The sequence below is a fragment of the Hordeum vulgare genome, chromosome 2H, assembly GCF_904849725.1.
Source record: "Hordeum vulgare subsp. vulgare chromosome 2H, MorexV3_pseudomolecules_assembly, whole genome shotgun sequence".
Classification (NCBI taxonomy): Eukaryota; Viridiplantae; Streptophyta; class Magnoliopsida; order Poales; family Poaceae; genus Hordeum; species Hordeum vulgare.
Window position 1 is genome coordinate 244,971,846 of NC_058519.1, and position 144,179 is coordinate 245,116,024.

Sequence of the window (144,179 nt, forward strand, 5' to 3'; positions counted from 1 at the left end):
GAATAATTTGAGATAAGGAAATGGAGAAATTCTTCAGTCAAAGTATTTGAACAGTAACGATCAATTTCACTATGAAGTACTTGAGGAAATAGAACCAGGAGCTTGATGAAGACCGTGATTTGATGACCCAGTTCCAACTGATGTGATAGTCGTACATCCGCTTTGGAGTGGCTTGGTACTTAAACCAAAGGAAATATAGTCATTGGACACACGGTCCTTACCGTATTCTCCTTGAGCTAAGGTCATACAGACCTTGCCTAACACTCGTGGTTAGTCTTCAGAACATACTTCCAAACCCTCACAAACTCGGTCACCCGGCAATCCACTGTTTACTGCTGGATGCTCTAGACCATTGATGCCTAACCGTTTGGAAGATACACAATATTCAAGGGTAACAAGCATCGATTCCACACAGGAACAATCTCCTTAGTGATGCTCAGTCACTTTGGGTTTTGGTTTGGGTTTGGGTGTGTAGGTTTTTCCTCGCTGATGATTTTCCGTCGAAGTCCTAAGAGGATTGGATGCTCTCAAATGACAAGTGTCAAGTTCTCTCCCGGAGCAGCCAACCATCTAGTGGTTGTAGGGAGTGGCTATTTATAGCCAGGAACTGACATGATATGAAAAATGCCCCCTAATGATATGACCGTTATGTGGATAAGGTTTTGAGGACAGCTCGCGCAAAGCACAACAACGGTCGGAATTTTCAAACTATGAAAATCCTCACATCTACCATGTTCCTCACTTGTAGGCAATTCACACTGGCAAAATCCTAACTCCTCAGCTAGAACAATTTCCTCGGGGACCAGAAGAACTTTGTCTCTATTACTTAAGAAATTGACTGAACATCAAGATATTTCCAAAGGCTTCACTCGAAGGATTGGTTATGTGTAGTCTTTGAGATGAGCATCACATGGAATATTTTACTTAGTATTACCTCGACCCCCTTTAGCAGCACGAAACTACGAAAACAAGTCTTACGCTTCAAAGTCCTCGCCTCAATATCTTCAATGACTCAAAAGAAAAGGCAATGAAACTACGAAAACAAGTCTTACTCTTCAAAGTCCTCGCCTCAATATCTTCAATGACACACCAATTTCCTCACTTTCAAAATATTCGGGAAAATATCAAAGTCTTCAGTTGAAGACATTCATTTTTAGGGGTCGAATTTCTTCGAATATATCAAACTCCTTAGCGACTTATAAAGCCTGTGTACACTAACAAACACATTAGTCCCTTAACCTATAAGTCTTCAATACACCAAAATCAGTAAGGGGCACTAGATGCACTTACAATCTACCCCTTTTGGTGATTGATGACTAATAGGTTAAGTTCTCAACGGGGATAAACAAATGACATATATGTACTGACTTTGAAGAATTTGATTGCAAGATATAGAGAAACCCCCCTTGAAGATGTGCATATTTGAGGAATTTGCTTTGGAATGCAAATGCACATTGTAGGTTAATACCATGGAGATATCCCCTATATCTTGTAATCCATACATGCATTTAAGATATATCATGAGGAAATTTAAATGTATAATGGAAAGTGATGTGTGACGAAATTCAGCAAGCGTGCATTAATCTGCATGAGGAATAAGTATGCGAGAAAAGCAGTTCAAAAGTGTCAGACCAGCACCAGAGTTAAGTTTACAACTCATAGAACCAAACACTTTAGAAGAACGAGAGTTACAACTTAACAAAAAAACAACCCATATAGGTAGACCCACTTGAAGACTAACTCAAATCCCCCCCTTTGTCATTAAGTGACGAAAAGGGACGAAACTGAGGACTAACGCCACTAAAGAATATCATCTTAATGGTGGTGGAGGAGCTCCAGCGTTGTCGGGGTCGTTTATCATGAAGGTCCTTCAACAGTGTCGTCAAGATCCTCAGCTTCATCCATTGAGCGCGGTGAAGAAAATGAGTTGGTGACGAGTAGAGGAACTTGAAATTTCTTGAATTTCTTGTTTGGCGGATAAGACCAGTCAAAGTCCCGCTGAAATTCCATCTTTGCAAGTTCTTTAGGAGTCTTGAGGTGAAAAAGGATGGCCCATGCGCGATAGATGATTTCATGCAGATAATAGTGATTCTTCCTCACAGAGTTATACGTGACAGTCAGGTCACAAAGAATTGCACCAAACTGATATTTCACCCACTTGTGGTTGCGATCGACCTTCTGATGAAGACTTAGAAGAAGCTCTCGATTGGTCATCACTTGTGGGGTAGTTTCTCAAGGAACTTGACCTGAGGCTTTTGCCACAGAATCTTGCGGTAGCGTGTCATCATTAGTGGAGTAAGAAGCAGCTTGACGAAATTGTCCATCAAGAGGACGAGATCCTTAATCAATGACATATTTGCGCTTCCCTTGCATTGAGGAGAAGGTCTTCTTTATGACTTCGAGTGGGGGCAGAAACTGAAGTGATTTTGAAAATTAGCTTCATATGGAATTGAAGATCTTGCTCTGATGAAATTTATGATCCACGAAGCATATAGCTTCAGTTCAAATGGTGACAAAGCAATCTTGGCCAAAGTCCTCATGAAGAACTCGTGAAAGTTGATGGGAATCCCATGAATAATGTTGAACAACAAATTGTTCATGATTCCCACCACATCTTCTTCTTTCGAATTATGACCCTTGATTAGCTTGAGGGTTTTGGTCAAGATGTGATAGGCCGTTCTTGGCACATAGGGTTTTGGGAGGTTTGCCTGGTGCCAAAGGCTTCATAAACACCTGCATCAGATGATTTGGCAGTTCAGGTTCATCATAGATGCATCTTGCCCCTTCTGAGGGAACACCAACTGTGACCACACGAAGCAATTCAGTTGCTGGAGCAATGTAGTATCTGTCTTCTGTCATCCAGTCGAATATCCAGGTGTTGATATCCTATGCTTCACGAAAATGTGCAGAGTTTCATAGAATTGAAGAATTAGTTCTTCATTCGAGTGATAGATATCCACACAGAAATATAAGAGTCCAACTTCATCAAAAAACTAAGTACTCGTGTGAAGTATGGAATGAACTCCATATCTGCATGAGGAATTTAACGGTGTTGGAATATTTTGTTCTTCGCAAAGACCACAACACCATAAAAGTTGATTTGTGTTGATGTCCAGTACCTCTTGTGCCTTATCCTTGGTGAGTCATAGGGGTTTACACCCTTGAAGAAATGATGTTCGTCATAAAAATTCAACTTGAGGAATTTGGGTCGCTTTACCCCTTTGTATGGCTGAAGTAGCTTGGGTTGAAGATTTGGCATGTATCTCCTGAAAAGTCCTCTTGGCATGTTATCTGTTTGAGGATCTTGTGCCACAACAATCGCTGACTAAGGATTTTGAACAATGGCCTCATCAGCAGCAGTATGAGTATTTATGATGTCAACCTCAGGTTCCTCAACTATTCAGACAGGAATTTGAGGTACACTTTCTTCAGCCACTGGTTCTTCAGACTGAGGAATTTGCGGCGCATATTCATCAGCTACATTGTTGTTTGCACGGGTCTGAGGAACATTTGCTACAATATCTTCAACCATGTTTCTGCTGGCTGAGCAGTTTGGTCAACACATTCTTCAAGTGATGTAGCTGGTATTTCCTGTAGAATAGACTGCATCAGAATAGGACGTCCTTCAGACCCTGTATTAATTTCTTCAGTTACAACATGGGACTGAGGAATTTGATGGAGTGGGGTAGCCACTGGCGAATTTGGGTGAACAGTTTCCCAATATTCATCACTTATCACCGGGGTGGTGCAGCCAATGTCCACCTCTTCTGCAATTTCTTCAACACCAACCTCTGCAACACACAACTGAGGCTGGGGTGATGATGCGTGAGGGATTGAAGTGTTCTGACCCACTTAAGTTTCTTCATCGATTGGCTCTATGGAAGCAACAGATCAATTTTCTTAATCCATTTTAGGAATGACATATTCTTCACCAAACAGTAACATTTCATAAGAGGGTACCGTAGTGATGGGAGTTGCATCAATTAGATCGTTGGAGGAACTTGGCAAAATCCTCAAGCATTTGACTTCTGAAAATCTTTCATGGTTGATGCCTTCCTATTCCGAGCGGCTTATTTTTCGGCGGCTTTTGTTTTCTTCACTTCTGATGCAGAATGAAGTGTCGATCTCTTTGCCCTTGAAGATTTTTGCTGTTGGAGCAGAGGGTGAAATTGATGTGGATTCTTCAGGCACGACTGATGGAGTCGTCTTGAAAGGAGCATTTTCGTCAGGCGCAACAATTTCTTCAGGGGACGTGTCAGTTTCTTCAGGTGCAACAGTGGAGGTTGCCCTGGCAGTTTCTTCAGGAAATATAGTTTCTTCAGCAGTCCTGGCTATTTTTTCACCTGCTGGAACTTCTTCAGCAGGCTGAGTAGTTTCTTCAGGCTGAGCAGAGGAGCTAGCATGATAAATAGATTGTTGCAATGGAGCTGCAACCCTAGTGTTGTGATCAGTGATGGTCTTGGTTGCTAGGTTGACGAACCTGACCTTGGCGCCTTTCCAGTCAGCATGGTATCGACTGAATTCTTCACTAATGTTTTTGATCTTAGTTTGTGCGGAGATTAGTTGCTTAGGAATCAAGGAGAGCATGTTATTCTTCATAAATCGCTCTTTCCTGGTCTGCTCATATCTGACCATTTTGGCCTTCCCAAACTTCCATTTTCTTCGATGATGAACGCCTTCAGGACATGCCTTGGCCTAGGTGGAAGTTTCAGATCGTCAACTCGTGTTTGAGGATTTTGATACCAAAATCAATGAAGTCTATCACAACTCCGGGGTTCAACATAAGAGGAATGTTGGGGCCTTGGCCCAAGCTACTCTTTCATGTTTTCTTTTGATGATTTCTACGAGTTCTTCATCATCAACTTCATCATCCTTAGATCCTGAGGGTATATTGAAGACCACTTTGTGAGGACTTGGTCTTTTGGCTCATCCAGCAGTCATCTTTTTCTTCATGGTAGTAGCACTTGAAGAGGTGAGTATAGAGCCAAATGCAGATGTACCTCGGGGAATTGTGAATCCCGCTGTTCGCTCACACTGCGAATTTCTTCTTGTATTTAGGAGTAACATATCTGTACTCCCTCCATTCCTTCACCCATCTGCTCTTAATTTTCTGGATGCGTGTTTTTGAAAAGGATCGATATGGACCTAGAGGGGGGGGGGGTGAATAGGTACAAATCCAAATTTTAATAATTACTTAGCAATTTTAGGCTAAAGTGCGGAATATGAGTGTAAGCCTAATAATTGCTATGACAAAGAGTAAGCTATTTGGAGTGAAGTAAGACAAGCGGTAAACAATAATCAAATACAAGTATGTAATAAGGATTAACACAAGTAGAGAGTTAGGGTTAGGAATAACCGAAACTCCGAGAGAGACAAGGATGTATCCCGATGTTCACTTCCTTGGAGGGAAGCTACGTCACCGTTAGAGGGGCGGATGTTACCACGAAGGCACACCAACGCCACGAAGGCTCACCCTATTCTCCCTTTGAGATAACTCCACGAAGGCGTTTCTAAACCACTAGTGGTAAGCCTTGAGGTGGCTTCCAAACCTTCACAAACTTTCCGGGGGATATCACAATGGTTTGATTCCTCTCCGAAGACTCCTACCGCCTAGGAGTCTCCAACCTCCAAGAGTAACAAGATCACGGGGATTGCTCAAAACTTGCTCAAATCACAAATCACTTTGGTGGGAAGGAGGAGAGGGAGACGATCTATCTTTTGATTGGAACAACACTCAAAAGGACTCACAAATGCTCTTGGGATCTACGATTTGGTGTAGACAAGAGTGAGTGAGAGGAAAGGCGTTCTTGGGTGTATTCTAGCTGTGTTGAACACCCTTTCACGAGGTGGGAGAAGAGTATATATAGTGTGGAGTGAAATCCAACCGTTGGAGGTGCATTAAGTCACACAGGGTCTGGACGTCCGACACTTGCCAGAAGTCCGGGCGTCCGCGAGGGGCCGGACGTCCGCCAGGGGTCGGTCGTCCGAGGCCTATAGGCACGACTGGAACTCTTTTGAATTTATCAGCGACCGGACGTCCGACAGGGGTCGGTCGTCCGAGGCTTGTAGATACGACTGAACCTATTTGAATTTATCAGCATCCGGACGTCCGGAGTGGACTGGAAATCCGTGTTATTCAGCTCAATTTCTACTGGTGGTGGCTTCCGGATTTCCGATGGGGGTCGGACGTCCGGCGCTCGGACGTCCGGAGGGAGCCGGATTTCCGAGCTATAGAACACAAATTCTACTGGTGTAGACTTCCGGATTTCCGGGCCGGACGTCCGGCCCTCGGATGTCCGGAGGGAGCCGGATTTCCGAGTTATATGCCTCACAAACTTCTGGTGACGGGCTGCGGATTTCCGAAGCCAGCCGGACGCCCGGCCCTCGGACGTCCGGAGGGAGCCGGATGTCCGAGGCAATGGACATGTTTTGAGTTGAGGACAGAGTGGAGAGTATGTGGTGTTGGGTATGATAGTAAAGATGTGGTATGAGCAAGTTCATCGCAAAACCTGTGATCCCCTCTTAATAGTGCGAGATCCCTATACTCAATATCAGTAAACTCAAAAGACTACTCTACATCATCTCTTCTTAATCCCGAGCCTTCTCGAAATATAAATCACCAATCTTTTCAGACAACCTTTGGCACATAAATCTCAATCTACTAAAGTACTTGCCGTCCTGAGATACACTCAACAAATAGGATTAGTTTCCTATGTATGTGTTGTCATTAACACCAAAAGACGATTAGGGGCATAGCATGCACTTTCAGTTTTGTTCTTCTCCTTGGTCTCATTTCCATAGATATTCCAATCTCAAGTGCAGTATTCATCATAGATATCCTCAAAGATATCAAAAGTAGTGTTGGTTTCTGCTTTCAACCCTCCTTTGTGAGGTATTTTCCCTTCAGCCATTTTCTTCACTTGAGGAATTTATACTTTTGTTGATTGCGAGGAATTGTGGAAATTAGTATCAAGGAACACTGTAAAAGAGTTAAGTTGATGAGAACCTAGAGATTCATCACCAGGCATTTTGTACTAGTGAACATAGTATAGGTGCGAAGAATTTGAAGAGGTCATATGCGTTCTCCGAATTTTTTCAAAAGAATATTAAGTTGAGGAACTTGACCATAGGTCTCTTGAAGAATTTCGCTAAGTGTTCTTCTTGTAGGTTCCAGAGTTGTGTAGATTTGAAAATTTACACAATTGAGTAATCTTTGAAGAAATTGTTACCTTAGGGAAATACTTCAAGGGAAATGAAGTTAATTGAGGTGTTTACTTTATTGATTGTGAAGAAATAAACACATTCTCAAGAAATTACGAAACCATAAAGATCAAATAGGGTAGTAGAATTATCTTTTATTTACCCTTGTCGAAGAACATGACGAACACAAAGTGAAAGAGAAGAATTCCGCTAGTTCAGATCCCGTGCGCCCTAACTCAACAGCAAAAGATAGCTATGGCAGCGACAAAGTGAAGATTTGCGCGGGCGGCGTGATTTCGACGACGAGAAGATTGAGGGAGCTAAGCTCGTCCTCTCCGGTGACGATGAAGAGTAGTGGCAGCGTTGGGTCGAGCTGAGTAGGAGGAGAGGCGGGAACGAATAGAGTAACTGAGACCGTGAAGGAGTGAAGGGGGTATTTATAGCGGAGGTAAAAACCATTCGGCCTGAAGGTTTTGGACCAGTTTTCCTCTAACCCTTCCTATCCATGCGACATGTGTCACCCATGTACAGAGTGGTGGCGATCGTGGGGGATTGTGGGTTGTCTAGTCGCGGGAAGTGGGATTAGTTTTGAGGGGCAACGGCCAAAAAATTTGATAAGACATTTTAAGGTTTCTTTCACAAATTCTTCTGTTGACAAAGACCTAGTGAAGACTTTGAACGGGTTTCAAGTAGAACGCATTTGAAGAAATTGTGAATATACTGGGTTGATCTTAGCATAGAGGGGGAACCGGTCCGATCACATTCACTTAGAAGAAAATTTATTTGAAGAATTAGCAATAAGCGAATGTTGTTGGGGACTTTGAATACACACACACATATATTTATATAATCAATGAAGAACATATGTTGAAAAGTTTGAAGAATCTGAACATACTAAGGAATTTGCAAACTTGAGGAATTCGGAAAAACCTCAATTTTGGAGAATGACAACTTTGGTTGGTGGTGTGACCCACTGTATAAGAATGATGATTTCACACACCACGTACAATTTTCATAGGGTTCTGAGAATCAAATTCTTCATTAATTGTTTCACAATTAGAGAGTTAGCCTTCATTTATTGAAGAAAAAATGTTACTTTGTGTGTTGCACATCTAAAGAAATGGCATGTGCCTAATGTTGATTTGCGATCCACGCGATCACCAGCATAGTCAGAGTCGGAATATCCAACGAGATGAAGATTTGAGCCATTGGGGTACCATAATCCAAGCATTGGTGTGTGTGAGCTAGATATCAAAGAATATGCTTCACAAACTTAAGGTGTCATTCCTTCTGTGTTTCTTGGAAACGGGTACACATGCAAACACTAACCATAATATCTGGCCTAGATGCACACATGTACAATAAGGAGCCAATCATGGAGCGATATACCTTCTGATCAAAATCTTTACCATTTTGTCAGTGTAGAGGTGGCCGTTTGTGGGCATTGGAATCTAGACGGCTTTGCAATCTTGCATGCCGAATTTATTTAAGACATCCTTGAGGTATTTCTCTTGTGAGATGACGATGACATTGGATTGTTGATGAATTTGAAGACCTAGAAAGAATTTCAACTCCGCCATTATGGACATTTGATATTCCTCACTCATCATAAAGCCAAATTCGTCACTGTAACGTTTGTCAGTACAATCAAAGATTATATCATCTATGTATATTTGAAAAACAAATAATTCATTGTCATAAGATTTTGTGAAAAGAGTTGGGTTGAGTGAACCAGGTTTGAAGCCTTTCTTCATGAGGAATTCCTTCAAAGTGTCATACCACGCCCGAGGGGCCTGCTTGAGGCCATATAGAGCCTAGTTGAGTCTCAAGACTTTTTCTGGATGCTTTGGGTCTTCAAAACCTGGGGGTTGAGCAACATATACTTGTTCCTCAAGCTTACTATTGAGGAATGCACTTTTCACATCCGTTTGATATCAGGTGATATTGTGATGGTCAGCATAAGCAAGCAATATAAGAATAACTTCAAGTCTAGCATCAGGTGCAAAAGTTTCATGAAAGTCAATTCCCTCAACCTGTGTGTAGCCATGTGCTACCAGACGAGCGTTATTACTCACCACTTGACCATTTTCAACTTGCTTGTTGCGGTAGATCCAAAGTTGTCAGCATCGCGATTCTGAATCAGATCGGAGCCGTGTTGCTAGGATCGAGAATCGTGGAATCATAATACGAGGATCGTAGAAACTTAGATTCTATGAGCAAAATCATTGAATCAGATGGGCTAGTTTGGATCATAAGATCGTAAGATTCTAAGACCCAAGTAATGATTCTGACAACTTTGGGTAGATCCACTTGGTACTGGTGATATTGTGCTTGCGAGGATCTGGCCGCTTGACAAGTTCCCACGTGTTGTTGAGCTTAAATTCATGTAATTCCTCTTGCATGCTTGAATCCACTCATGCTCCATAAAGGCTTCATCAACGTTTGAGGGTTCTGTGATAGACACAAAAGAAAAATGCCCACAAAAGTTAGTTAAACTTGAAGCTTTTAGTCGCATGAGTGGAACTGGTGCATTGATGTCATCGACGATTTTGTCAATATGCACTTCATTTGCCACCCTTGGATGAGCAGGTTGACGACTTTGTTGAGGTTGAGGATTTTCATCACCACCATTTTCTTTAGGTGCACCAGTTTGGATTTCTTGAGTATTCGGGATGACTTCCACAACAGGCAGAGGTTCTTCAGTCAGTATGATATCTTCAGTAGCCTTGAACCTAATGGATTCCTGAGGAGGCATTTCATCTAGCACATGAGGTATGTGCTCTCTTTGCGAGCCGTTAGATTCACCAGACCACACATCTGCAGTTTCAACAACCTTGTTGTGATAGTTGTTGAAGACTTTGTAGGCGTGTGAGTCCTTTCCGTAACCAAGCATAAAACCATCATATGCTTTTAGTGTAAATTTATAACTGTGGTGAGGATCTCTAATCAAACATCTTGCATCAGAGACTTTGAAATAACTTACCTTGGATGTCTTGTCAGTGAGGAGTTAAGATGAAGTCTTCTTGAGGCAATTGTGAAGATATACCATGTTGATGGCATGGCACGCAATATTGATTGCCTCAGAACAGAAACGATGAGGGGTCTGATATTCTTCAAGCATAGTGCAAGCCCTCTCAAGAAGAGTCCTATTCTTGTGCTCCACAATGCCATTCTACTGAGGAGTGTATGGAGCAAATAACTCATGAGTAATACTAAGTTCATCAAGATAATCATCAAAACCAGTCTTCTTGAACTCGGTCCCATTATAACTCTTCATGTGCTTGATCTTTACACCCAAATTGGTCGATGCCCTTGAGGAAAATCGTTTGAAGACTTCCTGCACTTCAATTTTGTAACAGATAATACGCACCCAAGTGTAATGTGAATAGTTATTAACAATGACAAAGCCATATAGAGATGTGGCATTGGTTAGTGTGGCATAATGAGTAGGATCAAAGAGGTCCATGTGAAGAAATTCAAAAGGACGAGTAGTAGTCATGATAGTCGTTGAGGGATGCTGGGATCTGGTCATTTTCACAAGCCCCACATAAATGGTCCTTGAGGAATGTGATTCCCTCGATGCCAATGACATGCTTATTCTTCACGAGAGTGTGCAGGTTCCTCATGCCAGCATGACCAAGTCATCGATGTCATAACCATCCCTTTGAAGGTTTTGCTAGTAGACACGTGGCCGGTTGTGGACCTGTAAACAAGTCGACAATATATAGATCTCCTCTCCTAAATCCTTCGAAGACGTTGGATTTGTCAGATTTCATGATGACTACACAATGATTTTTCCATAGATGACAATCATATCAAGATCACAAAACATTGAGACTGGGATGATATTGAATCCAAGGGATTCTACAAGCACGACTTTGTCCATGTGTCGGTCCTTGCAGATTGCAACCTTACCCTGACCTAATACCTTGCTTTTTTTCTTTGTCTATGTAGGTGATATCTTTCAGATGACATGGAGTTAATGGAATGTCCATCAATAGATTCTTGTCACCAGTCATGTGATTAGTATATCCACTGTCGAGAACCCACTCAATTGCATTAGGGGTTTCATCCTGCAGATGAATTAGTACATCTTACCATCTCATATGCTTCAAATTGAAGACTATGATATCAAATTCACCAGACTTGAATTTCATCAAATAGTGTAGAGCTAAGATAACACAAGGACGTGTGAAATTATTGTCTCATTTCATCATGATTAGCTTGCGTCCTTTTAAGCATTTGCTCAGGTCTCCAGAAATTATTCACACGTTTAAGTTCGGCTGGAGACCTGACCTGCATTAATGGTTAGTTCATTTTATTCACCACCCACATCTGAAGGGGTGGCAAAGAGTTAATCATTCTGCGAGTACCATATGAAAGTTTATGCATTGAAGCTAATGCACTTCCTTTCACAACAGGGAGGTTAGTGTACTCGAACGCATATGCAGAGAAAATTTTCGAGGATTTATGAACATAATGATATGAAGAATAATGGACGTATTCATGACCCTTGTTGTTTCCCTAGATCACACAAGAATTAACACGAGTATGAGCAGAACTTTAACCATATGAGGAATTTGATCCATGTTAGGACTTTGGTTCATTTGAGGAATTTGATCTAGGGTTCCTATTCTTCATGGGTGATATCATGAGGACATTCACTTGAAGATGTCACACCCCGTGTTTTGAATCTCGTGACTAAGTTAACATAGCTAAAAAATTAGGACCAAATAAAACTTTGTGTGTGCTTGTGATGCTTGACTTGATTGTGATTGCTTGCTTGTATGATTGTGCTTTAAATCACAAAAATTCTCCTTTTCTCAAGACTCATCTCCTTGCTCCAAGTCTTTGCCCAATGACCATACCATGTGTATAGCATCTAAAGCTATTTTTACCAAATATTATTTTGTCCAAAAAGCATTTATTTAATTTAGCTTTTCAAAAAACCCTGAATTAAAGTTTCACTACAAATCCTCAAATTAGGGAAGATGTTTTGCCCCAAATATTTTGTTGGGATCCTATTATCAAAAAGTCTTCCCAATACCACAAAACATTTCTTTTAAAAGCTATTTTCCTATTTTATTTGAATACCTTTTTCTGAGTCTAGTAATGATCTTTTATAGGGGAAATGCATTTTTATGTTTCTAAAATATTTGATAAAATATTGGGAAACTTAGTGGACATATAGTTTTCGTATATAAGAGATTCAACACATGGTCATGTTCAAAATATTGGACTAAACCCTTCAAAACCTTTTTGTGTATTTCAAGTATTTGAAATATATCTATAGGAATTTTTCTCAAATAATTCCACAAAAATTCTAGCAAGTCACGCATGATATATGTGATGATATGCCAAGTTTCATCTCAATCCAAATTGATTTGGTTCACCAAAATATTTCAAAACCCTCTATGTCCAGATCCAAACTTGAGCAACTACATTGCCAAGTTTCTCCTTTTGTTCTCAATTTTTGTGGACATGTTCCAATCCCCTAATGATGCCTCCACACCAAGTGGTGCACAAAGGAGAATAGATCCACATGTCCGAAGCCCCTCAAAACAACTTTTGCTGATTTCTAGAATTGGGAATATTTGTATTGTAAAGTTTCTCCAATTGATCCCAAACTTTTTGACTATGCTCTAATCCTCAAATAATGCCACCAGACCAGGTGGTGCATTAGGGGGAATTAATTTTCATGGATAGATATAGAGAAAGCCATTTCTGCCCATTTTAGCGTTTATCAACTTTACATTGTCAACTTTCATCATATAATCTCAAAATTGGTGAACAGGGCCAAATGGTCTTACCATTTACCCTTCTTAAATATCAGGGGCATTGGATACACCTAGATGCCCCTGGATAGCATCAAACACCTTCATCCACAAGCTTGTGGACAAGCAAAGTTGACCCAAAAAGATTCCCCTTGCCTCCAACTTTTTGCCACATTATGTTATGACCCTATTTTATCTCCACAAACTTTGTTATGGCCTCTGTTCAATTATTGGGGTGTGAATCCCTCACTTTCCCTTCTCCTTCCATTCTAGTCGTGCAACCGCCCTAAACTTTACAACAACACCTATTGCATTCTATGTTATCAAACCAAACCCAAAATGACATGCTCATATGAAAAATATGAGCAGTTCATCAAAGACTAGATTTTGGCAACAAGTGTGTCCTTGAACTACACCTACTATATTCAATTACCTCCCTAAGTTAAGAGTTGGTGGGCAAGTAGTCCTTCCATACCCATGACCACTAGCCAAGTTATTCTCCCGAATCCCCTCTAGTAAAAAAAATACTTATTTCATCCCAATTTTGCCGGTGGAAACTTGCTTCGAGTAGAAACCAATTCTACCCAGCCCCATATGGATCCAAAATCCACCATCACCCTTTACCATGCATGCCTCACACACTACACAACCTTTGGACAACCAAATTATGCTGTTGACATAAGTGGGAATGGTGACCACACCTTTGACTAGCAAAAGCGGAGCTTTGCACCTTGCCCATACCCTATAGCTCGCTACTGACTTTGGTAGAGTGCCCACTCTTGCCAGGAGACCCCTCTCACCATCCCACACCCCTCCCTGATGCCAGCATGGGCCTAAAGTCCCTCTAAAATGCGTGCTCACCGCGCCCGAGGACCTCTGGCGGCCACCCGAGCCCCACTCTGGTCGCCCCTATCTAAATGTCTTCCACCGAGCGGCCTGAACCCCCTAGTCTACTCCTCTCACTCCCAGAAACAACCTAGACCAGCCCATGACTCCTCCCATGGCCGAAATTCTTCCACCGTCCACGACTCAAAATCAACGCTCCTCGGTCGTTCCCTCCCCCTCTAGACCTTACTAGGGTCCTCCAGCATTGCAAACACCCTCACCCTCACCCCCATGCCTCCGTCCCTAACCATTATGTCCTGACCGAGCTCACCGTCACAACCATTTGCCTCCCCATCGAGGTCTTCGCTCCAGTGGTACCTGCGATCGAAGTGGCCACCTCTTCAACTGCCCAGGCCGCTGGCTCGGTGCCTGGCACGACGGAGCAGCAGGAACCACGACTACTAGCACCCTCCTCTGCACCTACAGAGAGGAAGAAGAATGAGGCCGGATAGGGAGAGAGAGCGCCTGGTGGCGCCCGCTTGTGAAAGATCGAAGGGTCGGGCCCGATTGTTTTAAGTGGAAGCGCCCCTGCCACGCCGCCTCCCTAAAGTGAAGGCATACTCTACGCCTTCGGCGTTGCCTAGCCTCCACGCCGGGCCACTGGGTCGGCCAAGTTGTTATCTGGGACTCGGTGCACTAATTTGGCCTTGTGTTAATGTCTTTTCCTTTTCTTTTTAAGAGAGAGGCAAACATATTCATAATTAATTCAAAGAAACTCCCAGTTTGATAATTCAAAATCCTAGGTGTTCCTAAAATCATGACCTATCCAAATATGTGCATTGCACATTTTTCTAGTGAATTTTTGTGTAGTGATCAAATTCAAATTCAAATTCAAATTATTCAATCTCCACATTGCAAAATGTGTAGATATTTCAAATCAAATCCAAATGGAGTGATTCAAATTTCGAGAGACTCCAAAAATCTTCCCTTGTTTTCTAGCGAGGTGAACATTTTTCCAATGCTATAATTTGGTTGGACCAGATAGATAGCCCCATCTCCATTTTATTCCATCTTGGAAAATATTTTGGAAATTCATACCAACGCCAAATCCAGTGGGACCGCTTCCAAAAGTCTTCTAAAATCGTGACCTATTAGATGAGTGCATCCACTCATTTTTAAGAAAATATTTTCTGTTGACTTCCTGTAGGTCCACTATCCCTCCATTTCCACCTTTCGGGAATCCTCAAGATAGAGATACACTGAAATCCCTCTGGTTACTTTTCCTATAGCTGGAGGTGTCCTATGAAAACAAAACTCCCATTTATAAAGCATTTTTATTTTCTTCTTGATGTGTGCTTATTGTAGTTGTTTCCGACGATAGTCGACGAAGTAGATGAAGTGCTCGGAGTTGGACGAGAAGCTCGTGAAGACCTTGAAGACTTTGTTGAACCAGACAAGTAGCCCCTTGACCATGACTTGAAACATTTTTATGCATGTCATATGGAACTTTACTTCGTTGCATTTGAATCATGTTGGATCAGGACCACCCTCGTGAATTGTCCTCGATAACTCTGTGTTGATACTTGCAGTTTGTAACATCCCGATGTTTGGATTTTTTTTAAGAAAAAGTTTTTCAAAAAATCAAGGCGAGAAAATTTTGTTTTGTTTGGTAAACAAAGCTTAAGTTGTGTTTTTCGTTACAAATTAGTGTTTAAATTATTTATGTGAACTTAAATGTAAAATTTAGTTTCATTCTTTCTTTAAGTTGGGTTTTATGCTTCCTGTATTTGACTTATTAAATTATGCACGTGTATATATTTCTTTGGAGTTTTTGAAGCATTTTTTTGTTGAGGCTCTGTTCATTTTCTACCTTTGATCATTAAAAGAGACTTATTTCTTTTCTCCTTCACGTTATAAGGCTCTCCCTCCTTTGGGTGCAACCCAAATATTTTTTGTTCCTTCCAAACCGGATGGGCCAATCTCATCTTTTGTCTTCCGTGGGCCTTTGCTATTTCCATCAGGAGCATCACGTGAGGAGCATCCAGGGTGCTTCTTCCTCGTCATGAACCAACACACAGAAGAGTAACAACCACCACTTTACCAACGCACAGTAAACGCTTCCTCTTCTCCTCTTCAAGCACACACAGTAGAAAGAATAGAAACGCCACAACCATGAACTCCTGCCCTTCTCTAATCTCATTGACCCCATCGTTTCCAACTCCTCCAGCACCTATATGTGCATCCTGAGCTCCTCTTCCAATTCCTGCACCAATACCGCCATCTGCCATCCTCGTTCTGCCATCATATCTCCTCGAACTACTTCTGCTCCATGGACGCCGGTGCCAGATTCCGACTACTCAGGCCATCTCCATCCATGCCCTTGCGCCAAAACGTTCTGCTCCATGCCGCAGCTCCATTCAGAGAACGATAAGTTCGTCCAATTGATCATACACGGACAAAATTTGGATGTTCTTGTACACTGTTCGTCGAGTTCGTCGCTCCGTTCCATCAACCACGGTGAGCTTGTATCCAATTCCTCTTGCACGCCTTCTCAGCGTCACTCATAGTATCTCTTAGACATCATAATTCGGCCTATATTTCTAGTTGTCCGTGCGCATTCAAATTGGTGGTCATCCCATGACATCATTAGCTTTCTTTAGTTTCTACTAGCAAAAGGGCCCGTGCGTTGCAACAGGAGAAAAAAATACCACACGCTTTTAATCTTTTTATAATCATTTTGATTTATTAAAATAATAATCTAACTAATTAATGTAGTCAGTCCTATCCTATTTTGTTGAGAAATCAACCCGTCCATTGTTAATTCCAACATGATGAGAAATTGAGCGGGACAAGCAAAGCAAAACAAAGAGGCTACATGAATTGATCAATGGACTGTTATCTTATTTCACTCATGGGGTAGAGAATGTGGGATCTGATGACAAACTGAAGGTGGTGTTCCATTCTCTCTCTACAACAATGCAATCTTACATTCAATACATTCATTCATCAGCAAACAAATTCCCACAAAACAAAATTTCTTGCCGGTGCTTGGCACACGGTTGGAGGCATGGGGAGGGGATCTCAACAGATGATGAGTTCCTGCCGGAGGACGGGATACGATGAGGGGAGCAAGGGATAGACGCCTCTATTTGGCCATAAGGAGTCGTCGTTGCCGCTCCATAACCTTGGAGTTCCCCGTGTGAGGCATGGAGGCCCGCCTACACCTGCAAGTACTTCACTCCGCCGCGCCTTATCCATGCGCCGCCGCCGTTCTGCATCGAGCAGACGCATCATCCCAAGTCGTTGTAGCTGTCGCGTTGATTTGATCGAGAAGCTGTGCTCGAGCGCCGAAACGGGGGCATCAAGCGGGCAGAGGTACGATCGCGGAGGCGGGTGGGTTGAGATTGACATCAGTGGTGGTTGAGGTCGGCCGTGGCGGCGAATGGTGTGGCAGCGGCCTGGGCACAGGCCAGGGTGGACCAGGGTCGACGCGATGCGCCCGAGCGCCGCAACAGGGGCAGTGAGCGGGGAGAGGTACAACCGCGGAGGCGGGTGGGTTGAGATCGGCAGCGGTGGCGGTTGAGGTCGGTCATGGCGGCGAATGGTGTGGCGGTGGGCTGGGCACAGGCCAGGGTGGCCCAGGATCGACAGGAGGAGGCGATGCGTACGGGTATAATTTTTGCAGCGAATCATTTTTTCCTTTTGTGTTGCAGATAAACGATGGAGCACGAGTTGAATAACAAAAGTTATATGGGCTTCTTTATAAAAATGTCGTGGTGGGTTTTCCGACGGAAGCAATAGCCGCTTTATTATTAGGTATAGACTCATTATATGACTTCGTGTCCAACATAAGGAATTCTTCCCATGACAATAGAAGCTCAGTGGTAGATTTAGATTATTTGTTTTATCTTGTGAACGGTAGGATTGATATGATCATAGTCGTTTTTTTAATTCAAGAGTCTTTCTAGTTTGGTTAATTTTTATGTTAGTATGTTATTTCATGTGTTCGTGTTATGCCTAGGAGTGCATGATATTGACCTTAGAATTTTAGAAATATCATGTAGTTTAATAGATTGATTTGAGTGTATATTTAAATTATTAAGAATAGTCTTTCAATTTTTCATCTAGATAATTACGTGCATCGTGTAGTAGTACTATATGTCCGTGTACTAATTCTTATGAATTATTTTCATGTGTAGAAGTTGATTGAGTTTAACGGATTATCTATGTTCATACATGCTTGACTGATTTTATTATTTTAGTTAATTTGGATCATCATTAGAATAATCTTATTATTACTATTTTGGTAATGCTCGATACTTATTGTATGTGTGCATGCAAATTTTGGTGAATGTTTGCCATGCTTATAATTTCTCAGAATTTTCTTCTAGGTATTGCTTGATTTATTTGTGCAATATTTCATGTTTTGATTATATTTTAAGCATGAAGATACTTAGATGTGTTATATATATATCATTGTCAAGAATATCTATCACATGCATGTGGAATAGTTTTGATGTGATGCTATGTTCTAGGTTGATGTGTATTTTAATTGTGCGACATCTAATTTTGTTGTATGCAAGGTGTAGATTTTATTGTTTTTTGATCGGTGATATTTTTCTTATTTGATTGTTAAATAGATTATTTATCGCATGCTCATGACTTGTCTAGGAGTCGCTCCTAATTATTTCTTGTTAGGAGTAACATATGATTTAGTAGATTTATTCGTACTCTTATTTTAGATTTATCTAAATAGTTGTATGTATTGGTTTGACACGATAATTTGTGGTACTCCGCATATTTATTTTGCGTGTTTCTTTTGAAGTATTACCATGTGTAGGATCTACATGTTTAATCTAATTTTAGTTTAAATTGTTTAAGTGTATAATATGTGTTGCTTGAGTTATTGATTTGTGTCTAGATTTTCTTTATATTCGCATTGTCTATATGAATGTTTACAACTTGCAATTGTAAGATATCTGTTTGTATCAATTTTGGGGATTTTTAGATTTATGGTGAACTTCTTTAAGCCTTAGTTGTTTTATTTAATTGGAATATTTTATGTTTTGACCATTTTCAGTAGCATGGCGATATCTTACATATGTTTATATATACGTTGTCATCCATGCATGTTACATGGGTATTGTATATATTTTAAGTCGTGCCATGCTCGAGGTGTTGTTTACTTCAATTAACTTTATTACCTAGTTTTATTAGTAGTGGTTATGAATTGGTATGTTCGGGCATAGCAATTATTGTCATGAATTGCTTGTTCTAGGCATGTCATTATTATTTAGATTATTTGTCATATCATAGTTATGGTCACATTCTTACTTCCCTAAGTTGTGTGACATAACATGTTTGGTGTGATATTTTAATAAAATATTTTTGTGTAGTTGTTATTCATATTATAGATCTTTATTATCCAAGATTACGTGGTTGGATGCTTTCGTGTCATGGTTATATTTGTTTCCTCTACAGAGTTTATTCTTTTGGCATATAAGTTACTTTATTACATCTTGATAATTGTTCGATATGTTTTGCTTACCTAGGACAAATAACATTCCATGCTAGCACTTTCTCAAACGTTGAATGCATGTTTTATTGTATGATTTCCATGTGTTATAACATTGATAATATGTATGATACGATGGTATATATTGTTAGCCTTGCTTGGTAGATATACATGAAAGTAGTTTGTTGATCTCGTACATTCTTTTATTGGATAATTCTTACTTGATAAATACTATGGTGTGATGTTGTGATTATCCAACTAGATGATAGTGCATGTATCAATTCACGTTATAGAACATTCATGCGTATGTAGCTTATGTCTTTACAAGTGTAAGTTGTACTTGATAGAAATGCATGTTGTCTCCGTTATAAATGTTATGATGTTTCACTGTTTCATGTCATTGATGTCATGTCATAGGTGTTTATTTTCTTACATGTGTATCTATTGTTGCATGTCTAACCATCATCCATGCAATATATGTTTCTTGTTTTATGATGGTCTATGTGTTATAGTTGCCTAGCAGTTGTTGCTTTCATATGTTCAATTTCGTATCATGCTAGTATGATGAGTGTACTTGTTGCTATGACTCATCGTACGCTTAGGACGAGTCATATGTCATGTTAGTAGGGTTGTTCTTTGATCATATGTGTTGTTTAACTTGTTTATATTAGGTTTGGTTTGTTATATTGGAGATATATGGTTTAGTATTGTTTTAGGGCTAGATCTAGATTCAACTCAAATCATGTGTGTTGTGTGATCTTCATTGCTAACGAGTATGGTTTGTAATGTTGGTTTGGTTATCGTGTGGAACACTTGCCTTTGATTTATTATATAGTTGATGTGCATGTTTGGATGCTATTGATCATTATAAATATTTGGATTACATCTAAATATTTATTTGTGATTATCTTTTACATTTATCAAGTCATGTTTGATTGTGTACTTAAATGCATAGGATGATTCCTTTCCATGTGTGTTAATGTCATTATGAATGTTATGTAGTAGCTTCCTATAGAGTTGGTCGAGAGGTGTAGTGGACAATAATAGTGGTCGATATCATACACTTGTATCTAAACGTCATTCCTTCTCGCTAAGCCATCCTTAGTCGTGTCAACCTAACCCTATCCCTTTGTTGAATTATCTCCTTTACCTTCCAGTCATGCAATCTCCTTTTGGAACCTCCATCTGATCGATATCTTGCTATCCATCCACCCTTAATTTGTTTTGGATGTTATTTGGAGTTAACTTTTTCATCGGTATTTAATCTTTTTACATTTTCTATCGTTAAGACGAGTAGGGAGTGACGATGTTGGACATGGACAGAAACAGGTTACTGAAGGAGGACTCAACAACGAAGGCATGCCTCCTTCTTTGATCATGCTTATCCTATGTTTTATAAATTGCATTGAGTTTTATGGTTGCAACATGCATGTTTTTAATCTCGTAGCTAGCGTGTTGATTGACACATTACCTTGATCTGCTTGTTGCTTATCCATTTGACACCTGAGTAGAAGTATATAGTATTCCGATAGAATAGAAATGCTTAGCCATGCTTATTACCTTATATGTGCTTGTTGAATGATCTTTGAGTCATTGACACTTGAAACTTATAGTTAAGCTGGCCAGTAGGCCTTGGTGACCTTCTCTATCCTCTTCTACTCTGGGTGAAAGTTACCATCTGAATACTGGTGCGGGCGACACCTAAATCAAGGATTAAAGCAACGATTGGCTGCCAAAGGTGAAGGGAGCAATCAGTCGTCTGTGTCGCATGAGGCCTAATATGTCTTGGATTTGAAGATTGTGTAAATAGTACAACCACATGCTATATGGGCTCCGGCTTAGTCAAGTAAGCTAGTCAGCCTTAGGTGTCGATGTTGCCATACCGCAGATGGGATAGCTGCCTTCCGAGGAGTATCCTCGACACAAATTGGGGGGGGGGGGTTGAGGACGTACTCTCAGTTCCGTGCGCCAGACCCGGTGGGCATGTCACATCTTTGGGGGATCTAGTCTAAAGACCTCGTCAAAATCTCCCTGCCGATATACCAAATGGTGTATTAGACCAGCGGCCACTGGTGGCATTAATATGAGATTGTGTCGTGTGGGTAAAGTGTATAACCTCTACAGAGTGTAAAACTATTCGAATAGCCGTGTCCACAGTCATGGACGACACATGAATCTTCCTTGACATACGAGACCTGTCTTGCTTATTCCCTCTTTGCCCTAATTGTTGGAACCTATGATGAGTGTGAGTTGATCGAGGATCCTCACTTTGATGAAAGTTACTATGGATATACACATGTTTTCATCACAAACTGCTTTTATCCAAATGCTATTATTTTCAAATAAAATTAGCTTTTATGCAAATGAGCCATATAGCCTTCCTTTGAAGCCACATGTAGCTATTGGGACCTCCTCTGAGGGAGGCATGTTGAGTACGTATTGTACTCATGGCAATACTTTTGTTGACAATAGAATTACATGAAGATGGAGGTTATGACTACGACTACTGTGGCAATCCATAGGAGTGAGGACACATGGACTACATCGACTGCCTGTGGCTGAGATGGAGTCTCTACGCATTGTACTTTCCACTGTTTTCATATTGTAATAAATGTCATGAGACATTTGTTAATGTATGCCTTGGGGCAATATGTAATAAAATAATTTACATTTTATGCAATGATACCATTTTGCTGTGTTGTCAACAATGATTCTGGTTGACAGATGTACAGAGGAGGGTCTCGAAGTAAATTCCGGTTTCTCATAGAAGTGGTATCAGAGCCGATGTCGACCTAGTCGCGTGGCCTTTGATAGAAATGGAAAGCCTTAGAAACTACTTTCAAAGGGAAACTATTTTTTAATAGAAACATTCTCGTACCCTCCTCATTCACTATTGCTTGTCCTATCTTATCTTATTCAAATGAAGTCTAAGCTCTACTTCTCTACCATCTTCTTTATAGTTGTGAAACCCTTTTCCCGGCCCATGGTGTTGAGGAGTCAGAAGCTCTAGAAGACGTGCCAAGAATTTTAACACAACTTCAACCCCTAAAGCTTTGAGTAGCAACATATTGCCAAGAGAAGACACATCGAGAACTTAAGAAGTCAACAACGGTCCAAGATGCTTCAATCGTCAACGTTGATGATCTGCACCAAGTTATGATGTGACCTGCCATATAGGATTAGGTTGGTTAACACACTTGTAGTGATAAACTCGTAGCTGTAGAGGCAAAACCTTTTTGTGTGAGTATTGTGTGCATATTTTCTTTTGATGTTTTCGTACGCAGAATTACTAAAACCCTATTTGCAAAAATCATTTGCTTTTGAGTTTTATTTGGATAGCTTCATGGTTACCTCGGTGTTGTCTTTTGGTTAACTTTTGGGCATCTCTACATTGTAGGATTCTCTTACTCATCTTTATGCTCCTTCCCTCTTCTCTATAAACCCTCGAGGATGCTTTGAGAGTAAATAAGTTGCAACACCATGCTTCGAGGTCTATTATCAATGTGAACCCGATGGAAAACATCTTTTAAGGGGGTAGTGGATGATAATTCATGGCAAGATTGAAGATTTCAAGTCCTTCATTCACAAAGGAGACAATATTTGAACACCTTCAGTACACCTACGATCAAGTTCAACCTGAAGGAAGGATCAATGAGTCTATCCACACCAAATCTTGACTTACAGTAAAAAATAACATGATCGAAGAGTGATCAACCAATCAAAAAAGCTATGTGACCATCGTCGCCAAGATGGAAGGACTATTTGCAAACCTTGATGAGGCTAGAATGGATCTCGACGAGAGAAGTATCCCCAATCAAGATCCCGAAGTTGCTCTCAACCAGATCAAAATGAACCGTGATTCCACAATCTAGTGAGAAGAACTGAGTCGAAGACGAAGCTTATCCAAATCCATTCTCTTTAGTCTAGGCGAATCTCGAGGAGGGGATTTCTCTTAAGGGGGGTAGATTTGTAACATCCCGATGTTTAAAAAAAAGTTTTTCAAAAAATCAAGGCGAGAAATTTTTGTTTTATTTGTTTAAACAAAGCTTAAGTTGTGTTTTTCTTTACAAATTTGTGTTTAAATTAATTAATGTGAACTTAAATGTAAAATTTAGTTTTATTCTTTCTTTAAGTTGGGTTTTATGCTTCTTGTATTTGACTTATTAAATTATGCACGTGTATATATTTCTTTGGAGTTTTTGAAGCATTTTTTTGGTTGAGGCTGTGTTCATTTTCTACCTTTTGATCATTAAAAGAAACTTATTTCTTTTCTCCTTCACGTTATAAGGCTCCCCCTGTTTTGGGTGCAACCCAAATATTTTTTGTTCCTTCCAAACCGGATGGGCCAATCTCATCTTTTGTCTCCCGTGGGCCTTTCCTATTTCCATCAGGAGCATCACGTGAGGAGCACCCTGGGTGCTTCTTCCTCGTCATGAAGCAACGCACAGAAGAGTAAGAGCCACCACTTCACCTTCTAATCTTACACATAAGAAACTGTTGTCTTTCTTTTAATTCCCTGTCTCCACTTTGGTGATCTGTCAGCTCCACCCCGAATGCTTCCTCTTCTCCTCCTCAAGCACACACAGTAGAAAGAATAGAAACGCCACAACCATGAACTCCTGCCCTTCTCTAATCTCATTGACCCCCACCGTTTCCAACTCCTCTAGCACCTATATGTGCATCCCGAGCTCCTCTTCCAATTCCCGTACCAAGCCCGCCCTCTGCCTTCCTTGTTCTGCCATCATATCTCCTCGAACTACTACTGTTCCATGGACGCCGGTGCTAGATTTCGACGACTCAGGCCATCTCCATCCATGCCCTTGTGCCAAAACGTTCTGCTCCATGCCACAGCTCCATTCAGAGAATGAGAAGTTTGATCCATTGATCATACACGGACAAATTTTGGATGTTCGTGTACACTGTTCGTCGCTCTGTTCCATCAACCACGGTGAGCTTGTATCCAGTTCCTCTTGCACGCCTTCTCAGCGTCACTCATAGTATCTCCTAGACATCATAATTTGGCCTATATTTCTAGTTGTCCGTGCGCATCCAAATTGGTGGCCATCCCATGACATCGTTAGCTTTCTTTAGTTTCTACTATCGTGTCCAACATAAGGAATTCTTCCCATGACCACAAAAGCTCAGTGCTGGAGTTAGATTATTGGTATTATCTTCTGAACAGTAGGATAGATATGATCATAGTCGTATTTTTTTAATTCAGGAGTCTGTACATGCTAGGCTCGTCAAGTTTAACCCGAGTGTTCCACGTGTGCAACTGTTTTGCACACATTGTATGTGAAGGTTGAGTTTTTCACACCCGATCATCACGTGGTGTCTCGAAACGACGAACTGTCGCAACGGCGCATAGTCGGGGAGAACACAATTTTATCTTGATATTTAGTAAGGGATCACCTTATAATGCTACCTTGTTCTAAGCAAGATAAGGTGCATAAAAGGATTAGCATCACATGCAATTCATAAGTGACATGATATGGCCATGATCTTGTGCTTCTTGATCACTATCACCAAAGCACCGGCATGATCTTCATCGTCACCGGCGCCATACCATGATCTCCATCATCGTGGCGCCATCGAGGTTGTGGTGCTATCTATGCTATTACTACTAAAGCTACAACCTAGCAATATAGTAAACACGTTTGCAAACACAAACGTTAGTTTAAAGACAACCCTATGGCTCCTGCCGGTTGCCGTAGCAACGACGTGCAAGTCGATATTTAACTATTACAACATTATCATCTCATACATCCAATATATCACATCATATCTTGGCCATATCACATCACATGCATACCCTGCAAAAACAAGTTAGACATCCTCTAATTTGTTGTTGCATGTTTTACGTGTCTGCTATGGGTATCTAGTATGATCACATCTTACTTACGCAAAACCACAACGGTGATGTGCAAATTGTTATTTAACCTCTCCCCGAGGACCGCCTCGGTCAAAACCAATTCAACTAAAGTTTAAAAAACAGACACCCGCCAGTCATCTTTATGCAACAAGTTGCATGTTAGTCGATGAAACCGGTCTCTCGTAAGCGTACGAGTAAGGTTGGTCCGGACCGCTTCAATCCAACAATACCGCCAAATCGAGAAAATACTAAGGAGGGCAGCAAATCAAACATCAACGCCCACAAAAACTTTTGTGTTCCACTCGAGATTACATCTACGCATGAACCTAGCTCATGATGCCACTGTTGGGGAACGTTGCATGGTAAACAAAAAATTTCCTACGCACACGAAGACCTATCATGGTGATGTTCATCTATGAGAGGGAGATCGGATCCACATACCCTTGTAGATCGCTAAATGGGAAGCATTAAGAAATGTGGTTGATGTAGTGGAACAACTTCGTGATTCAAATCACCGTCGTCCCATGATCCGTCCCGATCTAGCACTCAACGGACGGCACCTCTGCGTTCAGCACACGTACAACTCGATGATGATCTCCGCCTTCTTGATCCAGCAAGAGAGAAGGGTAACTATATGAGTTCTCTGGCAGCATGACGGCGTGCCGGTGATGGTGATGATCTGTTCTTGCAGGATTACGCCCGAGCTCCGCAGAAAACCGATCTAGAGGAAGAACTACGAAGTAGAGGTTTAGGGTTGCACGTGGCAAAGTTGTGTCTCAAAAACCCTAAAACCTCTAGTATATATAGGAGGAGGGGAGGGGCTGGCCTTTGGGCTTAAGAAAGCCCCTAGGGCGTCAGCCGAGTGGAGGAGGAGGGACTCCCACTCCAATTCGGTTTGGGAAGGAGGAGTCCCTTCCTTCCTTCCCACCTCCTTTTTTTTCTTTTCTCCTTTGATTTTTCCCTTAGCCGAAATAGCCCTATTGGGCTGGCCTCACCAGCCCACCAAGGGCTGGTGCGCCACCCATGGGCTATTAGGTTCTCTCCCGGGTGGGTGGCCCCCTCCCAGTAAAAACCCGGAACCCATTCGTCACTCCCGGTACACTGCCGGCAATGCCCGAAATCTTCGCGGAGGCCAAATGAAACAATCCTATATATCAATCTTCGTTTCTGGACCATTCCGGAAACCCTCGTGACGCCCGTGATCTCATCCGGGACTCCAAACAAACCTTTGGTCACCAACACCTATAACTCAACTATACCGAAACATCACCGAACCTTAAGTGTGCAGACCCTGCGGGTTCGAGAACTATGCTGACATGACCTGAGACACTACCCGGTCAATATCCAACAGTGGGACCTGGATGTCCATATTGGATCCTACATATTCTACGAAGATCTGATCGGTTGAACCTCTGTGCCAAGGATTCATATAATCCCGTATACCATTCCCTTTGTCATTCTGTATGTTACTTGCCCGAGATTCGATCGTCGGTATCCGTATACCTATTTCAATATCGTTACCGGCAAATCTCTTTACTCATTCTGTAATACAAGATCCCGTGACTAACACTTTAGTCACATTGCTTGCAAGGCTTGTACGTGATGTTGTATTACCGAGTGGGCCCCGAGATACCTCTCCGTCACACGGAGTGACAAATCCCTATCTTGATCCATGCTAACTCAACGGACACCTTCGGAGATACCTTTATATTCACCCAGTAATGTTGCGACGTTTGATACACACAAGGCATTCCTCTGGTGTCAGTCAGTTACATGATCTCATGGTCATAGGAATGAATACCTGACACGCAGAAAACAATAGCAACAAAATGACACGATCACATGCTACGTTTATAGTTTGGGTCTTGTCCAGCACATCATTCTCCCAATGATGTGATCTAGTCATAAAGTGACAACACTTGCATATGGTCACAAAACCTTAACCATCCTTGATCAACTGTTTAGTCAATTAGAGGCTTACTAGGGACATAGTTTTGTCTATATATCCACACATGCAATTATGTTTCCATTCAATACAATTATAGCGTGGATAATAAATGATTATCTTGAAATAGGAAACATAATAATAACTATTCTATCATTGCCTCTAGGGCATATTTCCAACAATGGATTCAGGGCATCGTTGTGGGTTGGGAGGTGGTGGAGTAGGTCGAAGAGGGTGTCTGGCTCGCCTGCGACGAGGTCCCATGGAGAAGGTGCTTTGGGAGGTGATCGTCAGGGCCGTCTGGAGCTGTGAATCGACCGAGGAGGAGGGGGAATCACATCAATGGTGAAAGGTGAATCCATGGAGAGGAAAAGGAAGGTCGGAGGCAGGCCATACCAAGAGATCGATGGTGGTCCCGATGCGATGGTGCTCCAGTCGATCTCGAGCCCGGGGCTTCAAGGGGGGCGAAGAGTGGCGCGGGGGCTCTTTTGGTGAGTGAGAGAGAGATCGGAGGGGAGAATAGGGCATGGGGTTAGCTTATATATCCGGCACGCGGTCCACTATTGACGTGGTCGCCAGACTTGGCTGCAGAGTCAAGGAAGGACATGGGAGGGGGCAATGGTGTGTCTGTGATGCTCCTAGTGGTGGTCTAGGACTTGGGGGAGAAAGCAAAGGGAGGGGGTGCGCACGTAAAAGGTCAGGGGTTGGCCGAGGCGGGCAGCTGCGGGCGCGCACTGTAGGAGTCGTCGTGGAGATAGGAAGCAGGGGCGGCTGCTTGGCAGGTTGCGGACATCGAGGGGGAACTAGGGTACAAGGTTCCCCATCCCAAGGTTGTTGGGGGCCTCGGGATGCTCCGACTGCAACTGCGAGATTGCACTGTAGCACGCTCCAGAGAATGCTTTTGGCATGCCATGGCAGGCATTGCATGCTCTAGATGCGTCCCTATTTGTCCCTTACCACCTAGGGTTGTGGAGATGCTCTAGGGGTTAGGGAGGCTAATGAGAGTGTAGGATCGAAAGTATGTCTAGAGCGGAGGTGATTAGACTACTTGAAAAGATAAAAACTTAGCCTTTTCCAATTTTAGTCGTGGGCCAGTTTTAGCAATTATGACTAGTCCAGTTCACCCTGCACATGCACATCTAAGAGTATAGCAGCGAAAGTAACGACATGCAAATGTAAAGTAGAGCGTAAGGTAGGGAGATCAAACGCAAAGGTTGACACGAATATTTTTGGCATGGTGCCAATAGGTCGCACTATCGTACGTCCATGTTAGTGGAGACTACAACCCACAGAGGGTAACGGCTGCAAGAGTCCACGGAGGGCTCCACCCACAAGGGGTCCACAAAGAAGCGGCCCTGTCTATTCCACCACGGCTTCCATCCACACAGGAGTAGCCTCAAACACGATAGATCTTCATGAAGTAGGCGATCTCCTTTCCCTTACAAACTTCTTGGTTCAACTCCACAATACGAGGTAGGAGGCTCCCAAGCGACACCTAACCAATCTAGGAGGTACCACCCTCCAAAAGGTAATAGATGCGGTAGAATGATGAACTCCGTGCTCTTGTGCTTCAAAAGATAGTCTCGTCAACACTCAATCACTCTCTCACAGATTTGTCATGGGTAGAAGAGATTGATCTTGTGGAAAGCAACTTGGGGAGGCTACAAATGAAGGTTCAAATGGTTGGATTGGAATGGGTCTGGCAAGTGTAAGTGTGTTCTGAGTGCTTCCTGTGCGAATGAGAGGTAGGTGGAGGGGTATATACATGCACCCCCCAAAATCCAACTGTTACAACATTATTGCCCAACTAGGTGACACCGAAATGTATATTGGTGGTACCGAGCTGCATTAAATGTGGCAACTTTTGAATTCTCGGTGAGACCGATATATGAATCTCGCTGGTACCGATATGATGACCTAGACCAGTTTCCAAATCTCGGTGAGACCAAATTCAAACTCGGAAATTCCGATTCTTGAAATCTTCTGAATAGAAAGTTGGACACTGAATCTCGATGTCACCGATGTGAAAGTTGGTGGTACCGAGATGGTAGGGTTTGGTACAGGATCTTTCAAGTGTATAATCGATAGGGCCGAGTGGAAATAGTTGGTGGCACCGATTTTGCTGATGTGGCTCTGGACAATGACATTTTGTGGGAGAATGGTTGGGGTATTTTGGTGGCTACTTCTAAGCATGTGAGCAACCAATCCATCATAATACCTCACCCCCTTTTAATAGTATTGGCTTTCCTATGGACTCAAAGTGATTTATCACAAATGTAAAATGTAGAATCTTCTTTCTTGAAGCATGAGCCAATGCTATTCCTTTCCTTGCATCAAGGGGATTCTCCTCACAATCCTATAGCCAAGGCATCTTTGAAATTTTCTGAATTATACTTGGATAAGATCATTAGTCCAATGATGCATATGTTGTGATCAATTATCAAAACCACCTCAGGGAGCAATTGTGCTTTCAATCACCCCCTTTTTGGTAATTGATGACAACGTGTAGATCAAAGCTTCGATAAAAGATATAATCAATGATTAGCATCGACGCTTTGAGAAGTATGTGAAAAGCAAGAGCTTCCCCTAAATTTGTGCATTATTTAAATTTATGTTTGAATGCAAATGCATAATCAATTAGGATCATGGGTTATTCTTCCATGTCACATAAAACTTGGTGGTGCGCATGGATGATATGAATGAATAGTAATACACATAACACCAAACAAGCAAGTGTTGATCATCATGTATATAGATCAAAGGTAATAACGTGGTAGCATCAAAGAATCAATGCGTATGATCATACACTTCTCCTAAAAGGATGAAGTCATCAAAAAAACCAAAAGATTTGTAAAAAACCAAATGAGGGAAAATAAAATGCAAAGCTCTCTCAATAAAAGCCCTATTTGATCTATACACTTCTCCCCTTTGGAAAAAAGTTACCAAGAAGTTGAAAGGTCTAGAACTGATCGTGTCTCTAGGCATGATCTCCTCCGGTAGCTAACAAGGGAGTAGATAGAAGAGCATCAACGAAGGCTTCTGCAGATGTCCATAGAGCTGGAGGTGTAGACACTGGAGGTGTAGGACCAGGAGCTGAAGCTTGAGCTGGTGAAGATGGTATTGCTTACGAAACTAGCGCAACTGCTATCCTAGTGTGGGTCCTGAACTAAGTAGTAGTAGGAAGAGGCGACTCTTCATCATCACTGTTGGAGCGTGGAATCTTCAGTGAACCAACTTCATGCTCGAGCTGCTCAATAGTGGTAGTTAACTCCGTTACCTTAGCATCCAGGTCATGGAATTTTTCTCCACGATCCTCTCAAGGCTCTTCTGGTTTAGCAAGATCTCAAAAAGTTTCTTATCCATCCCTTGGATGGTGCTGACCAAGAACGACATCTACTCATCTCTGGTTCTGAGCTGTGGGGTTGGAGCTGGAGCATTCCTAGCAGCCTCTACCTCTGCTGCCTCTCGAGAAGTAGTTGAGCTGGGATGGCTTGAGTCCATCACAACTTCATTGTCTTCAAATTCAGGCTGAAGTGGCAGGTGGGGACGATCAAGTCATATGCATGCTTGCCAATCTTGGGATTGGCATTGATAAGCATCTGAATATATGGAGCATATCCACAGGATCTCTTCTGATCTGGAATAGTCCTCCTGATAGTCTCAACTATCAAATCCATCACTCTGAACTGGATGTGGGTGTCTAGATGATGCAACATGTTGATGGAATAACCTATAATCATCTTATCATCCCTTGATTTGGGCATGATGGTGTATCTCATAATGGTGTTCGTAGTAGTTTTTCCTGCTTGCAAGAAATAGAAGAGCCAAACTTGTGCGTTTGCACATACTTATGTGGCACTGCCTTGTACATGTTGGCCATGGAGTTCTAATTCATCTGGGATTATTAATACATATCCAGATCTCCTTCTAGTGCCTTTGGAGCACGAATGATAGTGTCCCATTCATCAATTGTAGACTCATACTGGCAACCTTCAGTCCTCCATACAATTCTTCCATCATAATAGAAATGAGTGGTGGAATAGAATTGCATGATCATCTCATCATTCCAAGCAGTCATCTCTCTGCCAACAAAATCTTCAATATCAACCATCCTGAAGTTTTCTCTCACATGAGGAAAATAATGTTCATTGGCCTTGATATATTCCCAACCGACATTCTTATGTCACTGACTGCTGGACTCTTATCAAGAAACCCAATCTCATAGAAATCTTGTTGCCCCTTTGTGTGAAAGCAGGGATGAGTAGCAGTCCTGCTTCTCACATCATATGGATCAACAGATCTCCACTTCCTCAGTCCTTGATCTTTTCTCTTCTTCATGTCCTCATCAACTCGGTGAGCTTCATTGTGGGTTGGAAGCTGAGCTCTTAGTTTCATAAGCACATGGGCATCCTCTTATTCCTCTGCACCAAATTCTCTGGATGTAGAGCCTTTGTTCTTATCAGCTTCAGGAATATCCTTTGTAGTCCTCTTGGGAGCTACACACTTATTAGCCTTAGGTCCTGAAGGCTTTGGGGTAGACTTCTTAGGCATAGCATCAGCCATCAGCTTTTTCTTCTTGGGAGGAGGAACCTCAGCTAGAATGTCTTCCTCCTCATCATCAGCATCTTCTACTGGATCTTCATACATTGAGGTTGGCCTAACAATAGCATGGACAATCGTCTTTCTGGCTCTCTTCTGACCTGGCTTCTTTGCAAGCCTAGCTTCTGGAGCTCTAATGTCAGCAGGGCTGGCATACTCCTTCCTCATAGTCTTCCTGACTGTGGTCTTCTCATTCTGCTTCTGGGGAACAGATTCCTCGGGGACAAAGTCAACATCTTCTTCGTCAGAATTTATGTTCCTTCTGGACCTGGTAGTTGTCTTGGGAAAGCCATGGGAGCTAGGAGTATCTGGTTCCAAAGGTGTCCTCTCAGGACTAGTGCTTGAATCCGTCTCATCACTGGGCTCACTAAAGTTGTTCTGACTATCCTCTCATCCTTACATTCTAGCAAAACCAAGCAGACAAGCAGACTAGCATACTAGAAAACTAGCATACCGTGTGAAGAGATATAGAAGAGTTGGAGTGGATGAGCAGCACAAAAATCAGAAGTTTTGAAAATTTTGAACTCTGAAAAATTAGGTTTAATTTTTACAAAAGGGGATTTCGGTTCCACCGAGTCAAAAATTTTGGAGCTACCGAGACATATGTTCTGATCAACAGAAACTTGGCACCCTTTTGGGTTTCACCGAAAAGGAGAACTGGGTTCAACCGAGAACATTCTCAGTAACCCTAAAACCAAATCGGTAAGACTGAATTTTATGAATCGGTGGCACCAAAATTCAATTTTGTAGACTACTAGCCCTAAAAATTCAATTGTTCTCTACTCTACGAGATCTTTCTTCTCGATAGAATTAGTGCATATGTGGACTGAAATCGTCAAGACCTATTTGCGCAAGAATTGGATTTGGGAGCACAAAGAGGGTCGGATTCATACCCTAACTTTGTGGTGAACCCGCTACGGTGAAAAGGGCGGTGGAGATTCCCGTTGGCGGCGAAGACTCCGGTGGAGAGGGTGCACGGGAGAATCAATGCGAAGTCCAGGGGACAAGGGCACATCAGCGAGCAGGTGCGGGAGGCGAAGAATGAAAGTTGTTCCTACCGTCGGGTCCGTGGGAGATATATATACCTCTTGGCTATCAGTGACACCGAGATTGAATTTTCGGTGCCACTGAGTTTCTTAACTGTCAACTCATAGAGAAACTCGGTGAAGCCAAAAATAACAACCCGGTGGTACCAAGATAGGACCTGATCAACCCTCAGCTTCGGTGGAACTGAGATTTTGAGGTTGGTCACACCAAGATGCACTTTGGGAGGTTTTGGAATTCATCCCTTGTCGAGAAGGATCTCCGAGTGCTCCTCACATAGAGTGTCCCTACAGTGCTTGCTCAAATTTTGTGATGAAGCATGAATAGAATTTGAGACAAGAAAGCATAGATAGCTAGAGGGAGGTACTTAGGCATTCTTGTATATCCGTTGGGCCAAAAGAAATAGGAAGCCAAATAACAACAATTGAATATTCTCTAATAAGCAAGAATATGCATACCAACATGCTCACACAATAATATGTCAAATAAAACAAGGTGAACATGCACTAACATTCTAGCATCTATCAAGCACTTTGGTGATGATGAAGTCATCTATATATGAGTATATTGACATAGGAGTCAAGTAAGAATACTTGATCATATGTCACACTCACCGATTAAGCACAAGTGGGGTTACCACTTTTACATAAAGCATTAATGTGTTCACATCGTTTAGGAGACGCTTATACTCGAGTCTTAGAGTAAAGGTCCCTCCTAGATGTGACATCCCTCCTAAGAGGGATAAACTAACCTTGGGTTTTGTCGTAGAAGACTTCAAGTAGGTGTGGTAGTGGTGGATGCTCATTGTTGATGAAGATCATCTTGACTTGGGATCAATCCTTGTTGTTTCTTACTCACCTCACCTACATGGGTTAGTCACAAAAAAAATGAACATATGCAAGAATATGCATGGACATAGAATGAAATACATGGGAGATGATGTCCAAAGATGCATTAATTACCTTGTCCCTTGCTTACCTTTGAGGGAATGTGTGACTCCTTGAACTAATGCATATGGTTGGAGTTGATTGCATATAGTTCTTGCCGAAATGAATAAGAGTGAATTTCATTGGCAGAGTCACCCCTCAAGAACTTTCTAGTTCTTCCTCTTGGGGACCCATATCGACTTGATGGGGATCCTTGGAGTTGTGGTAGCACTAGATGAGGTAGTGCTAGAAGTGTCCTTGGGAACCCACTAGACCTTGGCTTGGGGTTCTTCCTCAAATGAGTCAATCTCCTCTTGAAGATTTCCCTTTCCCTTGTGGTCTTGTGGTGGAAGGTCATCTTGTAAGCTTGTTCCCTTGGGAGGAGTAGGATCATACCTCTCCTCTTGAGGAACAAACTTGGGAATGGGATATGGACCTTCTTCCCAAACATCTCCGTTGGCATTGAAGTACCCAACACCTTGCTTCTTTCAATGTCCTCCTTGCTTGCGCACAATTTCCTCGAATTGCTCGCATCCAGCAAGGCTCTTGAAGACACCTCTCTCTATAATCCCTTTCAATAAATCATTTTCTTTCTCAAGTATAACTTGGCAAAGAGAAGCATTAGTGGAATCAATAGAGCTACTAGCAACAACATCATTTGATCTAGCTTTAGCATTGTTGTTACTAGGAAGAAACTTTCTTGCCTTTGATACTAGTGTTCTCAAGTTTAACTTGTGGAATGAAAGTAGACAAAAGTAGTCATTTGGCTAGATAATAAGAACACCTTGATCTAAATTTAGCTTCTCGAAGATTAGCTTCTCATGAGTTCTTGCAAGCTCTCTATGATCTTCTAGAGTAGTTTCTTAAGAGTGTTTAATTCTTTAGTGAATCGTTCAATCTCTTTCTTATCATCATCATTCGATTTCTCTTGACTAGCATGATTATTTTCAAGGTTATCACTATTCTTATCAAAGAGCAAGTCATCTTCTCCTAACAAATCATCCTCATCACTATCAAAGACAAAGTACTCGGGGTGTGATACCTTGGGGCCTTTTGCCATGAAGCAGTTTCCAATCCCTTCGTTTGGTGAATCAAATAAGTCATAGGAGTTGGAGGAAACAAGTGCAAGACCGGCAACACCTTCATCTTGACTATAGTCGGAGTTGGAGTGATAGATTCTCTCAGATTGGTTGTCACACTCGGAGCGAGAAACCCATTCACCAACATGAGATTAATGTCTTCTTCTTGAACTGCTCTTGGTGTACTTGTCCTTTTTCTCCGATTCCGTGCCTCTTTGGGAGTGCCTTCGTTCGTAATGATCTTCTCAACTCCTTCTCTCTGTGCAAGGTGACACATCTCTTGAGCATCGTATTCTAGGTGACCCTTCTCTTCGTTTGTGGGGAGACGAGCACTCATTGGAATAGTGTCTGGCCTTTCCGTAGTTGTAGCTGTTTTGGTCATGACTAGACGAATGCTTCTCATCATATCTTGAGCTTGATCTTCTCTCTTTGCCTCTACTCTTGTAGAACTGGTTGAATTTTCTGACCATGAGGCTAATCTCTTCATTGGTAACAAGGTTGTTATTTGAAGTGGCAGGAGTATCACTTGAAGCTTTGTAAGCACCACTTGAATTTGTTGTGCAACTCATCTTTGTCCTTGAGTGACATTTCATGAGCAACAATCCTTCCAATGGCTTAAGTTCGCATGTGATTCTTGTAGTTTCACATCATTTGGATTAATGTGCACATGGTGTCGTATCTTCCATCCAAGGCTCTAAGTATCTTCTTGATGATGAATTTCTCGGTCATGTCTTCACTTCCTAAATCGGCAATCTCATTTGTGATGAGAGCTAGCCTAGAAACATCTTAGTGACTCCTTCACCATCCTTCATCTTGAACTTGTCAAGCTGACTTTGAAGCACATCCAACTTAGATTCCCTGACAGAATCAGTACCTTCGTGGATATCAATCAAAGTATCCCCAATTTCCTATCTGTTCTCAAGGCGATTGATTTCTTTTGAATTCTTCGGGGCACAAGCAGTTGAACGGGATATCACAGGCTTGAGAATTATACTACAACATCTTCAAATCATCCGCTCTCGCATCACGATCCGGTTCTCTTCCTTATTCGAAGAAATCACCTTGCACACCAACATGAACAACAACCCAAACGGTAGGATTATGGCAAAGAATAAGCATTCTCATCTTATGCTTCCAACTAGCAAAGTTTGTACCATCAAAATATGGACCTCTACGATGATAATTTACCTCACTAGATGCCATACTCTCCTAGCTTGTGAAACCAATGCAATGGAAACCAAAGCTCTAATACCACTTGTAGGATCGAAAGTATGTCTAGACGGAGTGATTAGACTACTTGACAAGATAAAAACTTAGCCTTTTCCCAGTTTTAGTTGTGGGCTAGTTTTAGCAACTATGACTAGTCAATTTCACCCTACACATACACATCTTAGAGTATAGAAGTAGAAAGTAAGGACATGCAAATGTAAAGTAGAGGGTAAGGTAGGGATATCAAATGCAAAGGTTGACATGGGGATTTTTGGCATGGTTCCAATAGGTGGTGCTACCGTACGTCCATGTTAGTGGAGGCTTCAACCAACCAAGGGTAACAACTGCAGGATTCCACGGAGGGCTCCACCCAGAAGGGGTCCACGAAGAAGCGGCCTTTTCTATTCCACCATGGATTCTGTACACACAGGACTAACCTCATTCACTATATATCTTCACGAAGTAGGCAATCTCCTTGCCCTTACAAACTTTTTGGTTAACTCCACAACATGAGGTAGGAGGCTCCTAAGAGACACCTAACCAATCTAGGAGGCAAGACCCTCCAAAAGGTAATAGATGCGGTAGAACAATGAACTCCTTGCTCTTGTGCTTCAAAAGATAGTCTTCTCAACACTCGGTCCCTCTCTCACAGATTTGGCATGGGTAGGAGAGACTTATCTTGTGGAAAGCAAGTTGGGGAGGCTAGAAATCAAGGTTCAAATGGTTGGATTGGAATCTATTGATCTCAACACATGAGTAGGTAGCTCTCTCAAAAAAATGGATCTGGCAAGTGTAAGTGTGTTCTGAGTGCTTCCTCTACGAATGAGGGGCAGGTGGAGGGGTATATATAGGCATCCCCCAAAATCCAACCGTTACAACATTGTTGCCCAACTCGGTGTCACCAAAGTGAATCTCGGTGGTATTGAGTTGCACTAAATGTGGCAGCTTTTGAATTGTCGGATACCGATATATGAATCTCAGTGGAACTGATACGATGACCTAGACCAGTTTCCAAATCTCGCTGAGATCGATTTCAAATTTGGAAGTTCTGATTCTTGAAATCTTCTCAACAGAAAGTTGGTCACTAAATCTCGGTGGCACCGATGTGAAAGTTGGTGTTACCGAGATGGTAGGGCGTGGCATACAATGTGTCAAGTGTAAAATCGGTAGGGCCGACTGGAAATAGTTGGTGGTGTCGTGGGAGTAAGACTGGCAGTAGATGAGTAGGGTACGAAAGTGGAGGGCAGAGTGCTAGCTACGGCAAGGTTGTATGAGTTCAGGCCCCTCCGGGGTGGAGGTAATAGCCCTACGTCTCAGTGCTCTGGAGCTTCTGTTTCGAGTGGAATACAAGTGTTAGAGAATGCGAACCCTTGCGTCAGAGGGGAGGGGTGCCTTATATAGAGTGTGTGGCCCCTCATAAGTGTCCAGCCTTCAAGGGTGCAATAAGTGAGATTAAATGCATACGTTACAGGTAATGTATGCCATAAATGACAATAATTACAGTAGTCTAACATATGACCGTTAGCCTCCCTCAGGTGGCTTCTGGTCTTCTATGTCGACTGGCTTCTGGTCTTCACCATGTGGAATCCAGTCGTCGAGTATAAGATAATCTTCCGAGTGGTTTTCTACCGAGTGGGAAATAGGTTGTCTTAATACAGTCGGTAGGTATCTTGTGACCTTCAAGCTAATAATGAGGTGCCCTTGGGTAGGACTTATAGGTCAGGCCTATGACCCTACCCTAGGGCTATAACCCCATCATTAGCCCCCGAATGGATCGAGGTTTGGGTGGTGAAGGTGTAGCTATAAATCTTGATATAGCAGACTGAATTTGAATGCTCTCCAAAGTTTTTCTGAATTGGATGTCGATTGAAATCTTCATCATTCTCCTTGATCGATTCTGCTTGGTCCAAAATATCTGATTGACTTTGAGGATCCGAGTGACCTAGCGAATCGGCGCATCTGACAGGATCTTTTGATGTGACCAGCCACCCTGTCAGCCCCATATTTTCTGGGATTTGAAAACTTCGGTTGCCGCGCACTACGCTGCGATGACGTCATCAACATCAAGTGGATCGCGTCGCTTCGATTATCACGCCTCTATCTCCGCCACGTATCTCGCGATGGTCAGCGAAGGGATAAGCTGAGGGTCCACTTGCCAGCCCAGTCGGTTGGTTATAAAAGACGCCGACGCTAGGGTTTGGAACGACACCAACTCTTTCTTATCCTCTGATCTTCCTTCTCCTTAGCCACCAGCGCAACTCTCAGCAACCAATCTCGCCGCCGTAGCCATGACGAAGGGGCAAACCGACAAGATGGAGAAGGCGAAGAAGAAGGGCGGCTCCAAGCCCAGGAAGCAGGCTCTATCGCGGGGCTGGATCTAGGGGATTTCCTCTGATACACTGTGCGGAAGGAGGACCTCCTCGAACTCGTCGAGCATGGCATGCTTGCGGACAAATCTTGGAGGCTTCCTGGCAATGAAGTCGAGCCTGAGCCGCGCGATGGAGAGCGAGTCCTCCTCCTGACCCACGTCGAAAGAGGTTTCTCTCTGCCGCCTCATCCTTTTATTCGGGGGTTCTTGAACTTCTTCGAGGCGCAGTTGCATCATTTCCCTCCAAATGCCATTGCCAACCTTTCCGCCTTTCTAACTTTATGCGAGTGTTTCTTGGGGTGTCCTCCTCACTGAGACTCTTTAAATCTATCTTCACTGTGCGTTCTCAGTCGGTAAACAAGGCCAATCCAACTGATGACAAGACCCATGTCATCCAGTTGTGTGGGGTCTTAGGACTTCAAAAGAGAGCCAAAAGTAGTTATCCTGTCATGACCTTTCCCGAGTCGGTTCTCAACTGGCAAGCCACTTGGTTTTACTATAATGATGTCGCTTTCCCGAATATGTCGAGTGGACTCCCTCCCTTTACTTTAGAGCGATTGAGTGCTCCGAGGACGTTAGTGTCGAGGAAGGAGGAGAAAGCCCAAGTGGAGCCTTTAGTCAAAGCGCTTATTGGTCTGGTCCGCAACGGAGTGACATGAATGGATCTTATAGAGACCTTCCTTGGCAGACGCATCCAGCCTCTCCAAGCTCGGGACCACGCTATGTGGCATTACACTCGCCCTGAAGAATCCACTCGATCTCATCCTGAGGAAGTAGATGAAGACACAGTGGCGAAGTGGATCTGTGAAATAGCTGGTCCTTGTGATTATTCGATGGGGGCAAAGAGGGTCCTGCCCTTCTCTGGTCAAAACCCACCGACAAACAAGGATAGTTCTGCTCTGTTGAATATTTTTGCGTTACGACCGAGTGCTTGCAATTTCCTTGTCGACAGAGCTTGTGGATTGCATCTTGCAGGCATGGACGAACTTACATTCTCCGGTCCTGAATGGCAACGCACTCGATCTCGAGGAGGGGAGCATGGAGGATAACATGGAGAGCAAGGAATATGTCGAAGACAACAAAGAGACCGAGGAGGAGGAGTCGGAGGAAAGCGAGGAGGACTCGTCTCCTTCTCGCGACGAGCCCCGGTCCAAGCTGCGTCATGATCTCGTGGGCACTCCGAGCAAGCTTTTGGTGTCGAGTGGCAGGAGTGCCAAACGCGTCAGGGGATCGTCTGGTGAACCAGTGGAGCAGCTTGCAAAGGTGTCTAAGCCCAGCAGACCCAAACCTCGGAAGGCTTTGCCTAGAATGAGGATCGCCGTGCCAGTCGCCTCTGCGTAAGTACTTAACCTTCTCCTCTTATCTGAGTGAACTTTTCTTGTTGATGATGACTGGATGGAATTGCACTCACAGAGCTTATACCTCTGTGACATCGCCGCGGCGAGGGGGCGAAGACCCCATGGAGGTTGATACCGCGAACACAACCACTTCACATCTAGGTATTACTGATTTTTCACTGTGTGTTACTCTTCCATGTGTATGATTTTCCGGCTGTAACTTCTGGTGTTTCTGTTTGCCAGTCACGCCTCCAGCAGAGGTCATCCAACTGAACGAAGATGATAAAAAACAACCTGCTGCTGAGGTGGAACCCATTGTGTCTGAGGTGCATGTGGCGTAGATGCATGTAGCGAGTGCTCCGCCTGTCAGTTCGGTTGCTGTCACCACAATGCCGACTGGGTTACAGTCGGGCTCTCCAGTTGTTTCTGCTGCAACCTCAGGATTGATGTCGCCCGCAACCGTGTACACGACGCGTCGTATCCCCGAAGATCAGGCAGGTGCTGCCAAGGAAGCTATGATCCAGGCGGAGCTGATGACACAACAAGGGAAAGGAGCCTATGATGCCATTGTCTCGGTGTATAACAACTGCGTGTGCCCCAAGAAAACATCCGAGTAAGTGCGGCAGTAAGTTTGAATTCCAACTCATACCCAGTGGGTGTTTTTGTAGAAATATCTTTGTTTTATTTGTGTTCCAGTGGGGTCACTCCGAGTGAACCCACTGGGTGTAGTCCCCGAGACCGCTATCGAGTGCTTGCACTGGCAGGGGTCTTAATCAGTAGAGACTTTTCTTTTTTGTTGATCACAGTCAGCTAGAGCTTATCTGGTTGAGTTTTGAATCCAGTGGGGGCACGCTAAGTGCACCCACTGGGTGTAGTCCCGAGACTATTATTAGTCGGTAGTGAATGATAATAGTCTGAAGCACTTGAGTGTATAATCTTTTTGGCTCGTGAGGTCAGACCTGATCGAGTGATAAGCCAGCGGGGTCATGCCTAGTGAACTCACTCGGTGTAGTCCCCGAGACCGCTGTCGAGTGCTTGCATCGGTAGGGGTCTGATCGGAAACATATCTTTTCCTTCAATCGAATGAAGTTTTTATCACTCGGAAGTGAATTTACTTTGACCATATATCAATCGGAAGTGAGATATACGTGGACTGATGTTTGTCTTCTGATTCTTTTAGAAAGCTTGTGAAGTAGACTCTATGTATGCTACCTTGGCTGCAGAGAAGACTCAACTGGCCGCGAACCTGGAGGCGGCTACAAATGAAGTAGCTGCTTTGAAGAAAACACTTGAGGAGAAGGACAAAGCATTGGTGGAGGCCCAGGCAACCAGTAAGAGCTTGCAGGTGGAGGTGGAGAAAATGCAGAAATAGCGGTACAAGTGGATGAACCAGTTGAAGGATACGAACAAGAGGGCAAATGCTCAAGAAAAATACGTGGGCGACTTTTCCACCAAGATGTTGGAGTTACTCACTGGTAAGTGTCTTGTCGAGTGAATCTTGTAATTGATTGTGTGTTATTTTGATGATGACCTTGAAACTTCTCCCCCACAAAATTCTTCAAGACTTGGGGAAGTAAACTGAGGAGGTCGAGCCCTCGCTTGACCCAATCAATACTCCATTTGGTGACGGCCCAACTCTGAATCTTTTCCATGTGAACTCCCGACTTAGGAAGGTGGAGAAGTACGTCACGCGACTGAGGGCGGCTGTGAGCAAGATCGACAAGGAGCTATGGTCAGAGGATGATCTTCAGCATGACTTAGAGGCGATGATGACTCGAATGGAGCAGATTGCTCAGCGGGTTCAAGCGTGGAAGAAGCCTGCTGCTCGGTGTGGGGCTGACAAGGCTTTGTCACTCGTCAGGGTCCATTGTAAGCAGACTCGGGAGGAGAAGCTGAAGGCGCCGCAGGTTGCAAACACAAACAAGCTTCGGTTTGAAGACTTCATGGAGACCTTCATTGATACTGCAACTCGCATCGCCGATGTCATCGACCTCGACACCTTCGTGGAACCGGCCAGTCCAGGTGAGCCCTGAGGAAGTCGAACACTCGTGAGAAAAACATTTATTTGCCTCGATATGCCGAGTGGTTGTGTAAACACTTTAAACTTCGTTCGGGTAATAACCCGAGTACTTTTGTCCTAAGCGGATAACCTTGATCTGCGCTAGGTATCATTGATGTGCTCATTTTGACCGAATTTGAGTTTATCTTTGTCGACTGAATTTTTCTTTTTGGGGATGCTCTAGGCATACACAAAGTCTTCCTTCCTAAGCGAAGCTTGATTCACAGTTGGGTTGGGGATCAGCAAAGCCTGATTCGCAGTTGGGTGGGGTTTCGTCACTTAGGCGAATCTGGTTTGCGGCTAAGTCTCCGAGTGTGAGGGTAGCTCTTCACTCGGAGAAGTTTTCTAACTTAGGCGAATCTGGTACGCGGCTAAGCCCCCGAGTGAGAGGGTAGCTCTTCACTCGGAGAAGTTTTTTTTAACTTAGGCGAATCTGATTCACGGCTAAGTTCCCGAGTGAGAGGGTAGCCCTTCACTCGCAGATGTTTTTTAACTTAGGCGAATCTGGTTCGCGACTAAGTTCCTGAGTGAGAGGGTAGCTCTTCACTCAGAGAAGTTTTTTAACGTAGGCGAATCTGGTTCGCGGCTAAGCCCCCGAGTGAGAGGGTAGCTCTTCACTCAGAGAAGTTTTCTAACTTAGGCGAATCTGGTTCACTGCGAAGCCCCCGAGTGAAAGGGTAGCTCTTCACTCGGAGAATTTTTCTAACTTAGGCGAATCCGGTTCGCGGCTAAGCCCCCGAGTGAGAGGGTAGCTCTTCACTCAGAGAAGTTTTCTAACTTAGGTGAATCTGGTTCACGGCTAAGCCCCCGAGTGGGAGGGTATCTCTTCACTCAGAGAAGTTTTTTAACTTAGGCGAATCTGGTTTGCGGCTAAGCCCCTGAGTGAGAGGGTAGCTCTTCACTCGGAGAAGTTTTCGAACTTAGGAGAATCTGGTTCGCGGCTAAGCCCCCGAGTGTGAGGGTAGCTCTTCACTCGGAGAAGTTTTCGTACTTAGGCGAATCTGGTTCATGGCTAAGCCTCCGAGTGAGAGGGTAGCTCTTCAGTCGGAGAAGTTTTTTAACTTAGGTGAATCTGGTCTGTGGCTACGTGCCCGAGTGAGAGGGTATCTCTTCACCCGGAGAAGTTTTTTAACTTAGGCGAAACTGGTTCGCGGCTAAGCCCCCGAGTGAGAGGGTAGCTCTTCACTCGGAGAAGTTTTCTAACTTAGGCGAATTTGGTTCGCGGCTAAGCCCCCGAGTGTGAGGGTAGCTCTTCACTCGAAGAAGATTTCTAACTTAGGCGAATCTAATTCGTGGCTAAGCCCCTGAGTGAGAGGGTAGCTCTTCACTTGGAGAAGTTTTTTAACTTAGGCGAATCTGGTTTGTGCCAAGCCCCCGAGTGAGCGGGTAGCTCTTCACTCGGAAAAGTTTTCTAACTTAGGCGAATCTGGTTCGCGGCTAAGCCCCCGAGTGAGAGGGTAGCTCTTCATTCGGAGATGTTTTCTAGACCGGAGTCAACAGATATATTGCAGTAATCAAAACTTCTGGCAAGTAAATTGCTTTAGGGAATCTTGATCGTTACATCAAAATAGTCGCTAATCAGGAATAAAAACGCTTAAGTAGATCTCCGTTCCATGCCCGTGGCTCGTCGATCCTCTTCTCGAGATTGTAGAGTTGGTAGGCTCCGTTGTTCAACACCTTGGAGACGAGGAAGGGTCCTTCCCAGGCGGGAGCCAACTTGTGTGGTCTCTGTTGATGCACTCGGAGCACCAAAGCACATGCTTGGAACGTCCGACTCCTAACGTGTCTTGAATGGAACCGCCGTAAGTCTTGTTGGTAGATCGTTGATCGAATCAGGGCCATCTCGCGCTCCTCCTCCAAAAGATTGACTCCGTCCTATCGGGCTTATTCAGCTTCGGCTTGTGAGAAGAGTTCGACTCGGGGAGAATTGTGAAGCAAATCATTCGGAAGGACATCTTCTGCTCCGTATACGAGAAAGAACGGAGACCGCGCAATCGACCTATTCGGGGTCGTTCTGAGTCCCTAGAGCACAGAAGGCAACTCGGTGACCCAAGCGCCTACAGCGTGTCCAATTTCTCGCATGAGACGAGGCTTTAATCCTTGAAGTATGAGTCCATTCTCCCGTTCAGCCTGGCCATTGGTTTGGGGGTGAGCAACGGATGCGTAATCCACTCGGTTCCTTGTTTGGAGCAAAAATTCTTGAAGTCATTCGAGTCAAAGTTGATCCATTGTCTGTGATGATATTGTGCAGAACTCCAAATCTGAAAGTGATTTCCCTCAGGGTATGACCAACGCTCCACCGTGGAGTGATGCCCCAGCTATACACGTAGGCTCAGATGGTCCATCATGCTGCTTGCAGGCCAAAGCGGTCTCTTGCAGAAGAACCGGCCTCCTCGCCGAGAATGGTAGAAAAAGTGAGGGAAAAAGCAAGCATGTGTGGTGTGCTGCTCTTGCTAGTACTGATATAGGAAACAAACTGTGAAAAGCTAAGAAGAAAGATGAGAAAGAAGATCACTAATGATGACAGTTTGGAACCACAAGTTGGACAACTGCTAGATGAAATCACCGTCTATGTTCGTTCATGCTCTCGTGGAGGCATGGGGCAGCACCTAGGTGCTGCCTCCATTGTACATGCCGTCATGAACTTTATTCCAGTACGTGCATCTAGCTTTTTGATTGGCTTGGCCTCTATCCACTTGGTGAATTTGTCGACTGCAACTTGTAAATGAGGGAATCCACCCTGTCCTGTGCGGAACGGTCCAACCATGTCCAAGCCCCACAGAACAAATGGCCATATGAGGGGGATTGTCTTCACATCAGACGACGGCTTGTGCGATTTGTTGGAGTAAAACCGGCAGCCTTCACAGCGGTCCACAATCTCTTTGGCCATTTCACTCGCACGTGGCCAGAAGAATCTAGCTCGGAATGCTTTGGCAACGATGGCCCTGGAGGATGCATGATGACCGCAGGTTCCCGAGTGGATTTCCTCCAAAATTAGTCGGCCTTCCTCAGGGGAAATGCACCACTGAGCTACGCCAGTCACACTTTCCTTATAGAGCTGATCTCCTAGGACCGTGAAGGCCTTTGACCTGCGGACAATCTGTCTAGATTCGTCTTCATCTTCCGGTAGCTCTGGCCTCAGGATGTATGCGATATACGACACTGTCCACTCGGGCGTGACCACCTGAATCTCCATGATCAGATAGACAACTGCTGGTATTTCAAATTCAGTTAGGTCAGATGTACTTGCAGGCTGAGGAGGTTCTTTAGTGAATGGATCTTCCTGGACCGAAGGAGCGTGTATGTGCTCTAAACAAACATCACTCGGCACGATTTTCTGAGTGGATCCAATTTTTATCAACTCATTAGCAGCTTGATTCTTCAATCGAGGAACATGATGAAGCTCTAAACCGTCAAACCTTTTCTCAAGCTTTCTTACTATGTTGCAGTACACAGTCATGGCAGGGTTTCTCACATCCCACTCTTTCATCACTTGATTAACCACTAGATCCGAGTCACCGTATGCCATCAAGCATCGTACGCCGACTGAGATGGCCATACACAACCCGTAGAGGAGAGCTTCATACCCTGCCTCATTGTTAGAATAATCAAAGCAATCTGCAATACGTAACTGAGCTTGTCGCCCTTCGGGGATATAAGAACTACACCTGCACCAGAACCACTCAACATATTTGATTGTCAAAGAACATAGTCCAGTGTGTCAAGTGAGCCAGAGCTGGTTGTTGTTGTTCTACCCATCTGGCCATGAAATCCGCCAGAGCTTGATATTTGATTGCTTTCTTGGCTTCGAACTTTATGTCGCAATATAGTAGCACCATTTCCCATTTCTCCACTCGGCCCGAAGCATCCCTATTGTGAAGGATTTCTTACAATGGGGTATCGCCGACAACATACACCGAGTGATCTTTAAAATAGTGGCGATATCTCTGCATGGAAAGAGTCAATACTTCAGAAACATAATACACTCGGCGCTGGATCTTATAAGCCTTGCCTTCCTCCTCTCGCTCAACTGTTAGGACTATGCTGACGACTTGATTTGTAGCCGCGATGTATAGGAGGAGTGGCTCTTTGCAATACGGAGCAGCAAGAACTGGGTGGGTGGATAGCAGAGTCTTTAACTCGACGAATGCAACTTCTTCTTCGGGAGTCCCCTAGAAGGTATCTGACGTCTTCATGAGTCGGTATAATGGTAGGGCTTTCTGTCAGAGTCAAGATATGAATCTGCTTAATGCTGCCAAATACCCTGTAAGCTTCTGAACGTCGTGTACTCGCACATGGCTCTTCATTCGGACGATTGCCCCGATCTTTTCGGGGTTAACATCGATTCTTCTTTCGGAAACGAGAAAACCGAGTAACTTGCTGCTGGGGACTCCGAATGTGCACTTGGCTGGGTTGAGCTTGATGTCGTACCTTCGAATGTTGGCAAATGTTTCTGCCAAGTCAGTCAGCAGGTCAGAACCTTTGCGCAACTTGACTATGATATCGTCCATGTATGCCTCCACGTCCCGACTGATCTGATCGAGGAGGCATTCCTGAATAATGCTCATAAAAGTAGCCCCTGCATTTTAAGACCGAATGGCATAGTGATGTAGCAGAAGCACCCAAACGGGGTGATGAAGGCCGTTTTTAGTTCATCTGGTGGTACCCAGAGTAAGCATCTAAAAAAGACAATCGCTCACATCCTGGAGTCGAGTCAACAATCTGATCTATGCGGGGGAGCTGGAAATGGTCTGTCGGGCAGACCCGATTGATATGCTTGAAGTCGATGCACATTCGGAGTGACTTGTCCTTCTTAGGCACCATGACGACATTCGTGAGCCACTCGGAGTGGTAAACCTCGCGAATGAACTTGGCCTCGAGGAGCTTAGCCAGTTCCTCGCCGATTGCTTTCCTCTTTTGCATGGTGAACAGACGTAGATGTTCCTAGACATGTCGAGCTTTGGGGTCGACCCTTAGTTGGTGCTCAGCCAGTTCCCTGGGCACACCAAGCATGTCAGCGGGCTTCCATGCGAAGATGTCCGAGTTCTCACGGAGGAACTGGCTGAGCTCGGCTTCCTATTTAGGATCAAGAGTTGTTGAGATGTTGGTCGGGGCGGCGGTGCGATCCGTCGGGTGGATGTGACTTTCTTGATTTTGCCTGCCGACTGGAATCCAGACTCGGAAGCTGGCTTCTTTGAGCGCATCAGTTCGGCGTGGTCTGCTGTCTGTTCTTACTCATCAAGCTCCGCCATTGCCAGCTACTGGTCGGCGATCCTGGAGCCCTGCTGCAAACACTCTTCTGCTCTCTGCTGATTGCCAGTGATGGTGATGACTCCCTTTGGCCCTGGCATCTTCATCTTCAGATAGATGTATAATGCACAGGCCATGAAACATACATAAGCTGGACGACCAAGTATGGAGTGGTAGGCACTCTGGAAGTCCACCACCTCGAACGTGAGTTTCTCTTTGCGGAAGTTTTTGTCAGAGCCGAAAACAACGTCTAACTCGATCTGGCCGAGTGACTTGGCCTTCTTCCCTGGGATCACTCCGTGAAACTGCATATTGCTCTCGCTGAGTTTGGACATCAGAATGCCCATCCCCTTGAGAGTGTTGGCGTGCATGATGTTCAAGCCACTCCCTCTGTCCATCAACACCTTGCGGAGTCGAACTCCTTCAACCACTCGATCGACAACAAGAGCCTGACGTCCCGGGGTGGGTACATGGGTCGGATGATCCCACTGGTCAAAGGTGATGGAAGTCTGCAACCACTTGAGATATGTTGGGGCGGAAGGAGCTGCCATGTTGATGTCTCGGTTGACCACTTTCAGTCGACTCTTGCTTTCGACGCCAGCAAAGATCATCAGAGTGGCATGGACTTTGGGAAGAGGGTCTTCTTGCTCGTCGCCTCCTTCTCTTGGTCTTTCTCACTCGACTGATCCTCTTCGAATTTGTGGATCAACAGACGACACTGTCGAGTGGTATGCTTAGGCACTATAGTGTTGCCTTCTTCATCTATTTTCGTGTGGATTGCACACGGTTGATCAAGGATATCTGGTGACGACTACTTCTTGAATTTCTTGGGTGGAATTGTCTCTTGGCCTTTCCCTTGCACATTCCCGCTCCCAGAGCGCGTGCTTCTGCCGGCAGTGTGCGCTCCACCTTCTGCTTTTGCTTTCAGTTGGAATTGGCATCTCCGTCGACTGCTTTGCCTTTGCCGCTACGGAGGCGATCTTCTCCTTCCCCATAGGCATAGCGGGGTGCTATCTCCATCGTTTTTCTCATGGACATGTCTCCTGTCCGACCGAACTTCAAGTACAACTCTCGGTACCTGACGCCTGCTTTGAAAGCACAGACTGCGTGATGCTCGATGACATTCTCCACTGTGTGGTAGAGAGTGGTCCAGTGCTGGATGAAATAATGCAAAGACTCACTCGGCTTATGGATTCAATGATGTAGCTTGGAGAGACCAGCAGGGCACTTGCAGGTACCTTCGAAGGTCTTGATGAACACTCGGGCCAAGTCTACCCAGCAGTATATGCTTAAAGGAGCTAGCTGATTCAGCCAAGCTCGGGCCCAACCGTCCAGCATCAGTGGCAAGTGCTTCATTGCGACATTGTCGTTGCCGCCGCCTATCTGACTCGCCACTCAGTAATTGTTGGGGATATTACCTGCGGTGTAACCCTCCCTAACTGGGCTGGGTCACTAAAGGGGCGACTCATCCTTTGGTAATGCAAGCCTTGGCTCAGGGGCCCAGGAGCCGGATGGCGGTTGAGGAGCGATGCAGAGGATAGGCCGCCAAGGAGGTTTCCAGTCTTGGAAAGCACGACGACTTAGAGATATGGAAAACCACGATCTGTAGCATGGCTAGCACTCTTGTAAACCCTTGGGCCTCGACCTGTATATAAAGGCGAGTCCCTAGGGAAGATATGGCAGGTTAGAAATTATCGAGAGCTAGGTCAGGCGAGTTACGCCCTCCTTTTAATCGAAACCATCATCAATCTACACACAGCAGGACGTAGGCTTTTACCTCCACACGAGGGGCCAAACCTGGGTAAATCTGAGTCTCGCTTTCGCTCACCCCCTTTGAGTCGCCACCAAGGTGTGATGGCTCCTTCACTAAGTCCTTTCATGAGGACATCTGCCGTGACAACACCACGACAGTTGGCGCCCACCATGGGGCCAGCGCACGGTGGAGTTGAGTTCTCAAAGGGATCCCTACCGGGGTCAGAAAGCTATGCGGTCGGCATCATGATGAAGAGCCACCGTGGAAAGTACTACACCGATGACTCGCTGTGGGGGCCTGAAGCCAATTCAATCGAATCTGGTTACAGGGTCCCCTTCGGCAAGGTCAACATCTTTGTTGGCATGATTAGAACACCCGTGCCTGAGCCGGACACCTCTACCGATGTCGTCGAGCCGGCCATGTACGCCCTCCCCATCACACGTCAGGACAGGAGACGCCATATTTTCGTCGGTTTTACGCAGGGAGCCAGCCAGGAGATCACCCCCGTCAACTCTGATGACGAATCATCCATGGGCGACACAGATTCAATTCGCCCTTTCTGCGAAGGACAACTCCGAGGGTTGCCACTAGCGATGGACCCTGAGGTCTTCGAAGGATCCCGTCGACAAATCACCATCTACATGGCAGGGGTGACACAATGTCAGCCAAACCCGACCGACAACAATGATACAGGCGAGTCCTCGAAAACTCCGACTCAAGCCATGGGAGACTTGACGGCGGAGAACACCAAACTCATGAAAACCGTTGTGACGGCAGAGAATCAGGAAGCAACCAACGCCGAACTGGCGAAGCTGCGGGAGGAGATAACCAAAACCCAGCGGGACGTGGAAGCAGAAGCCACCAGGATGGCGGCACAGCAGGCCCGGATCACCGTGGAGACGGAAGTGCTGAACACCGAAGGCTGGCGGCTCGAGAGACAACAGCACGCATCCGATGCTATTCATCAGAGGAGGCATCACGGGCGCCTCCCGGCCGATCTACATCCAACTCGCCTCTTCGACCCCCACACACTCCTGGGATGGGACCCGAGCGGCCTTTGCAGGCGGCTCCAGGGGAAGGTCCGATTCAACCGCCTAACCCACCACCACCTCAACCAACGGATGCCCACGCGCCTCGCTTCCAGACACCACGAGGCCACTTCTCAAATACTGTGGATAACATGCTGGCGGCAACCCACCACTTGGAGTCCCTCCCGATCTACGGAAACTCCCCGGCCGAGGTGGAGGCGAGAAACGCCATCGAGATGCTGAAAACAGCAGTGGTCCAACACGCACAATACTCATACAGCCTTGAGCGGTTACACTCCACACCCCAGGTGAGTCACACCAGGAGTCGCCATGAGGACCAACACGCGGTGACCAGTGGGCAACGGCGTTTGCCTCAGACCAACCCGCCCGGGGTGCATGATACTCGATCCCAAGACATTGTGGATGCAGCGCGAGCCACGCACCTGATGGAGACGGCAGCCGCGGCGGGTCAGGGCTATCCGGCTTATACCCAGACACCTCCCGCACCGCTCGATGCCGGCGGCAGGCACGTTGGGGTGCCCTGTCTCATGCACACTTTGTGCAATGAGCGGATGCCGAAGGATTTCAAAGGACCGAGGAAGGTACCCAATTACACACCAGATCTCGAGCCAGGGTCATGGATCGAGAGTTACAAACTTGGGATGGACATGCTCGACGTGAACAAGGCGGTTTGCACCAAGTATTTTACTATGATGCTTGAAGGAACGGTGCGTACGTGGTTAAAAAACCTGCCGCCTAACTCCATCAATACTTGGGCAGAGTTAAAGGAGCGCTTCATAAAAAATCGCCGAGGGACTTGTAAACACCTGATGACCATCGTCGACTTACAACACTGCGTTCAGCGGCCAGATGAGTCGGCCCATCATTGGACACAGGGAGTTGCAGAGGTCATTCATTTGTCGAACGGCATCTCGGCGGCTCAGGCGGTGCTGATTCAGGAGAAAAATTGCTATTACGATCCTTTGGTACTGAAGCTAGGCGACTTAAGTGTAAGGTGCAGGACATGGGCGAGTTGATGAACACCCTCACCAGATATGTCGAGTCAGACGACACCAAGGATCCTGGGGAGGACGATAACAAGGTTAGCACCGCCAGGAGGGGCGAGTCGTCAAAAGGTCACTCCCAGTTTCAAGGGCGGGGTAACCACAACCACGGCGGGCAAGGTAAGAGGAGACAACAGGAAGACCCCACAGACTTTGTCGCCAATACAAATGCCGGCAACGGGAACCAACTCTAGAAGAAGCGGGGTTCCAGTGGGAAGAAGCCGCGCAACTATCATGAGATGCTCAAGGGCCCCTGCCCACAGCATGCTACGGCTGAGGGACCGGCTACCCACTCCTGGGAGGATTGCTATGTGATGCAGGAGTTCCGAGCTGAGGCGCTCAAGAAAGGCGAAGGAGGTGATCAGGGCCAGCGACAAGAACAGTTTGGCGCGCCCGGGTCACGCCAAAGCCCGTTCGCTGGGTTTCCTAACCCGGGTCCGCAGAGCGGGTCATAGCCTAATAGTGGGCAGTACCAAGTTCACAACCAACAACGGTATAACCCGCAGGGAGTGTTTCAGCAACCACCCCTGCAAGGAGATCCCCAGCGGCAGGATGATAATAGCGGTTTTCAGAATAACCCTAAGCAAACGAACAGTAGGAAATATCACGTGTTCACCACCAGCACGTACAAACGGGACCAGAAGGTGAAACATAGAACTTCCAGCGTGGCTGAGCCGGTGCTCCCTAGGTACCTCCATTGGTCCGAACATCCCATAACCTGGAGTAGGGAGGATCACCCGCCCCGAGTTGATAACCCTGGCGACTTGGCTTTGGTCATGGCTCCCCAAGTCGGAGGATACACCCTTTCCAAAGTCCTTATGGATGGTGGCAGCAGCATAAACATCTTATACTTCGATACCATTCGAAGGATGAACTTCTCGGAGAAAGACTTGATGCCGTCGTACACGGTTTTCCATGGCACTGTTCGAGGTAAGTCAGCCTACCCAATTGGGAGGATCAAGCTTAACGTGGCTTTTGGTACAGAGTGTAATTACAGGAGCGAGTCACTCATGTTCGAGGTGGTCAAAATCAAGAGCCCTAACCACGCGTTGTTTGGAAGGACGGCTTACACTCGATTCATGGCTTGCCCCTGTTATGTTTATCTCAAGCTCAAGATGCCTGGTCCTAAGGGGCCTATTATGATCAACGGAGACATGAAGATATGATACGTCTCCAACGTATCTATAATTTTTGATGGTTCCATGCTATTATCTTGTCAACTTTTGATATTTTATATGCATGAATATGCTATTTAATATTTTTTTGGGACTAACCTATTAACTCAGTGCGAAGTGCCAGTTTATGTTTTTTCCCGTATTTTTGATCTTTTTTAGAAAATAATATTAAACGGAGTCCAAACGGAATAAAATCTGCGGGATGATTTTTTCCATAACAGAAGATATGCAGGGGACTTGAGAACCAAGGCAGGAGACTTCGGGGGAGATCACAAGCCCCCTGGCCGCGGCCGGGGGGGGGGGAGGGGGGGGGCTGGCAGGCTTGTGGGACCCACGTGGCTCCTTTTCCCTATCTCTTTCACCTATAAATTCTCTAAAATCCCAAAACCTCCAGAGAGCCATGAAATTACTTTTCCAGCGCCGCAAGCTTATGCCTCCGCAAGATCCCATCTCGGGACCGTTCTGGTGCCCTGCCGGAGGGGGATTCGGACACGGAGGGCTTCTTCATCAACACCATTGCCTCTCTGATGATGCGTGAGTAGTTCACTAAAGACTTTCGGGTCCATAGCTAGTAGCTAGATGGCTTCTTCTCTCTCTTGGATCTTCAATACAAAGTTCTCCATGATCTTCATGGAGATCTATCCGATGTAACTTTCTTTTGCGGTGTGTTTGTCGAGATCCGATGAATTGTGGATTTATGATCAGATTATCTATGAATATTATTTGAGTCTCCTCTGATCTCTTATATGCATGATTTCGTATCCTTGTAATTCTCTTCGAGTTGTGGGTTTTGTTTGGCCAACTTGATCTATAATTCTTGCAATGGGAGAAGTGCTTGGTTTTGGGTTCATACCATGCGATGTCCTCACCTAGTGACAGAAGGGGTAGCGAGGCACGCATCGTGTTGTTTCCATCAAGGGTGAAAAGATGGGGTTTATATCATATTGTATGAATTTATCCCTCTACATCATGTCATCTTGCTTAAGGCGTTACTCTGTTTGTTATGAACTCAATACACTAGATGCATGCTGGATAGCGATCGATGTGTGGAGTAATACTAGTAGATGCAGAAAGTATCGGTCTACTTGTCTCGGACGTGATGCCTATATGTATGATCATTGCCTTGGATATTGTCATGACTTTGCGCGATTCTATCAATTGCTCGACAGTAATTCATTCACCCACCGTAATACTTGCTATCATGAGAGAATCCTCTAGTGAACACTATGGCCCCCGGGTCTACTTCACATCATATTTTCAGACCTACAATTTACTTTGTTGCACTTTTCGCCTCCAGATCTCACCTTGCAAATAATCGTGAAGGGATTGACAACCCCTTTATCGCGTTGGGTGCAAGTTTGTTTGTTTTTGCGCAGGAACATTGGTGCCTCATCTTGATACTCCTACTTGATTGATACCTTGGTTCTCAAACTGAGTGAAATACTTATCGCTACTTTGCTGCATCACCCTTTCCTCTTCAAGGGAAAAACCAACGCAAGCTCGAGAAGTAGCAAGAAGGATTTCTCGCGCCGTTGCTAGGGAGTATTCAAGTGAAGCATATCTACTAAGTACGTATCGCAAAGTCATCTCTTGCATTTACATTATTTGCCTTTTGCCTCTCGTTTTCCTCTCCCCCACTTCTAAAACGATTTTCCAAAAATACCAAAATGATTTTCTTTTTTATTCGCTCCTTTTCCGTTCGCCTTTTTGTTGCTATGTTTGCTTGTGTTGCCATGTGCCTTCTATTTGCTTGCATTTTCGCTTGCTAAAAATCTATTGATATGGATCCTCATCCACTAGCTAATCTTTTCAAAAGACCAAATTATGATGAACAATTTGCTAGTGAGTTGAGTGCACTTGACTATCTCTATGGAGTTTTGCTTGAGATGCGTGAATATGAAAATTGCGATGAAGAAATTTATGAAGTGATTCACGAGGGCTCCTTGAATGAAAAGCATGATTGCAATGGTTTCACTATAAATCCTATTAATGTCAATCATGCTAAAAATATGCAAAACCCTAAGCTTGGGGATGCTAGTTTTGCTATGTCCACTACTTGTTGCAATGATCATGATTGGGGTGATGATTTTTCTTAGGATCTTGAAAATTTGTTTAAGTCTCATGATGAATATGATATTGATAATAATGTTTGCAATAATATTGAAAGTGGGTTTGGAGAAATCATGACTTTAGTTGATGATAATCCCACTATTTTTTAAGAGCGCCAACTTTGCATGCATGTGGATCATGAAAAGAATATCCTATGTGATTGTTATATTGTTGAATTTGAATATGATCCCACATGTAATTATTATGAGAGAGGAAAATATCGTGGTAGAAACTTTCATGTTACTAAATTACCTCTCCTTATGTTGAGATTGATATTGTCTCTTTCTTCTTCCTTGCATATGGTAGTTATTGCTTGTCTTGATATTTTGTTTTCCTATAAAATGCCTATGAATAGGAAGTATGTTAGACTTAGATATGTTTGTCACATGTTTCATGATGCTCTCTTCGTGTCCGATTGCTATCTTTTATGTGAGCATCATTGAATTATCAATGCCTAGCTAAAAGGCTTTAAATAAAAGCGCTTATTGGGAGGCAACCCAATGAATAAATTTATTTTTGCTTTTCACTTTCTGTTTTGTTGTGTCCACACCATCATAATTCTGTTATGACTGTGTTTTTTTATGTTTTATTTAGTGTTTGTGCCAAGTAGGACCTTTATGATTAGTTTTGGTGATAGTAGTTTGATCATGCTGAAAAAGACAGAAACTTTGTGCTCACGAAATTATTTTTAATTCCTATCCAAAAAGAGCTTTTGAGTTGATTCTTTTTTCTGCTGATTGATATGCAAATTGCCCTAATTTTCATAATTGTTCATAATTTTGTGATACCACAGGTATACGAAGTATACAGATTGCTACAGACTGCTCTGTTTTTGACAGATTCTATTTTTGTTGTGTTGATTGCTTATTTTGATGAAACTATGGTTAGTATAGGGGGGGTACTAGCCATGGAAAAGTGAGAATACAGTAATATAACATCAATCTAAATATAAATCAAGTTTACTATAGTACCTAAAGAGTTTGTGGTTTGTTTTCTTATGCTAATGATATCACGAGTTTCTGTTTAAGTTTTGTGTTGTGAAATTTTCAAGTTTTGGGTGATGTTCTCATGGACAATGGGATAAAGAGTGGAAAGAGCTTAATCTTGAGGATGCCCAAGACATCCCAAGCCAAATTCAAGGACACCAAAAATCCTAAGATTGGGGATGCCCCGGGAAGGCATCCCCTCTTTCGTCTTCAATCTATCAGTAACGTTACTTGGAGCTATATTTTTATTCACCACATGATATGTGTTTTGCTTGGAGCGTCGTGTATTATAGGAGTCTTTGCTTTTTTGTTTTGTCACAATCATCCTTGCTGCACACCTTTTTGAGAAGGACATGCACTCATCGTGAATCTGTTAGAATGCTCAATGAGCTTCACTTATATATTTTGAGTTAGGCAATTTAGCTCGCATGTGCTTCACTTATATCTTTTGAGTTAGGAAATTTTGCTCTAGTGCTTCACTTAAATCTTTGTAGAGCATGGCGGTGGCATATTTTGAAGAAATAAAAACTCTCGATCTTCACTTATATCTTTTTGAGAGTGCTCTCTCTAAGTAACTTGGTAATTGGCGTGTGCTATGAATTAGTCCCAAATATGATAGGCATCCAAAGAGGATATAATAAAATCTTTCGTATTCAAGTGCATTGATTAGAAAGAGAAGTTTGATTCCTCACAATTAGTTTTGAGATATGGATATGGTAAATTTAGAGTCATGTTAGTAGGTTGTTGTGAATCTAGAAATACTTGTGTTGAGGTTAGTGATTCCCGTAGCATGCACGTATGGTGAACCGCTATATTAGGAAGTCGGAGCATAATTGATTTATTGATTATCATCCTTTGTGTGGCGGTCATGATCGCACGATGGTTAACACCTACCAACCCTTCCCCTAGGAGTATGCGTTTAGCACTTTGTTTCGATTACTAACAAAACTCTCATAATAAGTATATGAGTTCTTCATGACTAATGAAAGTCCATGGTATAGATGCACTCTCACCTTCCACCATTGCTAGCCTGTCTAGTGCCGCGCAACTTTCACCGGTGCACAAACCCACCATATACCTTGCTCAAAACAGCCACCATACCTACCTATTATGGAATTTTTATAGCCATTCCGAGATATATTGCCTTGCAACTTCCACCGTTCCGTCTCATAACATGTGTTGTCACTTTCATATTGCCATTGCATAATCGTAAGATAGCTAGCAAGATGTTTCAATGTCACACGCTAAGCTAGATCGTTGCACATCCCGGTACACTGCCGGAGGCATTTCATATAGAGTCATCATTGTTCTAAGTATTGAGTTGTAAGTAAATAAAAGTGTGATGATCATCATTATTAGAGCATTGTCCCATGTGTGGAAATAAAAAAAGAGGCCAAAGATGCCAACCAAAAAATGAAAAAAAGGCCAAAGAGCCCAAACAAAAAAATGAGAGAAAAAGAGAGAAGGGACAATGCTACTATCTTTTCCCACACTTGTGCTTCAGAATAGCACCATGTTCTTCATGTTAGAGAGTCTCTTGTTTTGTCACTTTCATATACTAGTGGCAATTTTCATTATATAACTTGGCTTGTATATTCCAATGACGGGCTTCCTCAAAATAGCCCTAGGTCTTCGTGAGCAAGCAAGTTGGGTGCACACCCACTAGTTTTCTTTTTTGAGTTTTCACACACTTATAGCTCTAGTGCATCCGTTGCATGGCAATCCCTACTCATTCACGTTGATATCTATTGATGGGCATCTCCATAGCCCATTGATACACCGAGTCGATGTGACCATCTTCTCCTTTTTGCCTCACAACCTCTACCACACTCTATTCCACCTATAGTGCTATATCCATGGATCACACTCATGTATTGCATGAGAGTTGAAAAAGTTTGAGAAAGTAAGAGTGCGAAAACAATTACTTGGCCAATACTGGGGTTGTGCATGATTTAAATTCGTTGTGTGGGGTTGATGGAACATAGCCAGACTATATGTTTTTGTAGGGATAACTTTCTTTGGCCTGATTATTTCAAAAGTTCATGATTACTTCGCTAGTATGCTTGAAGTATTATTGTTTTCATGTCAATAGTAAACTATTATTTTGAATCTCACGGATCTGAACGTTCATGCCACAAGAAAGAAGTTACAAGGGACAAATATGTTAGGTAGCATTCCACATAAAAAATTCGGTCTTTATCACTTCCCTACTCGAGGACGAGCAGGAGTTAAGCTTGGGGATGCTTGATACGTCTCCAACATATCTATAATTTTTCATGGTTCCATGCTATTATCTTGTCAACTTTGGATGTTTTATATGCATGAATATGCTCTTTTAAATCTTTTCTGGGACTAACCTATTAACTCAGTGCCAAGTGCGAGTTTCTGTTTTTTCCTTGTTTTTGACCTCTTTCATAAAAGAATATTAAACAGAGTCCAAACGGAATAAAACCCGCGGGATGATTTTTTCCATAACAGAAGATACGCAGGGGACTTGAGAAACAAGGCAGGACACCTCGGGGGAGATCACAAGCCCCCTAGCCGCGGCCTGGGGGGGGGGGCCTGGCAGGCTTGTGGTCCCCACGTGTCTCCTTTGCCCTATCTCTTTCGCATATACATTCTCTAAAATCCCAAAACCTCCAAAGAGAGCCACGAAAATACTTTTCCGCCGCCGCAAGCTTCTGCCTCCGCAAGATCCCATCTGGGGACCGTTCTGGTGCCCTGTCGGAGGGGGATTCGGACACGGAGGGCTTCTTCATCAACACAATTGCCTCTTTGATGATGCATGAGTAGTTCACCAAAGACCTTCGGGTCCATAGCTAGTAGCTAGATGGCTTCTTCTCTCTCTTGGATCTTCAATACAAAGTTCTCCATGATCTTCATGGAGATCTATCCGATGTAACTTTCTTTTGCGGTGTGTTTGTCGAGATCCGATGAATTGTGGATTTATGATCAGATTATCTATGAATATTATTTAGTCTCCTTTGATCTCTTATATGCATGATTTCGTATCCTTGTAATTCTCTTCGAGTTGTGGGTTTCGTTTGGCCAACTTGATCTATAATTCTTGCAATGGGAGAAGAGCTTGGTTTTGGGTTCATAACGTGCGATGTCCTCACCTAGTGACAGAAGGGGTAGCGAGGCACGCATCATGTTGTTGCCATCAAGGGTAAAAAGATGGGGTTTATATCATATTGCTTGCATTTATCCCTCTACATCATTTCATCTTGCTTAAGGCGTTACTCTGTTTGTTATGAACTCAATACACTAGATGCATGCTGGATAGCGGTCGATGTGTGGAGTAATAGTAGTAGATGCAGAAAGTATCGGTCCACTTGTCTTGGACGTGATGCCTATATGTATGATCATTTCCTTAGATATCGTCATGACTTTGCGTGATTCTATCAATTGCTCTACAGTAATTCGTTCACCCACCGTAAAACTTTCTATCATGAGAGAAGCTTCTCGTGAACACTATGGCCCCCGGGTCTACTTCACATCATATTTTCAGATCTACAAATTTACTTTGTTCCACTTTTCTCCTTCAGATCTCACCTTGCAAATAATCGTGAAGGGATTGACAACCCCATTATCGCGTTGGGTGCAAGTTTGTTTGTTTTTGCGCAGGAACATTGGTGCCTCATCTTGATACTCCTACTGGATTGATACCTTGGTTCTCTCGCTAGTTTTCTGCATCACCCTTTCCTTTTCTAGGGAAAAATCAACGCAAGCTCGACAAGTAGCAAGATAGCCCAAGAGTGCGAAGAAGGAGATGGAGCTTATGCCGAGACGGCTTCCGCGGCCGAGGAGCTCAAGTTTCACCAAGCCAATGTTGATCCGGCGGATATGACGCCGCTCAAGAGACCCACGATTGACTCCGAGAAGCCCCTTAAATTCAAACCAATAGACGACACGATGGTGATAGACTTCAGGCTTGGCGACTCAACCAAGCAGTTCACCATTGGGATGGGCCTGGATCCCAAATAGGAAAGCGCACTCATCAAATTCATCCATGAGAATCAGGACATCTTCGCATGGAAACCTTTAGACATGCCGGGTGTCCGGAGAGAATTCGCTGAGCACCACCTTAATACTGACCCCAAGATAAAGCCGGTTCAGCAATATCTTCGCAAGTTTAACGAAGAACGACGTAAGGCGATTGGAGAGTAAGTCGCCTGGCTTTTGGATGCCGAATTCATCATCGAGGTTTTTCATCCCGAATGGTTGGCTAACCCGGTCCTGGTACTAAAAAGAACGACACTTTCCGCATCTGCATCGACTACACCGACCTCAACAGAGCCTGTCCAAAGGATCTTTCGCCCTGCCATGCATTGATCAAATTATTGTCTCGACGGCAGGTTGTGAGTGTTTGTGTTTTTTGGATGCTTAGTCAGGATACCACCAGATCAAGATGGCCGTGGCGGACCAGGAGAAAACGTCCTTCATAACCCCTTCAGAGCCTTCTGTTACGTGTCTATGCCGTTCGGGCTCAAGAGTGCGGGTGCGACTTATCAACGTTGCATCCAGAATTGCTTGCATAACCAGATCGGACGTAATGTCCATGCCTATGTTGACGACATCGTGGTCAGGTCTCAGAAGAAAGAGTCACTCTTGGAGGATCTCAAGGAGACCTTTGACAATTTGCGCGTATACCAGATGAGGCTTAACCCTACAAAGTGTGTGTTTGGTGTTCCCGCAGGAAAGTTGCTGGGGTTTTTGGTGTCAGAGCGCGGCATTGAAGCTAACCCAGATAAAATTGAAGCAATCACTTCGCTAGGCAAGCCATCCAATATCAATCAAGTTTAGTGCATGGCGGGTCATATCGTGGCTCTAAGTCTCTTTATAAGTCGCCTTGGGGAGAAAGCCATCCCTCTGTATCAGTTACTCAAGAAAACTGATTGTTTCGTGTGGACGGATGAAGCCAATGAAGCCTTTGAAGCCCTGAAGCAACAACTGGCTAAGCCGCCACTATTGGCTGCTCCAACGGACAAGGAGCCTATGCTCTTGGACATCACGGTTAGTTCTAAGGCAGTGAGCATGGCAGTGGTCATCGAGCGGAAGGAAGAAGGGAAGGAATATCTGGTTCAGTGACCAGTATATTTTATCAGCGAGGTCCTGACCCTCTCCAAACAACGCTACCCGCATTGGCATAAGCTGGTCTTTGTGGTGTTTATGGCGAGTCGAAAGCTGAAGCACTACTTTCAAAACCATCGCATCACGATGGTCAGTTCTGCCCCCCTTGGTGACATTATACAAAATCGAGAAGCGACTGGACGGATTGCTAAGTGAGCCATCGAGTTAGGACCGCATCACGTGCGATATACTCCCCGTACAGCCATTAAATCTCAAGCACTAGTGGATTTCATCAACAATTGGACCGAGTTGCAGATTCTAGAAGATAGGACCGATCACACATATTGGACCATCCATTTCGGTGGATCTAGGCAGTTGGAAGGCTCGGGGGCTGGTGTGGTGTTAACTTCGCCTCAGGGTGACAAATTCTGCTATGTCCTCCGACTCATGTTTCCATGTACCAACAATGGAGCAGAGTATGCAGCTCTGCTCCATGGGCTGCGACTCGCCAAAGAGATGAAATCACCTGAGTCAGATGCTTGGGCGACTCAGATCTAGTGGCACAGCAGGTTTCCGGCACCTGGGATTCCAGAGATCCCTTGATGGCGGCTTACAGGCGAGCTGTGTCGGACGTGACGGGTCATTTTCATGGTTATCAAGTGGATCACATTTATCGGCGGCTCAATGAAGCAGCAGATGCTCTTTCACACCTCGGTTCACAGCGTAAGCCGGTTCCCCCCAATGTCTTTTTGGATGTGTTACATAACCCCTCGGTGAGGCTACCTTCAGAGGAAGATTTGGCAGTGCCGGACCCTGAGTCTCAAGTTGTGGCGGCTCTTTGTGCTACCCCGGATTGGGCGATTCCCTACATGGCATATCTCACACGAGGCGAGTTACCCACGGATTAGTTATTGGCTCGCCAAGTCGTCCGTCGATGCCAATCTTTGGTCATACATAACAACGAGTTTCATAAGCGAAGCACTTCAGGGGTATTTCAAAGGTGTGTCTCTTCTGAGGAAGGATGTATGATTCTCAATGAAATTCATGCAGGCGACTGTGGTGATTATACCGGGTCATGCTCCCTGGTTTCCAAAGCCTTTAGGCATGGGTTTTATTGGTTGATGGCTCATGCAGATGCTGAAGATATAGTTCGTCGATGTGATGGTTGCCAGAAATTTGGATGCCAGATGCACGTGCCGGCTCAGGAATTATGGATGATTCCAATTACTTGGCCGTTTGCGGTCTGGTGGTTGGACATGGTTGGTCCTTTCAAAATGTCGTCCAATAAAAAGACTCACCTATTGGTGGCGGTTGACAAGTTCACTAAGTGGGTTGAAGTAGAATCCGTTAGTATCTATGATGCGGACACAGCTGTCAAGTTCCTGAAAAAGTTGATCTTCCGGTTCGGATACCCTCATAGTATCATTACTGACAATGGTACTAATTTATCAAAGGGCGCAATGCAAGAGTTTTGCGGACGAGAGCATATCCGGCCTGACATTTCTGCAGTCTCACACCCCTTGTCTAATGGACAGGCAGAAAGGGTGAATCAGGCAATACTGGAAGGAATCAAGCCCCGGCTTATGGTACCTCTGGAGCGTACTCGAGGATGTTGGGTTGAAGAGTTGCCCTCAGTGTTATGGAGTATCAGGACCACCCCAAATCGCTCCACGTGTTTTACCCCCTTCTTTTTGGTCTACAGGGCAGAGGCAGTTTTGCCAAGTGACATCAGACACGACTCACCACGAGTCGCCGCCTATGTGGAACAGGACAACGAGTTGGCACGACAAGATTCGTTGGATGCTTTGGAGGAAGAGCGAGACTTGGATGCATAGCGATCGGCGATCTATCAACAGGACTTGCGACGCTATCACAGCCGCCGTGTCAAGAGCCGGACTTTTCAAGAGGGGGACTTAGTGCTCCGGTTGATTCAAGACCACACTGGTATGCATAAGTTATCACCTCCATGGGAAGGCCTTTTGTCATCAGCAAGAATCTTCAGAACGGTTCATACTACTTGGTGGATGTTTGCCCTGATTGGCCAACTACACAGGTTGAGACAACTCGCCCCTGGAATATTGCCCACTTGCGGCCTTACTACACCTAGAGCCCCGGGCTCCTTTCTTTTCTGCAAATCTCAGAACTTGTAATCTTTTATTGATAAAGGAATAAAGCTGGCACCCATGAACTTCGGGGTCCTTTGCCTTTTCAGTTTCTAGATTCGGTAATACTGAGAGTTATGTTAGTAGGGTGTTGTGAATCTAGAAATACTTGTGTTGAAGTTAGTGATTCCCGTAGCATGCACGTATGGTGAACCGCAATGTTAGGAAGTCGGAGCATAATTGATCTATTGATTGTCATCCTTTGTGTTGAGGTCAGGATCGCGCGATGGTTCACACCTACCAACCCTTCCCCTCGGAGTATGCGTTTAGCACTTTGTTTCGATTTCTAATAAAAACTTTCGCAGTAAGTATGTGAGTTCTTCATGACTAATGTGAGCCCATGGTATAGATGCACTTTCACCTTCATCATTTCTAGCCTCTCTAGTGCCGCGCAATTCTCGCTGGTGCACAAACCCACCAAATTCCTTCCTCAAAACAGCCACCATACCTACCTACTCTGGCATTTTCATAGCCATTCTGAGATATATTGCCATGCAACTCCCACCGTTCCGTCTCATGACTTGTGCCGTCACTCTCATATTGGCATTGCATGATCGTAAGATAGCTAGCGAGATGTTTCAACGTCATACGCCATGCTAGATCGTTGCACATCCCAGGACACTGCGGGAGGCCTTTCCTATGGAGTCATCATCATTGTGATCTTGGAGCTGTGAGTAAATAAAAGTGTGATGATCATCATTATTAGAGCATTGTCCCATGTGAGGAAATGAAAAAAAGAGGCCAAAGAGCCCAAAAAAAGAGCTTGTTGCTTATCTTGTGCTTCATGATAGCACCACGTTCTTCATGATTGAGAGCTTCTTGCTTTGTCACTACCATATGCTAGTGGGAATATTCGTTTTATAACTTGGCTTGTATATTCCAATGATGGGCTTCCTCAAAATTTCCCTAGGTCTTCGTGAGCAAGCAAGTTGGATGCATACCCACTAGTTTTCCTTTTGAGCTTTCACATATTTATAGCTCTAGTGCATCTCTTGTATGGCAATCCCTACTCATTCACATTGATATCTATTAATGGGCATCTTCATAGCCTATTGATACGCCGAGTTAGTGTGACCATCTCCTCCTTTTTGTCTCACAACCACCACCACACTCTATTCCACCTATAGTGCTATATCCATGCTCGCGCTCATGTATTGCGTGATAGTTATAAAAGGTTTGAGAAAGTAAGAGTGCGAAAACAATTACTTGGCCAATTCTTGGGTTATGCATGATTTACATTAGTTGTGTGAGGATGATGGAGCGTAGCCACACTATATGATTTTGTAGGGATAAATTTCTTTGGCCTTGTTATTTTGAAAGTTCATGATTACTTTGCTAGTTTGCTTGAAGTATTACTGTTTTCATGTCAATAGCAAACTTTTGTTTTGAATCTTACAGATCTGAACATTCATGCCACGTGAAAGAAGTTGCAAAGGACAACTATGCTAGGTAGCATTCCACATCAAAAATTCATTCTTTATCACTTCCCTACTCGAGGACGAGCAGGAGTTAAGCTTGGGGATGCTTGATACGTTTCCAACGTATCTATAATTTTTGATGGTTTCATGCTATTATCTTGTCAAACTTTGGATGTTTTGCATGCTTTTTATTTATTTTATGGGACTAACTTATTAACTCAGTGCCAAGTGCCAGTTCCTGTTTTTTTTCATGTTTTTGATCCCTTTGAGAGGAGATTTTGAAACGGAGTCCAAACGGAAGAAAATCCCTGAAAAGATTTTTTTTGGAACGGAAGAAGATCGGAGAACTTGGGAGCCAAGCCGGAGGAGCTCCAGGGGCCCCACAAGCCCCCAGCCCGCAGCCAGGGGGCGCCATCCAGGCTTGTGGGCCCCCTGGAGGTCCCCTGACCTAGATCTTTCGCCTATATAATCCCATAAATTCCATAAAAAATCAAGAGATCATCGGAATCACTTTTCCGCCGCCGCAAGCTTCTGTCTCCGCAAGATCCCATCAGGGGCACATCTTGGTGCCCTACCGGGGGGGGGGATTCGGATATGGAGGGCTTCGTCATCAACACCATGACCTCTCCGATGATGCGTGAGTAGTTCACCATAGACCTACGGGTCCATAGCTAGTAGCTAGATGGCTTCTTCTCTCTCTTGGATCTTCAATACAAAGTTCTCCATGATCTTCATGGAGATCTATCCGATGTAATCTTCTTTTGCGGTGTGTTTGTCGAGATCTGATGAATTCTGGATTTATGATCAGATTATCTATGAATATTATTTGAATTTCTTCTGATCTCTCTTATGCATGATTTCATATCCTTGTAATTCTCTTCGAGTTGTGGGTTTTGTCTGGCCAACTAGATCTATGATTCTTGCAATGGGAGAAGTGCTTGGTTTTGGGTTCATAACGTGCGGTGACCTCACCCAGTGATAGAAGGGGTAGCGAGGCACACATCGTGTTGTTGCCATCAAGGGTAAAAAGATGGGGTTTTCAAGATTGGTTTGAGATTATCCCTCTACATCATGTCATCTTGCTTAAAGCGTTACTCTGTTCGTCATGAACTCAATACACTAGATGCATGCTGGATAGCGGTCGATGTGTGGAGTAATAGTAGTAGATGCAGAAAGTATCGGTCTACTTGTCTCGGACATGATGCCTATATGCATGATCATTGCCTTAGATATCGTCATGACTTTGCGCGGTTCTATCAATTGCTCGACAGTAATTTGTTCACCCACTGTGATATTTGCTATTATGAGAGAAGCCTCTAGTGAACACTATGGCCCCCAGGGTCTACTCCACACCATATTTTCAGCCTTACACTTTTTACTTCGTTGCACTTTCCGCGTTCATATCTCACTTTGCAAACAATCTTGAAGGGATTGACAACCCCTTTGAAGCATTGGGTGCAAGCTTGTTTGTGTTTGCGCAGGTACTTTGGACTTGACGAGGCCCTCCTTCTGGATCGATACCTTGGTGTTCTCAAACTGAGGGAATTACTTACCGCTCCTGTGCTGCATCACCCTTTCCTCTTCAAGGGAAAAACCGACACAAACCAGAGTAGTAACAAGAAGAATTCCTAAGCGCTAGGGAAGGACTTTTGTTGCCGTAGCAGTCCGCTTGAGCGTCAAAGGGGGGCTTCTGAGCATCAAGCCTCATGTGCCTTACCGGTCATAAGGCCACCTGCCACCCTTGATATCGTCCACGGACATTTGGTCGTTATCAGGGGTGGCAGGGGTTGACCCCGTAGCTGCGATCGTCCATTCGGCGGGTCTTGGCGACGCAGAGCCGCTCAAACGTCAAAGGGGGCCCCTGAGCATCGTGCCTCAGGAACCTTACCGGTAACAAAGCCACTTGATCCCTAGTGCCGTCCAGGCACATTCTGTCGGTATCAGGGGGTGTCGGGGCCTTGCCCCGTGAGGCCCTCATGACGGCATGGAAATGTGCGGGACTAGGACCTGCCGATGTTGAGCAGTAGAAAAGCCCTCAACTAGTCTCAGGAGAAGGAGGAAACATCATGAGCCGGAGCGCCCTCACGTTCTCCCTACAATCCCCACGAGACCTGCACCAACTCGCAGCAACTCTGCATCGTTCTTCAATTCTTCCGGAGCCTACTTCATCCCGTGACACTCTCACGTAATAACGAGCAGTGGCTGTATAAGCCCAGCCCCCCCCCCCCAAGGACATGGAAGGGGCCCATCCCACGCCTAGTGGAAGTCCTATGCTCTGTGCTGGGTGGAGACATAGGCAATCAACACGGTCCACCAATGACCCAAAGGAATCAGGCGCCTATGCCTCGGGGGTAGGGACACTCACGAGGCCAAAGCGTCTCGCGACCTCCCATATACACCCCAGCGTGACACTCTCATGTAATAACGAGCCGAGGCTGTATATGCCAAGGGCCTCCCGAGGACGTGAAAGGGGTCCATCCCACGCCTAGTGGAAGCCCTACACTCCGCGCTAGGGAGAAGACAAAGGTAATCAACTTAGTCCGCCAATTACTATGCCAACAACTCGAGGAGATGGCGGCGGAGATTAGCCTAGGTGCCGGACGCGACGTTTGCTTGCTTCTTCATGGAGCTTGGATTATCCTCTGGTGGACTTGAATTTGCCGATTTCAAAGTTGATGATTGAAATACAAAATGGGGGGAATTTTCTCTTGAAGTGACTAATTTTGCCAGCTTTTAAGCCTCCTTTTCTGGATGACATTTTCTGGGGAGCTAAACACTCCGCAGCGCCCCTAAGCACCAAGCAGCGTGAAAGCAAGGACTTACTGCCCCGGGGGTAACACTTTCAGCGATCGACCCCCACTCGTGGGCTCGAATCGGAGCACGATACCACCACAAAGAGTCTCGGGGGGCCTTAGGGTGCCCTGAGGCAATGACCGAAGGGTCCCCACCCCGTCCTACCGACAAAGCAGGAGCTACTCACGAGGAGCTGCGGAAAGGACCAACGCAAACCCACGAGCTAAGTACCCCGCTATCTCAGACGGAGACCATCTAGTCTCGCGTCGAACCGAGAACGAATTAAAAGCACGCACACTAAGGAGAGCATGCAGGGCCTAAGGACTAAGCTGCAGCAAAGAACGAGGCCATGAGCCAAGCGTGCAGCACCACGAATGATGCCTCGGGAGGATGGGACCTCCTGAGGGCCCTGGCTACCGTTGCCCCGGAGCGAAGACTGAGTCATCGACGGGCCCTACACAAGGAAGCCAAGCCACAACGACTACCAGCGAGCAAGCCATCGATTCAAGAGCGAAAGGGAAAAAGGAGAACGGCGAAGGTAACATACATAAGTCCAACGCCTCACAGGCATAGCTCATGGTCCACTATTACATGAATGGGGGAGCAGAATCTAGGGGATACTAGGCGGAGAGGCTGTCGAAGCCACCCTTCACGACGGCAGGCTCGGCGTCGGATCCCTCCTCCTCACTAGAGACAAGCACCTGGACGTACCACTCCACCAGGGCATCCATGCGTGGGCGGACTTCGTCCCGGAGAAGACGTCGGGACTTAGCAGGCACCGACTTGACGACGCGCTAGAGATCAAGCTCCGGGACGAGGCGACACAGGTTGGAGAAGATGAGCGTCAAGGCAAGGCCCAGAAGCTCGCACGCGTCGGACGCATTGTCCTCCTCCATGCGGGAGACGCTGGCCTCTAGCATCTCCACGACCTTCTCCAAGAAGGTGAGGTAGCCCCCGTCACTGCTCACCCTTGGCAGCGCCGGGGCATCCCCCATGAATAGGCGTGTCGCACGCATCGCCTGGCCGGCGATGCCCTCGAACTGCTTGACTTGCGGTGATGCCAGCATCCGGGCGTACACCGCCTCGTCCTGGGCGGCCTAAACGGCATCAGCCACCTCCTAGACCTTCCTCTGCAGCGACGACAGATCCTTCTTGGCCTCCTCTTTGCCCTGGCGGGCGGCCAGGAGGGCGGCCTCGGTGCTCTCGAGCTGAGCCCGTAGCCCTTCGCCTCCTCCTGATGCTCGCCGAGCATGATCTTCTTGGTCGCGAGCGCTCTGGAGAAAAGGGAATATCAACCACCAAGTAGCAGATGGGACAACAAGGAAAGGGAGTGCAAGCGAGGAACTTACTCGTCGGCCAGAGTCCAGCGGCGATGGACGCGCGACGATCCAGAGAGTCCTCCGCCACTTTTCCCGGGGGCTGACAAGGGCGCGGGCAGAGCCGCGCATTTTCCCGACCGGAATCACCTCATGGAGACGCCATGGAAGATGAAGAAATGAAGGGGAGAAGAGGTTTTCTCAATGGAGCAAGGGAGGCAAAGAGGAAGCTCAGGATCGCGGTGCCTCCCACTTGCCAGGGGTGGGACAAATTTATAGGCAAACCACGTCCACCAACGGTCGTGGGAACGCGAGCGTCACGTGCCTCTCGAGGGCCGCGAGGTGGGCGGACGGGAGCATTGGCGCCCATGTCGCTTCACCTGTCAACCGAGCGGTCACGTCCATGAGGGCCGTTGGGTGTGGTCAGGCCGCACCGGTGCCATTCAATGAGAACAATGATGGCCTGCGTGGTTCTTGGAGATTGTGCCTTCGTGGTCGGGTGCGCCCCGGATGCCTCAAGAAGTGGGAGCGTTGCCGCATGGCAGCTGGACATGTGTGCCGCCCGGCCCACACGCAATGAGAGATCGCGACGCTTCAGGCCGCCCTCAAGACTTTGCTAAGATGCGAACCCAAGCGCGCCCAGACCTGCCTGCCTGCGGCCCAGGGTTGGCCCATCTCATCGACCAGAAACCAATAGGCCCAACACCACTCAAGGCAAGGCCCTTGTGAGGGGCCAAGACTCGCGAGGAGGAACAACTTCAAGACCCACAGGGGCCTTCTCAGGACACCTCTGGAGCGGTAGAGATTCCAAGGCAGGACCCAGCCTGAAGTGTCAAGGATCACGCAGAGAAAGGACAGGCGGACAGCGGATTGCAGGACAGAGCAGTTTCCCCTTTCGTGCAAAGGAGGGAAGGACGTACGCGGGTTCCAAGGCATCTCCCAAAGGTTTCCATTCTGGTGCAACAAGGCCATTGCCGCCCGCAGGCAGGACGGACACACCCCTGGACCCGTCCCTGCTGCGCTAACAACCACTTTTGCAGGCGAAGACCACCTTTGGGGGCAGGGGAGCATGTTCCCCTGTTCCCCTTCAAAGATTGGCCATTGTGGGATCCCTTCCCGCCCTTGCGATAAGGGAAGAGGACCCGGGCCGCCGCTATATATAGAGGATAGTTTATTTGGTAGAGGGGGATCCAATCTCATCCACCCCGATCCACCCATTCATTCACACACCCACGCCACACAAAGGCTACTAGCCTCCGGACGCCCTCGAACACTGTACTAGTTCATCCACCAACCTCCACGAGAGGCATTCCACCAAAGCAGGAGTAGGGTATCACGCTTTTCAACGGCCCGAACTTGGGTAAACTACCGTGTTCTGTGTCTTCCTCACCACCGAGTGAGTTCTTTGCCATCCCGTGCGAGTAGCGAGCTAGGAGAGGCGAGCCACGAGAGATCTTCATACACACCCCTGAGTTTGAATATTTAAGGGTTTTGTGGAGCCCGAAATCTGACAAGCTTGTCTTAGCACGCTCCGCGCGTTCGTCGTCCGTGCATGGCTGATTCTCCTTTGCGTGATGTCCAGTGGTGTTGCTTCGCCGGGTGTGAAGAATAAGAAGGCGAGTGTCAAGCCGAAGACGAATCCTGACGCTCCGCCGACTCTCCTCAATGCATCGGAGCCTGCCGATGAAGAAGGGGAGGCTCGCGGGGCGAGCTCTCTAGCCTTGGTCGGCGAGCCCCGTGACCCCCCTAAGCATCCTGAGTGTCTTCTGGGAATGATTTTTAACGGTCTAGGAGTGTCTTCTGTCACGATATCATGCTTTGCAAGAAAAGGCCTTGAAATGAATGAATGCGATGCACCAGAATCAAATAAAAGGCCTTGAAATGAATGAATGTGATGCACCAGAATCAAATAAAACCTTTGCAGGAAAATCATTAACCCAGAGATTACCCATTATCACGTTTGATGAGTTTTCTGCTTCTGCTGCACTCACCGTATTGACTCTCGGAGACCTCGGATTGAATTTCACCGTAGCATTGCCTAGAGGCTTCACTGGAGGAGGGGGCGGATGACGCTGCTGAGAGGTGCACTTGTTGGAGTAGTGACCCTTGTGCCCACACTTGTGACAAGTCACATCTGACACCGGACGGAATTGCAATTGAGGATTCCCTTGCTTCTACTGCTGAAACCTCTACTGGAAAGCTGGGTTGGGTGGGTGGGAAGAACCAAGACCACCTGACTGCTTGAACTACTGAATCTGCCGAGGAGGAGGAGACACCCAATATTTCTGCTGCTTCTGGACCACCTGAGTTGAGGACGAGGAACTGGAATCTCTGAAACACTTCCTCAAATTCTCCACTTTGAGAAAAGCTGCTTCAGCCCTGAGAGCCAAGTTATAGAACTTACCGAACTCATCGGGATCAAGCAAGGCAAGGGCCAACTGCAAGTCTTCCTTCAAACCACCTCTGAACTAATAAATCTTGCTCTTTTGATCTGGGATGTCCTGTATAGCATACCGAGCCATCTCGTGGAACTCAACGTTGTACTTGTACACAGAAGATCCTCCTTGCTTCAAGCGTCTCAACTTCTCACGCATCTCTTCCACAAAGCTAGACGGGATATAGTGAGAACTAATATCTTTGTAGCAATCGTCCCAGCTGATCATTCTGCCTCCCCTGGAGTCCTTCAACTATTGCGACCATACTGCCGCCTGTCCCTTGAGCTGAAATGTTGCAAACTTGACGAAGTCCTCTAGTCAGACATTACTGCACTCAAAGTGTTTGTTCATGTCACAAATCCAGTCCTCAACGTCGAATGGCTGGTCACAAGACATGAAGGACTTCGGCTGGTTCACCAGGAATCGATTCAGAGATGCAAACTGATGACCACCATCGTTGAAATTGCCCTCTTACTGATTGTTCCTCTCTTGCAACAGCTGAAGTAACATCTAGGTGTTTGCATTTGTTGAAGCCATCACCGTTTGCCATGCCTTTGGAGGAGGAGGCGGCGGCGGAGGAGGAGGCGGTGACAGAGCATCAGCACCCTCGCGACCCGGATTCTGGCGAGTTGGTGGAGCCATCCTGAAGACGGACAACACGTTAGACCAGAGATTAACCTTGAAGGTAAAGCTGAATCAATAGGCAGAAATATCTGAACACGAATACTTAGCAATTGCATTCGAACAATAATTAGTAAGAATGCTTCCTCAAAGTAACCGCCGACATAATTTGATTAAAGTCCACTCGCAAACCAAGCATGAGCTAGGATTGATCGGAACAAACGTGTGACACAGATTCCATCCGATATCTTCGTGGATATGATCGCATGGACTGGAGCTTACAGTATCCATCCTGTGCAAGGCAGTGCACACGACATACGAAGAATCCCCGAGTCATAGCAAGCTACACGGACTCCTAAGACACAATGAGAACCACTGTAAGAGGACCGTGAACAAACAGACCCACTGAATGTCGAATCACAACCTCACATCATGCATCTGTAGGAAGATTGTCCTATCAGTCACTACCTGATATGCCACCTACGAACTCCCAAAATTTCTGGTCATGCAATCTGGTCCATGGATACAAGGAGTAATATGTCACTCAACTCATATCTAACTCGTCGAGTGTATCACATCCGTCAACACATAACCAGAATCTTGGAACTTCATCTATCACAAACCCTCGTAATCACAACGATACCAAGTGTGGCGATACATCCGGTACTATCTGCACCAGTACTGGGGAAGCCGGACTCCTCTCATCACTACTAGTATTGAAGCAATTACGAACATCCTCCGTCCTGAGATACTAAGAAATCTGAATGATAGTGATGTGCTCAAGAATTCCCTGGAGCTCAACTCCCCGAAAGAAATCAAGTCAGACAGGAGGCACCAAGACAGAACTCCGTCACATCGACATCATATAGATTCCAAAAATATCCGCGTGAGCCTAAAAAAGTTTTGAGCGAGAAGAGGTGTAGAATTAAGATTTCCTAAGTCGTGAACCTCACCACAACATAGAAGAGGAGAAAATGAAACCTACTCTCCGATATAACTAAGACTCAAAATAGTTTTGCTAGACTCGACTCGACCAAGTTCGATCACACAAAGGCTCCTACGGTCGTAAGGCTCTGATTACCAACTTGTAACGACTAAGATGCAGCCTTTTTCTTATTTGGGGGTGATTCCTCAAAAGGGAAAGGGGCTCATCTACGCGTTTTGCAAGCGAGATAATCATAACAATACATGAACTAAAAGAGTGACAAGTAGGGCATACACTTGCCATCTGATAGGAACATGGTTATATAGTTATACAGTCACACTTATTCTGAACATGGAATGGTCCAGCTACGGAAAAGATAAAAACAAATAAAGCTATCATATCCCGCATGCTGGCCCCACAATCACGACCACGGCTTCTAGTCCTCCGAATTAGTCACGTACAGCCTGCCGCTGTCCTCATCGAACTCCCACTTCAGCTGGCTGTCATCGAGAACTCCTGCATCAGGGGTACCTATACCTGTGGGTGTTTGTAGTAAACCTTGAGCCACGAGCACTCAACAATCCTATGACCTTGGTATCGAGTCTAGCCGACCTAATGGGTGAGGAAGGTTAAGTGTATGGGTTTACAACAACCTAAGCTTATATGGTGGCTACCTTACGATGATCAGAGTTACATATAGTGGCCTACGCAAGACGGTCGGTAACTAGATTGATCACTAAATGACCCTACTTACGTCATTCATAACCCCACCATGTTCTCGATCAGAGCAAGAGCTTTGAAGGAGACAGTCACGGTGACGCACTCAGTTGGCAGTTTTATTAGAATTAAATTAAGTTTTCTAGAACCAGATGTTAACAAATATCCATGTTTGCGACATAATCGCAGGCGCGACTTTCCGAAAGATTAAACCCTGCAGGGGTGCTCCAACTAGTCCATCACAAATTACCACAGGCCGCATAGTAATCCTCTACCACGAAACTCGTGATCTCGTCGGATTCCTTAGAGGAAAACCTCAACTATGAGAAGGCACAAAGTCTCACCGGAATTCCAATGCACAAGATATATCGCTAAGGTAAGACTAATCTGGCAAGACCTCTCGACCTGTCGACGATCCCGATAGGAGCCATGTATCTCGTTGTCAGGACACGACGGATGAGCACTACGTACAATGGCCGTATAGACATCCCCAAGTTGCCCCAGGTGGCCCCGCAAGTGGCTCTGGTTTGGACCAACACTCATGAGGAGCGCTGGCCCGGGTTGTTGATTAACTCCTCGGGGTAACTATTCCCTATGCATTTTATTATTAAGTTATTAGCAAATTAATACCAAAGTTGGGTCCTCCAAGACAAGTCTTAACACTATACAATTTATAAAGGGGGTCCCCATAACAACCCCGAACGTGTTAGGAGCGCTCAGTTATGGAATAAAACACAGGTAGCCGAAACTAAGGCGACAACAACTGAACAAATCACCCGGCAAAAGGCTAGGCCTCCCGTTATTTACCAAGTATATAGGTGCATTAATTAAATAGCAGTTGAATATAATGATATCAAATTGCCCATGTTAGCACATGGACCAGCTAGCACCTGCAACTAGCAACTCTACCAATTAGTGGTTGAGCAAGCCTACTTAGCCAAACAACATTTGCTAGGAGGGGTGGTGTTTGAGGTTTCATGGAAAATATTGATGGCCTATGTATCATGTGGGAGGCAGTGGACATGTAACAAAGGAAATGTAACTCTAAGCATAACAAAGCTAGAAACAGTGTCAAGGTCTTGGTCATCTTGCCTGTGATTTCTTCAGACTAGAACTGCTCTTGTTCTTCGTGCCCGAACTCTCCCGAATCCACGTACTCGCTCTCCGTTCCTGAAGCTACCCAAAGATAAGACAATAGCAAATAAACAGCGGAAACATAATGCAACAACCAATATGATGCATGGGTGAAGAAGAGGGCAAGCATTACTATTCTAGTCACTTTCATATGCATTAGTTGAGTTGTTTATATTCTGGACAGAACCTCATGTTAAGTTATATCGACATGCATGAACATGACATAGTCATATGCATCACGAGAAAACGATGCAAAAACATATAAACAACGTCATGAACGGAGTTTCAGTTCAACCGGAAAGTACAAAACAAGTTAAGAAGGTCTACGGGTACAAAACAACCACAAACACAATTATATGGGCACTCACTGGTGAAACCAGGTTGCCATATGAGCAAGCACCAAAATCCAAGTGGGCTGGTGTCTGAGAACACACAAAACCATCAACAATAGCTCACACAAGCTCGAAACCAGTTTGACACACAATCTATTTTATACAACACCTTAACACTTTGACCACTATATCTATATCAGCTACATCCCTCTAAATAATTCAAACAAGACATGAAACTAAAGCCAACCAACTGCATTACAACCTCCAACAAGTAGCTAAGGCAAAGGGATCACACATCAGCAGATATACATCCCCTAACTTGGACAAAACATCACAGATTGGGACTTAGTGAAAATTACAGATTTTCACCAGCTGCTTAAGCTCTGAAGCATTTTGGCAGCCTCCGATATCTACAGGAGGTATCTGGGCATGAAATTTGACAGAGATCTAGACAGACATACCAGCAAACAAACATTAGTTTCTTGCTTGGGCTAATTCTCAACAGGGAAGCAAATACACATATCCCAACAGGGTAAGAAAATAACTCCAGTTTCACAGACTTAGTGAAAATTACAGAATTTTCACAAACTGTCATTTTCAGCCAAGTGCCCACTTTGACAAGGTGTAAATCTAACATGCAAAATCCTAAGAACAAAATACCAGCACCCAGGTTGTAGAGAGGTTCACCCACTACCATTTCTACCATGAATCCACATCAAAAGAACAATACTCTACTTGCTACAAGGCTCTAAACAGGGCAAGAAATTCTAAGTTACAACACTTAGGGGAAAATACTAGGGCAGGGAAACATCCACAAACAACAAAAAAATAATATAGGGAAAAATATAATGAGGGGGTCCACCTGGCAGTGGCCCTCACATGATGACATGTGGGTCCAGAGGCCCACTGTCATACCCACAAAGCCACCCTAGATCCATACACAGCACAAGTTCAGAAAAAGAAATAGGCAGAGGGGGTTCGAACCTTCAACCTGAACCTCACACACGCACTGTGTTACTACTAGGCTAGCACTCTGTTGCTGCTCTAACAGCGGAAACAAACCAGCTAAACTACACTACTACCGAATCCACCACAGGGGTAAAAATACACCAAAAACAAAAGGGGCGACACGGGGATTCGAACCCTCGATCCCCTGGTGGAGGCGCGGTGTTGCACCACTGGGCTAGGATGGGGTGGGTCTGAACCAACGGGAGTTCTGATCCTTATATGCCAAGGCCACATGCCTTCTTCTACCTCCAGCCGAACCCGTAGAGGAGAAGGTCTCTACTATGGCGAGCGGGGAGGCGACAAAGGTGGCGAGCAACTACCGGCGGGGGAAGCGGAATGCTTGGGGAATCCATTCCCATGGCTAACGCGACGGGAGGTGGACAATATCAGCGGTGCACCAGACTGAACTTCCGTGCCCAACGAGATCCAATGCCGGCTTCGACGTGGCTCGTTGGCGCACCGCACACCCACATACATGCATGCATCGGGAGTGACTGCGGCTATTGAACTGCTGCGCGGACACTACCCGCAACTGCTGATGCGCTGCACTACTGCAGCTACTTCCCTACTGCAGCTACTACTCTGCTCCACTCTGAAGCTGTTGCATCTAGCGTGACAGAACACTCTGGCGACGATGGCGAGGCTAAGCGCAGAGAGGAGGCTCTACGCACGGGAAAGAAGGAGGAGGAGCTGGCGCTCACCTAGCACATGTCGACGAGGAGGAACAACCCAACAAAGAGGAAGAAGAGGCCAGGCGTCGAGGAAGACCCACTGCTCTACTCCAACGACGATGACGCGGGGCCGACGCCAGGGAGGGAGATCCACCCTCCTAGCGACGAAAATGATACGGGGGAGGATCCAACATCCTCGTCCCCATCTTGGTCTCCACGGATGGGCTCTCGTCGACAAGGAGGACGGCGGCGACGACCCTGACCTCTCTCTTTCTTCTGAAGCTACAAAGACTTACCTGAAGAGGGGGAAGAAGATGGAGAAGAAGGAGATTACGGCGGGGAGAAGGAACCCTAGGGAGGCGCGGGGCTGCTCTTATGGACCTCGGGACGAGAGCCAATCGTTTGATCGAAGGAGAACGCCATCTGGTGGTGGCTATGGTGTCATACTGCTGACGCACGCGAGGTAGGAGATGACGGACGCGCCTACGGGCTGGCAAAAGGGTAAGCTGAGCCTCGAGGGGAAGGAAGGCTGGCCCAAGTTCCGTGTCTCCAGAAATAAAACAACAAAGGATTCCCATTCCTATTAACTAAAACAGCCCCACTCAATTAATCCCCACTCCATATAAAGAGGTTTTTAAAACAAAATAGAAATACCTGCTAAGTATAGAAATACAACCTATTTATTAGAATAGGTTTATATATTTTTCAGACCAAGCAAAATAAATGCTTTTACAACAAAACTTAGGAAGTTTTGAAATAACAACAAGATGCCAAGGCTTGAAAAATAATAAAAGAACCACACTAAGCCACTCACGAAAATAGAGAGAAGAGGTGGGACCTTTTTGATGGATTTTTAAAAGAAGTTGATAAACAAAAGTAATCACCTATTTGAAAGGAAATGTTTGAACCATGGTGCTTCAAAGGTTTTTGAATGGCTTTGATGCACCCACTCACATGCACAAGATCATGAGCACACATCACCGCATGAACATCAAGGTGGCACAACACACAAGATCACACAACAAAGCATAAGGAAAAGAAGAAAGATATGCATGATGGATGAGATGCACATGAAATGATAAAGCCACAACCTCAACTCCATAACATTGCATCAACATAGTTGCCACACATGGAAAAGATTACATAAGGGGAAAGAAAGCACTTGGGATGTTATACCTGAAGACTTCGGTATTGACCCAGGGCTTCCTGAACAACGCCTTCACCGCCCTGGGTAAGGTCGCGGTCGCGATAGCGAAGGGTAAGAAGGAGGCCAAGGCTGCTCACGCTGTGCGCGAGGAGGCGCTCGAGGAAGCCGCGGCAACTTCGAAACACTGCCAAGAGGCGGAGGCTCGCCTGAAGGCCCTCCAAGCAGAACAAGCCAAGCTAACCGAGAAGCTTTGCCGTCGGGAGGAGGAACTCGCGGCCCGCAAGGCCAAGCTCGCCGCTCGGGAAGAAGAGCTGTCGAAGGAGGAAGATCACCTGGGCGTGAAGTAGGCGTGCTTGGACGAGCAAGAGAAGGAGATCGCCTCGAGGAAGACCCTTCTCGATGCCAAGGGGGAAGCCCTCGTCGCGGACGAGAAGAAGAAGGCTGCGAAGCTGGTCGATTTCCCTGATGTTGAGCTCAGGCTTTGCACGGCGCTCCGCACCGTCTGCCGAGACGGGTTCGACGAGCCTCTGGCCACCCCAAAGAGCTGGTTCGCCGTGCTCGTGGCGGAGCTCGCTGTGGCGTTGGAGGGCGCCGTCGTCCAGGTGGACAAGATCTTGGACACCGAGTGTCACGACCTCTTCTTGGAGGCCGCGACACGCTTCTTCAGTCACCTTCATCTTCGCAAACCTGGATTTGACTTTGGCTCCATGATCCTGCCGATCCCCGCTGAGGCCTGCCACAACACTATGTAGGCGCTGAAGGGCCCCGTGGACGCGTTGGTGAAGAGGTTCGCCCACGTCACAGCTCCTTCATCTCTGGATGGCGCTGAAGAAGATGTCGGGGAAGAAGATGCTTCTGACGCCGATGACAAGCCCCCTAAAGATGGAGCGTCCAGCGACAACTCCTCCTGATTTCTTCTCCCTGTTTTTCCCTGCAATGCACATCGTGCCTCGTGCAGGCGTCAAACTTATTTGTGTTTTCAAGAACTTGTTGAGGCTTGTAATAACCGGCTGGCTGCTTGAATGGTTTCTTCGCCTCGTTTCTTTCATGTTTGCTGTGATACTCTACGTCGGCAGGGCCCACCCCGCCCGTACATCCGCCGCCAGTTAACCGACCAGAAACCAGGACGGACCAAAGGGGGAGGGGCTAGGAGCACAGTTAGGCCCCTGAGTCACGATGCTCAGGTGTCCCCCTTGACGTGCGAGCAGCCCTCATGAGGGGAACGTGGCGAGGATTTTGAAACTTCAGAACATCTTCAACGTTGTGAGTCGGTAGGTCCCGCCCAGTACATACCTCTGCCGTGATTGGACCGACCAGAAACCAGGACGGCCCAAAGGGGTGAGGGGCTACGAGCACAGCTAGGCCCCTGAGTTGCGATGCTCAGGGGTCCCCCTTGATGTGCGAGCGATTCTGATGTCCCTCCTAAGAAGCTGAAAATTTGAGACTCCCGAACTCCTTCGGCACTCTGCATCGGCAAGGCACGCCCCGCACGTACCTCCACCGCCATTGGACCGCCTAGGCAGCCCAAGAGGGAAGGGGCTACGGGCGTAGTTCAGGCTCCTGAGTCGCGATGCTCAGAAGTCCCCCTTGACGTACGATTGACTCCAGCGTTCTTCCTAAGAGATTTTAAGTGGCTTGTTGAGCAAATTAGGCTCTGCATCGGCATGGCCCGCCCCATGCGTACCTCCACCGTCGTTGAACCGACCGGAAACCAGGACGGCCCAAGAGAGAAGGGGCTACGGGAGTAGTTAGGCCCCTGAGTCGCGATGCTCAGGGGCCCCCCTTGATGTACGAGCGACTCCGTACCTCCAGTTGTCTGACCCCCGCTCTCGTCGTGGGCATGGACGCAGATGGCTTGGGTTGACTTCCTGGCCAGCTGTGGGCATAGTCATTGGTGGACAATGTTGATTTCCTTGCCACCTTCGGGCATAGTCATTGGCGGACTGTGTTGATAGGCTCAATATTCTCCCCAGCGTGGAGCGGAGGGCTGCCACTAGGCGTGGGATGGAACCCTCCGTGTCCTTAGGGGGGCCTGGGCTTATACAGCCTTGGCTCATTATTACGTGAGAGTGTCACGGTGGGGGTGTATATTGGAGGTCACGAGGAAGCTTTGGCCTCGCGAGTGTCCCTACCCCCGAGGCATAGGCGCATGATTCCTTTGAGTCTTCTCACCAGCGTGGAGCATAGGGCTTCCACTAGGCATGGGATGGACCCCTCCGCATCCTCGGGGGGGGCCCCTGGGCGTATACAACCTCGGTTCATTATTATGTGAGAGTGTCACGGTGGGGTTGTATCTGGGAGGTCGCGAGGACGCTTTGGCCTCTCGAATGTCCCTACCCCCGAGGCATTAGGAGCCTTATTCCTTTTGGGTCATTGGTGAACCCTGCTGACTTCTTCCTCGGGAGTGGGGCTGGATGTCTACTGACTTAGGAGCCCTGCAAGGATAAGCTTCGGCCGGAGCCCCCAAGCGGGGAGCCGACCGCCCAAAGATGCAAGAAAGGTAGAGCGTTAGGGTTCAAAGTGGGTGCGACATAAACAACTCAAATGAAAGTGGCGGCTGGGGAATGCACTGAACTCCTGGAGGCCAAGCGGCCCTGTGGGGGCCCTCGGACGGAGTGAGGCAAAAAGTTACCTCGCAGCAGCAAACAAAGAGTCACCTGGCGGTCATGCCGCTGAAGCGCCGAGGGCGCTGCCGTCGCCCGATCTCCTACTTCCACCATCGCGAGCCTCACGGGTCCGCCTTCTCCCCAGGCTCGGGACCTTTGTTTGGCTCGAGCATCTCCTCCTCTTCCTTGCCACGCCCAAGCAGGCAAGGCATGAGCATGGCCTGGTGGAGCCGTTGGTAGGTAGCAGTCGTGTTCCCCAGCCCGAAGGGCATGAGGGTGTCGGCGCCTGGGCACACCCACCGATGGTCAGCTCACATGGGCCAGAAGGGGCCTTGAGCCAAATCCCTTTCGATGGTGAGCGCGTTGATGCAGATGCGGGGCCGATCGACCGTGCAGACGACGGCGGCTGCGATTGGTGGTGCTGCGCAGTCCCCGCCTCGCACGGCCTGGGCCTCTTGAAGTTCTTGGATTGTTCTGATGACGGACTGGGGGCTGGGCAGACGCGCACCAGAGCTCGCCCTCGGGTTGTGTTCGAGTGCCACCCTCGCCTCACTGGTCAAGCCGAGGACCTCCCCGGTGGGAGCCCCCAGCCCTGACCCAAGGGGGCGCAGAGCGCACCTTCCTATGCGATGGGAGGCATGACCCCGTCCCCGGGCACGGAGCCCGAAGCCCTAGGGCGCTCAATGGGGAGGAGCTGCTTCTTCTTCTTGAATGGTTCCTCGCGAGGTAGCTCGTATTCTTCGTTGTCTGAGTGTTCCTCCGCGTCTACGCGGTAGGTGCGCTCGAGTGTATAGACGACATCCTTCTCGTTGCAGGCGATGGTGAGGAAGCCGCTGCTCCCTGCCATCTTGAGGACGTTGTATCCATGGTGGGTCACTGCCATGAACTTGGTGAGAGCCGGGTACCCAAGGATCGCGTTGTATGGCAGGTGGATGTGCGCGACGACGAACACGATGATCTCAGTATGGTAGTTCTTGCGCTCGCCGAAGGTGACTGGCAGATGCACCTGCCCGATGGGCACGGTGGACCCCTCGGTAACTCCTGAGAAGGGCTTGGTCGGCATGAGCTGTTGGTACGACAGCTAGAGTTTCTCGAAGTTCTCGACCGAGAGGACGTTGAGCCCCGCTCTACTGTCGATAAGGGTCTAGGTGACGAGGACGTTGCCGATGGTCTGGGTTCACATCATCGGGAGTTTCCCGGCCATGAACGAGCACCTGAGCTGATCACTTGGGTCGAAGGTGATGGTGCTTTGGGACCAGTTGAGGGCACGCATCGCTTCAGGCTTCGGGAGGGTGGCACTCACCTCCCGTGTGAACTTCTTGAAGGCATAGTTGGAGGCCGGGGTCTGGGCGCCGCCCAGGATGGATGCCACCCCCCTGACGTCCTGGAAGCCCCCATCCCCATCGTCCTGCCTGTCTTCATCCCTCCTTCTGGGTGGTGGAGGCAGCGAAGGCAACCCAGCCTCACGAGGGCGAGCCTCGCGAGGCTGACTGCGTCGTTGCCCCTCCCGAGGGTCGTTGCGCCAGCAGTCGTCCCAAGCCTGATCGCGCCAACGGTCCTCCTAAGGCTGGTCGCGCCAACGGTCTTCATGAGGCTATTCTCGCCACCCTTGGCATGGCTCCTAGTTGTCCCAGCGGCCTCCAGTGCGACCACTGCCGTGTGAAGGGCCTCTATCTCCCTGTCCAGGGTGCGAGCTAAAGTGCTCGACAGAGACCTGTCAGAGCTCTTGGCACTCAGAGGTATCATGGCCGCTGGTGCCATGGAAGATGCACGTTGGCTCCCCTCCTGACGGACGCTCTGCTCCTCATCTGTACTTCGTCTCAGGCTCGGCTACGAGGATCGCAGGAGCCTTGCGCTTCGCCTCCTTGGCCTTGGTCTTCTTCTCTTCTGGTTCCGCCGCCTAAGGCCCGAGGAGCGACACACAACCTTCTTCAGCCCTGGCACACTTGTTTGCCAGGTTGAACATCTCGAGTGCAGTGCTCATTTCATCACTCATGGCGAGCTCCTCCTTCATCTTGAGGTCGGTGACTCCGTCGGAGAAGGCCGAGATGACGGCCTCGTCCGACACCTTGGGGATCTTGAGGCGCATGACCATGAAGCGCTGTATGAACTTGTCCCCGGTCTCCCCCTCCTGTTGCTTGATGCGCTGCAGGTCGTTCATGGTGGGAGCGCGGTCGTGGGTGCCCTGGAAGTCGGGGATGAAGCGTTCGCGCAGACCATCCCAGGAGGTGATGGATGCCTTTGGGAGGTTGAGGATCCAAGAGAGCGCGTCGCCCTTGAGCGCCATGGGGAACCAACACGCCAGGACCTTGTTGCATCCTCCTGCCGCCCTGATCCTTAGCGTGTAGAGTTGCAGGAAATCGTCCGGGTCCAGGGTGCCGTCGTAGCGTGGGGGTAGGTGGGGCTTGAACTTGAAGGGCCACGCGATTGGGTAGAGCTCAGGGCGGTGGCGAGGCACCCCACCGGCCCGATGGGTGTAGAGCGCGCAGGGGCGGCCTGGTCCTGTTGATCCAACGGGTCTGCTACGAGCGGGGCGCGCTCGCGGCCCGGGATCTGCAATGCCAGGAGCGCGCGTGTATTGGCGCGTGGTCGAGGAACCACGTGACAGCTTGCTTCGTCTCCTGGCCTCGCCCTGGGCTCGCAAGGTCGGTCCCGAGGGCGTGCTCCCTTCCAGGGCTTGAGACGCACGTCACGCCGCGGAGGTGGGGGTGGCGCCTCCTGCTCCTCGTCGTTCGTCTTGGACGGTTGGGGTCGAAACGAGCAGGAGAGCGCCGCAAAATCACCGACATCAGCGATGAGCTCCTCGATGCACTGGAGTCAATCGTTGTGGCAGTCAAGGGCAGGTCCGTAGCGGAGCAACTCGGTGGCCATGGCAAGCGCGCGCCGGCCATGTGGCATCTCCGGCTGGGCACGCGAGGCCGACCCAGAAGCCCAGACGAGCAACGGAGTGGCGGTGCGGCCGTCAAGGTTCTCGGTAGCCGGCTGGGAGGAGCCTTGCTGTTCTTAAGCATCGGGGCCCGTGGCGGCGTTTATCATGGGGATGGTGATCGGCGCGCACTGGCGGGGCCCGAGGGCGCCGTCTGGGCAACACGGGTAGCACGACGCTCGGCGCTAGCCCATCGAGCGTCAGCCATCAGAGCGGTGACACTTGGTGAAAGCGGAGATTGGAGGAAACCTTAACACACCCCTACCTGGCGCGCCAAATGTTGGATTTCGGGGTCCGCAAAACCCTTAAAGATTCGAACTCAGGGGCATGTACGAAGATCTCTTGTGGGCTCGCCTCAACTAACTCGCTACTCGTCGGGGATGTCAAAGAATTCACTCGACGGTGAGGAAGACATAGAGCACGACAGTTTACCCAGGTTTGCGCTGCTGAGAATCGTAATACCCTACTCCTGCTTTGGTGGATTGCCTCTCGTGGAGGTTGGTGGATGAACTAGTACAGTGTTCGAGGGCCTTCGGAGAATGGATGGCCTTTGTGCGGTGTTGGTGTGCCAATGAATCGATCTTGTCCCCCTCTACGAAGTAACCTACCCTCTGTATATAGTGGCGGCCCCGGTCCTCTTCCCTTATCATTTCGGCGGGAAGGGAATCCACAATGGCCAATTTTGAAGGGGAACAGGGGAACATGCTCTCCTGCCCAAAGGTGGTCTTCGCGTGCAAAGTGGCTGCCAACGCTGCAGGGACAGGTCGAGGATGTCGTTTTTCCTGCTGGCGGGCGGGATAACTTTGTTGCACTAGAAGGGAATCCTTTGGAAGATGCCTTGGGTACCCCGGTACGTCCTTGACTCCTTTGCACTAAAGGGGAAACTGCTCCGCCCTGCTGTCTGCTGCTCGCCTGTCCTTCCTACAGGCCATCCTTGACTCGTGAGGCTGGGCCTTGCCTTGGAATATTCGTCGCTCCGGAGGTGTCCTGATGAGGCCCCCTGCGGGTCTTGATGATGTTCCTCCTTGCGATCAAAGTTGTCAGAATCGCGACTCAAGTCTTATAATCTACGACCTTACGATCCAAAATAGACCCTCCGATTCAGAATCTTGATTCTGACAACTTTGCTTGCAAGGCTTGGCCCCTCGTGAGGGCCTTGCCTTGAGCGGTGCCGCACCCGATCGCGTTTGCTTGATGAAGTGGGCCAGCCTTGGGCCATATGATGGCAGGTCTGGGTACCCCCATTCCCAGAACGCCGACACAATGGAGACACACCATGGTACCAAGGGGGGAGTCTGCACGGGGCAATGCCGGGACCACCCAACGGCGGCAGCAGGAGCAAGCGGCTTCCTGCAGAGGCCCTCGAACACTGTACTAGTTCATCCCCCAACCTCCACGAGAGGCAATCCACCAAAGCAGGAGTAGGGTATTACGCTTCTCAGCGCCTGAACCTGGGTAAACTGCCGTGTTATGTGTTTTCCTCACCTTCGAGTGAGTTCTCTGTCATTCCTAGTGAGTAGTGAGTTAGGTGGGGCGAGCCCGAGAAAGATCTTCGTGCACGTCCCTGAGTTCGAATCTTTAGGGTTTTGCGGAGCCCGAAATCTGACACGGGGGAATTTTCTCTTGCGCTTTCTTGTTTCACCGGCTTTGAAGCCTCCTTTTATGTATGACATTTTCTAAGGAGCTGAACGCTCTGCACCGCCCCTAGGCGCCAAGGAGCATGAAAGCAAGGACTTGCTGTCCAAGGGGCAAACATTTTCAGTGGTTGACCCCAGCTCGGGGGCCCGGATCAAAGCACGATACCACCAAAAAGAGTCTCGGGAGGCCTCAGGGCTCCCTCGGGCGATGACCAAAGGGACAGAATGGGGAATCGCTCGAGCGTCAAAGGGGGATCCTTAGCACCACTTCAGGAGCCCTACCAGTCATATGGCCACTCGCCACCCCTCGTGCCGTCCTGGAGCTCTGGTCGGTGTCGGGGGCGGTGGGGCCCCGCCCCGTGAAGTGTGTCGAACCTAACGGCAATGGGGAAATGTGCGGGACTGGGGCCTATCGATGTAGAGCGGCTTGAGTGTCAATGGGGGCTCCTGAGCAACATGCCTCATGGGTCTTACTGGTTGCAAAGCCACTCGGCCACCGAGGTGTCTCCCATGTCGGCACCTAGGGCGTCGGGGGTTTGCCCCATGGGGAACAACCCTGGTAACGGGTTGCGCCTCACGGCGACAGGGAAATGTGCAGGACCGGTACCCGCAGACATAGAGTGCCAAAAGGGTCTCCACCCCGTCCTACTGACAAAGCAAGAGCTACTCAGGAGGAGCTGCAGAAGGGACCGACGCAAACCCACGAGCAAAGTACCCTGCGGTCCTAGACGGGGCCATCTGGTTTTGTGTCAAATCAAGAACGAATTAAAAACACACATATTAACGAAAGGATGTAGGGCCTAAGGACTAAGCTACAACAAGGAATGAGGCCATCGACCAAGCGTGCAACGGAACAAACGATGCCTTGGGAGGATGGGACCTCCTGAGGGCCCTGGCCGCCGTTGCCCCGAGCGACGGCTGGGTCATCGACGGGTCCTATGCAAGGAAGCCAAGCCGCAACGACTACCAACGAGCAAGGCATCAATTCAAGAGAGAAAGTAAAAAGTGAGAACGACGAAGATAACATACAGAAGTCCAACGCCCAACAGGGCAGAGTTCATGATCCAAGATCACAGGGGAAGAAAAACAGAAGCTGGGGGACGCCTAGGGGGAGAAGCCGCCGACACCGCCCTTGGCGCCGACAGGCTCGGCGTCAGAGCCCTCCTCCTCACTGGAGACGGGGACCCGGACGTAAGGCTCCACCAAGGCGTCCACACGCGGGTGCACGTCGTCCCGGAGAAGTCGCCTGAACTCAGCGGGCACCGGCTCGACGATGCACTGGAGGTCAACCTGCGGGACGAGGTGACGCAGGTTGGAGAAGACGAGCGTCAAGGCAAGGCCCAGAAGCTCGCGCGCGTCAAACGCGTTGTCCTCCTCCACGTAGGAGACTCCGGCCTCCAGGGTCTCCACCACCTTCTGGAAGAAGGCGAGGTAGCCCCCGTCGCTGGTCACCCTTGGCAGCGTCGGGGCATCCCCCACGAATCGACTTTTCGCGCCTGCCGCCCAGTCGGCGATGCTCTCGAACTTCTTGGCATGCTGGGACTCCATCATCCGGGCGTACGCCGCCTCATCCTGGGCGGCCTAAACGACGATAGCCGCCTCTTGGACATGTCTCTAAAGCGACGCGAACTCCGGCTTGGCCTCCACTTCGCCCTTGCGGGCGGCCTGGAGGGTGGCCTGGAGGGCGGCCTCGACACTCTCGAGCTGAGCCCGCAGCCCCTCCGCCTCCTCCTGAAGCTCAACGAGCTTGAGCTTCTTGTGTGCGGGTGCTATAGAGAAAAGGGTAGATCAACCATCAAGCAGCGGACGGGACAACAAGGGAATGGGGTGCAAACAAGGGACTTACTCATCAATCAGAGCCTAGCGGCGGAGGGCGCGCAGCGACCTTGAGGGACCTCCGCCTATGCTCCCGGGGCAAACGAGGGCGTAGACGGAGCTGCGCGTTTCCCGTAGACAGAATTGCCTCTTGGAGACGCCATGGAAGACGAAGAAACGAAGGGGAGAAGAGGTTTTTCTCCGCCGAGCAAAGGAAGCAAAGAGGAAGCTCAAGATCATAGTGCCTCCCCCTTGCCACGGGCGGGGCCGATTTATAGGTGAACCACGGCCACCAAGCATCGTGGGAGCGCAAGCATTGCGCGCCCCTTGGGTGCAGTGAGGTGGGCCGACAGGCGCATTGCCGCCCACATCGCCTCATCCGACGACCGAGCAGTCACGTCCGTGAGGGCCGTTGGGCGTGGGCCAGCCGCGCCGATGCCATTCAAGAGTAACAATGATGGCCAGCGCGGTTCTTGGAGATCGTACCATCGTGGTCGGGTGCGCCCCGGACGCCTCGGGGAGCGAGAGCGTCGCCGCATGGCGACTCAACACATGTGCTGCCTGGCCCGCATGCAATTAGGGCCCGCGATGCCTCGGGCCGTCCCCGAGGCTTCACCCAGAATCCAACCCAAGCGCGCCTTGAGCCCGAGGGCTATTGTTGGCGTTCTGGGAATGGGGGTACCTAGACCTGCCTGCCTGCGGCCCAAGGTTGGCACACTTCATCAAGCAAGCACAATCGGGCGCGACACCACTCAAGGCAAGATCCTCGCAAGGGGCCAAGCCTCGCGAGAAGGAACAGTATCAAGACCCGCACGGGGCCTCATCAGGACCCCTCCGGGGCGGTGAATATTCCGAGCAAGACCCGGCTTCAGGACTCAAGGATGACGCGGAGGAAGGACATGCGAGTAGCATATAGCAGGATGGAGCAGTTTCCCCTTTAGTGCAAAGGGGGCAACGACGAACCGGGGTTCCCAAGGCATCTTTGAAAGGTTTCCTGGAGGACAAGGCCATCACCGCCCGCCAGCAGGACATACGTCATCCCTGGACCTGTCCCTGCAGCGCTGGCAACCACTTTGCAAGCGAAGACCACCTTTGGGCAGGGGAGCATGTTCCCTCGTTCCCCTTCAAAATTGGACGTTGTGGGATCCCTTCCCACCAGAACGATAATGGAAGAGGACCGGGGCCACCACTATATAGATAGAGAGTACGTTACTTCATAGGGGCCTAATTCATTCATTCGCCCACGGGCAACACACAAAGGCCACACAGCCTCCGGAGGCCCTCGAACACTATACTAGTTCATCCACCAACCTCCACGAGAGTCAATCCACCAAAGCAGGAGTACGGTATTACGCTTCTCAGCGGCCCGAACCTGGGTAAACTGCCGTATTCGGTGTCTTCCTCACTATCGAGTGAGTTCTCTGCCGTCCTCGGCGAGTAGCGAGTTAGGTGAGGTGAGCCCGCGAGAGATCTTCGTACACGCCTCTGAGTTTGAATCTTTAGGGTTTGCGGATCCCGAAATTCGACAGAATTATGCATGATTACAAGATTGGAGCCACTTTTTGGAAAGTTGGCAATGTAAATATGGAAAACCCTAGAAATGGGTAGAATCTGCTTTCTATAGATCTAAGCATGCAAAATCATTCCTCCTAATAGAGCATTGTTTGGGAAAACTTGGTGTGGAGGCATTATGTGGTGACTCGAGCATGCCCAAAAAGTTTGGGATCAATTGGGAAAACTCGGCAATATAGAGTTTCTTAAATTTGGTTCTGGAAAAAAAGGATTTTGGAATATTTTGGTGAATCAAGTCAATTTGGATTGAAGTGAAACTTGGGGATATCATCACTGATATCATGTGCGACTTCCTAGAATTTTTGTGGAATTATTTGAGAAAATTTCTTAGAGAAATATTTCAAATGCTTGATAGAGGGAAAAAAAGGTTTTGAGTGGTTTTGTCAAACATTTTGAACATTACCATGTGTTCAAACTCCTATGTATGCAAACTATATGTTCAGTGAGTTTCCCTAAATATCTCAAATATTTTGAAAGCATAAAAATATTTTTTCCTATAAAAGACCATTTTTGGCCTGAGAAAAAGGTATTGAAATAAAATAGGCAAATAAATTCTAAAATAATTATTTTGTGTTTTGGGAAGTCTTTTTGATACTAGGATGAAAATAGAATATTTGGGGCAAAACATATATCCTAATTCGAGGACTTGTAGTACAAACCTCAGTTCAGGGGGTTTTGAAAGCTTAAATTAAATACATGCTTTTTGGTCGAAATAATATTTTGTAATAATAGTTTTAGGTCCTATACACATAGCATGGTCATTGGACAGAGATTTGGAGTAAGAAGATCAGTCTTGGGAGAATGAAACTTTTTGTGAAATACAAAACAATCAAGCACTCAACCAAGTAGCAATCATTTCAAACATCACATGCACACAATTTTTTTAAATTGGTCCAAATTTTTATAAACTCATAGCATAGCAAAGTGGTACAAACACAAGGTGTGACAAACCTACCCCCGTTACAAGAATCTCGTCCCCAAGATCCCTAAGCTAGGCACTAAAGAGGTAAGGGAACTCGGATCTAAGGTAGTCTTCATGCTCCCAGGTTTCTTCTGCTTCCGCTTGGTTGCTCCACTAGACCTTGAAGTACTTGATGGTGCAGCTTCGGGTGCAACGCTCGGCTACGTCCAAGATGCGATTTGGTCTCCCGCGATAACTGAGGTCTCATTGATGGTCCATAGCTTGATGATCTTTGTCCTTGTAGAGATTGGGGCGACTTGGAACTTGGACGCACTTCGTGAGCTATCACACGTGAAAAATGTTGTGCACATCAGAAGCCTGGATGGTAGTTCTAGGTGGTATTCAACTTCTCCTTGCTTTGCAATGATCTTGAATGGACCGATGTATCTTGGGCGAGATTTCATTTGACGTGGAAGTGATTGTTTCCCTTGAGAGGTGTGACTCGCAGATAAACATGGTATCTGATGCAGAAGTTCACTTCTCGGTGGTGTCAGTCATTGTAGCTCTTCTATCTTGACTTGGTGATCTCTAGACGCTCTCTGACTAGCTGAATTTTATCTTTGGTTTCATGGATTATTGCTGGCCCTAAGACTAGTCGTTCTCCGGTTTTTAACCAATTGAGGGGAATGCGACAATTGGGTCCATACAACACCTCAAATCGTGCCATATGAAGGCTAGAATAGTAGCTGTTGTTGTAGGAGAACTCACTAAAGGGTAAGCAGTCTTCCCATTTGGCCCCATACTCCAAAACACAAGCATGAAGCATGCCTTCGAGTATCTGGTTTACTTGTTTCATCTGTCCTCCTGTATGAGGGTGAAAAGTAGTGCTGAAGGATAGCTTGGTTCCCATAGCTTCTTGAAACTTTTCCCAGAACCTCGATGTGAATTGAGTACCTCGGTGTGACACAATCTTTCTAGGAGCTCCGTGGAGGATCAGGATGCGGTTGATGTAGAGATTGGCTAACTGGCTTCCATCATAGGTGGTATTGACGGGAATGAAGAGGGCTACCTTTGTCAAGTTGTTCATGATGACCCAGATGGTATCATGTCCTTTGCTTGACCTGGGCAATCCGGTGATGAAGTCCATCCCAACTTTGTCCCACTTCCATTCAGGCAGTTTGAGAGGTTGTAACAATCTAGTGGGTCTCTAATGCTCAGCTTTGACTCTCTAGTATATGTCACACTTGGCGACATAAGTGGCTATCTTTCTCTTCATGCCATGCTACCAGAATCTTGCTTTGAGGTATTGGTAAATCTTGGTTCCTCCGGGATGGATGGAATATGCAGTGTCATGGGATTCTTGCAAGATCAGATTCTTGAGCTCATCTTTGTTGGGTACGAAAATGCGATTCCCAAACCATACGACTCCTTGTTCACCCACTAAGAATCCCGGGGTCTTGCCTTTGTTGATCTTGTTCTTCATGCCTTCAATGCTTTTATGTCCCTTCTGAGCTTCCTTGACATCATGCATCAGCATAGGCATTGCTTTGAGGTTGGGCAGAAATCCTGGTGCAACTAGTTCCAACCCAAAGCTTTGAGTTTCTTTATACAGGGTGGGTAGCCTTTCCTTAATCATAGCATGTAAGGAACAAGCCTTTTTGCTCAAGGCATCTTCTACCACACTAGCCTTTCAAGGGTGGTATTGGACACCGAGGTCATAGTCTTTGATCAGCTCCAACAATATTTGCTGCCTCTTGTTCAATTCCTTTTGAGTGAAAATATACTTCAAACTCTTGTAGTCAATGTATATCTCACTTCGCATTCCTAGAAGTTAATGTCGCCATGTCTTCAAGGCATGAACCACTGCTACCAACTCAAGATCATGAGTGGCGTATTTCACTTCATGATGACGTAGTTGTCTAGATAGATAAGCTACGACTCTGCCTTCTTGCATAAGAAAACCACCAATCCTGGTTCTTCATGTATCGCAATATATCCTAAACTCTTTGTGAATATCGGGTGTGGCCAAAACTGGGCTATCGTCAATCTCTTCTTGAGATCTTTGAAGTTTTCTTCGCATTTCGGCGTCCGTTTGAACTTCTTGTCCTTCTTCAAGACCTGAGTCATAAGTCGGGCAATGCTTGATAACCCTTCAATGAACTTGCAGTAATATCCCACGAGTCCGAGGAAGCTTATGACTTCCTTCACATTGCTTGGAGATTGCCATTAAGTCGTGGCTTCAATCTTGGCAACATCCACTGACAGTCCTTCTACCGTGAACACATGACCGAAGAATCCAACTTCATGCAGATAGAATTCACACTCACTGAATTTGTCATAAAGTTGTTGCTCTGGAAGTTTATCCAGGACCATCCTCATGTGTTTATCATGCTCTTCTTCACACTTGTTGAAAATGAGTATGTCGTCACTGAACAAGTTGACAAACTTGTCCAAGTAATCCATAAATACTTTGTTCATGAGGTACATGAAGTAGGATGGGGCATTGGTTAACCCAAATGACATAACCGTGTACTCATAGAAGCCATACCAGGTGACAAATGTCGTGTTCGGCATATCTTGGGGTCTGATCTTATACTGGTAGTACCGAGACCTGCGATCGATCTTAGAAAACACATTGGCACCATTCAGCTGATCGAACATGTTTTCAATCCTGGGAGTGAGTACTTGTTCTTTAGTGTGATCTCATTGAGAGAGCGATAATCGACACAAAGTCGAATACATCTGTCCCTATAGAATTGTTGGAAAATGCAAGAAATTAAAAAAATAAAAAGGACTTGGTGCCCTGGGCTATAACTGGCCACAGCTGGGCCGGCCCAGAGGCTAACCAGTTCGATGCGAGATGAGGCGCGCGCGTGTGTGTGTTTTAAACCCAACAGGTGGGGCCCAACGCCAGCCACACTATCGGTGTACTAAGAAATGGGTTCCTTAGTATCCCATACTTAGGCATGGGCAACCACTCCCCCAGGCCGACAACTCCGTGTCGGTCTTCCTCCGAACCCCAAGGCAAGCCAAGACGATTGGCAAGGCGAACGGCAAAAGTCCCACCAGTGTTTGCAGCCATTCGCTCGTGGCACCCGACAAGATCTTAGCCCGCCAAGCCGCCGCTCCACCTCACCTAGGGTCTTATTGTCTAAATCAGCCGAGGTGTCGAGCGGGCAGGCCGAGCTGGCAGAGGCACATGGCCATGGCAGCAGGTGCGTTCCAGCCATAATGACACCCATCCTGCAGCGTGGTAGAAGAATAGGAGAAGGTCGACGGACGGTACAAAGAGAGAGGCAATCCTTGTCGAGGATCATCGCTAGCACGCCACCTCATGAGGCATTCAATGCGTCTAATCCAGTCCATCAGAGTTAGGTATTTCCCACTATCTATCATGACAAGCAGTCCCGTCACTACAATACGCACTATACACCCAGTAAAAAGACCATTATAACCATTGTGGTAACCCCTTATCCTGTAAAAGGAGGTCCATGGCTACCTTGAGGAGGGTCTACACTCTATTCAATTACACGCGTAGATGCACCTCTCGAGCATCCTTGCCGGGTCATTGCGCTCCTGTACTTGGACCCACCTATTCAACTAAGCACAAACAGGAAGTAGGGTTTTATGCTCCCGAGCAACCCAAACTTGTATAAACCATCACGCGTGCTCTGGTCTACTGATGCTCTTCACGCACCCGGATCCACTTACAGAACCTTAAAGGGGCCTCGCGGGTCCCATCTTTAGCGGGCCGGGTAGGGTTAGCTCCAGTGCGCGAATCTTCACCAACATTTCTACGTGCCTTCATCAACACCCATGGAGCTCAAGAAGACCAAGTGTGGCCCAATGGCTGCCCCTTCGATGTCCAAGCTGTCAACTCCAGCTGCTATGGGCGACGGAGACTAGGCGAGTAACACGCCCGTCCCACCGTCGAACGCAACCACAAACACCACGCGGAGTTCGCCAATCACGGCCCGAATGCCGCCATCATGCTAGAGCAGTATGCATCGGCGGCGGCCAGGGGAGATGTCCAAGCTGCGGCTACTACCGCAAAGGCGGCGGCTGCAGCCATGCCTCCATCGTACCCACGAGACGAATATGTGGGGCGGCACTTGGAAAATACATACCCTCGCGTAGGAGGCGCATGGACAAATTAGACCACCTCCCCGTGGTTAAGACTGTTGGTGTGTGGCGGCATGGGGAACTGCTCCTTCTGGCACTGCATGGAGTAAGAGCGCTACCCACGCCTTGCCTGTCCGGTCTCTAAAACTACGGGGGGGAGCTTTGGTGCAGGCCCAACTGCTACTAAACTTTCCGCCTGCACCGGAGATGTTGGAGGAATGGAGGGCGACCATACAAAGCCTTGTGAGTTTTGACAACAAAGACAAGCCAGATGCGGCGGGCTCCTCGCACGCATGTCATGCCGCTCCTGTAGGGCCCACCGCCAGGCTCGATGTGTGTGGAGCATGCATTGTGCAATCGCCCCCACGGCAGAAGCAAGAAACCCGCAAGAGCGATCTACAAGAAGAGGTGTCTCAAGCCTCAACGGACTCACGACTGAAGTGAGATCAACATCAAGTCTTGAAGGACCGGCGCAAGGAGTCGAGAGGTGACGTGAAACACATCTACAATCCGATGGTCGCGCGGATCTAGTGGTCGACGAGCCCGCGCCTGGGGCGCCCGGTAGCTTACCTTACGAGGTGGGATGCCCAGCGTTCACTCGCGATCTGCGGCAAGTCCGCTGGCCCTCTAGAAGGGCCTTCAAGCCACAGTTGCCCGACAAGTACGATGTCAACATCTGACCATCAGAGTTCCTAGGAATCTACACCATCACGGTGCAGGCTGCCGGGGGACGATACAATAAGGTGCTCGGCAACCAGTTCTCGTTGGTGCCCAAGCCCAACATAAGGACTTGGCTAATGAATTTTCCACAAGAGTCCATCTCCTCTTGGGTAGATCTGTGCAACCAGTTCGTTGATGCTTACCTTGGAGGACACAAGCTCTCGGGGCAGCCCAGAGATCTGCACCTCCTCCCTCAGCGAGACAGCGAGACCCTCCGCAAATACATCCAGATGTTCACTTGCGTACATCACAACATCCCGGACATCCACCCTACTGCGGTGCTTGCTACATTTCACACGAACGTATCCAATCGATGCATGTGCGAGGAGATGAGCATCAATAAGGTGCGGGACGTCGCAAATCGCTACGCTCTGGCCAACAAGTGCAAGAGAGCTGAAGATGGAAGAAGTCTCCTTTGGGAGGACACTCGCGCAGAGGTCGATTTTGATGACGACGAGAATGCGCCTGCCTCCCCAAAGAAGGGAAGCAAGCGTATCAAGAAGCACAAGGGAAAGGCAGTGATGGTTATCGAGAGCTCCGGCAAGCGTAGCACACGCAAGGACATTGTCGTGTGCTCTGGAGAACATGAGGCCGCGGCAGGCGAGACGACAGATAAGTCGTACTGGAAGATCCACCTCACCAAGGGCCACGACATCAACAAGTGCCGCCAAGTAGAACAACTTGCTAAGAATAAGAAGCAATTGTACGAAAGGCACGACAAGGAGAAGGGCCGAGATGGTGCCGGTGGATCCGACAAGAAGGTCCAGAACGATCGAGGTGACCGCCATGGCAAGGCCAAGCAGCAGAAAGAGAAGCCCACTCGAGGCCAAGACGACCAATCTGAAAATGATGATGATGAGGATGGAGAGGAATCCGACAGGCAAGAGTTCCAGAAGGCCATGGATGTTATGTGCGTTGATGGAGGCACATCTTTGCACTCCTCCTACAGGCATCTTAAGCAATGGGTCTGCAAAGTTAATGCGGCAGAGCCAACGTGAGAAGCAAGGAAGCCTCTCAAGTGGTCCAATACTCCCACAATCTTCGGCGCTGAGGGTCACCCTGATCGCATCATTGCTGTCGGGTCTGTTGGTCTTACCAACGGTTTGCGACCTCATGGTCATGAAGATGTTGGTCGATGGTGAGGCCTGCCCGAACCTGATCTCACCCGATGTGATCAAGCGGCTGTAGATCCCCGATTCAAATCTTAAGCCCATGGGCTCCTTCCAAGGATTGGACAGGGGGAGGTATCCACCAAATGGAAAGATAACCTTCCGTCCACGTTTGGAAGCGAGCTCAATTTCAGGCAGAGCGGGTCACCTTAGACGTCGCTAAGATGTTGATGCCAGAAAACGGAATCCTGGTCGGTCCCGCACTCACAAAGTTCATGGCAGCGTCCCACCACGGCTACAACACACTCAAAATGCCGGGGCCGATGAGCATCATCACCATTCATGCACACAAGAAAGACGCAATTGTTTGTCTCGACAACATCTACAGAAAGACAGTCACAACATTCGCCGACAAGGCAACCTCTCTTGCCAAGAACAAGTTCAAGTCCTCCGGCAAGACTCGTGACAAAAACAGGGTGAACGTCCCCAAGACGAAGCAAGTGGCTGCACGAGAGGACGGCGAGGGGGTCACTTTCACCATAAGTGACACCCTTGACAACAAATAGGAAACCATGCTCGTCTCCTTCCTGTGGTTGAATGTTTACATGTTTGCCTCACAACCGTCTGATATCCCCGATGTTCCGAGAGAGGCGATCGAGCACCACCTTGGTGTCTGTCCTCATGCGTGCCCTCTCAAGCAGAATGTTCAAAAACAAGCACTGGATCGGGAAGAGTCTATTGCTGAAGAGATCCAAAACTTGGAAGAGGGAGGGCTGGTCAGGGGAGTTCTCTACCCAACATGGGTGACGAATCTGGTGGTGGTGCGCAACGCAAGCGGGAAGTGAAGGCTTTGCATCGACTTTACAAATGTCAAAAAGGCTTGTCCGAAGGACCCCTTCCCCTTGCTGCACATCGACCAGATTGTGGATTCGATTGCCGACTGCAACATGTTGTCGTTCCTGGACATCTACTCTGGTTATCATCACATTTTCATGGCCGAGGAGGACGAAGAAAAAATAGCCTTCATCACATCATGCGACACGTACCACTTCAAGCACATGCCATTTGGCGTGAAGAGTGCAAGCCCTACGTTTGCGAGGGCCGTCTAAATTGGTCTTGGACCACAGTTGCATAGAAATGTGGAGGGCTACATGGACGACATCATACTCAATAACGAAAACAAGGCCACGCTGGTCCAAGACCTGGAGGAGACCTTTGCGAACTTACGCAAGATCAAACGGAATCTCAACCCCGAGAAGTGTGTGTTTGGGGTCCCATATAGCATGATCCACGATTTCTTCATATCTCAGCATGGGATAGAAGCCAACCCCACAAAAATTGAGTGAATCGAGCAACTGGAGGCACCAAAGCGCGTCAAGGACGTCCGCTGGCAGGCGGGCTGTGTCGCTGATCTCATCAGATTCATTTCCAAATTCGCAGAGCGCACCCTGCCATTTTTCAAGATCTTGAAGAAGGAAGGACCAATGACATGGACTCCAGAAGAAGACGCACCATTGCAAGACCTGAAGAAGTACATGTCCTCAGCCCCGGTACTAGTCGCGCCCAAGCTTGAGGAAGCGTTGTTGTTATATTTGGTAGCAACGAACGAGGTGGTCAGAGCCACACTGGTGGCAGAAAGGGAAGCCAAGGACGGTGAAACGATGGCATGTGACCCGACAACCAGCGAACCCAGGCCAACCCCAATTAGCCAAGAGACCAATACAGAAGCGGAATAGCGAACATCGCACAAGAAGAAGGTGGTGCTGCAACTAGTGTACTTTGTTAGCTGCCTCCTGCAGGGGGCTCTGTGGAGGTACTCTGGGATCCAACAACTGCTCTTTGTCCTCCTCATGGCCTCTCAGAAGCTACATCACTACTTCCAAGTGCACCGCATGATAGTCATCACCCGCTTCTTACTGCAGCGGATCCTGAGGAATCAGAAGGCAACAAGCCGCATTGTCGAGTGGGCCCTAGAATTCGCTAGTTTTGGTGTGAACTTTGAAAGCACGTCGACCATCAAGAGTCGCGCGCTTGCAGAATTCATTGTCAAATAGATGCCAACACCATATGAAGATGTCCCAGAAATAGCCCTTCACGGTAAGGAAACCCCCCAGGCATGGATCATGTACTTCGATGAATCTTTCTTGCTGCAAGGTACCGGTGTCGGAGTGCAGCTCATATCACCCACCGAGGAGCACCTCAATTATGTGATCCAAATGCACTTCCCCCGGGATGTGTCAACCAACAATAGCAGAGTGTGAGGGTTTGCTTACCAGGCTGCAGATAGTGATAGAGTTGGAAATCAAGAAGCTAATAATTCGAGGGGACTCATAGTTGGTTGTGCATCAGGTCAATATGGATTATCAAAGCCCCCTGATGGAATCATACGTCGATGAGGTATGTAAGTTGGAACAATGTTTTGATGACCTGCATATGGAAGACGTTCCCAGGACGGAGAACGACATCACCGATGACCTGTCGAAACAAGCACCTTAGAAGTTGCGTGTAGAACCAGTCACCTCCATGCTCCGACTCACTCAGCCCTGAGTTACGCCATCGGATGGCAAGCAAGCAAGAGGAAGATCAACTCCGGTGATTATTTCCTAGTGAAGCTACCCATGGCCGTGAAGAAGATTGCTAGAGGTGACAAAGCATTCTTTGCCATCGAAGCTAGTTCTCCCACGACGAAAGAAACGCCTTTAGTCCTTGTCATGGAGCCACGAGCTCTGGCATGGGTGCACTAGATTGTACAATACCTCAAGACAAGAGACCTCCCCGAAGAGAAAAAAGAAGCCAAAAGAGTAGCCCAACGGTCAAGCATGTACTAGTTCACGAACAATGATTTGTACACGAGGAGACCTAACGGGGTGAAATTAAGGTGCATTGCTCAGGAGGAAGGACAACGGCTGCTAGGAGAGATACATGAAGGGATTTGTGGCTCCCACATAGGATCACAACCCATTGTCGGGTAGGCATTACGGCAATACTTATACTAGCCTACAACCCTTCAAGACGCCTTGGAGATGGTGACAAAATGTGAAGCATGCCAAGACCATGCCAAGTAGATACACCAACCAGCACAAGGCCTTCAAACCGTACCACTCTCCTGGCCATTCTTGATATGGGGGCTTGTCATCATCGGCCCCCTCCCCCACGCCACAGCGGGCTTCGAGTTCTTGTTCGTTTCCATCGACAAGTTCAAGAAATGGACCAGGGTGGAGCCGGTGAGAAAGGTGACAACGCTGGCAGTAGTCAAGTTCCTTAGAGGGATTGCTTGACGTTTCGGGGTCCCAAATAGGATCATCACCGAGAACGGCAGCCAATTCACCACTCGAACTTCCATGCAATATTGTCAAGATATCGTCACCAAGGTTTGATTCACCTCCGTTGCTCACCCGAGGAGCAATGGACAAGTAGAGATGGCAAATGCTGAAGTGCTGCGTGGCCTCAAGACAAGGACTTTTGACAAGTTGTGCAAGCACAGAAGGCGCCGGATTGATGAATTCCCGGTGGTTCTTTGGTTGATCAGAACAACGCCAAATCAAGCCACCGTCAAGAATACCTTCGCCCTGGTCTATGGGGCGGAGGCAATTCTCCCCATGTAACTCGCGTACAAGGCACCGAGAGTGCAATCCTTTGACGAGCACAAGCAAGAACGGCTATGACATAACGATGCCACACTCCTCGAGGAAGATCATCTCTAGGCCCCACTGCTCGCTACTTTGTACCAACATGCCTTGTGCCGCTAACATAGCTGCAAAGTGCGTGCCAGGATTGTTGAGGAAGGCGACCTTGTCCTTCGATGGATTTAGTCCACGACGGGATTAAACAAGTTGACGCCAAAGTGGGAATGCCCTTACTGTTGGAAATATGCCCTAGAGGTAATAATAAATTAGTTATTATTATATTTCTTTGGTCGTGATAATGGTTTATTATCCATGCTATAATTGTATTGATTGGAAACTCAAATACATGTGTGGATATATAGACAAAAGAGTGTCCCTATTAAGCCTCTAGTTGATTAGCTCATTGATCAAAGATGGTCAAGGTTTCCTGACCATAGACAAGTGTTGTCGCTTGATAACGGGATCACATCATTAGGAGAATCATGTGATGGACTAGACCCAAACTATGAATGTAGCATGTGATTATGTCATTTTGTTGCTATTGTTTTCTACGTGTCAAGTATTCATTCCTATGACCATGAGATCATGTAACTCACTGACACCGGAGGAATACCTTGTGTGTATCAAACATCACAACGTTATTGGGTGACTATAAAGGTGCTCTACGGGTATCTCCGAAGGTGTCCGTTGAGTTAGCATGGATCAAAACTGGGATTTGTCACTCCGTGTGACGGAGAGGTATCTCGGGGCCCACTCGGTAATACAACATCACATACAAGTCTTGCAAGCAGTGTGACTCAAGTGTAAGTCACGAGATCTTGTGTTATGAAACGAGTAAAGAGACTTGCCGGTAACGAGATTAAAATAGGTATATGGATACCGACGATCAAATCTCGGGAAAGTAACATACCGAAGGACAAAAGGAATGTTATACGACATTAGATGAATCCTTGGCACAGAGGTTCAACCGATAAGATCTTTGTAGAATATGTAGGATCCAATATGGACATCCAGGTCCCGCTATTGGATATTGACCGAGGAGTGTATCGGGTCATGTCTACATAGTTCTCGAACCCGCAAGGTCTGCACACTTAAGGTTTGGTGACGTTTTAGTTTACTTGAGTTATATGTGTTGGTGACCTAAGGTTGTTCGGAGTCCCGGATGAGATCACGGACGTCACGAGGGTTTCCATAATGGTCAAGAAATGAAGATTGATGTATAGGAAGTTAGTGTTTGGATTCTGGAAAGTTTTCGGGCATTGCACGCAGTGTACTAGAAGTGACGAATGGGTACCGGGGGCCCACTGGGTGGGCCCACCACACCCGAAGGGGTCCACGGGAGTTTATTGGATGCACAATAAGGTATAATGGACTGACAAAGTCATCCAAGGAAAGCCCATGAAGAAAAGGTGGAAAATCCAAAAGAGGTGGGAAAATAAGGAAGGAGTCCTAATCCAAGTGGGATTGGAGAAGGACTCCTCCCTTCCCCAAGTCGGCCGACCCAAGGAGGCCTTCTTGGCCGGCGCCCTAAGGGATTGCCCCACCCCTTGGCTCCTCCTATATATACTTGAGGTTTAGGGCTGTTTGAGACACAACTTTGCCACGTGCAACTCAAACCTACACCTCGTCGCACTTCCTCTAGATTAGATTTCTGCGGAGCTCGGGCGGAGCCCTGCAGGAACAGATCATCACCAACACCGGGGCGCCGTCACGCTGCCGGAGAACTCATCTACTTATCCCTCTCTCTTGCTGGATCAAGAAGGCCGAGATCGTCATCGAGCTGTACGTGTGCTGAATGCGGAGGTGTCGTCCGTTCGGCGCTAGATCGGAACGGATCGTGGGACGGCGGTGATGTGAATCACGAAGCTGTACAACTGCATCAACCGTGTTTCTTAACCCTTCCTGCATAGCGATCTACAAGGGTACGTAGATCTAATCTCCTCTCGTAGATGAACATCACCATGATAGGTCTTCGTGTGGGTAAGAATTTTTTTGTTTCCCATGCAACGTTCCTCAACACTTACCGGGTGGTACGAGTCACCAGTCCTGGAAAAAGTGCGCCTGGAGACCGAGGATGGCACTCCGGTGCAAAACTCGTGGAATATCGAGCATCTTTACAACTTCTACCCATGAGGCGCGGTTGTCGAGCCCCCTGGAAACCACTTTTGTTCAAGTCTTGTAGCAATGCGTGTAATCCTTTGTACAAAGCGAGGTGATGACACTGTGCATTAATAAAAGTAGATATCCCGCAACTCTTTTCAACATAAATGCGTACTTATATTTTTCCCATCATGCAGATTATTACGGTAGACTATTGGCGGCACTTAGTTGTTTCAGAACCCCTAAGAGCCCCCAGTTCATCCTATTTTCTCTTCTTTCTTTTTCTCAAAAGAACGCAGGGTTCTCCCAGAAGAGAGCTCCCCGCGCTCAAGTCATATCGGGGGAAGAAGGAGCGGGCGGGCAGATGCGTTCAAGGCGACCACCTCACGGCAAGAAGATTAGTAGAGGATGGAAAACATAAGTAAAACCCTTCCCCGCTACTTAAATTACCCCGTGTATGATAAGACTTGCAGGTGGTTGAGCCCTCGTTAGAATCGTTGCACACCGAGGGGGACTGGAAGCATGCCCAGTATCCTGGTGATCGCGGCGAGGATGACAAGTTAGCCTTGTCGGGCGTAGCACCGCCAAGGAGTGCTCATGATCTATCCTTAGAAGCGCCCCATGGAAAGAAGGCACTAATTGGCAAGCGTTCATATTATCCGTCTATTACGCCCTCGATTTAATCGTACGCTAATCATACACGCAAATGCGTATGATCAAACTCAAGGACTCATCGGAAGATATCACAACACAACTCTAGACACAAATAAAACATAAAAGCTTCATATTACAATCCAGGGGCCTCGAGGGCTAGAATACAAAAGCTCGAGAAACACAGGTGTCAACAGAAGCAACAATATCTGAGTACAAACATTAAACATGGGGTGCCTTAGAGAAGGCTAGCAAAAAAGATACACGATCGAACGAGGCGAGGCCTCCTGGCTAGGAACCTCCTAACTACTCCTCGTCTTCAGCGGCCTCCGCGTAGTAGTAGGCACCGTCGGGGTAGCAGGCGTCATCGGCGGGATACTCCACCTCCTGGGATCCACCATTTGGTCGCAGCAACGGATCAAGGAGACAAAGGGGGATCAAAGCAACAGTGAGTACTCATCCAAATTACTCGCAAGACTGACATCAGACCTATGCTAAGTATGCATCAGTATCAAAGGAGGGGTTTATATGTGGACTGACTACAGCAAATTGAGAATAGATAGAGAAGACCTAGTCCTATCGAAGACTAGCATCTTCAGGGGTCTTGTAGCAATAGACGAGAGTAGAACAGGTAACACAATTAATAGTCATATTGTTGCAGCAATACTAATATGAGGTCAGGCCCACAGATCCTCCTTTGACTCCCTACGAGGAAGCAACCCCGGGGCAACTAATTCCAGTTAGCATATCATGATCCATTTCTCGAATAGGATCTTTAAAGAAGCGACGGAGCTGAGAAACATGGATGACATCGTGAACCTGAGAAAGGTTCGCCGACACTTCCAATTGATAAGCCACTTTTCCACGCCTTTCCAGAACAATGAAAGGACCAATATAGAAAGGAGCTAACTTGCCCTTGATCCCAAAATGGTGTGCACCTCTCATTGGTGTGACACAAAGATAAGCTTTTTCGCCAGGTGGATAGACCATATCTTGATGATGATGGTCATACTGACTTTTCTGACGAGACTGAGCAGCCTTCAGATTCTCAAGAATAATGCTGACTTGATCCTCAGCATGTTGGATAATATCCGGACGGAAGAGTGATCGTCAATTTAACGGTGGCTTGGGAATTTCATACGACGCCAAGTGCAAAGGATACTTAGAAGTCAATGATGTACAAGATAGTCAGGTTTCGATCCTGTGGAACTTGGGTTATGGGCCCAACATGTGGGCCAAGAGTCGGAAGAGCGGTGACATCTTATACGGTTTTTGTAGCAAGACATGTCAGAGGATATCCTGTCAGTTATGTTGGCAACAACGTTGGTACCAAGGGCTGGGGACGAATAGAACCATTTTCCTGCTCGTTGGAACGAGGTGGACCAATAGGCAAAGTTCTCATCCACCGGCGGCTACCGGGAAGTTATCCACAATAGTAACAGGGTCTAACCGACATAGTTGTATACCGATGTTATTACCTAAGTAGGAAATTAACACTTCTTAGATAAGTTATGCCATAAGAAAGGTCAAACAGACCAATGGGAAGGACAATGTGTTCACACGCACATGTATTAAAGTATACCATTCCCGAGGAAAAATAGTATGGTATACATGATACGTCATCAAGTACATAACCATTTATATAAAGAGGCAAGAAGAATCATGATGTTTATCCATACCATAAGGGTTGGATAATCGATCAATAACAATTTTGCATTGCGCTTCCAATGTTCCTGTTGAAATTTGAAGTACCACATCCGTGCTTCGGGGTAGCATCGACATGGTCATCAGATAATGGTTTGACTTATGGGTATACAAAGAGGGTTCATGAGGAACAACTTATAAAATAAGTGATATAGTTTCCACACGGAAGATGGTGAATCTTACATATGGAAGAATTTATAACAATAGGTCCTTCGGCCCGGCATGCTAGACAAGACATCACCGTACCGGATTACAGAAGACCAACATTACAATTATTGGAATATGTTCAGACCATCTTATCTACCCGAGATTCAGATCTGATTGGTGTTAGGATACCTCAGACTCAAGATGCCTGAGAAGAAAAGATGATGATGCAAGATTCTCACGATATGAACTACACAAGCAATCCTTGGATCATGAGTTGGATTGTAAGTCATACGAACACAATGGCAAGACATTCGTGCCCACATAGAATTCTTACGTCAAAATCCAACTGAGTTCTGATTTGAGGACCCTCATCGAGGATATCGAGGTCCTTGTGTAAGCCTCGATTAGCTCTTATGAAGGAACTTCTTTTCCTTGATCAAATCAGTCAGTGGCTTGGGGTGCTAAGAGAAGTTATATGAAGTGAAGATAGCAAACCTTCAAAACATATAACACTTCGCACATGCCTGAACGATTTGGGATGATCCTAGAGGAAGCAAAAAAAAACTTTCACATATTCATGGCGGCAAAATGCACGTGAACCTGGGGAAAACATTTCTATTATCAAAGACATTCTTCATCAGCTAGGCACAAGTATAATGCTTTCAAGAGCTTCATCATGGGACATGGAAAAGTTTGAGGGTGTGGCTGATGGGCTCAACAACAATCCCTCTAGACTTTGGTAGGGATGAATTTACAAGATTATAAGATCAAGGAGATATCATTTGTCAAATCAAATGGTATAATATCGCATGCTCAAGGGAACAACACCAATTAAACATTGGTCGAAGGGTGCACTCGGAAATATGGACCGAGTGGCACAACCAATGCTAGAATGGTGAGTCAACAACAGACACACCAAAAATGACACAGTCAGTTGTTAACCTCAAGGCAATAGGGTTGCCAGAAGCATTCAGATCACACATCAAGTTCACTTGGTGGTATTCCGGTTTGAAGCAACACAGGACCAAGAAATGAATGGTGATGGTGAGAAGTATTACTTGTCAAGAATTATTAAGACGTGTGCAATTCTTGCGACATTCTTGACATAAAGATGGTAACACTCCAAGGTAGAAGATAACATAAGCTGGATAGCAAGGAACACAAGGGACAACACAAAGCATGAACAAGTTTGTGTTTGGAGGGAAGGCAAAAATATGTTGCCGATGATAACACAGATCATCGAGGGGCAAGGATGGTATTTATCAACATGCATTCGATTGATACGCTGCAAAAGCTCGGAATGCTAATGATGATCATGGCACATTTGTCGAGAAGCTTCACGAATATGTAATCGTTCAGCGACGACATCAAGCAAGGGAATGACGAAGCAAGAGGTTGTCAGAATCACAGATAAGACTGCTAGCTCCGAATTGAAATTTCTTTTCAAAACAACCAATATGACGTGGAATGCTTGATATGATCTTAACACACAATTGGAAATGTGTTCCAGAGATGGAGGACATAGATATCATGGTCAAACTCCAGCATGATAATGATGGTGTACCCCAACAGCTTGGAAGGACATGATCGAGTACAAACTCCTAAGCAAAGAATATTACTAAGAGTTATTGAATCACAATGCGTACTCAGTTCATTCATCGATGTCCTTGAGTGTCCAACTCAAAACACGAGGGAGAACTGGAATCAACAAAATATCATAGTTTATGAAGAGCTCATAAGAAGTTATACAACTCCGTGATATTTTCGAGATAACAGGGGTAATACTTAGAGGTAGAACAGAGTAGAGGTTAGACTAATGTATTGATCTCTGGAAGACAAGCCCTTAAACTTGTCTACATATAAGTTCAAAGGAGAACAATCATGGTCGGAACCATGATTGCAAATGACAAGATCACATATACCAGATTAAACCATGGAATGGATGATTATTGATACGAGAAGCTTCTATGATAGGATCAACATTGTTTCCATGGGCATGAACACAAAGTTCAAGGTCGACTCCCACTTCATCAATGCATCACCTGCCATTTACTCCTCACCTTTGATGAGATTGTAGCTTTTAAAGGATATCCGGTAGAACACCAGAAGAGCAAGACTCGTGAAAAATCGGGGGAGCACCTTGATTTTATGAAGGCATAGGTTCAACCCATCACGGCATCTTAGAAACATATACCGCAAACTGCAAGAGTAATTAACACATGCTTGAAGAGCAAGGCTGACAAGGGAATAGGATACACCTTATTAGAAGGAGAAGACGTAAATTACCAATGGCATTATGTATCAGGGGAACAATATCACAAGAATTTTTCAATGTAAAGGATGTCGTCGGATAATACCCCAGCAATGGGTCTCGCAGTCCACAAAGGACCTGATGTGAGTATCGGTACTCAATCAGAAGAAGATAGAATGCAAGGCATCAGATTTTAGAACATATGAAAAAATATCGATACTTAATTACCAAAGGAATTTATGATTTCCTGGTTGTGTATCAGAATTAGATGCTCCGATAAAAAACAATCAAGTTGAATGGACTTAGATGGACAACCAACCAAAGTTGATTTGTCGAGAACCAGCTCTATCTGGAAGGACGTCTGAGCCAGAAAGATAATTTATGAGTATCAACAGATGATTGTGTCCATTCACACAAAGGTGGAATCAATAAGATCATAGGAAAAATCACAAAGGATTTTAATGATTGCGGCTAGACATAGTGGATTTAACCCTAATGCAAGCAGGTGAGAAAGGTCAAGAGCAATAGGCTAATGGGGATTCTGAGAGATCGAATAACAATTCGAAGAACTTTCGAAACCCATGAAAACTGACGATGGACGAATCCCCGGTAAGATAATTCGTTGCATCACATAAAAACAAGAGCAATTGGAAAAATAGTATGGACGACATTTGTATGTAGTCATTCCTAAGGGTTGACGGAGGAAGGGAAATCTCAGAAGCGATGAGCACCAGCTTCCGAGAGAACATCAGAGAATATCTTTGGAGTCTTGTGAGGAATCAAACCATCGTATGGAATGGCGGGGTTCTCCGGGAGGAAGTTTTTATGAAAACCTAAAGTTAGAGTTAGCAAAATCTTTAACGTGAAAGAGAAGAGAGAGTAGAACCTAGAGTATAGGAAAGGAGTAAAAGATACTAATACCACCCAATTGATATGTGGGCCAGTAAGCCACAACATCAAATTAGTAAGTTTTCAAACACTAGACTCAACTTCGTCTAAGGAGTTGGAAAGGGGGCTACCTACAGGCAGTTGGATCTGTTACCAACTTGTGACGCCCTTGATTTAATCGTACGCTAATCATAGACGCAAATGCGTATAATCAAACTCAAGGACTCACGGGAAGATATCATAACACAACTCTAGACACAAATAAAACATACAAGCTTCATATGACAAGCCAGGGGCCTCGAGGGCTAGAATACAGAAGCTCGAGAAACACACAAGTCAGCGGAAGCAACAATATCTGAGTACAGACATTAAACATGGGGTGCCTTAGATAAGGCTAGCACAAAAGATACACGATCGAACGAGGCGAGGCCTCCTGCCAGGGAACCTCCTGACTACTCCTGGTCTTTAGCGGACTCCATGTAGTAGTAGGCACTGTCTGGGTAGGAGGCGTCGTCGGCGGGATACTCCATCTACTGGGCTCCATCATCTGGTCGCAGCAACGGATCAAGGCGACAAAGGGGGATCAAAGAAACAGTGAGTACTCATCCAAGGAGGGGTTTATATGTGGATTGACTGCAGCAAAGCGAGAATAGAGAGAGAATACCTAGTCCTATCGAAGACTAGCATATTTAGGGGTCTTGCAGCAATAGACGAGAGTAGAATAGGTAACACAATTAATAGTCATATTGCTGCAGCAATATTAATGTGAGGTCACACCCTGAGATCCTCCCTCGACTCCCTACGAGGAAGCAATCCATGGCCAACTAATTCCAGTTAAGTAACAATTGTAGTTGTATAAGATCAGGGCACAACTCCAAGTCATCCTGTAACCGTGGACACGGCTACCCGAATAGTTCATTTCTTCCCTGCACGGGCACACAACATATTCCCCGTCACTCTCGATAACACTCTGGCCGGACACACTTTTCTAGGTCATGCCCGGCCTCGGAACATCGTCACGTTGCGACCCACTTAAGATTAACATAGAGGCCAACCCACCGGTCTAACTCCTAAGAACAAATGGTTCGTGGGCCCACTTGCCCTCTGTGCTCTTGCACAATGCAAGGGCGGCCGATGTTAGTCCTAGCACCTCTTAATACAAGCACGATGCATCTCTGGACCACTCGGGTGCGCGCCGCTCCATTGCTGACGTCTGAAGAGCTTCAGCTGATATCACGATGTCGAGTACCCATAATTCTTCCCACGCAGACGGTTAGTGCGTAATAAGGCCTTCCGACCAACACAGATCAAATACTCAAATCCATTATCATTTTAAATAAGTCATCGACACATCCACGCGGGAAATCCACCCGCTTAACATCTATTCATCGAAGATCCTGGTAACATGGTCAAGTAACTGTGTGGTTGTAACATCGAGGGGAATTCGAGGTATCACCCTCGTTGGATTCCGAACGATGTATCCGTCAAGGTGGACTTAGAGGAATCACCCTCGAGGGTCTCACACTTGAGGGGTTGCATGACAAAGACATCGTCGGGAGTGGTGAACGAGGAATCACCCTCGATAACCATGACCAACTAGCTATACTACAGAGATATCATCCTGAGTACTTCGCGAGGTGTCACCCTCGATACCCGATAGTAGCTTTGTAGCGTCGCACAACTAAGGGGGGTGGAAGTGTTGTGTCGGTTCTGGCTCGCCGATCAGGGGTCGAGACTCGACATTAAAGCGGGGCAACTGGACTACGGGGCTAGAGGGATGATTGCTCCACCTATACTAAGCAGTTTTAAGGTGTGGTACTGAAAGTAGCAGTTTATCAAAAACAGGCTATGCATCAGATATAGGAGCTAACTACAACAGTAGTAAAATTCTAATGCATGCATGAGGGAGAAAGAATAGGCGATATAGGAATGATCAAGGGGGTTTGCTTGCCTTGTTGCTCTGCGGCAAAAGGGCTGGTCGTCGGAAGGGTAGATGTACCCGGCAGCACCATCAGTCTCGGGGTCTACCGGTAAGAAGAGGGGGGAGAAACAATAAATAACAGCAACAGGTGCAACACTAAGCATGACATGGCAATATGCAGGTCTAGGCATGAGCTAACGCAGTAACATCCATCATAAACGGATCGGGGAAATATTAGATGATATTTCCCGGGTCTCTAGCTACTACTGGTCAGATGAAAACGATAGAAAAGTTCCACGGTTTCTATGCTTGGGACGCGTGACAAACGAACGAGCCGTGTATCTGGGTTCGTCTCGTTTTGCTGATCAACTTTCATGTTGAAAATATTTTCATCTGAGCTACGGTTTATTTAATATTATTTTTCAAAGTTTTATTAATATTTAAGAATTAAAAATAGATTTAATTAATTCAATTACATGCTATTATGACATAAGGATGATGTCATGCTGACATCAGTAGTTGACTGGTCAACTATGACCAGTGGGTCCCATGTGTCATAGACACAATTTTTAATTAGGGTTAATTATTAATTAATCACACTAATTTAATAGGGGACACACGTGTCATACTCTAATAGGATAATTCAATTATCTAATTAACAAATAATTAGCTATTCTAATTAATCCTAAATTATCTATTTCTTAATTAACTAATTAATTAAATAATGTATCTATTTATTTATTTATTTATTTTTAATACAACATATATATTTTTTATTTACAATTTTTTTAACAGTTTTGAGGGGGGGGGGTTCCTAGGCCCCCTTCATCATACACACAAAAAAGGTGTTAGTGGTGGGAGGTTAATCCCCCCACTAACCGGATCAGGTGGGGCTGTCCAGGGCCACGGGCTAGGGAGCGATGGGGAGAGGCCCCGGTGGCCAGGGGGAATGGGGCGAACGAGGCTCACACGCAGGGGGTCGGTCAAGGGAGGCGCGGTGAGTTTGGTCGCCGGAACGGCGCCGAGGACGAGCTACGTGGTGGTAGATAGAGAGAGAGAGGAGGAAATGAGGCTCACGTTGAGCCGGTAGGGGTGGCAGTGGGCGTGGGGAGGAGGCGACGGCCGGCGATGTTGGGGTCGGCGTGGAAGCTGCGGTTGAAGAGGGGGTCTAGCGAGGAGACGGTGGCGGGGCAGCTCCTCGCGGCGCTGGCGAGGTGGATCCGGGGCGGGGCTCGGGCCGGCCGGTGGTGGAGGTCGGTGGGGGACTGGCCGTTGCATTGGGAAATGGGGGGGAGACGAGGGTGACGAGGGAAGACAGGGGGCTTCCCCTCGTGGGGTCTGGCGATGGGGGGGGGGCTCTGTGCGGCTTCGGTCTGGAAGGAGCCACGAGGGGCGAGCGCACGCTCGAGGGAGGCGAGAGGGGTCGAGGGGAAGGAGAGCCTGGCGAGGGGCGAGCGAGCGGTTGGGGGTTTGGTGGGCGAGCGATGGGAAGGAGCCACGAGGGGCTCGGTCCGAGCGGCGGTGGGGGCTCGATCGAGCCAGGGGCGCTCGTGGGATGAAGGGTGACGAGGGGAGGGTTCCCTCGTGGATGGGAGGGAAAAGTGGCGGCGGGGTGGGAAGAGTGGGGAGCGAGCTTGGTTTTTAGGGTTCCTGGGGGGTTTAAATACCCCCCGGTGGAGGTGGGCCGGCTTGGGTATGGGGCTGGCTGGGCCGGCCCAGGTTTTTTTTATATTGTTTTCTGTTTTTATTTTATAGGTTTTATTTTATTTATTTAGAGGCTCTAAATTATTTCTAAAATCAATAATACCTAAAGGATAATTTTCCTAGGTAATATCCGACACCCCCGAACATTTTTATTTTAATATTTCAAAAAAATTATCGCTTGACTTTAATTTTAAATTTAAATTCGAACTATTTTGAACTAACACGAGATCAACGATAGAAATAACGGTGACGTGGCATCATTAGTGCAGGATCACTTTAGCTTAATTACATACAACACTGTAGCAAAAGCTGAGGATGTCACAATGTGAAGGTCGGAAGGGCGCACGGGCGCAACTTTTGCGTTTGGAAGAAAGTTGACATACATAGACGCAAAAAAAGAGACAAGGAAAATCCTTGACATAATAGTAGTACCCAACATTTTTTTATTTTCGTACAAGATTACATTGGGCACTATTTAAAAACAAAAGCAGCTGCCCCGAGGTTAGCAACAACGGTGACGAGGTTCATTCGGATTACGACTCCCTCTAACATCACCGTTGACATCTAGCAGGAGATTTGCGACTACGATGTGGTGACCGATTCGGAAATAGCCCCACAGGTTGGGCCTCGTTTTTCGGATCCCTCCATGGCACCGACAGCGGTACTCGGAGTCGTCACCCTCCAGCTTGACACCAAAGACACTGATATCATCGTCGTTGTCACTAGAGGTGTCGATGTTGCTACCGCTCGAGATTTCGGCGCATCACTCCAAGCAGATGCCAATCGTTCCGAAGAACTTCACGGATAGGGTGGCGGAGTCGTCGAATTGAAAGTGGAGGAGATGCCTGGGGCCGATTCCCCGGGAGCGGGCGAACGACTTCCACCCTCGCATCAAGAACAAGACGCTTCCAGGGGTGAGGTCGACCACCGCCCACACGGGCCCATTGCAGCAACCATCTGCCGAGCCATAAAAATAATTTTAATCTACAAATGACCATTTGTAGACTAAAAATGTATTTAAATAAAATAGTGAAATAAATTCTAAAATAATTATTTTGTGGTTTTGGGAAGTCTTTTTGATATTAGGATCCAAATAAAAAATTTGGGGTAAAACATTTCTCCTAATTTGAGGACTTGTAGTACAAACCTCAATCCACGGGTTTTTGAAAGCTTAAATTAAATAAATGCTTTTTGGTCAAAATAATATTTTGTAAAAGAAGTTTTAGGTACTATACACATGCATGGTAATTGGGAAAAGATTTGGATCAAGAAGATGAGTCTTGGGAGAAGAGGAATGTTTGTGGATTAAAACACAATCAAGTACTCAAGCAAGTAGCAATCATTTCAGACATTACATGCACACAAAAGGTTTTAATTATTCCAATTTTTTGTAAACTTGTATCATAGCAAACTGGTACAAACATAGGGTGTGACAATAAGAGAGGGACATGCTGCCACCGTAGGGGGGTCAACACTAGAGCATGAAAGAACACACCTTTGTACTCTCTCTCTCAACGTGAAGCAATCCAGACAAGCAGGATTAGGGCTTTCCACCGCAAGGTGGCCTAAACCTGGGTAAACTATCATGTTCATTGTTCTTCTTCCTTAGCTCGAGCATGCTAGAGGGTCGCTATGAAATCGTGTGGTAGATTAGGTCGAGAGAACCTGCGCACCCGAGAGTTCGAATCTCTTTGGGTTCCCGTAGCACCGAATCCGACATTGTACACCTGATGTTGTTGCTATTCACGAATGCTTGGAACATGTCCGTCAAGGCAGCTGTCGGGCCCCTGGGACCGGGGGCACCCAGGCCCGTCGGCCTACGGCCCCAGGCACAACACACTGCTCCAGCCCAATTTGGCTCGGCGACAAGCCCAACCAGCAAGGCCCTCACGAGGGCCCTCGCTTCGCGAGGGGAGCGTCGGGGATCAACGCCAAGGACGACATGGAGCCACTCGTTATGAGGACGCGTCCTGAGGCCAACCCTGAGGTCCTCGTGAGGCGGATTTATCAACGGCGACCAGGCAGGTTCGCGTGACCATGCGCCTTTACATGGGTGACGCAGGCTACACAGGAGCGGTGCCAGCGAGCACGGACAGAGAGGTTTTCCACTTTTGTGCTAAGGGAGCAGGGCCAATTGTTGGGCTCCCAAAGCAACCTCCAAAGATTTTCTACTTGGTGCAACAGGATGAAGGTTGGGGTCTGAGAAGGACGAACGACACCCTCAAGCCCACCAACATGTCATAGTGAAGACCTTTAGCAGGCGAAGACCACCTTTGTCCGGATGGGATGCAGTCATATCCCATTTCAAAATGGCCGTTGTGGCAACCCTTCCCGCCAAGTGTGTGTTTTTGGGGGGAAGAGTATCAAGGAATTTATAAGAGGAAGGTCCGTCCTCCGTAGCAAGGGATCCATCGACTCCATTAGGGTAAGAACCCACCTTGTACTCGCTCTATCTCTCACAAGCAATCGAGACAAGCACGAGTAGCATTTTACACCGCACGGTGGCCTAAACATGGGTACACTGCACGTGTGTACTTGTTCATCATCCTTAGCTCGAGCCATTCGAGAGTTGTTGTGAGGTTGAGAGGCGGAACAGGGTAGGAGAGTGAGCGCACCCGTGTGTTCAAACCTTTCTGGGTGTGCAGAGCCCCAATTCCGACATTTAGCATGCCAGGTAGGGGTGCGTAGCCATTTTCCGGCTCCATTTTTAGGTCCAGATTCGGTGACCCCATGGCGGACACCCACCGTCCGTGCACCGGACATGCGGCCGCTCGACTCACTCACGTCGCTGCCTTGACTGACCCCGCTTCCCAGGAGCGGCAGGCTTCCTCCTCGTGCCCTCCCGAGTGGTGGCACGGCGGCCACACCACGCCCCCTCTCTCACACTCGCATCGGACAAGCGAATTCCTGAGCCGGGACACTCAGGGAACACAGGCCTATCCACCCCCAACAGGCGGAAGCTAGGCCCAACAACGTGCAAGGCCGGCGCATCAGGCCCACCACCATCGCCGGAGGGGCTAGGCTGCCTTCTCTATTGCCTTCCTCCTTGTTGCTCCGCATAGGGGGGTATGGAGCATAGCCCCCATTGCGTAGGCCTTAATGGGTGTCGGCGTGACATGCCCTCAGCTGGCAGTGGCACCACGGCGCATAGGGGCAGTGCACAGTGGCATGTATCCTACGCTGAGCCCAGGCCCAAAACGATGCCCGACACTCCAAGACGTCCTTCCACAGGGAGAGCATGGCCCTCGGAGGGGAGAGAAAGCATGGGGCTCCCGAGGATCGTGCCCCAGCTTGACAGGGTGTTGCACGACGTCACCTTCGACGCGTGGGACCACCCTAGGTCTACGGTTGCGAGGGGGGGTCTCCCCATGGTGTGTAGCCCCACATTAGCAGTGTCTTTGTCACCAAGACCCTCATCGACGATGGCACAGGGCTGAACATCTTCTCCGTCACGACCTTTGAGTCGCTTTAGGTACCTTACAGTCAGCTGAAGCCTACCAGGTCCTTCTCTGGGTGGTCTATAAGGTTGTGGCCTGATACGTCTCTAACGTATCTATAATTTATCAAGTATTCATACCATTTTTACAATAATTTGATATGATTTTGGTATGATTTTATTAGAACTAACCCGGACTGACACCTTTTTAGTAGAACTACTGTGGCATTGTTTTTGTGCAGAAATAAAAGTTCTTGGAATGGGCTGAAAATTTACGGAGAATATTTTTCAAAAATATAAAAATACTAGAGAAAAAATATACCAGAGAGGGGTCCTGGGGCAGTCACAAGCCTATGGGGTACGACCCCCCTAGGGCACGCGCCTGGCTTGTGGGTCCCTCGGGAGCCCCCTTGACGTGAGACCGACGCCGAAAATTCCAATAAATCCCAAACCCCCAGAAAGAAACCTAGGTCAGGAGTTCCGTCGCTGAAACCCTCCAGAGCCACGAAAAACCAATCGGGATCCCATTCCGGCACCCCGCCGGAGGGGAAACTATCACCGGTGGCCAGCTTCATCTTCCGGACGGTCTCCATGGCAAGTAGGGAGTAGTTCACCCTCGGGGCTGAGGGTATGTACCAGTAGCTATGTGTTTGATATCTCTCTGTCTCTCTCTCGTGTTCTTCAGATGGCACGATCTTGATGTATTGCGGGCTTTATTAATATAGATGAATCACATGGAGTTTCCCCCCTCTATCTTCTTGTGATGAATTGACTTTTCCCTTTGAAGTTTTCTTGTAGGATTGAGTCTTTAAGGATTTGAGAACACTTAATGTATGTATTGCGATGGGATATCCGTGGTGAGAATGGGGTGTTCTATTGATCCACTTGATGTATGTTTTGGTAGTCAACTTGCGGTTTCCATGACCTTGGGAATCTATGCATAGGGGTTGGCACATGTTGTCATCTTGACCCTCCGGTAGAAACTTTGGGGCACTCTTTGAAGTTCTTTGTGTTGGATTGAACATGACGAATCTAAAATTGAGTGATGCATATCGTATAATCAAGCCCATGGGTACCTGTGGTGACATTGGAGTATCTAGGTGAAATTATGGATTTGGTTCCTGTGTATCTTAAGGTGTTATTTTAGTATGAACTCTAGGGCTATTCGTGACACTTATAGGGATAGCACATAAGATTGATCGGAAAAGATATCTTTGAGGTGGTTTTGTACCCTACAATAATGTCTTCATTTTTTCTCTTCTTTTTGTGGCTTTGGAGTGAAATCTTTGTCGCACGTGAGGGATTTATATTTGATTCAACTATGTTAGTATTGTTGGGGGAACTTGTACTAGTGAAAGTATGTAACCTAGGCCTTGTTTCCAAGCATTTATACAACGTTTTGCTCGCTGTTTACTATTTGTTACCTTGTTGTTTTTATATTTTCAGATTACAAAAACCTATTTCTCCCATCCATATTACACTTGTATCACCATCTCTTCACCAAACTAGTACACCTATACAATTTACCATTGTATTGGTTGTGTTGGGGACACAAGAGACTCTTTGTTATTTGATTGCAGGGTTGCTTGAGAGAGACCATCTTCATCCTACGACTCCCACTGATTGATAAACCTTAGGTCATCCACTTGAGGAAAACTTGCAATTGCCCTACAAAACTCTACGTTTGGAGGCCCAACACGAGTCTACAAGAAGAAGGTTCTGTAGTAGACATCAAGCTCTTTTCTGGCGCCGTTGCCGGGGAGGTTAGGTAAGCAGCACTCACATCCCGTCAACGAAGCTCTTTTCTGGCGCCGTTGCCGGGGAGGTGAGTTCTTGAAGGTATATATTTAGATCTTGCAATTAAATCTTTTAGTTTCTTGTTTTTCACTAGTTTGGTTTTATAAAAGAAAAATACAAAAAAATGGAATTGAGGTTGCCTCATATGCTTCATCTTTTCAATGTCTTTTGTGAAAATGATGGAAAGGAAAGTTGTGCTGAAGTGTTAGAAGAAGAATTTGCTAAAATGTTTGGCACTAAATATTTGAGCGATGAGCATGATAGGAATATTGTTAGTATGAATTCTATGAATATTCATGATGGTAATGATATGGAAAGCCACAAGCTTGGGGATGTTATGCTTGATGAATATGATATTTTTAGTCCCCCAAGTCTTGATGAGAAAAATTCTTATGATGATAGCATGCCTCCTATGTATGATGATTATTGCGATGACATGTATGATATAAAGAGTGATAGTAACCATGAAACTTTTTATCATGATTTTAATATTCAAAGTGGTTATGTCAATGAAGTATCTCCTGATAGTTATTTCGTTGAGTTTGCTCCCACTATTATAAATGAGAAGAAGTTTTCTTATGTGGAGAGTGATAAATTTTCTATGCTTGTAGATCATGAAAATAATGCTGTATGTGATAGTTATATTTTTGAATTACTTCATGATGCTACTGAAAATTATTATGAGGGAGGAACATATGCTTGTGGGAATTGCAATAATATCAAGTTTCCTCCCTATGTCTTCAAAGTTTTGAAGTTGTGCTTATTTTGTTTTCCTATGCTAGTTGATTCTTGCTCCCATAAATTGTTTGCTCACAAAATCCCTATGCATAGGAAGTGGGTTAGAATTAAATGTGCTTGTCATGAGATTCAAGACGCTCTTTTGCATATTTCAATTATTATTCTTATGTGAGCATCATTGAAATCATCATGCCTAGCTTAAAGGCTTTAAAGAGAAGTGCTTGTTGGGAGACAACCCAACACTTTTACTTTCTGTTTTTTGGTGTTCACATGATTAAGCTACTGTGGTAATCATATTTTATGCCTTTTATTCCAATAAAGTGCCAAGTAAAGCCTTTGGGATAGTGTGGATGATACTTGACTTGATTCTGTGCAAAAACAGAAACATTTGCTCTGAGTCGAGGAATTTTGTAAATTTACTAGAACATGCTTTTGATCTGAGATTTTACGCATGATTGATATACATATTGCCTGGATTGTCCTGTTTTTTCTGAAATTTTAGAGATAGGGAAGTATGGTTACACTACAGATCTTCACAGACTGTTCTGTTTTTGACAGATTCTGTTTTGCATGCATAGTTTTCTTGTTTTAGTGTTCCCATAGCTTATATTCAGTGATATAAATTATGGGAATAGTAGAATACAGTAGGTATCATGTGGGAACAATTATGAATCTTGTCTTGACAGTACCTAAGTGAATGATTATTATTTATTATACTAACCCATCTCACAAAGTTCCGTTAAGTTTTGTGTGATTGAAGTTTGCGCAGCGCTAGGCATCAGACTACTAATGTTTACATCCTATCAGAGTAGTCATAGGCCGTTGGATTAATAGTAACATAAGCATCTGATCTGCTAGTTAGATCCATGTATAGATGATCCTGCAGGTGCTTAGTTTGGGTATGCATTAATTATGATTTGTTTCCATAATGCTTCCTTGAATCACCCCAATCCAATTTTAAACGTACATGCATGGAATTAACCCCCAAATTAAGCTCATCACTTTTGGTATCCAACTCTCCATACAGGTTTGCTTCCGAAGAAGATATTATTTACATTATTTTTTCAAATTTGTTTCTGGTTTTAAATGTGTTATTTAAATATGTTGCTTCCATGGTGAAAATTGCTTACATCTACTATTGAATTGGCTTCCATGGAGAATCAAACTTGCTGTGATTTCATAATATTAGTACTTATGTGGTTTTTTTACTTTATAAACATAAAAGTATTGCTTCCTCCGAATAGATAATTGTTTCTAACCAATAAGTCATTTTTGTAAACGATTATCATTACGATGCATGCTTGAAACACAACAGGGATAGTGTTTCTAGGGAATAAAGTTACATATATGTGTTGAGTTTACTTACGTGGGCAGAAAATTATGCTTCCATATTTCTATAGACATAATAAAATTCAAATTGGATACATGCTCAAATAAACTGGTTATTATTCCTACTAGCTTCCTACTTGTTGTTGTGGTGGGATGTGACAACATGGCCATCAAGTCGCCGCATCTGGTGTAGCTCCACAAGAAGCATATTATTTTGGCGCACGAGCAACCCATCGGTCAGCTTTTGTCAGCTTGAAGAAGACCCAAGTCCATGCATTGGTGCTTCAAACATAAGTAAATTTGGCTTCCGATGACATGGTGCTTCCAAGACCATCCAAATCATCCCTGAATTGCTTGAAGCAAATAACCATTCCAACCGAAGCAATGAAAGGTTTGATTGGAAGCATATAAGCAAGCTATGTTTGTAGAACAAGTGTGGAAAACAACAATATGTTTGAAGCATATAATTTGCCCTTTTGAAGCAATAACAAAATAGAAGGGAAGCAAAACATTTAGATAAACTAGCAAATGCCTTGGCGATCGTGTCATCTTAATTTTGTTAAGCATGGAAGCATAGTATTACAAATGATGACAAAGATATCATCCAAGGACAAATATAAAACGAACAATAAATATACCTCTAGGCATCATTAGTTGAATATATATACACTATCATTAGATTGGAAAATGATTAATACACAAACTTAAGGGGCCTTTGCAAGAAATAGAAATCACACTAGTGATGACAAATATAATGAAGATTGGTTTTAATAAGATAAATAACATTCTGCACACACACTAGAAACAAAATATAGTAAAATCAAGACGCATGACTATACAATTATGTATGTACATGGGAAGCATCGAATAAGCACCTACTCCCTCCATTCCTAAATATAAGTTTTTCAAAGCTTCTATTTAGAAGACTACGTACGGATGCATATAGACATACTTAAGAGTGTAGATTCACTCATTTTATTTCGTAGGTAGTCTTCTAGTAAAATCTCTATAAAGACATATATTTAGGAACGGAGGGAGTTGATAGCATGAATTCTAAGACGTAACTTTAAATGTGAACCGTAATCATAGATGTTTTGAGGGAACGCTCTGAATAAAAATGCTAATTACACAGATTAATATATGTGCATCACAAACTAGAATGAACTGGCTTGAAGCATGTGTACATATGAAGCTCCTAAGAAGCAAACTCCATTGTTGAGAGAAGCATGTACATTACAATGTAGAAGCACAATGGTTAATGAGCATGAACAATATGGTGTGGTAACATATATACTACTAGTTGTAGGTATGTTTTTAGGAGCTCAGTATACATGAACCAATGAAAATAGGAAGCACATTGCAGTAATAGCTAAAATATCATAGGATTACTATGGAAGCATTATAGGAGTACACACTAGCAAGGTACTGCAGAAGAAATATAGGAGAAAAATTGGGAAGCACTTGCCAAAGGATGTGAAACCTTATCTCACGTGATGGCAACATTCTTTACATGTAAATAGAAGCACACTGTCATGTTGATGAACTGTTTTCCCTTGTCATGGATATAGTCACCACCAAATCGGTCATGACAACCAACGGGGGAGGGACGACGACACAAGCAAGGTCGTGAGCTATCTTAGGTGATCGTAGATGGGGCATGCTAGAACGTGCTCTGATGGGCAAGGAGGTTCATGTCGGCGTCGAATAGGATCATGGCGATGACCGGAACCATGCAGAGGGAGATGTCTCATGTGTTGTAGCCATGGTAGCATGGGCAGACGGAGATGAAAGGGGCTCGTCGAAGACCCCCCGTCGCTACTAGTGAGCCTCCCGGCTGAAGTACTTATCCCATTGGTGAACGACGCGTCGATGGAGGTGATGGGAGGCGTAGTCGGACAGGACGGGAGCGCCTCTGTTGAGGCGAGGCTAGCTGAGGGCGATGCGAGCGAGGTGGAGGAAGAGGTCGACCTGGACGGCGCTACAATAAGGTATGATGGAATCAAGATAAATTAGGGAGATATATCTATGGCACCGGGATTGCGGGCATTTAGTCCCATGATTGGTACAGAGGAAGTACAAAGCAAAATATTGGGCGTCAAATTTGGATGGAACCGATGGTGTCCGAGTGGTGTGAGGCTGGTGTCTCTTTACACTACAGATAGTAAGTGTTTCCCTTGAAGTTTTAAAGTTATGGGTGAGACACCGATATGAGGAGAATAAGGAGTGAAAATAACCGAAGCTTGGGGATGCCCAAGTCACCCCCAAGGTAATATCCAAGGAATACTCATGCACCTAAGCTTGTGGATTCCCCGGAAGGCATCCCCTCTTTCGTCTTTAACATTATCGGTATATCTTACTTCGAGCTATATTTTTATTCATCACATAATATGAGATTTTCTTGGAGAATCATTTTATTTTGTCGATCTCTGTTAGGTGTTATTTATAATCTTGTTTTTCAATAAAAAGTTCCAAGAATTGCATTAGGATGCTTTGATTGGTGTTGTGTAAAAATAGAAACTGGTGCTGTAGTGTCTGATTTTTCATATTTTATTGGAACGTGAAAAGTTTGTCAAATTTTTACACAGTTTTTTCATAGAAATTGTATAGCATTTCCTAAATTTTAATAATTTTTTGATTTACATAAGTTCCCTGTTTTCATAAATGGCTACAGACTGTTATGTTTGGACAGATTGTTGTCATAGTTTCGTTATCTACTTATCGTATAGTTTCCATAACCTATAGTTTTAGATATAAATTGTGGAAATGATAGTAAACAATATACGATGTTTGCAATTATTATGCAACTTGACTTGGGAGTACATAAAGAGTTGATTTATTATTATGTGCACTAACCTATCTCACGAGTTCTTTTCAAGTTTTGTGTGGATGAAGTTTTTGAGAATAGGTGAAACTGGGATACGAGAGGATTGAACAAGATACAAAACCTCAAGCTTGGGGATTCCCAAGGCACCACAAGTAAATGTTTCAAGAAATCTCAAGCATCTAAGCTTGGGGAGGCTACACATCCCACCTCTCTTCGTCAACTATTAGTTAGCCTATGTTGAACCTAATTTTTAGTTCGTTCACATGATGCTTCCTATTCTTGGAGTGCTATTTTTATTTTGCTTGCTCTTTAGATAAAATACTCAGATATGAAAATCTTTATTAAGAGAGAGAGATAAAGTCCTCACATAGCTACTTAATTGTTTGACTACTCACTGATCTTCACTTATATGTTTTGGAGTAGTTTTTTCATTTACTCTCGTGCTTCACTTATATCCTATGAGTAAATGGTTGAATGAATTGAATATCATAAATCTCAGATTATATATGTGTATATGCTTATCCCATGGGGAGTAATGACTTCGCACATAATAAGTATAGGTGGTAAAATTTATTGAAAGTTAGCAAACACCGCATTGGCCACTTGAACAATTCATGAAAGAATATTGATGGAAGAGTGATTTCACATATAAATATACTATCTTGGAAATCTTCTATGATTGTGAAGACCCGTTAATTATTTTCAAACTTGAGAAAATTAGTTGAAGTTGGAGAAAGAAGACAACTTGGTGATTTGTGCTTGGGTATATTTGTATAGAAGTTATATTGTCATGGATCCTCCAGCATGTGGCGCTTGCTTCCACCTCATACTAGCCAAAACTTCTGCACCAAGTAGAAATACTACTTGTGCATCCAAACACCCTTAAACCCAAAGTTGTTACAAATGAGTCCACCATAGCTACCTATATGCGGTATTTACCTGCCATTCCCAGTAAATTTGCATGTGCCAAACTCTAAACCTTCAAATAATATTTTGTTTTCTTTGCCCGAATTACTCATATAGTGACTAGGGGTTGTAAGTATCTTCCATGCTAGGTGGGTTATTCTCACGATATGTGTTTATTCACTATCATTCACGAGAAAATGGCGGGTACTCGGGATGCCCAGTTCCATGCTCACAAATTAAATCAAAATATAATAAACAAAACTCCCCAGGATTGTTGTTTGTATGGACGGTACACGTGGATTTGGCTCGCCGTGGAGTGTGATTTAGGTGGAGGGGGAGTAAAAACTTTACCATTCTATTTGGGAACCGCCTATAATGTATCTAGCATGGAAGATACTGAGATCTCTCAGCTGTTATCTTGACAATGAAAGTATACTGCTCAAAATTATTATTCATCCCTGTTTTAAAAGATCGAGCTCTGGCACCTTTGCAAATCAATGTTTCCGTGTGCAAAGGGCCTATATTTTACTTTGTAGTACTTATCTTTATGCAAGAGTCATGGTGATCTTCACGACTTCCTATATTTCGCCTTCTTCTCTTGGAAAGTGTCACGTATTGGGGAATGATCTAGACATATATATCCACAAAAATATATTTGATCATGAATTATTATTGTTAACAATTATCTTTATGAGAAATAAGTTGGGTGGCGAAACATTAAGCCCTATCTTTCTCTATGTTTGACGGATGCCATTTGCTCTCAAAATATGCTTTGAGTGTTAGAAATCATGGAAGACTATATGATAGTTGAGTACGCGTAATTTGCTAAATCAAAAGCTCTTACATAGACCCTTCCTAAAAATAAGATGAATTGCAATTGTTTGGTGACTGAAATCATAATTTGTTACCTTTCAAGAAACTTTGTGGTCTATACTTTACCATGTGAATAGCTTGTTACTTCACCATGAAAAGTTTTATGAGATGAGCTACTATTTATGATATATAATGATGCTAGAAAAAAGTGAGTGAAATTTTCATTGATCAAACTTGCGCACTTGCTAGCATTCACACTTCATAAATTATTTATTTTCTCATTTACCTACTCGAGGACGAGCAAGAATTAAGAATGGCGATGCTGATACGTCTCCAATGTATCTATAATTTACGAAGTATTTATGCCATGTTTACAATAATTTTAAATGATTTTGGTATGGTTTTATTAGAACTAACACGGACTGATGTTGTTTTCAACAGAACTACCGTTGTGTTGCTTTTGTGCAGAAATAAAAGTTCTCGGAATGGGCTGAAAATTTACGGAGAATATTTTCCAAAAATATAAAAAATACCGGAGCAAAAAGATACCAGAAAGGAATCTTGGGCAGTCACAAGCGTTGGGGGCGCACTGCCCCCTAGGGTGCGTCCCCTGGCTTGTGGGTCCCTCGGGAGTCCCCTTGACGTCAGATCGACGCCAAAAATTCCTATAAATCCCAAAACTCCCAGAAAGAAACCTATATTAGGAGTTCCACCACTGCAAGCCTCCAGAGCCATGAAAAAACAATCAGGAGCCCGTTCCAGCACCCTGTCGGAGGGGGAAACCATCACCGGAGGCCATCTTCATCATCCCGGCGGTCTCCATGACAATGAGGGAGTAGTTCACCCTCGGGGCTGAGGGTATGTACCAGTAGCTGTGTGTTTGATCTCTCTCTCTCTCTGGTGTTACTGAGACGGTGCGATCTCTATGTATCGCGAGCTTTATTAATATAAATGAATCATATGTAGTTTTCCCATCTCTATCTTCTTGTGATGAATTGAGTTTTCCCTTTGAAGTTTTCTTATCAGTTTGAGTGTTTAAAGATTTGAGAACAGTTGATGTATGTACTGCAATGGGATATCCGTGGTGATAGTGGGGTGTTCTATTGATCCACTTCATGTATGTTTTGGTAGTCAACTCACGGGTTCCGTGACCTTGGGAATCTATGCATAGGGGTTGGCACATGTTGTCGTCTTGACTCTCCGGTAGAAACTTTGGGGCACTCTTTGAAGTTCTTTGTGTTGGATTGAACATGATGAATCTGAAATTGTGTCATGCATATTGTAAGTTCAAGCCCATGGGTAATTGTGGTGACATTGGAGTATCTAGGTGCATTAGGGTTTTGGTTGATGTGTATCTTAAGGTGTTATTTTAGTACAAACTCTAGGGCTGTTTGTGACACTTATAGGGATAGCTCATAAGATTGATCGGAAAAGATAAATTTGAGGTGGTTTCATACCCTACAGTAATTTCTTCGTTTTTTCTCCGCTATTTTTGACTTTGGAGTGAACTGTTTGTCGTACGTGAGGGATTTATATATGATTCAACTATGTTAGTATTGTTGGGGGATCTTGCACTAGTGAAAGTATGGACCCTAGGCCTTGCTTCCAAGCATTTATACAATGTTTTGCTTGCAGTTTGCTATTTGTTACCTTGCTGTTTTTTTACTTTCATATTACAAAAACCTATATCTACCATCCATACTACACTTGTATCACCATCTCTTTGCCGAACTAGTGCACCTGTACAATTTACCATTGTATTGAGTGTGTTGGGGACACAAGAGACTCTTTGTTATTTGATTGCAGGGTTGCTTGAGAGAAACCATCTTAATCCTCTGCCTCCCACGAATTGATAAACCTTAGGTTATCCACTCGAGGGAAACTTGCTATTGTCCTACAGAACTCTGTGCTTGGAGGCCCAACACGAGTCTACAAGAAGAAGGTTGTGTAGTAGACATCATGGCCCCTCTCGGCCAGATCTGCCTCCCCGTCACCTTCGGCACCCGCTCCAACTACCGCACCGAGCTCATTGATTTCGATGTGGCACACATGGGCCTCCTGTAAAATGCCATCTTGGGTTACCCCGCACTCGCCAAATTTATGGCGGTGACCCATCCGGGGTACAACATCGTCAAGATCCCCGACTGCAACGGCTTCCTGACTGTCAAATGCAGCTAAAGGGACGTGGTGAGCTGTCTCACGCATGCGTACAAGTTCCTTGCAGTTGTGTGCATAGTTGAAGGGGGCGAGGCGGTGTCTCCCGATGGCTTTCCCGAGGTAGCCCCGGCGAGAAAGAAACTATAATTCTCTTAGGATCGGACCAAGACAATGAAGGTGTGTTAGATGGCAACGACTCAAGCCCCACCTTCACCATCAGCGCCGACCTTCCGCTGGAGCAAGAAAGTGCGCTCATCGCCTTCCTCAGGGCGAACGCAGACGTGTTCGCGTGGAAGGTGACCGATATCACCTGGCAGTGTGCCCCAACGTGCGCCCCGTCAAATAGAAGGTGCGGTGTCCAGCACAGGAAAAACAATGCTTCATTGTTCAGTAAGTACAAAAGTTGCAAGAGGCCGGGGACATTCGCGAGGTGCGCCACCCGGTGTCGCTTGCCAACCCTGTCTTCTTCCCCAAGAAGGGCGACAAGGAGCAGATCTGCGCTCACTTCACCAACCTGAACAAGGCCTGCCCACTGGACCCCTTCCCACTCCCACGCATCGACCAGATCATGGACTCTACCGCCTACCATGATTTGTTGTGCTTCTTGGACGCTTTGACGGTCTACCATGAGATCAAGATGGCAGTGGGGGATGTGGAAAATGGCCTCATCTCCCCTTGCAGAGTGTTTTGCTATGTAAGCATGCCCTTCGGCCTGAAGAGCGCTGGTGCCAACTTCCAGATCGCATTGGGGCGCTGGCTGGGAAGGATCGCCGAGGCCTATGTCGATGACATCATGGTCAAGACACGTCAGGCAAGGATGCTCATCGAAGATTTGGAGGAGACTTTTGCCAATCTACACAAAGTCAATCTAAAGCTTAACCCCGACAAGTGCGTCTTCGGGGTTCCTTCTGGACTTCCTCGTATCACATCGGTGGATTTAAGCAAACCCGAAGAAGGTTAAGGCAATCGAGAAGATGCACCATCCCCAAACCATCAAGGATATGTAGAAGTTGAACGGGTGCCTGGCCTCCCTCAAGCGCTTCATCTCCAAATTCGATGAGCGGGCGCTTCCATTCTTCAAGTTGAGGAAAAAGACGGGTCTATTCGCATGGACCCCTGAAGCGGATGTGCCTTCGCGTACCTTAAGCGGTACCTCACAATACCTCCCATCATGGTCGCACCACGACACCGCAAGCACCTCCTCTTGTACCTAGCAGCCACCCACCTGACAGCCAGTGCGACCCTCGTGGTGGAGGGGGAAGGCATGCTCAGATCAAGAACAGTCAACGGCCACCCAGAAAGCATCACAAGAACGTACACAAGCTCCGCCGGGGCCAAGAGCGGGTGCCCCTCGGGAGGCCGCCCTCGCCGAGGAGGACATTTGTTATCAGGACGCTACGCTCCCTGTGAAGGATCCCTTCCCTCAGGGGGATGTCCCCCCTTAGGAGACTCTGTGGCCCATGGCGTCGTTCTTCCCGAAGTCCCCACGGCCTCGCCCCTTTGAGCCCCTCGACGGGTGCCACGACGACACAACGGTCATGAGGCACGTGGATCACCCTGTATACTATGTCGGTTAGGTGTTGAGGGACATGTGTGAGCGTTATCCCATGCAGCAGAAGCCCCTCCTCGCGCTCCTCGCCACCTCCAGAAAGCTGCACCACTACTTCCAAGGGCACCCAATCAAGGTTGTTTGTGCCTATCCCCTAGAGCAGATCTTGCGGAGCCCCAATACTTCCGGTAGGGTTGCCGAGTGGAATATGCAGTTACACAATTTCAAGCTAGAATTCTGCAACACCAGGGTAATCAGGGTACGGCCTTGGCGTACTTCATCGAGGAGTGAACAGACCCAAGCGAAAAGGAGCCTCACGAAGACGAATCCTCCCTGCCTAGAGACGAAGCACCCTCCGGCTGGGTCATGTGCTGCGTCGATGCTTTCTCCATGTAGGGCACGGGGGATGGCCTGGTCCTCTCTTTGCCAAAAGGATACAATTTTCCCTATGCGGGCTAGTTGTGCTTTGGGCACGACATGAAGGTCTCCAATAACATAGCAGAATATGAAGGCCTGATTGCCGTTCTCAAGGCCGCCTTCGCTCTCGGCATTAAGCGCCTCGTTGTGAAGGGCAACTCCCAGCTCCTTGTCAACTTCCACAACAAGATGTACAAACCCAATGACAAGCATATGGTTGTTTACCTAGAGGAGGTACGTAAGCTCGAGAAACAGTTCCTTCATTTAGTACTGCAGCACATTCCACGTGATGCCAATCAGGAGGTCTATTATAGGATCGAAAGTATGTCTAGAGGGGGGGTGGTGATTAGACTACTTGACAACAACAAAAACTTAGCATTTTCCCAATTTAAAGTGTGGGCTAGTTTTAGCAACTATGACTAGTCAAGTACACCCAACACATGCACATCTAAGGGTATAGCTCCAGAAAGTAGAACATGCAAGTGTAAAGTAGAGGGTAAGGTAGGGAAATCAAACACAAAGGTTGACACAACGATTTTTGGCATGATTCTGATAGGTGGCACTATCGTATGTCCATGTTAGTGGAGACTTCAACCCACGAAGGGTAGAGACTGTGAGAGTCCACGAAGGGCTCTACCCACAAGGGGTCCACAAAGAAGCAGCCTTGTCTATTCCACCACGGCTTTCCTCCACATAGGACTAGCCTCACTCACGATAGATCTTCACGAAGTAGACGATCTACTTGCCCTTACAAACATCTTGGTTCAACTCCACAACATGAAGTAGGAGGCTCCCAAACGACACCTAACCAATCTAGGAGAAACCACCCTCCAAAAGATAATATATGTTGTAGTACAATGAGATCCTTGCTCTTGTGCTTCAAAAGATAGTCTCCTGAACATTCAATCACTCTTTCTCAGATTTGGCAGGGGTAGGAGAGATTGATTTTGCGGAAAGCAACTTGGGGAGGCTGGAAATCAAGGTTCAAATGGTTGGAATGGAATCTCTTGATCTCAAAACATGAGTAGGTGGCTCTCTCTCAGAAAAATGGATCTGGCAGGTGTAAGTGTGCTCTGAGTGCTTCCTCTATGAATGATAGGTAGGTGGAGGGGTACATATAGGCATCTCCCAAAATCGAACCGTTACAACATTATTGCCCAACTCGGTGACACCAAAAAAAATCTCTGTGGTAGCTAGTTGAACTAAATGTGGCAACTTTTGAATTCTCGGTGAGACCGATAAAGTAATCTCGGTGGTACCGATACGATGACCTAGACTAGTTTGCAAATCTCGGTGAGACCGATTTCAAACTCGAAAATTACGATTTGTGAAATCTTCTCAACAGAAATCTGGTCACTGTACCTCAATGGCATCAATATGATTGTTGGTTGTACCGAGATGGTAGGGTTTGGCATAGGTTCTGTTAAGTGTAAAATCGGTAGGGCCGAATGGAAATAGTTGGTGGCACTGATTTAGCTGGTTTGGGTTTGGACACATATATTTTGTGGGAGAATGACTAAGTATTTTTGGTGGCTATCTCTACGCACTTGAGCAACCAATTCATAATAATACCTCATCCCCTTTTAAAAGTAATGGCTTATCGATGGAATCAAAGTGATTTCTCACAAGTACAAAATGAAGAGTCTTCTTGCTTGAAGCTTGAGCCAATCCTATTCCTTCCTTGCATCAAGGAGCATCTCCTCACAATCCTATAGCCAAAGCATCTTTGAACTTTTCTGAAATATACTTGAATAAACTCATTAGTCTAATGATGCATATGTTGTGATTAATTACGAAAACCACCTTAGGGAGCAATTGTGCTTTCAATCTCCCCCTTCTAGTAATTGATGACAACATATAGATCAAAGCTTGGACAAAAGATATAATCAATGATTAGCATCGACGCTTTGAGAAGTATGTGAAAAACAAGAGCTTCACCTAAATTTTTGCATTATTTTTAATTTTTGTTTGAATGCAAATGCACAATCGATTAGGATCATGGGTTACTCTTCCATGTCACATACAACTTGGTGTTGCACATAAATGATATGAATGAATAGTAATGCACATAACACATGTCTTGTTTGGTCTTATAAATGAATTATCAACATGTCGATATCTCAAAAGTAATAATGTGGTAGCTTCAATCAACCATAGCATATGATCAAACACTTCTCTAAATGGATAAAGTCATCCAAAAGACCAAACGTTTAGAAAAAACATATGAGAGCAAATAAAATGCAAAGCTCTCTCTGTCGAAGCCCTATTTGATCTATACACTTCTCGACCATTAGCAACAAGTTACCAAAAAGTTTAAAGGTCTAGAACTAAGCGTCTCTCTAGGCACGATCTCCTCCGATAGCTGAAGATGGAGTGGACAAGAGAGCATCGACGAAGGCTTCTGCCGATGTCGCTTGAGCTGGAGGCGTAGACAGCAGAGGTGCAGGAGCAGCAGATGATGCTTGAGCTGATGAAGGTGATCTTGCTTTGAGAACTGGCACAACTGCTGACCTAGTTTGGGTCCTGAACTGAGTGGTAGTAGGAAGAGGTTAATCATCGTCATCATCACTGCTAGAGCGTGGAATCTTTACAGAGTCAATTTCATGGTGAAGCTGCTCAACAGTGGTGATCAACTCTATCACCTTGGCATCGAGGACATGGAATTTGGACTCCACGATCCTCTCTAGGCTCTTCTCGTTCAGGAAGATCTCTGGAAATTTCTTATAAATCCCTGGATGGTGCTGACCAAGAAAGACATCTTCTCATCTCTAGTTTTTAGCAGTGGGGGTTGAGATGGAGCTCTCCTAGCGGCCTCTGCAGTTGCTGCCTCTGCTTCTTCTCCAGTAGTAGCTGAGTTGGGATGGGTGTCATCCATCACAACTTCATTTTCTTCGAAATCAGGTTGAAGAGGTAGGTGGGGATGATCAAGTTGATATGCATGCATGCCAATCTTGGCATTGATGAGCATCTGAATGTATGGAGCATATCCACAAGATCTCTTCTGATCGGCTGCAGTCCTCTTGGGAGCTACATGCCTCTTAGGAGAAGCATACTTGTTGGGAGCACAAGGCTTCTTTGGCGTAGCATTAGCCATCAGCTTTGACTTCTATGGAGGAGGGACCTCACATGGAGTTTCTTCCTCATCAGTAGTTTCTGTTGGATCTTCATACATGGAGGTTTCCCTTCCAACAACATGGACAATCCTCTTCCTGGCTCTCTTAATACGTGGTCTCTTGTTAAACGTAGCCTCGCAAGGTTTAGCATACTCCTTCCTCATAGTCTTCATGACTGTGGTCTTCTCCTTCTGCTTCTGGGGAGCAGCTTCTTCAGTGATGAAATCAGCATCTTGTTCATCATAATTGAGCTTCCTTCTAGACCTGGTAGCTGCCTTGGGCATGCCATGGGAGCTGGGGGTACTTGGATCATAATGGGTCCTCTCAGGACTAGACACTACTGAAATTCAGAAATTTGCCGTCTGCCATGGCAGACGGCAAAGGGGGGAACCACGGACGGCAAAGGCTTTGCCGTCGGTCAACAGACGGCAAACTAGACGGTAAAAAAAATCCGGTGAAGAAGTTCTTTGCCATCTGCTTTTGTAAAGCGGACGACAAGTGTTAACGACAGGCGTCTTCTCTTTGCCGTCTGCAGTCCCCCCGCCTTTGCCATGTGGGGGCAGACGGCAAAGAGGGGAGAGAGGGGGGGCTGATTCACCCCTTTGCCGTCTGCCCACCCCCCTTTGCCATGTGGGGGCAGACGGCAAAGAGGGGAAACAGAGGGGGCAGATTCCCCCCTTTGCCGTCTGCCCACCCCCCTTTGCCATGTGGGGGCAGACAGCAAAGAGGGGAAACAGAGGGGGCAGATTCCCCCCTTTGCGGTCTTCCCAACCCCCTTTGCCATGTGGGGGCAGACGACAAAGAGGGGAACCTACCCCATTTTAATTTATTTTTTATTATATCCAGCATTTTTAACAATAATCAGGATATATATATATATATATATCTTTGACATAAGTAAATTTCTTTTCGTACTCATAACCATATTAAAATAACTCTCATCCATAGTTCATACATATTATGCAAGTTGCATCCGTACCAAACCATATATTACACCAGTTTCATCCACATGCATACAAAGTTTCATATATATCCATATACTACAATAGTTTCAATACAAGCCATGGTACAAGAAATCATCTTCAAGCATTCCATCAATATAATCTAAGCTTCCCGTGAAGTGAAGGTAATCTGCAAAGTGACAAATAAGAAAGTTAGAAGAATAATAATAGATTAAGAAGTGTATATATAGGTTATTTCGGAGAGAAATTAGCTAAGTATAGACCATTTAGGAGCTAACTAAGCTAATTATGTCATTTAGGTGGAACCCTAGCTAACTATAGGTCGTTTCGGAGCTAACTTTAGTAAAATAGGTCATTCCGGAGGAAACTATGCTTATTAAGCCATTTTGGATTTAGCTAGGCTAATTATAGGCCATTTAATACCTAAGTTAGGGGGAATAGGTCATCTTGCAGCTACGTAGGCCTTATTATGTCATTTAGGAGAGAACTTAGCTAACTGTAGGTTATTTTTTTATTAAATAGGTCATTTTGGAGCTAACTAAGCTAATTATGTCATTTCGTAGGATAATTAGCCAATTTAGCCTTTCTTGGATGAGTCTAAGCTACGTATAAGAAGAGAAAGAGAAGAAGTAAAAGAAGGAGGAGGAGGAGAAGGAGACGGAAGAGGAGAAGAAGAAGAAAAGAAGAAGGAGAAGGAGAAGGAGGAAGAAGGAGGAAGAAGAAGGAGAAGGAGGAGCTCCTTCTCCTTCTTCTCCTCCTTCTTCTCCTTCTCCTTCTTCTTCTTCTTCTTCTGTTCTTCTTATTCTTCTTCATTCCTTTCATTTTTCCTCTTTCTTCTCGTCTTGTCCCCTTCTTCGGGCTAAATTGGCTAAGAATGCCTTTTTGGAGCTAATTATGTCATTTCGAGGATAATTAGCTAAGTATAGGTCATGTTTTATTAAATAGACCATTTAGGAGCTAACTAAGCTAATTATGTCATCTATGTGGAACCCTAGCTAACTATACGTCGTTTCGGAGCTAACTTGGGTAAAATAGGTCATTCCGGAGTAAACTATGCTTATTAAGCCATTTTGGATCTAGCTAGGCTAATTATAGCCCATTTAATACCTAAGTTAGGGGGAATATGTCATCTTGCAGCTACGTAAGCCTTATTATGTCATTTAGGAGAGAACTTAGCTAACTGTAGATCATTTTTTATTAAATAGGTCATTTTGGAGCTAACTAAGCTAATTACGTCATTTCATAGGATAATTAGCCAATTTAGCCTTTCTTGGATGAGTCTAAGCTACGTAGAAGAAGAGAAAGAGAAGAAGAAGTAAAATAAGGAGGAGGAGGAGGAGGAGGAGAAGAAGGAGAAGGAAGAGGAGAAGAAGAAGAAAAGAAGAAGGAGAAGGAGAAGGAGGAAGAAGGAGGAAGAAGAAGGAGAAGGAGGAGCTCCTTCTCCTTCTTCTCCTCCTTCTTCTCCTTCTCCTTATCCTCCTCCTTCTCCTTCTTCTTCTTCTCTTCTTCTTCTTCTTCCTTCCTTTCATTTTAACTCTTTCTTCTCCTCTTGTCCCCTTCTTCGGGCTAAATTGGCTAAGAATGCCTTTTTTGAGCTAATTATGTCATTTCGAGGATAATTAGCTAAGTATAGGTAATGTTTTATTAAATAGACCATTTAGGACCTAACTAAGCTAATTATGTCATCTAGGTGGAACCCTAGCTAACTATAGGTCATTTCGGAGCTAACTTGGGTAAAATAGGTCATATAATACCTAAATTAGGGGGAATAGGTCATCTTGCAGCTACGTAAACCTTATTATGTCATTTAGGAGAGAACTGAGCTAACTGTTTTCATTTTTTATTAAATAGGTCATTTTGGAGCTAACTACGCTAATTATGTCATTTCATAGGATAATTAGCCAATTTAGCCTTTCTTGGATGAGTCTAAGCTACATAGAAGAAGAGAAAGAGACGAAGAAGTAAAAGAAGAAGGAGGAGGAGGAGGAGGAGAAGGAGAAGGAAGAGGAGAAGAAGAAGAAAAGAACAAGGAGAAGGAGAAGGAGGAAGAAGAAGGAAGAAGAAGGAGAAGGAGGAGCTCCTTCTCCTTCTTCTCCTCCTTCTTCTCCTTCTTCTTATCCTCCTCCCTCTCATTCTTCTTCTTCTCCTCTTCTTCTGATTCCTTCCTTTAATTTTTCCTCTTTCTTCTCCTCTTGTCCCCTTCTTCGGGCTAAATTGTCTAAGAATGCCTTTTTGGAGCTAATTATGTCATTTCGAGGATAATTAGCTAAGTATAGGTCATGTTTTATTAAATAGACCATTTAGGAGCTAACTAAGCTAATTATGTCATCTAGGTGGAACCCTAGCTAACTATACATCGTTTCGGAGCTAACTTGGGTAAAATAGGTCATTCCGGAGCAAACTATGCTTATTAAGCCATTTTGGATCTAGCTAGGCTAATTATAGGCCATTTAATACCTAAGTTAGGGGGGATAGGTCATCTTGCAGCTAAGTAAGCCTTATTATGTCATCTAGGAGAGAACATAGCTAACTGTAGGTCATTTTTTATTAAATAGGTCATTTTGGAGCTAACTAAGCTAATTACGTCATTTCGTAGGATAATTATCCAATTTAGCCTTTCTTGGATGAGTCTAAGCTACGTAGAAGAAGAGAAAGAGAAGAAGAAGTAAAAGAAGGAGGAGGAGGAGGAGGAGGAGGAGGAGGAGAAGGAGAAGGAAGAGGAGAAGAAGAAGAAAAGAAGAAGGAGAAGGAGGAAGAAGGAGGAAGGAAAAGGAGAAGGAGGAGCTCCTTCTCCTTCTTCTCCTCCTTCTTCTCCTTCTCCTTATCCTCCTCCTTCTCCTTCTTCTTCTTCTCTTCTTCTTCTTCTTCCTTCCTTTCATTTTTTCACTTTCTTGTCCTCTTGTCCCCTTCTTCGGGATAAATTGGCTAACAATGCCTTTTTGGACCTAATTATGTCATTTCGAGGACAATTAGCTAAGTATAGGTAATGTTTTACTAAATAGACCATTTAGGACCTAACTAAGCTAATTATGTCATCTAGGTGGAACCCTAGCTAACTATAGGTCATTTCGGAGCTAACTTGGGTAAAATAGGTCATTTAATACCTAACTTAGGGGGAATAGGTCATCTTGCAGCTACGTAAGCCTTATTATGTCATTTAGGATAGAACTTAGCTAACTGTAGGTCATTTTTTATTAAATAGGTCATTTTGGAGCTAACTAAGCTAATTATATCATTTCGTAGGATAATTAGCCAATTTAGCCTTTCTTGGATGAGTCTAAGCTACGTAGAAGAAGAGAAAGAGAAGAAGAAGTAAAAGAAGGAGGAGGAGGAGGAGGAGGAGAAGGAGAAGGAAGAGGAGAAGAAGAAGAAAAGAACAAGGAGAAGGAGAAGGAGGAAAAAGGAGGAAGAAGAAGGAGAAGGAGGAGCTCCTTCTCCTTCTTCTCCTCCTTCTTCTCCTTCTTCTTATCCTCCTCCCTCTCATTCTTCTTCTTCTCCTCTTCTTCTTCTCCTCTTCTTCTTTTTCCTTCCTTTAATTTTTCCTCTTTCTTCTCCTCTTGTCCCCTTCTTCGGGCTAAATTGTCTAAGAATGCCTTTTTGGAGCTAATTATGTCATTTCAAGGATAATTAACTAAGTATAGGTCATGTTTTATTAAATAGACCATTTAGGAGCTAACTAAGCTAATTATGTCATCTAGGTGGAACCCTAGCTAACTATATGTTGTTTCGGAGTTAACTTGGGTAAAATAGGTCATTACGGAGCAAACTATGCTTATTAAGCCATTTTGGATCTAGCTAGGCTAATTATAGGCCATTTAATACCTAAGTTAGGGGGAATAGGTCATCTTGCAGCTAAGTAAGCCTTATTATTTTATTTAGGAGAGAACTTAGCTAACTGTAGGTCATTTTTAATTAAATAGGTCATTTTGGAGCTAACTAAGCTAATTACGTCATTTCGTAGGATAATTAGCCAATTTAGCCTTTCTTGGATGAGTCTAAGCTACGTAGAAGAAGAGAAAGAGAAGAAGAAGTAAAAGAAGGAGGAGGAGGAGGATGAGGAGGAGAAGGAGAAGGAAGAGGAGAAGAAGAAGAAAAGAAGAAGGAGAAGGAGAAGGAGGAAGAAGGAGGAAGAAGAAGGAGAAGGAGGAGCTCCTTCTCCTTCTTCTCCTCCTTCTTCTCCTTCTCCTTCTCCTCCTCCTTCTCCTTCTTCTTCTTCTCTTCTTCTTCTTCGTCCTTCCTTTCATTTTTCCTCTTTCTTCTCCTCTTGTCCCCTTCTTCGGGCTAAATTGGCTAAGAATGCCTTTTTGGAGCTAATTATGTCATTTCGAGGATAATTAGCTAAGTATAGGTCATGTTTTATTAAATAGACCATTTAGGACCTAACTAAGCTAATTATGTCATCTAGGTGGAACCCTAGCTAACTATAGGTCATTTCGGAGCTAATTTGGGTAAAATAGGTCATTCCAGAGCAAACTATGCTTATTAAGCCATTTTGGATCTAGCTAGGCTAATTATAGGCCATTTAATACCTAAGTTAGGGGGAATAGGTCATCTTGCAGCTACGTAAGCCTTATTATGTTATATAGGAGAGAACTTAGCTAACTATAGGTCATTTTTTATTAAATAGGTCATTTTGGAGCTAACTAAGCTAATTATGTCATTTCGTAGGATAATTAGCCAATTTAGCCTTTCTTGGATGAGTCTAAGCTACGTAGAAGAAGAGAAAGAGAAGAAGAAGTAAAAGAAGGAGGAGGAGGAGGAGGAGGAGAAGGAGAAGGAAGAGGAGAAGAAGAAGAAAAGAACAAGGAGAAGGAGAAGGAGGAAGAAGAAGGAGAAGGAGGAGCTCCTTCTCCTTCTTCTCCTCCTTCTTCTCCTTCTTCTTATCCTCTTCCCTCTCGTTCTTCTTCTTCTCATCTTCTTCTTCTTCCTTCCTTTAATTTCTCCTCTTTCTTCTCCTCTTGTCCCCTTCTTCGGGCTAAATTGTCTAAGAATGCCTTTTTGGAGCTAATTATGTCATTTCGAGGATAATTAGCTAAGTATAGGTCATGTTTTATTAAATAGACCATTTAGGAGCTAACTCACCTAATTATGTCATCTAGGTGGAACCCTAGCTAACTATTAGCCATTTCGGAGCTAACTTGGGTAAAATAGGTCATTCCGGAGCAAACTATGCTTATTAAGCCATTTTGGTTCTAGCTAGGCTAATTATAGGCCATTTAATACCTAAGTTAGGGGGAATAGGTTATCTTGCAGCTACGTAAGCCTTATTATGTCATTTAGGAGAGAACTTAGCTAACTATAGGTCATTTTTTATTAAATAGGTCATTTTGGAGCTAACTAAGCTAATTACGTCGTTTCGTAGGATAATTAGCCAATTTAGCCTTTCTTGGATGAGTCTGAGCTACATAGAAGAAGAGAAAGAGAAGAAGAAGTAAATTAAGGAGGAGGAGGAGGAGAGGAGAAGGAGAAGGAAGAGGAGAAGAAGAAGAAAAGAAGAAGGAGAAGGAGAAGGAGGAAGAAGGAGGAAGAAGAAGGAGAAGGAGGGCTACTTCTCCTTCTTATCCTCCTTATTCTCCTGCTCCTTATCCTCCTCCCTCTCCTTCTTCTTCTTCTCCTCTTCTTCTTCTTTCCTTTCTTTTTCCTCTTTCTTCTCCTCTTGTCCCCTTCTTCGGGCTAAATTGGCTTAGAATGCCTTTTTGGAGCTAATTATGTCATTTCGAGGATAATTAGCTAAGTATTGGTCATGTTTTATTAAATAGACCATTTAGGAGCTAACTAAGCTAATTATGTCATCTAGGTGGAACCCTAGCTAACTATAGATCGTTTTGGATCTAATTTGGGTAAACTAGGTCATTCCGGAGCAAACTATGCTTATTAAGCCATTTTGGATCTAGCTAGGCTAATTATATGCCATTTAATACCTAAGTTAGGGGGAATAGGTCATCTTGCAGCTACGTAAGCCTTATTATGTCATTTAGGAGAGAACTTAGCTTATTGTAGGTCATTTTTTATTAAATAGGTCATTTTGGAGCTAACTAAGCTAATTATGTCATTTCGTAGGATAATTAACCAATTTAGCCTTTCCTGGATGAGTCTAGGCTACGAAGAAGAAGATAAAGAGATGAAGATGTAAAAGAAGGAAGAGGAGAAGGAGAAGGAGAAGGAAGAGGAGAAGAAGAAGAAAAGAAGGAGAAGGAGGAAGTAGGAGGAAGAAGATGGAGAAGGAGGAGCTCCTTCTCCTTCTTCTCCTCCTTCTTCTCCTTCTTCTTATCCTCCTCCCTCTCCTTATTCTTCTTCTCCTCTTCTTCTTCTTCCTTCCTTTCATTTTTCCTCTTTCTTATCCTCTTGTCCCCTTCTTCGGGGTAAATTGGCTAAGAATGCCTTTTTGGAGCTAATTATGTCATTTCGAGGATAATTAGCTAAGTATAGGTCATGTTTTATGAAATAGACCATTTAGGAGCTAACTAAGTTAATTATGTCATTGATGTGAAATCCCAGCTAACTATACGTTGTTTCGGAGCTAACTTGGGTAAAATAGGTCATTCCGGAGCAAACTATGCTTATTAAGCCATTTTGGATCTAGCTAGGCTAATTATAGGCCATTTAATACCTAAGTTAGGGGGTATAGGTCATCTTCCAGCTACATAAGCCTTATTATGTCATTTAGGAGAGAACTTAGCTAACTGTAGGTCGTTTTTGTTTTAATAGATCATTTTGGAGCTAACTAAGCTAATTACGTCATTTCATAGGATAATTAGCCAATTTAGCCTTTCTTGGATGAGTCTAAGCTACGTAGAAGAAGAGAAAGAGAAGATAAGTAAAAGAAGGAGGAGGAGGAGGAGGAGGAGGAGGAGGAGGAGGAGAAGGAGAAGGAAGAGGGGAAGAAGAAGAAAATAAGAAGGAGAAGGAGAAGGAGGAAGAAGGAGGAAGAAGAAGGAGAAGGAGGAGCACCTTCTCCGTCTTGTCCTCCTTATTCTCCTTCTTCTTATCCTCCTCCCTCTCCTTCTTCTTCTTCTCATCTTCTTCTTCTTCCTTCCTTTCATTTTTCCTCTTTCTTCACCTCTTGTCCCCTTCTTCGGGCTAAATTGGCTTAAAATGCCTTTTTGGAGCTAATTATGTCTTTTCGAGGATAATTAGCTAAGTATAGGTCATGTTTTATTAAATAGACCATTTAGGAGCTAACTAAGCTAATTATGTCATCTAGGTGGAATCCTAGCTAACTATACGTTGTTTCGAAGCTAACTTGGGTAAAATAGGTCATTCCGGAGCAAACTATGCTTATTAAGGCATTTTGGATCTAGGTAGGCTAATTATAGGCCATTTAATACCTAAGTTAGGGGGAATAGGTCTTCTTGCCGCTACGTAAACCTTATTATGTCATTTAGGAGAAAATTAGCTAACTGTAGGTCATTTTTTATTAAATAGGTCATTTTGGAGCTAACTAAGCTAGTTATGTCATTTCGTAGGATAATTAGCCAATTTAGCCTTTCTTGTATGAGTCTAAGCTACGTAGAAGAAGAGAAAGAGAAGAAGAAGTAAAAGAAGAAGGAGGAGGAGGAGGAGGAGGAGAAGGAGAAGGAAGAGGAGAAGAAGAAGAAAAGAACAAGGAGAAGGAGAAGGAGGAGGAAGGAGGAAGAAGAAGGAGAAGGAGGAAGAAGAAGGAGAAGGAGGGGCCCCTTCTCCTTCTTCTCCTCCTTCTTCTCCTTCTTCTTATCCTCCTCCCTCTCCTACTTCTTCTTCTCCTCATCTTCTTCTTCCTTACTTTCATTTTTCCTCTTTCTTCTCCTCTTGTCCCCTTATTCGGGCAAAATTGGCTTAGAATGCCTTTTGGGAGCTAATTATGTCATTTCAAGGATAATTAGCTAAGTATTGGTCATGTTTTATTAAATAGACCATTTAGGAGCAAACTAAGCTAATTATGTCATCTAGGTGGAACCCTAGCTAACTATAGGTCGTTTCGGATCTAACTTGGGTAAAATAGGTCATTCCGGAGCAAACTATGCTTATTAAGCCACTTTGGATCTAGCTAGGCTAATTATAGGCCATTTAATACCTAAGTTAGGAGGAATAGGTCATCTTGCAACTACGTAAGCCTTATTATGTCATTTAGGAGAGAACTTAGCTAACTGTAGGTCATTTTTTATTAAATAGGTCATTTTGGAGCTAACTAAGATAATTATGTCATTTCGTAGGATAATTAGCCAATTTAGCCTTTCTTGGATGAGTCTAAGCTACGTAGAAGAAGAGAAAGAGAAGAAGAAGTAAAAGAAGGAGGAGGAGGAGGAGGAGAAGGAGAAGGAAGAGGAGAAGAAGAAGAAAAGAAGAAGGAGAAGGAGATGGAAGAAGAAGGAGGAAGAAGAAGGAGGAAGAAGAAGGAGAAGGAGGAGCTCCTTCTCCTTCTTCTTCTCCTGCTTCTCCTTCTTCTTATCCTCCTCCCTCTCCTTCTTCTTCTTCTCCTCTTCTTCTTCTTCCTTCCTTTCATTTTTCCTCTTTTTGCTCCTCTTGTCCCCTTCTTCGGGCTAAATTGGCTTAGAATGCCTTTTTGGAGCTAATTATGTCATTTCGAGGATAATTAGCTAAGTATAGGTCATGTTTTATTAAATAGACCATTTAGGAGCTAACTAAGCTAATTATGTCATCTAGGTGGAACCCTAGCTAACTATACGTCGTTTCAGAGCTAACTTGGGTAAAATAGGTCATTCTGGAGCAAATTATGCTTATTAAGCCATTTTGGATCTAGCTAGGCTAATTATAGGCCATTTAATACCTAAGTTAGGGGGAATAGGTCATCTTGCAGCTACGTAAGCCTTATTATGTCATTTGGGAGAGAACTTAGCTAACTGTAGGTCATTTTTTATTAAATAGGTCATTTTGGAGCTAACTAAGCTAATTATGTCATTTCGTAGGATAATTGGCCAATTTGGCCTTTCTTGGAGCTAACTAAGTTAATTATGTCATTTAGATGGAAGTGTAGCTATTTTTTATTAAAACAGTAGAAATAAAATACCATTATGGTCATCACAGCGGTGAAGCACGGTGGCTCTGGCTTGTTTCACCTGGAGAAGGCTGCCGTGGAGAAGGCTCGACTGTAGAAGGGTCGTGCGATGCGTTAAAGGAGATATTCTGCACCAAACATCATTTGCAATGTGTAGTTAGCATGAGGACACTCTTAAGATCACTGCACTGAAATGAAACTCACCGTCCCCGCCACGTTAATGACTCGCATCAGCGGAGGGACTTGGCCGTTCTTCTCGCACATAGACTGTACACTTGGTTTCGACAAGTCAAACTTTTTATTTATTAATGAAACGGACATTCAAATGCAAGATTTGAAATAACATGAAGAAGAAACTTACCACGAAGAGCTCGTATATGGCCTTGTTAGACGTATCATTCCGTGCCCTCTCCGCCTCCACCAATGTAGTCGTCCTCTCCTCCAGCTCCCTAATTTCCTTATCCTTCTCCGCCATAGCCGCCTGCATTGCCTCTCTCTCTTTCTGAATAGCAGCCTGTAACACAACTCATTGTTACCAATGTAATCATATTGGTTCCAACGCACAACATAATGCGGAAAGATAGTTGAGTTCATTAAACTAACCTCGATGGCGAGCTCGACTGGCCGTGGACGACGTGTTATCTCCGGACAAGAGCTCGTTTGGCGTGCCTTTATCTACCGAAGAGTGCTAGGACAACGTATAAGGCCGTCTCCAATGGCGATCGAGCCACGGGGCCTCCCGTTGCCAGCTATCATCACCAGCTCTGGATCAATAGGCCCCTCGCTCGGGTTAAAGTCCTCCCCTTTCCTTGCCTTCACGTGATCTCTGTACTTCACGAGCTTGTGGTGGGAGGAGATGTTGGTGAATTTTTCTGGATGCTCGAGGTCAGACTCAGAGAATGCCTTGACCTTCTTGTACGAGCCAGTATGGGCCATCGCATACAGGTCGTACATTTGTGGCGCCTCCGTCTGATTGTGACGCGCCTAAAAGAGAGAGAGAGAGGAAAATTGTATTAGTAAAGGGCTCAAGATAGCATTAAGAATGAATTGCATGAGGCATGAAACAAACCACATACCCAGTTCTCGCCAAATTGGATTAAGTTGACGCTCCCTTGATGGTGTGGCATGCCAACCATTTTGCCACGCCTCTCCTTGGAGTTGTTGTGGCTGGCCTCCCATGTTTTGGAGCACCACTGATCCACCAAGGCCTTCCAACAATCCATCTTATCCACACACCATCTCAGGGGCACCTAAGTTAATAAAGAGAAATTTGAGCGCGTAAGAACCAAATCAAGGAAACTAACTACAAAGCCTTAATAATATATAATTACCTTCATGTAATGGTCCTTCTCCATCTTAGCATCACAGAACTTCTCCTTGTCAAGCATAATACGCCGCGTGGCATAGTAGTCTCGAACAGCCTGCACCCGAGCCTCGTGCCGAAAGTTTTGAAGTAGGCGGCGACATTCGGTTTCGATAACCTTTGCCATGTCCTCCTCGTATCCCTCCTCACACCTGTAGTAGGTCTGCAAACAAGATAACACCAATTAGTACAATAAATAGCTATGGTTGATTTATAATTGTGTGAAGGAGAAATTACCCAGAACTTTCGGATCACCATGTCCGCCCTCGTGTCGCACAAAACACCGTCGATCTCCACCTCCGGCGGGGCCGGAGCACCCAAGTAGTGCTCCCAGGTCATTCCTACCTCTTGCTCCTGACCAGGCAACGTAACAAACCCTGGGAAGTTTTTACGGCAAAGAACACCAAGGACGTTGTTCGGCTTGCGGACACCCTTGGCAACAATCCAACCCCTACAGTATGACAAATTAAAGCCAAAACATTAGATATTTGAGAAAACGCGTACGCAAAAGGTTAAATAAGAGTAAATTAACTTACTTGTCCCCATTTTGCCTAATCAACCAGCTCTGCTCGGGGGTCGCTGGCATGAGAGGGAGCCCCGAACTACCACGCCGGTAGACGGTAGCCCCCTCACCCAGCTCCTCGTCGCTACCAGCATGGCCACTTGGCTCAGCCTAGGTATCCCACTGGGTCTCTTGGGACGTACCCTCATCCCTGCTTTGTTCCGGAGTCGCCTGGAATGAAGCCTCTGGGACATGAGTCTCGTGGGTCTAAGGCTCGTCGACCCGAGGCTCGTGAACCGGAGACCGTGTAGCCTCCACCTCAGACGAATCCACCCTAGAAGTCCTATGCTCAGGTGAATCAGCTTGGGGTGGTGGCGGAGACCGTGTAGCCGCCACCTCAGAAGGCGTGGCAGCCACCGCCCTACCTCTCCCGCGGCCACATGTACCTTTAGTATAACATAAATACCAACATGAGTAATAAAATGTATATAAATACCAATATGCATACAACATGAGTACAACATAAATACCCACATGAATACAACGTGTACCTTTAGTGCCTCTCGGCTTCGCGGGGGGTCGACCTCCTCTCACGGGGGGCGCTCCTTGCATAGTAGAGAGCAATACTCTCCGAAGAGGCGAGGCAGGAATGGAAGTACCCATCCCATCACCGCCGACGAAGAAGGAGCCGCGGAGTGCTTTCGACCCTTTCCCACCATCTTTCAACACCTGTCATGACAAAGAGTAAATGAAAATAGTACAACATAAATACCAACAAGACTAATAAAATGTATATAATTTAAGTGTCTCATCGTCATAAATACCAACATGACTAATAAAAATTGAATACCTAACATGAACTCAAAATTTATATATAGTATAATAGTCGAATACCTGACATGAACTAATAACAATCGTGCTCGTCTATATATGCTTCGGGGTCAATAAATGCATCATGACCATCACTATCATCAATAAATTCATCATCATCATCACTATCATGAAGAACATGTGGAAGGACACCATTATGTAATCGGTCAAGAAGTGACGGATTCACTGTCGCTGTCTACTTCAATGTTCTGGGGTGAAGTAGAGCGGTTCTTGAAACGTTTCTTGGACATACGTGTTTCTTGGAAGAACTCTCCTTCATATGTGTCTGGGTTAATGTGAGGTTCGTAATCCTCTTCACTGAGGGTAGGTGGTCTAAAATGTGGTGGCACTTCATAAACGACATCCCAACCTTTGAGATTTGGATCAGTTTGGCAGGCCCATGGTAGATAGAAAACTTGTGTCGCCTGTTGAGCCGTAATATAGAAATCAGGAACATCTAAGTGGGTGTTTTGGTTGATTTTGACTAGTCCTATATGTTCATGAGTCCTTCTAGTCTCCCTCGGCTCAAACCAATAACATTTGATGACTACGACGCTCGGTGGGTTTTCACCATAGAATATAAGTTCATAAATTGCTTCAACTCTTCCATAATACTCGGTGTCTCCTTCGCCGATAGCAGAAACAGAACAATTTGTAGACTTTAGGTCGGGCATAGATAGCTCTTTGCCGAAGGTACGAAAGTGATACCCGTTGATGTTGTATTTGTCAAATGAACGGATCTTATAGTCAAAACCATTAGCGACTTGTCTCAACTCGGCGTCCATAGACTCTGCATCAGCCTACAAGTTTAATACGAAAGAATGGATGCATTAGCCGCAAATTAGACCAAGAAATCAAATGGGCCCTTAATGGTAATTAATTACCCTTTGTTTGAACCAAGAGACGAAACCGGGACAGTCGCCTCCATGCTTTGCGAGAAGCTCATACTCTTCGACGGAATCCTTTCCGATGACCGCTCCATCCGAGAATTCGGCACGTATCGACTATATCAATATTCGGGAATAAGAGTAGTTCAAAGCAATTAGAAGTTGCGGAACAATAAATTACCGAGAACTTACTCGATGTACGGCCGCACTTCTGTTAGATTGGTGAAGATATACAATGAAATGGTCCACCATTCTTCGACATCCAACGATTTCCCTTTCGAAGCACCGGATGGTGCGAGCTTACCTATGAATAGGCTGAGGTTGGATCGAACTTTTTTTCGATCGCCATCATTGTACCGAGGCTTCGGGTTATGCAAATGATGATTTTCGGCTTCGTAGTGTGCTGTCACGAAGTTTGCTGCCTCCTCAGTAATGAATGCCTCGGCCATCGATGCTTCAATTCTACGTTTATTTTTACACTTAGCACGAAGCGTCTGCTGCATCCTCTCAGTTGAGTAGAACCATCGATTTTGAACGCCCCCCCCCCATTCTTGCCTCAGTCGGGAGATGCAAAATCAAATCTTGCATTGGATTAAAGAAGCCCGGTGGAAAGATATTTTCTAATTTGCAGATCAACTCCGGCGCCAACTCTTCCATTTCATCTAGCACGCCAGGCGATAGTTCTTTCGCACAAAGAGAACGGAAGAAATAGCTCAGCTCTGCTAGTACTAGACATTCATCCTCAGGGATAAAGCCACGCAACATCACCAGCATTACCCGCTCAATCCATATTTGCCAATCATGACTCTTGAGCCCAAATATTTTCAATTTCTCAAGACTCGCTCCCCTCTTTAGATTCGCAGCATACCCATCGGGGAACATCAACCGCATTTTCACCCACAATAGCATTTCCCTCATAGCTGGCCTTTCAAGATTGAACCATGCCTTTGGGTTCTCTATGCTTTGCTTTCCTTTCCGTGTTGATGGCAACTCTAGGTTGCCTTGGATCTTCCGATTTATCCTTATGTAATGCATCAAAGTGCCTCCACGCAAAACCATCTGAAGTGTGTACCAGCATCTTGTTCCCATCCGCATCTAGTTCGGTTCTTTTGCCCAATTTGTGCCATGTCATCTGTTTGGCCGTCTCTTCGACCATGAAAAGACGTTGAAGTCTTGGTACGATTGGCAGATACCGAAGAACACTAATGGGGATTTTGGTCTGATTCTTCTCACCCATGCCGATGTCTACTACAATATACCTGGAAGAATTGCAAATGGGGCAATAGTTCAAGGACGCATACTCAAGCCTAAATAAGGCACATCCATTCTCACAGGCATGTATCTTCTCATAGGGCATCTTAAGTACACGGAGGATTTTCTCTGACTGGTACAAGTTTGCAGGCAGTACATGGCCTTTGGGTAGAAAGTGTCCAAATATCGTCATCATCGCGTTGTAGCATTCTCTGCCTAGGTTGAATAGAGCCTTCAGAGACATTACTTGTGCGATGGCATCCACCTGACAAAGCTCAGTCTGCTCATGGAGAGGACGTTTTGAAGACTCCAACATTCCATAGAAGGCCTTTGCAGATTCCTCCATCTCATCGTCCGAATCCCGAGCATCGTCAAAGTCTTGCACCATGTCTTCAATCCTGGTACCATGCTCGTCGGTGCGACGACGAATCACCTCAGCTCTGGCACGTTGGTCAGACTCACCATGAAAAGTCCACACCGTATAATTAGGCCTAAAACCCCACTTCTGCAGGTGTTTACCCATTTCAAACTCTCTCTGCTTTTTCCAGTTGTCGCAGTTGGGACAGGGGCACCATGTTTTTTGCTGGCCATTTGCAAATGCGGCTCTCACAAACCCCTGGTTTTTGTTAACCATTCATGGGTCATGTCTTTCTGACTAGGGTGACCAGTGTACATCCAAGCACGCTCACTCATGTTGCCTAGCTACCTATGGGGGCACAAGAAATAAATATATAATTCATCATCTATATTCATACGCTAATCAAGTTTGTCAATTTTATTACGTCCATGCAACCTACACGCTAATAGGTAAAGATAGGTCCTAATCCCACCCGAGTATGTGTAGACTGGGTTCATTTTCCCATGCTCTGCTCCAGATGCGACGCAGAATTTCGGCAGCACCTCCCCGCTGTTCTCCTAATACACGACTCGGCAATAAGTAGAGAGGATGTGTACCCAGAGAACAACAGGGGAGGCACTGACGAAATTCCGCATCGGATCCG